This window comes from Empidonax traillii, unplaced genomic scaffold, assembly GCF_003031625.1.
Source record: "Empidonax traillii isolate 1590-97213 ecotype Southwest subspecies unplaced genomic scaffold, ASM303162v1 scaffold752:size306384, whole genome shotgun sequence".
Lineage (NCBI taxonomy): Eukaryota > Metazoa > Chordata > Aves > Passeriformes > Tyrannidae > Empidonax > Empidonax traillii.
In genome coordinates this window covers 153,301-296,926 of record NW_020955945.1, presented here as the reverse complement: position 1 = coordinate 296,926, position 143,626 = coordinate 153,301, and the positions used below count along the sequence as shown (strand labels likewise).

General features: G+C 44.6%; 3 protein-coding genes across 5 annotated transcripts; 2 read left to right on the top strand and 1 right to left on the bottom strand.

Moving 5' to 3' along the window:
• Positions 1–32,849: 32,849 nt before the first annotated feature.
• LOC114066269 (metal transporter CNNM2) lies at positions 32,850–62,695 on the top strand (the record flags this gene model as incomplete). The annotated part of the gene is made up of 7 exons (XM_027900821.1): positions 32,850–32,993; positions 40,479–40,616; positions 42,744–42,913; positions 45,738–45,831; positions 48,222–48,287; positions 52,009–52,193; positions 54,399–62,695. Coding segments are annotated over 7 exons (1,007 nt in total), but the record flags the coding sequence as incomplete, so codon positions are not given.
• Positions 62,696–64,833: 2,138 nt separating this feature from the next.
• On the bottom strand, positions 64,834–124,143 carry NT5C2 (5'-nucleotidase, cytosolic II). Of its 3 annotated transcripts, XM_027900830.1 has the most exons (18): positions 124,076–124,143; positions 105,503–105,623; positions 94,434–94,507; positions 77,205–77,322; positions 75,661–75,756; positions 74,469–74,560; positions 74,224–74,281; positions 73,627–73,720; positions 72,580–72,633; positions 71,346–71,429; positions 70,570–70,611; positions 69,392–69,499; positions 68,989–69,055; positions 68,677–68,847; positions 67,796–67,847; positions 67,498–67,558; positions 66,801–66,977; positions 64,834–66,589 (listed from the first exon to the last, which is right to left on the bottom strand). In XM_027900830.1, exons 2-18 carry the CDS (start codon positions 105,601–105,603, stop codon positions 66,338–66,340), a joined length of 1,701 nt encoding a protein of 566 aa, XP_027756631.1. In that variant the 5' UTR covers positions 105,604–105,623; positions 124,076–124,143; the 3' UTR covers positions 64,834–66,337. The 3 variants fall into 3 exon arrangements, with proteins under 3 accessions (XP_027756631.1, XP_027756632.1, XP_027756633.1); XM_027900831.1 differs by lacking the exons at positions 105,503–105,623; positions 124,076–124,143 and adding an exon at positions 101,818–101,914; XM_027900832.1 differs by lacking the exons at positions 105,503–105,623; positions 124,076–124,143 and adding an exon at positions 82,001–82,060.
• Positions 124,144–130,129: 5,986 nt separating this feature from the next.
• INA (internexin neuronal intermediate filament protein alpha) lies at positions 130,130–135,706 on the top strand. Its single transcript, XM_027900820.1, has 3 exons — positions 130,130–131,053; positions 134,376–134,500; positions 135,053–135,706. The coding sequence occupies exons 1-3, from the start codon at positions 130,130–130,132 to the stop codon at positions 135,324–135,326; spliced, it is 1,323 nt and encodes a 440-aa protein (XP_027756621.1). The 3' UTR covers positions 135,327–135,706.
• The last annotated feature ends 7,920 nt before the right edge of the window (positions 135,707–143,626 follow it).

The window sequence follows — 143,626 nt, the reverse complement described above, 5'->3', positions numbered from 1 at the left end:
TCTTGTCTCTCACTCTAAATCAAAAGTTTTCAGAGTGTTGCCAATTGCTACCACATTTTTTGCATCACCTTTGTCCATCACCTCTGTTCTCTTCTGGAAGGGGGCTGTGGATGTCTGTACATCAGCCTGTGTGTAGCCATGCTTCTTATCCCCTCTGCAGCAGAACTGAATGTGGCATGTTGGGATTTGGTGGTTTTGTTTTTTTTTTTTTTTAATTTGTCTCAATGCAGATGGATGCTGAATCTCATCAGTCACTGTGTATGTCCAGTTGTATCCACCTGTCTGTGTCTGCACACATGTGGTTCGTGAGCTTGCATGTACAGTAACTGTTTACATGAAGGGTTAAACATTTCTTTATTAACTTAAAAATTAATTCAGTGCAAGAGTTACTGCAGTCTTTTATCTCCACATAGACTATAAAGAAGAATCAGTTTTCCAATGATGTAACAAATTCATGCCTTGCTCTGTGCAGGGATGGTGTTGTGGAGGAGCTTCTGGTAAAGTGTGCTGTAGGGCACGGCAGTTGAAATTATGATAGTTGGGTGTAACAGGGACCCCTACCATAGAACTAAGTAGTTATGCTTAAACTTGGATTTCTCAGTTCCAAGGAGGTGTCTGTTGTAAGCCTTAGAGGAAGATCCTGGACAACTCCTCTCTTTCTCTTGTACCTTAGAAGATTATATTAATCAAATGATTTGGTGCCAGAACTGTTTTTTTTGCCAGCTGCTAATTGCTGGGCACTTTGGAGTGGTGATCGCAGTGAGCTGTGGCCCACTGGTGTTTCTTCATTGTTTCTCCCAAAGGCTGACGTAAAATTAACCAAGGGACTGAGAATGAGGGCAGCATGCTTGGGAGGGAAGGGGGAATTATGTAAAAACCTGGCAGATTTTCTAGAGAAGAGGGATCAAACTAAGGAGCTTTACCAACACGAAGCAGTGTCGGGGTCGCTGACCTCTGCCAAAATGTATGCCAAGTCTGTGGCTGGCTGCCTGCCTGTGGTATTGTTCTGGTGGATTTTTCTATATAAAGCACTTTTTCATTAAAGAATATTTGTATTGCATTCAGAGCAGGCTGCGTAAATATCTGTTATTAAAAAAAAAAATTGAAACTCAAATCTCTCATGTTGTACTTAGTAGGATTTTTGATTGTGATCCAGACTATTCAAATAGTGGTAGCTGTCTTAATGAGACCTATGCTTATTAAATAGTCCATGTATTCTGCTGAAGTTTTAAAGTTATCGACTGAATTTGTAGAGGTCACTGGCTGAACACTCAGAAACAGAACTTGTTTGAAGTAATAAAGCAACTTTTGATGACCATGACATCATAGGAGGGTTCATAAAGGAATACAGAGAGGCTGTTTCAATTTCTGAATTTTAATGTCCAAATGAAATCAAGTTGGGAATTGAAAAAGCAGGAAAAAAAAGTAAAAGAAACCCATCCATGAATAAAAGAGCAGGATTGAGGTGATGGCATCTGCTAGTTCCAAGAGCTGATTATCATATACTTCAGACAAGTCCACTTCCTTCCCTGCAGACAAAACCTCCTCTTTGATGGAACAGTTTTAAAATGCAAGTCATATCCAGGTGAACTTAAACATTTAAAAGCTATTTATCTTATATAGTTAAAGCATGAGTTATTAAAATAAGCTTAAATGCTGTCATCTTTTGCATGTAAAGTCAAATCTACTTTCTTCCTAGCTTGATACAAATTATAAATTTGAAAAGCCAAACTCCTAACACCATTTCATAACACAAGAAAAAATCAGGAGGAATAAAGTGTTCTAATCTTGTTCCTTAAACAGATGTGGTTTGTGTTATCACTGAATCAGCATGGGCAAATGGCTGCATAGGGACAGGATCTGGCCCAGGAGACAGGGACAGAGGGATGACTTCTCAGCCTGCCTGTCCCTGCTGCTAAATCTGAAACCACAGCCAGAGGTCTGCCAGTAGTTTTAGAGATCCAGGATGTTTGGGTTTTTTCAGTGCCACCCATGCTGGAAGCAAATGGCAGAGAACCTAGTTTCTTTTGAAAATACCTGTGTTTCTTTAGCTCAAGGAAAATGGACTTTCAATTCCTGGGGTTTCTTGATAGTAATTTTAATTCTAAGTTACCTTTTTTCCCCTGTCTGAAGTTCAATCTGATTATAATAGCTGATGCCTTGTGAACTGTTGAAGCCAGAAACCTCTACTTTGTAGTCTCTGAATGCAACTCTGAAATCCCAGCTTTCAAGTAGTATGAAGCATTAGTCTCAAACTGTAGCAGTTCACAAGGTATCTGCTAAAATCTTGATCTACTTCAAGTGTGAAGCCAGGGAGGAACGAGATGCGTTGTAACACGTCCTTATTTTAAGGTCCGATGTCTTTTTGTCATGACCTGAAAGACTTTAAATGATCCTGAAGAGCACCGATGCTTTTCCAGGTGCTTGTCCTACATCTCTGAGGAGACCTCTCTGGGCAACCTCTTCTATTAACTTGTTCCTCTTTGCTGTCGGAAGAGTTCCCATGGGAGGGTACTCATGGAAACCATGGTTTCGAACTGTGTCGTTCCTGCTTACTGTGTGTTTTGTTTTTCAGTGAACTAGAGGAACATTGGGTTGTAGAGCATGAGATTATCACGTGTGGGCCTTGGAGGTATATTTTTGCTCTGTTAATGCATGTTTACATCTTGCAGAGCGAGCTTCTAGCGTTTCTGGCTGTAGACATCCATGTCTGACACTGAGAATATGATACCGAGAAGGCTCCAAACCAAAAAGCCACGCTAATACTCAGATCCCTTCCATTGGTTCAGTCTCTTGGGATCTTGGCTTGCAAATTTGGGGTATTGGGCATTATAATAATGTGTTGTAACCAAACCCCATACTACTGCTGTTATTCTAGAGGAGATGATGTATAGATAGATCTCTCTTTCTCCACACTGGACATTGAACAGATGATGGTGCTGGGTAGGAGACCCGTAAGGACTGCAGCTTTTTCTCATACCTGTTGTTCCTGACTTGCCTGTAACAAACCTATAATCTCTTTTCTTTGTTCTTTGTCTGCTTCTTCTCCATTCAAAATTGTTTTCTTCACAAAAAGAAATTAATAGCCCAGAGGCACAAGTACAAGCACCCTAAATTCTTTTCTTTCCTGGCGAGACCCAATGCCTGTGGGCTCAAGTCCTTTTCCTATTTCTTTTTCTGTGTGCTGTCAGACCCATAGCACTTGGCTTTGTAATGGAGTAGGAATGTGTAGGGGTCAGTTGCTGTGTCCCCAGCTGAGGAGCAGGGGACTTCCAGCTCTGGGAACACAGCTTCCTGAGCCACTGTAGCACAGCCCCTTGTAATCAGCTCGTTAAACTCAGGGAGAGCAAGTTCATGGTGGGATTTTGACACGTTAAGACTGATGTAACAAAACTGACAAATAAGTACCCGTTCCTGTGGTCAGTCATGTGTGTTTAACTACTCAGCCTGCTAGCAGGGGAAAAAAAGGGGGTTGGAATTGTAATATTTTTCCCAAGCTCTTTTGCAATGCACTGCTTCCTTTCCATCCTGACTGATCACGCACTGGAATTTTTTTACTGAAAACATTGGGTTTGTGGGGAGTGCTTACATTGTTTCTAACCTATATTTGTACTGTAAGTCAGTACAGCTTTTGTGCAAAAAGGGACCCATGCTTGTATTTTATTCTTAGTGAAACAAAGGCTGGTAAATTAAAGACCTGGGGATAACTTCTCTGATTGAAGACAGCACAGAAAACCCTGCTGATAAAGACTGCTTACTGCTGAAAGCCTGCCTTGTGGGACCAGATTAATTTCCCGCTTATATCCCTGTTTAGGTGTTTTGGAACTGCTGCAGAACTAATAACTGATGTCATTCAGTGATGAAAACCCTTTTTCCATTTCACATAAAAGTCTGCTTTTCCAAACCCCAGCCATTCCGTTTAAATATTTTATTTATGTAGAATAAGGAGGGAAGTGGAAGGCAACTGCTTGTGTAGCTTCCCAAAAAATCTTTAATATTCCCCAGATCTATGAAAATGACGGATCCCTTCAGTTGAATGAAAACATTAGCCAATAAAATCGGATTAAAGTTAATTTAAAACAGGATCCTGTAATTAGGAAATTCCTGCAAAGTTGCATGAACTTGTCATTGTAACATCCTCAGGCTACAAGCAGGGTTTGACAGCCCTGCTGGGACACAATTTGAAGTTGTTAAGCTTCACTAAAACACTTGTTTTTCTGACAGCTCAACAAGTTACATCCATAAAAGGCAGCATGTAAAGATGAGTGTTGTGCAGCATCCATGCATGTTTGTGTTCTGCTTGGCACCATTTTGTTGACCACTTGTTGTATGAGCCCTGTTTGAAGCTCCTTCCCCTCAGAACAGAAGAGGTGGAAGGCGGTGCTTTTGTATTTCAAGGTGCCCTTTCACATGCAAGGAGACAAACTAATCAGTGAGTAAAGCCACCTGTCAGCTGGGAAGCACTGTTAGACTATTGTCCAGTGTCTTTCTCTAGATGGAGTTGAAAGGAAATCAAAGGAAAAGTCAGGAGGTTCAAATATCCTTCTGCAAATCTGTTTTCATAAACCTGTTGCAGCTGGAATTAGAATGTACTCTCCCAAAGATCCTTTTAGCAGACATAATGCTAATAATTTATTCCTCCTCTCGATAGTATTGAGTTCTTACAAAGAAATAAAAAGCCCAAGGTTAGTAATGACAAATTCTTCATTTAAAAAAGGCATAAGAAAAGAAACCTCAGTGGCATAAAATTATCTTTTAGAGCTGAGGTAGAGTCCCCATTGTTAAAATGAAGGTCTTAATGCAGCTTTAGCAGAGCAGAAAGCATTCTGTAAGAGTACTTTTGAGTAAGAAGATCAATGCCAAATGCATTATTGGACTTTATGAGCTGCTTGAATCTTTAAGGCATTCTGGAAGGGAAAAGTACTATACAAGGTTAGTCAGAATTAATTTAGAATGTGCTGCCTTGCTGAAATATGTTCATTACATTCCTCAGCCTCCCTTTAGAACACTTGGTGCTTTACATTCCAAGGTATGCAAAGGCTTGGATGGGTTTCTTTTTATGGGGTGCAGGGAAGGTGTGCTGAAAGCTGCAACATGATTTATAATAGATTCAGGCAAATACATTGTGAATGTCCATACAGGGATGTGTCCTGTAATGGGGCTGTCAGCTTTTGCCACGGAAGGTCAGGACTTTGAGGCTGATGTGTGTAGTCAACATGCAAATAACAGCAGTGAGAATGTACTGGAGAGAAAGCAATTATAGCCCCACTGAGCTCTCTCTGTCTGGACCCTTCTGTGAAATCAAGATTCTGTTTTCAGTCTACTTCACAAACTATTGGGGTAATGGACTATGACCCAAGCTTGGATTCTACAGATCCTACCACCATCTATTGTCAAGACACTTCTTGACGGCAAAAGTTGCACAGGAAGCCTGCCCCACTAGCCTGTATTTCTGTCAGCTTGGTTGTGCCAATATCACTCTCTGTAGGGCTGTACCATGAACTGAGTCAGGAAATGGAATTAAAAAAAATTAACCCCCACTAGTGGTTATTTTTAAGTGCTATTCATTTCCCATGTCTCCCCACAGCCTTTTGTGCAGGTGCAGTGACAGGGCCGTGCAAAGGTTGTCACCTGTGGCAAGGGGCTGGGAAGGGGAAGGAGCACCTGTACAGTTGCCATCTCAGCTCCACTTGCCGGGAAAGCTCATGTGTAGAGCACTTCTGTCTCATGAAATTACATAGACTCTGTTGATGCCTGTCACTCACTGCACAGTGCTTGGGTTTTGCAGTTTTAAAGCTTAAATCGTTGCTGTCAGAGCTAAAGGATGATGGATGTTGGGTCAAAGATAGAAGTAGCCCTGTGGGAGGCAATGAAGCTGTCAGTGTGTATCACAGTGTCTTTGTACGGGCTCTTGTCACCCTTAGACATCTTGGAAGAGCTGGGTTGGTGCATCAGGTGTAGTGGTTCATGCATATATGCTGTTCTCTGGTTCAGGCTCCTGGAAGTGATGATTCCTTTCTCCTTAGCTTCTTTTCCTTGGGTAACTCTCTCAAGGGGAAAAATGCAGAGATGGTTGTGAGAGTGGCTGGGACACGCTGAGGGAAGTGGAAGAGGCAGCAAGAACAGGGCACGCAGGGGCAACAGCAGATTTGTTACTCTCTGGTAGCTAAATGGGGTGCGGAGGATGCTGTAGTAGGGTGTGATTCTGAAGACTAAAAACCCTGGCAGATAAGAAACCAAGGGCTGCACTGTTTGGACCCATCGATGGACAGCATGTGTTGGGGTGGCTTCACAGAGCTTTTGTGAAGGGAGGTTGTGTCTTACAAACAACAAATTATTGGTAGTAAGGAGCAGTGGGATAAAAGAGATTCCATACGTGTCTCTGTAACTAGTTAAAGAATCGGAGGTAAAGAGGAAATGATTTGTTTTCTTAATGAAGAGGAGAAGTTAGTGCAATTTCCTTTTTGCCTAAACTGAGAATATTATTCTAATCGAGTGCAGTAAAAACCACAGTCTGGCAGAAGTGCAGAAGGACTTTGTGATGGTGAACGTTAAATTCATTGAGGAAGGGTCTTGAGTATGATGGGCTCTGAGTTAGCTCTCACCACCCAGGAATGTGATGTGGGGATAATGGCACATTCCAGTTTGTGCCATTCCCGTTTAATCTGGGCACAGCAGAGCAGTCAGAAACTAAATAAATGTAGGATCTGATTGCAGTGAGATATTGGAGCTGAGTTGAACTCAGAAGTTACTAGAAAGGTAGGTATGGTCCCTGGTGAGAGAGAATTGGTCTTGCAACACAGTATGTACTTAGAGAAATCTTGGAAACGGCCCAGTTTCTGAGAGTTTAGGCTTAAACTTGGGGTGGTGCTGCTGTGCAGCAAATCCCAATGCCAACTGCAATGGGATGTGGAGAGACACATACTGAGAGTTTGCTGGTGTACAGACACTGACAATCACATTGGGAAAGCAAACCCTTCCTATTGAATAAATTGGTCTGCAAGGTTGGTATCTTCCCCAGAGGTTATTCAAGAAACAAGCTTTCTCCAGTTTTGCACTCAGTTGTTAATTGCGTGGAAGTCGTCCTCTACCCACTCAGTGCCAAGAAAACATGCTTTCCATTGAAAAGCCACAATTTTTTTTTTATATAAACCAAAATAACTTAGATTTTGGATTTGACAGTTTCTGAAAAGCAAATTCCAAATCTAGTGGGAGAATCTAGAGTGCTTATAACTCTGTCACTCCAAGAGTCTGTTATTCATCTGTGACACTAAGACCCCTTCAGCTGGTGATCCTGCCTGCCTCTGTTGGATTACCAGGGTGAGCGTCGGGAATGGAGAGGTGATCTCGCCTGGAGAAATTTAGGCTTGCTTTGTTTAGTCTGGCCAAACAAAGGGCAAAAATCAACATATTTTTTCTCTGTAAGGAATAAGAAGGTTAAACCTCAGAAAAGAGAAGAGCCAATTAAGATAAAGAACAGTATTAGAGCAAGAATGAGTTGGTATGAAGTGGCTTTGGATGTGTTACTACTGGAAGTGTGGGGAAGGTTCCTTTGCTCTCACAGCAGTCAGGTCTGGAATGGCTGAATGGCATACCTGTCAGTCATGGGAACAAGATCACTGCAAGATGGTGCTTATAAAAGGGGCTATACAATTTGTCTGTAGCAAACAACTTTTCCAGTCCTGCTACTGTGTGAAAAGGTAAGATAAAAGTTGTAAATAAATTAGTGTTTAGACCAGTGTTATCACCTTGGAAAATGGAAAGTAGAAAATTATTGTTTTTACTGAAGGGGTGAGCTGCATACCCAGTTAAACCTCCCGGACAAACACAACCTCATTAGAGCTATTATTGGCTGCTTATTCATTTGTGGCATTTGTGATTAAATGCTTAGGAAGACGAGACTCATTTAGTATTCCCTGGTGGGAATTTGATTCAGGCATTATGATTTTAATGAAAAAGCAGCTGTTGACCGACACTGAATTTAGCTGTATTGGGAAAGAAAGAGCTGATCACAAGCAGTGGATAACACACTGAAAGAAAAGGGTAAGGTCCTATCACTCCTACCAAAGAGGAGCTGGGAAATACTCTCACTTGCTCCTCTTTTATTATCTGCTCCTCAGTTCAGAGGTAGGAGATAGCTTGCATTTTTGAACAGCCCTTAAGATCCTGCCTAGATAAATAGCCTGTCATCTGTAATTACCCTTTAAGAATTGGGATGAAATTTGGACAAACTGAAGGTCATGAGTCAGAACTGTGCAGGGTAGCCAGGTGCTGCGGAACATTTGATTACAGTACCTTTTAGGAATTTGATTGGAATAGATTTTTGTATTTCATAACATACGGTATTGCTTAATTAAGTGCAGTGTCTGTTTGACCCCTGACCAGTGTTACTAAAGTCCCTTGAAAGCATGGTAGGCTGTGATTTACTACCAGGGGACCTGTGACATCTAGTTTTATACCATGTCTTAAGATTTTTTAAATCTGAGCAGGATTAGTCCTGATCAAGAGTAACCTCAGAGCAGTGGAGGTAGAGTGGACATTTCCCCCCTCATTTTACTCTGAGTGCAGGACTAAAAGTTTGACCAGTGCCGAAGTTGCAGAAGCAATGCTGATAGAAGTCTTCTTTCCTGGTGATTGATTGTCATGTTTAGGCATTTCTGTTAATCCTAACTACATACTACTCTCATTTTCACCCTCGTTTTCCTTTGTAGTTTCAGTGGTTAACAATCTTATTTTCGCTTCATGAAAACTTGGTACACAGCCATGCCAGGCACTGTTCAAGAAACTGCTGCTTTTGATGCAGATATGGAGTGCAATACTAACAACAGAAGTCTTTAAGTGCCTGTGATGCCCTGATATTCAACAGGGTAGACATGTCTCTAAAAGACTCCTCTAGTACTTTCTGAAATGAATTTTCCTTTCAAGGTCTCAAAGTCAACACTTAAAGGCCTTGACCATAATTATTTTGATGGGAAAGTTGCAGAAATTCTGTATGTGCATCTAAGGGCAAAGTTTCACCCTTCGCTAATGAGAATCAAAAGCAAAACGATTTCAGTAGTTATGGTAGGCTGTGATGAAATGTTCATCACATAAATCTGTGCAGCTGAGGGGAACAAAATTAAGAAGCAGCTGGCGAAATGTGCTGTAGATTGAATTTGCTGCTATAATCATGAGTCTGTTTGAGCCACGTGCTTTTTCCCTTCAGGCATGCCTTGGGAAGTGCTGAACTAATGAGTTATTCTTCTTACCAAGAGCAAAGGGTAACATCTACTACTGTATTTTCTATTCAGTGTTTTTGTTGGATGTAAAACAGTCGCAGAGAAAGTAATAGAAATACCAGATGACTGAGAAAAAGGAATCTGCAGATTTTATTGCATTCATCCAATTACTGCCATCGCAGCCCTGATTGTAAATCTTTGAACGCAAACTGGCTTCTTGTGAGGTTTCTCAGTTGCCTCTCATAGGAATTTCCAGACAAGGTCATAACTGAGGTCTGTTCAACCCACCATCCCATCTTCAACAGTGGTAGGGACCAAATGCTTCAGGGAAACGTGGAGCACAGATTTGTATGTGTTAGAACCCATCTTTCTACTAGATCTCCTCCTGGTCTGCAGTAGACAAGGTTAGATGTACAAAGCCTTGCGCTCTCTTGCTGTTTGATGCTGTTGCTCCTACTCAGAAGGCCTTCTGGATGAGAAAGCAGGAACTTTGGTGGACACTTAGCTCCTCTTTGGTGACTCAGCACGAATCTTAAGTTGGTTTAAGCTTGTTTTTTCCTGAAGGGGTATTTTGGATAGTGGTACAGTGCCATCTGTAGGGAAAGTAGTTAAAGAAATATAGAAAGGCATATAGAAAGAACTGGAGTGACTGTGTAGGTATAGAAATGGTAAAGAGAATGTCCCGTTGTTTCCCATTCAGCCGCTGAATAATGTACACACTTAGATTTTAGTCGGAATAAACCACACTCGTGTCCTTGTTAGGCTCCGTCTTGCTTGTTGACCCCAGGATACCCGGTGTGTGAAAGCCCAGCAACCAACCTGAACTAAACCAAAAAGTGACCAGGTGCTAAAGAGTTGATAAATGAGGCTGACAGTCGTAAGAACTTGCAGTTTAAGTAAAAAAATATTTGTGTAGATGATTTAAGTGAAATGCTGGTGTAGCAAAGATTTAGCTTCTCTGCCTGGGTTCTGGTGTGAACTTAGGAAAAGTACGTAAGTCCTCAGGGAAATCCATATATGTGCTGGCAAACAGGGTTATGGACTTAATGTACCTCAAGTGGCCACACAGCCCTGGTGGGCATCGCTTCTACAGTTGAGCCTGAGCACAGCCCACATACTCCTTTGATTCGCCCTGCAGGTCCATGCTGAGTGGGCACCTGAGGGCTCTTTGTAAGTATTTGAGGGGCATAATAACCCAGGGGAGAAAGTTTCCACTTGGTGCTGCTGGGACAAATATAGATGGTGCTAAATAAAGAGGAATGTGAGCTGAGATCATCTGCAACATGGGAAATAAAAATTGCTTTGCAACCATGGATGACAAATGGAGTTTCTCTTTCGAGAATATCAACTATCTAAAGAACCTCTCTTCACCTTTCCCCTCAAATATAGATGGTACTTTCCAGACAACATGCCCGATTTTTTCACTTGCCCAGATGTCAGCTTTCTGTCTTATCCCGTTTATTGTCTTTACATGTGAGGCTCTGAAATTACATGCCAAATATTGCACTTAATCTTGCAGATTTGTGCAAGAATTATACAGCTTTTCAGGCAAGCTCTCCAGACTCCCATTGAGGGCACATGAAGTGTTGATATAGAGACACACTTGCTTTAAATCTAATGCCATGTAAAGAATTATGTTGGTCCCAGTGTGCTACGCAGTGTGTGAAATGCCCTCATCACTTCAAGAGATAAGGCTCTTACCAAGGGCTGGGAAATGACAGTTTGGTTTGCAGTCTTTGCCTTAGAGGGAATTTGTCATCTTAATTCGTGTACCATGTGTAGCTGTAAAGAAGACTGCAGAGTAGCCTCTGTGGTCTGCAGCAGAACCAAAGCATTTCAGGCTGTGTGGCTGCCTGACTAAATGCAATTGCTCCAAGTACTGAGATGGCCTTTCCCGTGCTGAGGATGGAGGTAAGTACCTGGACAGGTGCTGTCTGGACCCTGGTTTCCTGGCTCTCTGGTGTGTTGAAGGTGGCAGTGCTTCCCCATTGCTTGGTTCTTGCCCTCTGTCCCCTGGACCTGCACTGAACTGGCACATTTTTTGGTCATTGAGTAAGATGTTCTTGTGCCTGACATTCCTGGAGAATTGGAGGTGGCTTTGGACAAGTTCCTCTCAGAGCTTTTAAAGACTTTCCTCTGGACTCTCTGAGGTGGTTGAGCATCTGTTTTTCCTGACCTCTGCAAGACCAGCTGAAGGCAATAGGCCTCCCCTCTGCTTTCCCTTCTCAGCTCTCCTAAGGTCCCTGACGGTGGATGCTTCCAAGTGAGGAGTTTTGCACCTTGTGTAGCAGTGTTGAACCTTGCACAGTCTTGTTCTGAAGGAAACAGGGGATGGGTGGGAGTGAAGAGCTGTTTCTGTTGACAGAAGTCTGCTTGCATTTTGATTCAGTTTCATCAGGAGAAAGAGGAAGACTGTCAGCTTCTAGGAAAATAAAAGGAATTTTCTGGCTATTCTTTGGACACTTGAGATTACCCAAAAGTTACTGCTCTGGCAAGGGTACCTGTAATACTGTTAGCTGTATATATATGTAATACTGTTAGTGAAATCTTGGTATTGAGCAGTCGGTGATAGGCAAGCCATGCCAAGTTATTTTGTTTTCCATCTTAGTTAAAAAACAGCTTAGAAATACTAGTTTAAAACATCAGTGATTCTGTGTTTTAATGACAGATCTCAAAGTTAGGTCCAAACCCACAATGAGAGATTTGAGCAGACAGACTGTTTTTTGAAAGCCATTGTTCAAGTTAACTTGGGATCTGCATGGGAAGGGGATTTTTCTTCTACATTACCAAGTCAGACCTACCAATTTGCCTGTTGATGGGATGTTTTATGAATTGGTGCATTTTGAAAGGCAGGGTCAGGAAAGTGTCAGCTTAGGTTTAGATGGAAACTCAGTGACCTCTTGGCTTTGGAGGGACTGCTGTTCCTCCGTGGTGAGATTCAAGGAGTGTAGATTCCCTGGTCAGTCAAGGAGTGTGGACTTTTGTGCTCACCCAGGTTCTGTGCCCACCTGGGCTTCTGTTCCGTCGCCTGAGTATCAGACAGGGCAGGCTGCAAAGGGGAGGTGCACATGTGGATGCTGTGCACAGGGTGGAATCCTCTGGCTGGAAGGTCACTGACTTCTCGGAGCCCCGGTGACCGCTGGGAGCAGAATGACCGCGAGGTCTGAAGCCTCAGCGCCTAAGGAGACGGGGAAAAAACGTAGTGCACCTTGACGCAAGCAGTGCAAGACTAAATGGCTGTGAATGGAACAACTTACCGGCAACATTTTCCATTTGCAGCTCCGTGTTGAGGTAATTAGTCCAAATGAACTCAAACTGCTGGAAAACTGCAAGAGCAATGGAAAATAAAAAGGTCACCATGCGTTGCATGGGTTAAACAGCTGCACTTGAATACCTACAGCACTCTCTGCATTAAAGGGAAAACTGTAGTCATTCAGTAGGTCTAGTAACTCTCAAAAGGCCTCTGAGATGCTTGTAACTTTAGTTTGTCTCTTTGTTTCATTGCTCGAATCAGAATTGTTTATACTTCTCTTCAAGTTTGTCTTTAGCCTCATGGTTGGTGAAAACTCGTCAGGGAAAAGTTCAATCTACCCCATAATTATTCATGTTAGGGCCTGGTTTCAACATCCATGCCAAAAGTAACAAACAGCACAGTGCCCCCTCTTCAGCACACCCTTCCCACCAGCCTCATGGCAAATAACTTCATTTTAAAATAGTTGAAAATATTAAAAAAAAAAAAAAAAAAGGAAAAAGCAGTATGTGTAAGTTGACATTTCCCATCAGCTTTCTGATCAAAGATTGGTTTTTAAAATGGCAAAATTTTGAGTTTTGGCCTTGAAATTTTGGCTGTTAGAAATCTGGCATTTAGCAGTGGTAAGAAGAGCAGGGGGGCTGGCGTAGGTGGGTATGTCCTGAGTGTGCTTTTCTGCTGTGAACTTTGTAGAGTGTTTCCCATGGAGGAGACTAAGCTCACAGGTATCAGTCGATGCTGTTGCTTTCTGAGACTGAGAAGAGGATTAGAGTAAAGAGGCTTTCAGTAACTGAGCATAATTGAGCTAGAGCCCTTCATAGAAATAGAAAACTGCTGATGAGAAGTTATGAGGGGATCGGAAGGGATATTGGATTTGGAAAGCAAACTTACAGGCACACGTACTCTTGCTTAAAATCTGTTACTCTCTAGTTCTCCTAAAGGGAATGTGTGAGCATTTGTGTTCGCTGATCTACCATAGTGTTGCTCCCACACAGACAAGAGGCTTCTCTGTATCAATTTACCTGGGAATTGGGTTATTTTTGGAGAAGAGGAGCTTGCTGAAAGAGCTCTTGGTTTTGTCTGTTTGATAATTCTCTCCTTTATTTAATTTCCGTCTCTTTTCCTTAATCCAGCGTGACTGGTTTTATCACTGTAGATGTGTTCTTTACTGTGAGCAGCTCTGCAGTTTTCAGCCTCACTATTGCCAACAGCAAAACTGAAGAAGTGATCTGTGAGCCCTCAAGTAGAGCCCTCTCTTTCTTTGTCTGCTCCCACCCCTCTTCAGTGAACATTGTTGTCCTAGGAGGTGGAACTCGCGCCTTGTCTGTGCCTTGTTTTTTCCCCCCATGTGATAGGCTTGTGATAAGCAGTTCTGATCATTTCCAGTGAGGGATTATAAGGAGAGGAAATTCACATGCAGCTCAAATTCCCCAAAACATGGAGAAAAAAAATCAGGAGCCGTATGTACAATCCTGCTAGAGACGAGTGAGCCTTGATAGATTTCTCATCAGCTTTTTAATGTTCTCAGAACCTCAAATGGAGATTATTTAGATTGTTTCTCCCTGAAAAATTAGCAGGAAAACCAAGGCAAAATCAATGGTAGTGGTTTGAAATGTATTTCCAAGGGGTTCTATCTCGATAGTTTGGGGTTTCCCTCAGAAGGTCTTGCTCTAAATTACTCTTTCTGGCATCTGCAGGTACACTCATAAGCTAGAGAGTCCTTATCATGCCCTAATTGATTCTTCATCTTGTTAGAGAACAAGGACTTGCATCTTACTACATTCAGCAGAGCAAATTATAAACACTTAGTACGTGTCTGGTGCTCCCAGATACTAATATAATATGGAAAATTCTTGGTAATGGTTAAATGCAGGCTTTCCACATGTCCTTCTTTGAAGGACCAGTAACACAAAAATGGCATTCAATTCTGTTACATGTAAAGAAAAGTCATCAGTATAAAATATGACTGATTGTAAGTATTTGTACGTGTACTTCCAGCCTTGGATCCTCCTCATATTTTTATGATTTAACTATCGAATTCCTTTTTTGTGTGTTGTGTCTTTCCCCATCCTGGCCACCCCAGTACTTTTCCACACCTATTTTAGTGGTGAGTCAAGATGATGATCTTTTTTTCCCGGATGATGTAGAACCTAAAACTTCTTTTGGGGTTTTTTCAGCACTTGAAAAATGTCATTTATTGAGATGGGGAAAAATGTTTTGTGTCTACTAACAAATGAGAAGTGAAATGGGGCAAGTGAAGATTCTTTCAGGAAAACAGTTGAATCTTATACTGAATTAGGACTGATAAGAAAGCTTATCTCTGCACACTTGAGAAGCCACAGTAGGTCCAGTGACTTCTCTTACCACACATTTGCATTGGTAAGGGGCTGTTCCATCACTCCATGTAAAATAAACCACCATCACCAACCAACACACCTTGCAAGATGGATCTTTGGGCTCCTGTCTTTGAGTTGATGCCTGTGCTGGTACAAGTGAGGGTGATGAGTGAGCAGTCATGCAGGGCACATGCCATGCTAGACTGCAGCCTCTTTACTGCTGTGAATCTGTATCTGGGCAGGGGGTGAGACAGTTCTGTTCAAGGACATCTGTGTGTGATGTCCTGTGTGAGAGCTCTGTAATGAGAAATGTCAGAATATTTAAAAAACCAAAAGGCATCTTTCTGCACCATTTGGGTACACGGTCTGAGAAAAATTACTTTCCCAGATGGGATTTTCTAGCATTTCCTTTCTTGTCTAGTTTTAGTAAATGTGCCATATCTTGTCTACTCTGATGTGAATGAGAGAGGATCTGCATCTGTTCCTCAGGAATCTCAGTCAGTGAGGTTTGATTTGTTAACCTAGTGCTGTTAAGATAGGACTTGCATTTCATAGAGCAAAAGCTGAACAGAGCTGGGAGGATACTAGGGCTGGCCAGCTAGCATGTACTCCATGTACGAGCAGTATCTAGATGCAGGTTGAAGCAGGGTCCAAAGCAGAAGTTTCTCACTTGCCTTTCATTTTAGCCCACCGAGTTCCTTCTGTGTTGTCATCAGTAGAATTAGCAGGCCAAACCTTTATGCCTGGGATGATGTTTGTCAAAACCCCCAAATAGAATCCTTCCTTCCTGCAGATCCAGCCCTCTGGAGAGATAGTTCATTATCATAGAATAGTTTGGCTTGGAAGGGACCTTTAAAGATCATCTACTCCATGTATCTAAAGAGCACAGCAAGCACCAAATCTTGGTGCCCAGTGTCCCGCCTGCCAGGCAACAATCTTGTACATAGAGTCAGGATGGTTCACTGGAGAGCTCCTTGTGCTGAGGCTTGGGCAGCTTTCAGTCTGGTACTCCATGTGCTGGAGCCTTCTCGCATCAGGAGCCACAGGTCACATTCCTCCCCAGCTCTTACTCTAAAGCAGGGGGCTTTGGATGCCAAATAAGTTTTCAGACAGGAAGGAATGTTTTGTGGAGGGGATTTACCTGTTAGTGGATTAGGCTATCCCAGAGTCAGTGGCTTTGCCAGCTCCACAAGAACCTGCCCACTGCTGCCTACTTTGAAAGCTGTTCCCTCTTGCCTCTCTTGGAACCAGGCTCTGCCTGACTGCTAGTTGGCAATTTGCTTGTTTCTCCCAAGTCTTGAGCAGGTAAGCCTAGGAAGGGTGCTGGTCAGGACCACTTTTTTCAGTGGTAGTGTTATATTTTTTGAGTGGGAGATAGGAGCCTAACTTCAGCATGACTTCATGTTTTTGATCTTAAGTTGTCCCAGGACCTCTGAATGACCAACCATCAATTAACTCTGACCTCTTGTGGTTGCAAAATCTGGATCCAAATGCTGAGGTTTGATTCTCTCTGTCTCAACCCCCTGACCGCAGTTCCTATTTTTAAGCAGGGATGGAAGGCTGTGATCTTCTGGAATTCATTAGCTTTCCCCTGCTCGTGCTCTGCCCAGCTCCTTCCTCGCCTGTCAGAGACATTGCTGTGTTAGAGCCGCCGGGTCGTCCTGTTCATCGCTGCTGTGGCACAGCAGGGCTGCAGCCAGAGGTACCTGTGCTGCCTTTGTGTTGTGCTCAAGCATCTCCAAGGGGGCTCACTGATTTATGAAGCAACTTCCAAACCCAGACTGCCTGATCTTGGTGTTTTCTTCCTTCACCGTGGCTTGCCCTTCCTCTTCTGTTCATGTTTTTGTTTTTCTTGGGAACGTCCAGTGGTGTGTGACCTGCTATGGGTCAGGGTAGAGCTACAGGCGTTCCTGCAGCTCCTTGCTCAGCTGTCTGGCTGCCCACAGCATGCTTGTTTTCCCATGGCAGCCGACCACCTGCTGATGTCCAGCTCGGCCTCTCCACCATCCGACCGCTCGGCAGAAACCCCAGGGGCTTTAGCTCTCCTCACAAAGCGCTAACTTGATTATTGGACTTGGGATTAAAGTAAAGACTCTGGGAGCAGAGCATAGATCACAGCATTAGTCCACTGAGACGTGTGCCTAGCAGCAGGGGTGTGTTTCCTTTGGGTTTCATATTGGGTTAGAAATGCTTTCTTTTGGGGGCCAGATTGTCATTCTCAGACACTGTAGTCAGTCTTACAATCAGCCCCATGAAGACTAAATGTCCAAAGGAAGTGACAGAAATAGATACGTTTGTTTCCAAAACAAAACCCTTTGGTCCAGAGGAAAGATACCTGCCTCTTGGGAAAGAGGAGAAGGCTCCTATCTCTCCTACTTGTCTGAGCTCAAGGTCTCTTGTCCTTTGTCTTCAACTTGTTTCCCATCGCTTATCATTTACTAGAAAAACATTCCAGCATGTGTGCAACACTAGACCACCAAAAAAGTTGAAGAAGAGATGGATGCACTGCTGCTTCTCTATTTATAGGAAGAGAGAGATGAACCAAAAATGAGATGGGAAAATTCAAATCTTTAAATACTCTCTCTGGGAGAGATGGATGGAAAAAGGCCTGCTTTCATTGTTCACAGAGTCCAGGAGACTTTCTCATAAACAGCTTGGGATGACCCCATGGACAACTCAGTCGTATGACCAGGGAAATTTCTGTGCACAAACCCCTTTCTTGTTCTGATATATCCTATGTGCTTCAGCAAGTAACTGCTACAGCAGCTGTACCATCTTGTCCTAGTATGCTCTTACCTTCTTTCTTAGTATTGTCTGTGCTCATTCTCTAGTGTAACCTGCATACCAATGTTGGCACTTCTGATCGTTTCACTTGTATTCATGCTGTTCTTTCTCCATTAGGTTTTCACATCTTCATTCCAGCCACCATTTCATAATCCCTTAAGCATTTGAAGATATTCCCTATCTCCTTTGAGAACAGTAGGCTGCTCTAAGATGTCTTTTTGTCCTGTCAGATCAGTGAAATCTCTTTCTCAGGCTACTTTCTTGCTTTGTTTCCCCATGTCATTTTAAAACCTATTTCCAGAAGCACTGCAATCTTCTCTCAGAGCTCCTCTGCTAATCAGTTTTCACTAGTCCTGGTGTTTGGAAAAACACACCTTCTCCCATATTTAATGAAGAAATTGCTATGATACTTATTTGCAGATAGATGGTTGTTCTTGATTAAAGATTTGGACCTCATGCTCTCTGCTGTCACCTCAGAGGTTGTCTCAGACCCGTCGCAAGGGAAGAAGGAACTGTTTTCAGTCTGGGTTTTCGAAAGGGTGGTTCATAGCAAGGTGTTAAAGTGAGAAGCATGAGGGTAGAATATGATGCTGCCTGGAATGCAGTGAGGAATTTAAGGCACATGACAGAGGGTGGGAATTGAGGGCTCATCGTCGCAGTGAGATGCAGGGTGGGCAAGAGCTTCCTGTTTGTTCTTGTACCTTTTAAAATGTCTCCACCCCTGCACATCTAGAGCAGCGTCAACCTCTTTCACATGGCTCCCTTTGCCCATAGAACGTTTCCTAGTATTATCTGCAAAGCCTTCCCCTGGGATCACCTCTGTTCTGATTCCTGCAGGAAACAGCCATCTCGCGATGGCCAGACCACCAGGCCAACTTGCTATGAACTGAACTGGTACATGTGATAAAACACATCAGTGCTTGAGACAGTCATACTCTCCCTGCCGTCATCTTCCTGGTCCTTTCACCTACTGCTCCCTTGTCCCCAGTGAGGCTGGGTATGTTGGCCTCTCTCATCCCTGCATCGCCGTGGCTCCCACGGTGCACTGCTGTACAGAAGCAGGCAAATTACTAGGTAGTCTAATGAGCTAGGGCAGAGATGGTGGTTTGAGCACTGATTCAAATGCTGCCACACTGGAAATAACAGGAATTTCATTTGCAGTTCCCAGAGTTCCTCCCTTTCCTTCTCTTCCCCCTACCCAGTATTTTGTTTCTGTTGATAATTCTTTAAATGCTGCCTTTAAAAAAACCACTGTTGCCAACCCTTAATTTCAACTTCAGCTTTCCTTAGAAATAAACCCATGTGGGATTCAGCGCTCAGTGTCCCTCTCAGGGTTGTGTGTGCTCTCGCTTTCTGCCTGGGGCCCTCTGTTCGGTGATACACCACTACGTGCTCTTCCCTGCTCTCCCTTGCCTGCAGCTCTTTTGCTTCTGAGTTCTGTCATTGATCACTTTATGTGGTGGTTCGTCTCCATGTTTGTCACGTAACCTTTTGCTAAGGTCACTAGGAAGAATATCTTTATTTTGCAGGGACCTGTAACAGTATGATTTCAGGCTTTTAGGTCTTGGTTATTGTATAGTAAGGAAGATTGCTTAATATTTTCCAGAAAATAATGTGGTCTGGTGTTTTTTGGGTTTTTTTTTGGTTTTTTTTAGCCTGCGTCCAAAGACTATTTTGGACGTCTCAAAAAAAGGTATCTGAAAAACAATAAGCCTTTTGTCAGTAGAGAGCTCAGCATTACAAGGTTCTGCATTCCCACTGAACATTTTTAGCAGTCCATAAATTGAAAAAGGTTGAAGACCATTGTTGCAGTCAATTTGGCAAGTCATTTTCTTTGAGTTGTTACACTGCATAAATATTTTACTGTCCTGCCAAGAGCTGTTGTTCTGCCAGACATGTCATCATCTCAATGAATAATGGATCTGAGCTCCTGATCACTTGTGATCATGAAAGAACTTGGTGTTCCTGTGAAGCTGGGTACATTTGCAGTTCTTGGACTGAGGATCTAGAACTAATTCTGTTCTGTTCTCACTACACTGATCTAGTCTTACTCTAGATTGGGGAGTGGTACTCTTGCCTTGGGCTGTGCGGCTGAACCTCTTATATAGTTGCTAATTTTCAGCCATCAAGAAGGTGATAATGTTGTGAAGTAGGACAGAGATCTGTAATGTTTTGGTAAGAAAACTTTGAAATTTTACTGTTTCAGTTGCCAGTTGGGTTCATTCATCCATTTTCTTTTATGGTTATTTGATGCAACAGGAGGTGCAGGGCAGGAGAGAAGGCAGCTTAGGATAAACAGCTTTTTGGTAAGAAGTTGCCATGGAAATAAGCAGGTGAGATGCCTCCAGCCTTTAAAGATTTAAAGAAATATCTTCATTTTTGGAAAACCATCTGCCACTCCCGTTAAAAACAGCTATTGCCTGAGGCTCTCCACTAAGCTCCAGGACAGTGCCTACCCCAACCTTTCCCTGTTCAGAGCCCTAAATTGGTTGCTTTGTCCAGTTGACTCCAGCATTTTACAGAGTTACAGCCCTGAGGCAAAGGGCTGCTATGCCATCATTTCAGTAGCTGTAGTTTAATTTAGAAAAAACCTTGAGCTACTAAGTGTTCAGGTCATCCAGGTGTTCTTTTTACTGATGGTAATTGTAAAACTTCTACAGCGGTGTCCAGCTTTTACTGCTGAAAACTTCTACAGCGGTGTCCAGCTTTTACTGCTGAAAACTCTCATTTTCATGCAATGAGAAACCAGGATTCTGTACTCTCAAGGAAGGCATTCAAGCAGGGGGTTTTGGCTGTATGTTAAAACAGGCTCCTGTGACTGTTCAAGGACTGTAGTATAAGTGCTGTGAGTGGATAGAATAAGTGCTTGAACAAATAAGATGGGATTGAGACTCGGGGTGTTCTTCATCCATTTTACTGATTCCCCTGGGGCCATGGAAAAAGTATTTAAATTTTCTCTTTAGAAACATGTCTCATATTTTCTGCTTACTTTGTTTTCCTCAGCCTAAGCACTGAAACAGATTAGTCAATTTTGCATTCGTCTTTTGGTTAAATGCAAGAAATGTGGTGTTTGGGACACCAAACCATAGAGGAATAATTAGAGAAAATTATTTGTGCAAATAATTCTTATGCAGAACTTTTATCACCTTCATGTAACTATCAGCGTGTATTTCTTTTATACAGATGGGACATTACCGTGTGGAACTCTCTCAAGAGTAGCAGTTGTGGTAGTAATTTGAAATGCTTTCTCTCAGTGAAGTTGATGGTCTTTTGTTCCCCAGGAGATGGGTTTTAGAAGAGGACCTCAGGAAGACTTCTTTGTACCTCTCTTCTGGTTCATGACAGAGATTTTGCTGGAGTGGAGGAGGTTAAAAAAAAAAAAAGGAAAAGAGTGAACTAGATGTCTCTTCAGTGAGAGCCTCTTGGACTTGTCTTCTAATTTGTTTATTTTGTTGTGTATTTCTTGTGTCAGAAAAGTTCTCAAGGGAATTTACCATTCAGTATTTCATACAGAGATTATCATAAATCCAAGAGGTTTTTTTTCTGCTTTGTGTATTTTATGGCAAAGCTCACTGGAACTTTAATTTTTTTTTTTTTTTTTGTGTTGCTGTGTGTGACTTCAGTTCCATGAACTAATATTAGTTATACAGTGAGGAGACATCTATATATAAACACAGGGGGTTGTATGTTTCCATATATACTCATGTTTCTATATATAAACAAAATGCCTTCATAGGAATATTTAAAAATATGTGTCACATTTTGTTGTGTATTTTGTGGTGGGAAAGTGTAATCGGAAAAAATGCATTTAGATCTTGTGGGACAGTAAGGTAAAATAGCTACTTGTGTGAACTGGATCTTTTTTTAGATACAGGCGCTACAGAAATAGCCAAGCGATAGCCCCACTGTGAACTCGAAATGCATTTCCTTTTGCCAGGGTTTGCTGGTCTGTTTGTCTAACCCTTGTAAGGGCAGCGGTGCCGTGTGTGTGGCCGGGCTCCCGGCTTCTGGAATGACGGGGACCTTCACGTGTATTGACCTGGTGTGCGTTGGGATGCAGAGCAGTGGATCGTGCATAGTCCGTCTTATTTAGACTAAGTGTGTATTTGAGCTCTACTTTGAAATAACGTGGTGTTTCAACTAGACAAATTGTGCGTGGTATGAAGTAGGGGTTTATATAATCATTTTTATTTCTGGCAAATTTTGGTGTGTTTTTTTTTTTTTTTCCCTTTACTGTCGTGAAGGACTGACAGCCTCTTCCTGCAAGTGGAAATTATAGCAGTATTTTGAAGTTTGTTCTCTTCTGGCATTTAGGGGACTGGCATAGGGTCTGAACTGTTACTGCAGTGAGGGAGGTTGCTCAGGTGAATTTGTGGGAGTTTTTTTGTCTGATGGTTTTTATTTTTTTTGGTTGGGATTTTTTTTTATCAGTTTGTTGTTTATTTTTTCCTTACCTGTCCTAGTCCTCCATAGCTTTAGAAGTCATTGACATACTGTGACTGACTTTAAAAAGTCAGACATACCATGTTTCTGTCAGCTTCATGAAAATGTGTGTGGACGAGAGAGGAGATTTTTCCTATTTCTCCCTCCGAGGTAGAGATGAGAGCTAAGCTCTTACTTGTTCTGTGAAGGCAGCATCATGTAGCCAGTAGCTGCATTGGTAATGGGACCTTTACTGAACAAGCAGAAGATGCAGAAAGAACCTCAAGGGCATTGCAGACCCCAAGAAAAGGTCTGGCTGTGAATCTTTAGCTTTCCAAATTCTTGTGCCCCAGTTCTTGGAACCACGTCCAGCAGCAGATATCCGTTGTGCTATTGTTAATATGCTAAATACTGTTGTTTATACTATAGATTTAATTGGAAGTTCTCAGAGCCTAGTAGACTGGTTTTCTGGCTGCAGCTTGTGCTGCAGTGGCATACCCAGAATGTTTGGGTTTTCAAGCGGTCACGGAAGATAACAGTGAACTGCGTGTATTGTAGTTGCGTGACCTAGTTGCCCATGTCTTTTCTAGCAGAAGTTAGAGCTGTTTAGTGTTTATGAGGATGCAGAAGAATTCAGCCTAACCCTAGCTAAAAACAAACAAATGCGATGCAGGAGTCACGACAATAGGACACAGCTACTCTGATGCCATTTCCACGGTCAGAGTGTTTTAGGGATTGCCACTGTCGGAGCACTCTTAGCATGGACACAGGTTTGTGGGCAAAGCTGTATGGGTTGTTTGAGTTTTAATTCACCCTCTGCCCTCACAAGGGAAGCTGATTTGACCTGTGCCAGTGGGTTCGACTGTGGTAATTGAGGCTGTGTCCATAGTTAATGGAGTTGGGCTTCACCATAACTCTCATCAGATTGTTGCAGGAGGAGTTGGGTGCATTGGGTGAATGGATCATGTGTATCAGATGATTCAAATGGACACTTGGGAGCTCTTGCTGTCCTGATACCTTGATGCAATGCTGTTACGTGGTGTTAATAGAGAAGTATGAGAACCTAGGCTTAGATAAATTCATAGAGATGTTCTGACACGCTCATTTTCAAACAAGGCGAGCAGACTTAAAAAAACAATAGAGGTCTGTCCCCTGCCAGAGGTGATTGAATGGAAAGGTCTTTTGCTTAGATCAACAGCCCCATTCCCTATGAGAAACTATGACACAAAGCTTGTTCTGGAGTAAAATTGCCAAAATAAATGAAGCCTCAGAAGTCAGTGATATTAAAGCAAGTACTTAGGTTATTTGGGAGCAAATAAATGAACATTCATTTTGGATGGGGCTAAAATAATGATAGAGATTTCTGCAGAATACCAAAGAAAACAGGGCTGGCTCCACTACACCTTCCCTGAGTTAAACAGGCAGACCATGAAAGAAATACCATCCTTGCAGAATTCCTCTTGTGTCACTAAAATATTACAGCTCATCACTTCGTGTAAATATTGACTAGGAGACTTTGAAAAATATTGTAATGTAAGTGTGAGTTACATATCATCCCCTGTCATACACACCCTTGGAAAAAGTTGGAAAGCTGTTGAGCAATCCTGATTTAGTCTTCTGCAGTAAAGGAACTCTTCATTACAGCAAAAACAGTGGGGGCAACTTCACAAATTCAATCTCTTAGACTCCTTTTCTTCTCTTCATTTATCTCCAGTCTCTTGTTGCTCAGGGGCAAGTCTCCCTCTTGACCTTATCTCTAGTTCTCTCCAGCGGCTGTTGCTGAAGCAGCAAGGCTTTGCTGTCTTATCTGAGAGGTTTCCTTCCTCCTTCAAGAGCTCTGGACAAACTCACCCTGCCAGAGAGCTATACAGGGTGGGCCAAAAACCCACTAATTAGATGGTTGTTCACAAATGGAAACTTCAGAAAGTTTCTGAATAAAGTCAGTAATTAAAAATATTAATAGCATAATTGCTATAGAGATTGGTCTTTGAAGTTTCCACTTCTAAAATCTGACCCAGTAATATAATTTTTGAGAAAATTAATCTTACTGTGTCTGGATGGAAAGATGATGTTGTATTAGTAGTTCACTTGAAAATCTTACAGATATGAGTAACTGATAATTCCTGGGAGCAAAGCCAGTCATCCTACATTTGTTCTTCGATAATAGTAAGAGTACATTCAGTTATACCCCCAGTGTTGTTGTTCTTCCAAACAAGGCAGGTTTCTGTAACCTCTCCTTTTTCCAAGGATGCTGAGTCAGCATTTGAACTCATTCTTTTGGTAGTTTTTTTGCCTGATAGGCCTTGAAAATAACACATAATCAAGATAAGAGCTACTTAAATCCTAAGAAAAATGCAAAATCATGGATTTCCCCCCCCCCCCTGTATTATAGTATTAGTATTTTGCAAAAATCTTGCAGTTTACAGACATTTAAATATCTGTGATGCCTAGTTCTGAAATCACAGGTGCAATTATGTACTTCTTTTGCATCAGACTCTTCCAGCATGACTTTGGGTGATGTAAATTACTTCCCCCCTACCGTATCCATAACTGTTGATCTGTACATGTTCTTGGTGAAGAGGCGTGGGTCCAGCATTCAACTGTGATCTGTCATTAGCTGAAATTGCACCAAACCAAAGTGAAAATGTGCCTTAAGAAAGTTGGAAATAGTCACTCACTCCAGTGAGCTTCTCTGATCCATAATTTTGGGTCTCTCTTGACACTTTGCTACATTTAGATGTGCCATATCTTTAGCCTTTAAAAGAGTCACTTTCCAGCTGGAGGATATTCCCCACTTCCCATTAAATTTGCTGACAGTGTGAAACACAGTTCTGCAGCAACTGGTCCTTCATGACTACACCTCATGGAACCTGACCCAAACTAAAAGCCAGTGGGAGAAGGTGTTTGTGTTTCTTGTGCCTTCAGGTCTCTGCAGTATCCTTCGTGTTCTGCTGAAGTGGTTGGAAACTGCTCTGTAATGGCAGTGCATGAATCCCTGCACTGATGTTACATTCCAGAGAAGCAAATGTGCAGTGTCAGAGCACGAGTGCTCACGTGGCCCCGATCCTGCGCTCGTGCAAAGTCAAGGTCACCGGCACTGATGGTGTTTACAGGCGTGTTCGTCCCCTGGTTGCTGTGAAAGCGCACACACCTAAGTGGTTCTGGAGTTCCATAAATCCTGCTGGATGAAAGTGTTGTCACCAATTCAGAAAGTTAACCCAGTAGATTTTTGTTAAGCTTCCCCTGGCTCCCTCCACAATATAAATTAGAAAGCCTTGCACTGAGCTTGAAAAATCTGATGGCACCATCGACCAGACTGGGTTTGTGGCTGCTAGAGTTGCAGACTACATGTGATATAAATGGCCTGAAGTAAAACAAGTCATTAAAATAGAATATTAATGATTTAAGATGTCAGTAACATGAGAACCATTTTAAATTTATGTCCTAAATAGTGAGCTCAAAGAAAACTATAGGAGCTGATGGTGATAATAAAAAAAAAAAAAAAAAGAGAGTATATCCAACCCCCAATTCCTTTCACAACCCACAGTCCCAAGATGCTGCTCTTCCTTTTCAGCTTGTGCTCTTTGCTCTCAGTACGGTTTAGGTCCTTATGTAAGCATGTTGGCCTCAGCTAACCTCCTCCTAATGTCCAAACATGTTTCTGTTGTGCCTTCTAGTACTTTACCTTTGTCGGATTTAAAATCTCATAGTGTAGATGCCAAAATCTAGAAGCTCCCCGAATTAAACTCAGTCTGTTCTAGGAATTGAGGGAGGCAGGATTAGAGGGAGGATTAGATCAGTAGGATTTTTGGCTGTAATGATACAGAATAAGGCTGTTGTTTCTGTCGGTGTTGTGTTTTGGTTACCTGAACATCAGAGTCATCAGAGTTCATTGTTGTTTTGGATTGGCTCCTATTTTTGTTGCTCATAAACATCTCTTGATGTTCTTGTTTTCATTTAGTGGATTAACTGTTGGTTAGTGGAAGCAGCTTGTTGGACTGGAGGAGACTAACAAGGTGATGGTTTCCTCTCCTGTGCCCTTATGAAGGGCTCAAGAAATTGTCCCCCCCCCGAGGACAGGGAAGTGGGAGGAAGATGGGATGGGTCCAAGTCATAGCAGCAGTGCAAAGTTGCAGAAGGAGACACTGAACAGGCCATGGCAGAAAAGGGTCACTGGCGTGGATCTCCAGCTGAAGTTCACATCTCTCAAAGGATTCAGCAGCCTAGCCCCACTGATGCCAGAATCCAGGACCTGTCCTCTCCATCCGCTCACCGAGGGACTGAGGTCTGGGCAGGACCTGAAGCGTTGAATTTAGCAAACCCAAGGTTTTGCGCTCCCTCTGCTGGCGGCATTCCTGCTGGCGGGTGCCTGCTCTTCATTCCTGAAGGAATGCTGAAATCAGTGGGACAATCTTGAACAAACAGGGAAGTAATAAAATTAGCATGACTCCTTTTTAGGGTCCTTGAACACTAAGAAAAAAATCCTTGTTGACCATGCTGTGGAGGTGTGAGGCAGCAAGGAGATGCATTTCTTACACTTCTTTCCAAAAGGTCATTACGTGCCTTGGGAAATGGAGGCACAGGGAAAATCACATCAGCATAAGTCACACTTCAGTATCTTTTTCATCTGGTGTGGAAGACTTGAACCATGGCCAAGAATGATTTCAATATTCTGCTTGCTTGCCTTGAATTTTATATGAACTTTTTTGTTCTGTGTCAGCCCAAATAACACTAGGTCTCTCTCCAGATTCAATGTTTTCTCTTCTCATTGTTGCCACCTCTTCTCTTGGTTTAGTTTACTGCACTCCTGAAGTGCTTCCTTGATTTTTTTTTTTTTTTTTTTTAAAAAAACCCCTACAGCCTGTTTCTCACCTCAAGCCACCAGTGTCCTGATATCGCAACCTTGTACTCAGGTTAGAGTGTCAGAGAGGTGTCCAAGCCCTTTTTGCTTTCAAGAGAGTTTTTTCTTTCTCACGTGTTATGTTTTCTCTCTCTTCCTCTCCTTTAGATCCAGTGGATAATTCTCAAAGATAACAGCTTCCACATTTGGGAAGCAGCTGGTGTTTGTTCATTTACCAGTCTGAAATCAGAGTTCTGGCCAACGCTGGGAGCAGCCCAGCTAGTGATGTGCATTTCACAACCTCATGGACCCTGATTACTGTCAACACCAGCCATGTTCAGCCCAAATTCTCTACTGCATAAGGACTGCCTGACTGGCAAGCCTTGTCATGCTGTTCGTGGCAAGGGAGTCATTACTAATATTCAGGGAGTTTCTGAAACTTTTTCTCTCCACTCCTCATTTGTGTTCTTGCTGCCTTCCTATACCTGGTAGTAGTTTTCCCTAAATGTTTTCACTTCTGATTCCTCCCTAAGATTTCCACTTTGATAGCAGAGCTCTTAAGTTGAAATGACCTTTTTCTTTTCACTCAAACTATTTCTGGTTCCCAGCTAATTTGTTTTACTCATGTACCTGTGTTGACTTCGCAGTTTGCGATCCAAGTTTGTTGCCACTTTCAGTTCAGTTGCGTGTGAAGCTGCAGCAGGTTGCACCTTTCTAGAGCTGCGCTCTCACCTTTCGAAGCAGCAGCAAAGCAAATGAAGTTTGTCAGCGTGTGTCTCACCAAGGCCCTCCAGAAGGGGTTGAAGGGTAGGCAGCGGTTGGGTTGGAGCGCCTACACTGACTGATAGGCTGCTGGAGATGGAAAATGTTAGCTCATCGCTTCTCTTTCATCTGCCACAGGGCAGGGGACAGTAATTGAGTCCTTTCTAAGAGCTCTGTCTGGTCGAGTTTTCAAAGTTGCAAGTAACTGAGCTTCTGTCGTTTCCCCTGGGAAAGTATTCCTTACAAATACAATTCACTGTCAGGAAGTCATTCTGAAACTCTCCCTGATTTTTGCTTTTTTTGGTGTCCTCCCACTAAATGGACTTTAACACAAAGAGTCTATTTAAAGTGCCACTTTTTTATTTTCCTGTGAAGGCTGCTGTGGTTTCTAGTTAATGTTTGTACAAGACTGTGAGCTCTCCAGTTTAAAGGAGAATCACTGTATTCCCTGTGATTGTGCTGATACTTTCACTCATTTCCTTGAGGATCTAGATGAGTTTCATGTGGCTGTATTAAATGAATATTAGTTATCAGGTTCCCTTCCCAAATATATATTCAAAATTGTGTGTTTTGCTGCTAAAAAGAGCAGGATCTAAAAAGCCTAGTCTAAATCTAGATTGTGTTTTTGCAGAAGTTTTGGGTCTGCCTTGATTCTGTGAATGGCGTGTTGTGAACCCAAAGGCAACACACACCAGTTTGTGAGGGTGTGGAGAAAATAGCAGTCTGATTTCTCCACTGAAAATAATCAAAGTGGAAAAGCAAAGAGCATGAATGCAGATTTCTGCTAAAAGAAGAGAGATTTAACGTCCTTGAACTGTACTGCAGAAAAGAAACTTAGAAAAACACTTTTTACTTTGGTATAATTGCTTGCGAGCTGTGGCTGTTCCAGAGGGAGTTATTTTTAATGGTTAAATTATACAATGCATTTTAAAATTGATTGTTTTGTATAATGTATTGTTGAACCTGTGAATCTCACTGACAGACCCAAGTGTTTACCTTTGTCAAAATGAAAACAGTCGTGTAAGAATAAAGAGGGGGATTTTTCGGAAGCACAGATCATTAATTAGCAAATTCAAGGGCAGCTAAACGCCTCCTGGGATTTTACTCCATGTCATTGAAGGCATATAAAACAGGCTATGGCTTAACACACCAGGGCAGTTACCAACAGCAAACAGACTCACATTGCTGGTTTTAACAAAAATTGACTAGCCTGATTCTTGTTTTACCACAGACTTACTTTAAAGTAATCTTCTGTTTTATGAATGTCTACCATAGCTTTGATTTAGCACTGATTTTTAGCACTGATTTTTTTGGTTAATAAATTTTTCCAGAAATGATCAAGGTACTGTAAGAGAATGAGTATTTCAGGCATTTCTTCCAGTTCTTTTCTGTGTGGTCAGTAAACCACATGGACTCCAAGAAGCTTGTTCTAGGTTCACTTGCTCATGTGGATTTCACTAAGTATCTTCATGTTTCTTAATTAGCTTGATTAATCAATCAGAAGTTGTGGTACAGAGTAAAATCTAAGCTGAGTGGCAGGGTTTTAAGCAATAGGATGAGATTGGATTTGCATTTAACAAAGCTGCTTGGTGCTTTAGTTGCCCATGAATGTAACTGAGAGGTTAAAATTTGTCACGACTTGTATCTCAAGCCATGTACACATCTAAGCTCCACAGGCCATCGCTGTACAGGGGGGAAGCTGAGGCAGAAAGCAAAGGCTGCCTGCCTGTGGCCACAGAGGAGTTGTGGGTCACACATCACTCGGGTCATTTAGGCCTTTATCATCAGATCTGGCAGTGCTGCAGAGCTGCCCACTTGCTAAATCTCATTGTATCAACACTTAAAATGAGAGCTTAAAGAAGCATTAGTGTCATCTATATAGTGTGGTTTAGAGACTGTGGCCTAACCACAGTTTTCTGTATTTCACCTAATCAGTGAAATACAGAACTTATTTATAAATTTATGTAATTTCCATGCACATCTGTTCTCTGTGTTTAATTTGTGTTCTGCTCTCAAAGCCCTAGGATTATTACAGGCAGTCCAGGTGTCCTTACCTGAGCATTTGCCTTATTCAGCTCTTTATTGGATATGTATTATATGTCCTTAGCAGAGGAAAATACAAGCTGAAGCCTCTCTTCCCCAGTTGAATGAAATGATATAACAGTTACCAGTGGCCTGATAAAGTGTTTGAATAAAGCTGTAGCCCATTTCTGTTTCAGACACTCGGAGTCACTATTTTACTTACAGACCACTTTTAAAGTTGAGCACATGTTGTGTTGTGCTCTTTTGCAATGTGTAAAGGCGTCTGCACTCCTCTAGCTTTTTCTTCAGCCTTTTCTGCCTTGACTACTTCCGTATGTGGAGAATATTTTGCAGTCATCTGTGTCTGAGAGGACAGCCAGTCTGGGAATGCATCTTTAGTAATATCTCCATTACCAGCTCTGGTGGTTTTTCCACTGTCTGATGAATTCTGGCAAAGTATTGCATCTAGGTCAAAATTATCCTGCAAAACCCTAAGAAATCTAATTTTCAGATCTGGTCTATCTCATCAAGTAACTGCATGAACATTGGAGCCAATGGATAGGAAAGAGAAGACTTGGGAGAAAAAGTCAGGCTTTTAGGGGCAACCTAATTGTATTGGCTTCAATTCCTCTCACTCCAACAAAGTGATGAGTCCAGAACAGGGAAACTTGACAGTCAAGAGGTAAGAAAGGTTAGTGTCAGCCTGTGTTTGGATATGCTCACTTTGCCTAAGAGAGTAGTAGCTGGTACAGATTTTGGTCACTTGTCTCACATTAGGTACTGTTGCTCGGATCAGTTGCTCAAATGGGGAGTGCGTAACATATTTTAGTGATTCTGAATTCTTGATGGGGACTACTGATGGAAAGGGCATGTAACTGGTGTGTGGATGAAACCTGTGCACAACTTCCCATTGTATTGCCCCTCAGGGCCTTCCCCAATCCCATTTTCATAAGTCTCTCCCACTGCTTGTAGATGTGTCCAGGACTCCCCTGTTCTTCTCAAAATTTAAAATTCCATTACCTAGTTCAGCGATGTCATAGGCAGTAGAGAAGTAGAGGAAAAAGCTCAAATTTGGTGATTCTGATCAAAGCTGAAACATTGAGTTGATAAGCATTGTCTTTTGGGGTTTTTGTTTTTCTGCTGTGGTTTGGTGTGGGGTTTTTTTTGTATGTTTGTTTGTTTTGTTTGTTTGTTTGTTTTAATTTTAATTTATTTATTTAACCCACTTGTACAGATCTTCCATTTACTAATGTATGAGAATGGCCATCCTGGGTAATTAGCATCTGAATAAGCATGTGCTAATGAGCTGCTCTGGTCTGTGATAGAAATGGTTCTGGAAGGAGCCATGCCTTTTGACTAGAAAGCAAATACACTAATATCTGAGCAGGCACTGGGGAATAAATTGCAATATTTGTTTTGTCTGTGTAATGTTATTTTTGTGCCGCAGTTTTATTGAATATTGTTATGCTGAAAGGATGTAATTGGAGTAATATATTATAGGGGAACAGCACTAATAACCATACTTAAATCTTTCGTATTTTTATGAAGTCACTTTTTATTTTAATACAGTTCACTGAGTGGTAAAAAGAGCTGGAAGTCTTGTAAGTAATGCAAAGAAATAAAACCTGTAAAATCTGGCACAATGAAAGACTTTCAGTACAATATGCATGTTGATAGTTTAAAAATCACAGATCATCTTTCTATTAATTCGCTGTAGAGTAAGGTCTCCTCAAGATAAGACTCAGCAGTGTTGTGGAGTTGGTATTTAAAGTATGTCCATCTGCATCTAAACGAGTAGCTCCAAGACAATCAGATTATGCAGTAGTTACTTTGGTGAGAATATCGCCTAAGTGGAATGGAAACTTCATTTTGAGTCTAATATTAGACCCTGCTTTGGAAAATTCCTTTTAAATGATCACAAGCTGGGAATAGCAAAAGAATTTAACTTTCGACAGACAGCATTCACCAAGAATTTGTTTTTAACTGCTTGTGTTGGGTCCCTGGGAAAGCAGATGTGAAAAACTTACCAAAGTGAATTGACTTGACCTGCTGCAATGTTTATATCAGTAGTTGATAAGTTTTCCTCCCTTGTCTAATTTGTTCGGGATATTTTCATTCTTTAAGCATGAGTAAGTCTGGGTTTGAATAGTTTGAATGCTTGGTAGTCTAATAATCCGAATCTTAAAACACGCAGACATTATTGCCTATAAAGGGGGCGTAAGCAAAGTTGGACTATTTTGGTTGCCATCCACAGTTGGGGATAAGTATCGTTTTTGATACCAGCGAAGAAGAATGTGAGGCAATGTTACTTAGCTCCTGATAGTTCAGAAAGCATATTGAAATCTGCTGTATTTGTACTTCAAAATGCCACTCACTTTGGTGACCCTTTGAATGCATAATGCATGTTACTATTTATGCAGCTTGGCAAAAGACTGGCTTTCAGTGGCAGTCAGGAAAATGGCAACCAAGGGTATCAAAGCCAGTTTGAAGGCTCATGATAATATTGTCATCATCATTATTCCTTGTGGCAGAAAGGAATTTAGGAATTCACTGTGAATGGTGCACAGCTCAGGGAGAGCCACTGGTATATCTCAGCTTTTCTCTTTGTTGATCAGACACTGTCACTTTGGATATTTTAATCAATTAATTCCAAAATAATATGTCCCCCCTCTGTATGGAGAATATATAAATAAGTTTTATGTTTGAGGAAGGGAGGAAAAAAAAGAGAAACTGATGGATTGGGCTGACCCCTTCTCCCCAGCTCTGCCTTGTCCCCATGTGTCTGTGGTTTGGCCATTGTTGCTGTTGTTCCCAAGCTTGAGGAGAACATCTATGGGACCTCTCTGCAAAGGAGTTCTCCAGCCTGGCCTTTCTCTGTCAGTGCATGTGATAAGAAGAGGAACAGTTGTCAGCAAGATAATACTATGAATTCAAGGCCAGGGTGACAGTTTTTCTGGGAAAGACATTAGAATGGGAATGCTGATCTCTTTAGTTCTCTTTTAGTGCATTGAGTGGATTTGTGTGACCCAGGAATGTGTATCTCAGACAGAAATCAGATTATGATTTTAAGCATCTGTTAAACTTTGCACCTTTTTCCATAAAGCCTGACAACATCCTTTTTGTCTTTTATACCTGTGTGTCTGTTGTTCTGTTATTAATTTCAGATCATTCGGGAGTTTCTAAAATGTCTGAATTGCTGATCTGTCTTCTTGCAGGCAAGTCTCACCTGGCTATAGTACAAAGAGTAAACAATGAAGGAGAAGGGGATCCTTTTTATGAAGTTCTGGGAATTGTCACTTTAGAAGATGTGATTGAAGAGATCATCAAGTCTGAAATTCTGGACGAAACAGATCTATACAGTGAGTAGAAATATTTGCAATTTGTTTGTAGATGAGAAGGAAGACTCCATCCAGCAGCAATTGTATTTATAGCTGTGTTTGGAAAGATGTTATGTTGTTGATTTAAAATCTTAATGATCAAATTGTTAAGGATGTCTCCTTAACAAAATGACCTGCAGATCCCTGAAGTGGTTGAAGCAATTTTTGGTTTTACAGCGTGGGTACCTCAGTGCTTTATGCTGTATTAATTCAGAAACAGGACAAGTCTTTATTTGACCTTTTCATCAAGGAGGTTTACATCTGCAGCAATTTTTTCTCTCCTGTTACCTGTGCTCCACCAGTGTGACCTTGTTAATCTGTTACAGTGCTCACTTTCCCCTATCCTCTCTCTGTCTCAAGGGTCTGTAGTCCAGGTGCTACCATGCCTTAGCAAGAAGGCAGGCAAATACCATTCCTCAAGGAAGAGTAAAGGAGTCTCTTTACAATCTCTCTCTGTTATTCATTCAGAATTCTTGAGAATGGAGTCTTCTTCAGGGCTGAAAACCAGCATGTCCTAAATGCCTTCTCTTTTTATCAATCAGTACAGCTCCTTCCTTCTTTGTGTTAACATATGTTGAGGGACACGATGCTGTAGGCTGACCATTACCTGGGACTTGAGAGATCTGGACCCTTTTCTTTCCCAGATTGGATTTTATGTGGTCTTTGGCCGGTTACCTAAAGTGTCTTTGCTTCTCTTCCCATCTGCACAATCTGGCCTGTGCAGACAGGACTTCCTTTCTGTCATTCTTCATCTGTCTTATCTGTGTTTTGTTCACTTGCTGGCAGATGCTATTTTTTACTACGTGTTTGCATGCAGCACAAGGATGTCTTTAGATGCTATTGTAGTAGAAATAATAGTTTTAAGTACCTTTAACACTCTTCAGCTGTCCTTTGCTTTCTTTTTCTTTCCTCATGAAAGGGATCGGAATGTTTCTAGAGCATCTTTTTCAGGCCAACGCAAGCATCTTCTGTCTTTCCTCCAAGCCAAATTCCCAATGAGCACTTTCCACTCAGGGGTAGACATACTTTTACTTGGTTTTGCCTGAACTGCTTTCTGTGACTGATCAGTATTTTTCCAGTATTTATGTCCCCAAAGGTTCATGTAAATCACATTTGTGTTTTAGGATATGCTGAACAGTCTAATTAGTATACAAATCACAGAGGTCCAGTTAGTATTGATTTCTTTTCATACCTTCACAAATGAATTGTTGAGCTAATCAGTTACAGCATAATGCTTTTACAGCTCAATTCAGACTTTCTTTTATACTCCAAAAAGATCCCGTCTTTGTCTACTTTTCGTGTTTTCAGTTTCCGTGAGTGAAGACACTGCATATGGTTTTCAATGTTCCCTCCCCTCCATGTTTGTTAAGAGAAAACACATAGATCATGCCATGTTGTTCTTTAGGACAAAAAAAGCTTTGTCCATTAATAGCATGTTAGAGAGCAAGGAAATGGGAATTTAATTTTACTATCTGAAGGCTTCCTAGATTAACAAAATAGAGTTGGTGAACATTGAGTTCACTTGAAACTCTCCTTCCTGGGAAGGTTTTACTATTGAAAATTCCTGGTTCAGAATAGGAAGGAAAATTCCTAGGCTTTCTGGAGGATGCATGAAATTTTGGGGGGTGACTCCTGCTATGTACCATGAAGGTGACCTTCTAATTCTTTATGAAGTACTTAAGTTCATTCCACTGTTTAGACTGAAGGAAGCTGTAGCAGTAAGGGAGAGAGCAGAAATCCCGGAAGCTGTGAGGATCACACAAACTGTAACAGATTTTGGATTTGAGCAGATTGATGTGCTGTAACCACCTCCAGTTGGTGTAATGGAATGGGAACAATTACACCAACAATTACAGTTGGTGTAATGATGGGAACAATGGAAACATACTTTGAGTTCACTGAAGGTACTTTATTGTCCATGATATGTTAAGGCAGCTCATTTTTGGTGTTGATACCAGAGTGTCAGGGCTAGTAACCCCATTTCTGATGCTGTTCATTATTAGATCAAGCTGCCTTGTTCAGCTCGGATCAAGCCAACTTGAAACCCTTGGACTGATTTGCCCTGTACTAGGTGTTTACTTAAAATTGGATGTTATGAAAATTTTTGGCAGTGCTGTTACACTTTGTTCTGAAGTTTTAGAAATGTTTTGTTTTGCTTTGATGGAAACTTGAAATTTGATAAAATGGCTGACCTTGGTGTTGGAGCTGTGCCTTTCTGTTGTTTCCATGAAAACCTATTTGAACCGCATTAGGGTAGAAGCAATAGTGTATTTACAGTTTTTGCTGAAAGCTGCTCTCAATCCTGAGGCTCTACAGTTGAATTTCTGGAGGTTTCTTGCCAAATAAATGTATTTCTTCAGATGGCTCTATTCTGCTCTGTCTTATGGCTTGCAGAGATGTTGAGAGCAAGGAGAAGATGGAACACGAAAAAGTATTGAATATGTCTGACCCATCAGCGTCTGGGTAGATGGAATACTTCTGAGCATGAGACTTTGTATAGGGAATGCTGAAGGGGGTGGAGAGAAGAGGTTTCTGTCATGACACAGGTGGGTGAGTCTGACTGCATCTCAGCCAGTGTCACGATGAAGAGTGGTCTGTGTGTTTGGCTCTTAGGATTGAAAAGTTGGAGCATTTCTTTCATGGTTGGCACTGCAGGAATCCATCCTGTGCTCCCTTGCCTCTAGTCATGGTGGGAAAGCATTTCTCAACCTTCTCAGAGGCCCAGTAGAGAAATCTGTGTGTTCCGTGTTGGCCTCAGACTGCATAGACTGCTTGTTCACCCTTCTGATCCAGGTTTGACTGGTAACCTGTCTTATTTAGCTCTTTCTGCTTGAAGGCAAGTTTAATCATCACCTTAGCGCAACTGGAATCCTGCTGTTTTCCATGCATACAGATTCAGAGGTGACTTGCCTCAAGTAAAATCTGGGATTTTTCTACAGCTGAAATATCTTAACACACCCTTGTGCGTGTGTTCTGCATGTTGTGGGTGAATGGGCTGGTTGTAAGCATCATCTTACAGAATTTGTACATCCTTGCCCCTGTGCTGTTCAGCTGTGTGTCTTGGCAAGCAGGAACCCCAGCCAGCCCGTGCTGCAGGGACATTCCGTGCCAGGCTGAGGTCCATCTGTTGGCAGCTGCAGCAGTGCAGCTCTCTATAGCTTTCACCTAATTAATTTTTTTTTATCCTTGGGAAGTTCTTTCCTGAGGGGAAGACCCCATCTTACCTGAACATTTCTATTTCCAAACAGCCATCGAAACAGGTATGTTAAATATATGGAATCATAGAATGATTGGGGTTGAAAGGAACATTAAAGATCATCTCATTCCAACCCCCTTGCCTTGGATAGGGACTGGGGGTCTCAGGGTCCCATCCAGCCTGGTCTTCCAGGAATGAAGAGTCTACAACCTCTCTGGGCAACCGGTTCCAGTGCCTCAAAACCTTTAGAGGGAAGAATTTCTTCCAAATGTTTAATCTAAACTTATCTGCCTTCAGCTGAAGGCCATTCTCACTTGTCCTATCACTACATGCCCTTGTGAAAAGTCCAACTTTCTTGTAAGCTACCTTTAGGTACTGGAAGGTGCTGTAAGGTCTCCCCTGAACCTTCTCTTCTCCAGGTTGAACAGCCCCAGCTCTCTCAGCCTGTCTTCGTAGCAGAGGTGCTTCAGCCCTCTGATCATCTCAGTGGCCCCCTCTGGGCTTGGTCCAAAAGGTCAGTGCCTTTCTTATACTGAGGGCCCCAGAGTTGAACAGAGTGCTCCAGGTGGGATCTTACAAGAGCAGAAGAGAGGGAAGAGAATCACGTCCCTGAACCTGCTGGTCACACTTCTTTTGATATGTCTGTCATTTCACCCATTTGAACTGTGGAGCCGGGGGAATAAAAATTGCTTGCCCTGTGGTGTGCAACACCAATTTGTCTGGCAAGATCTACAGATACTAGCTTGGTGTACACTGGTGTCCTATGTCAGGAGAGCAGAGCTTTGCATAGCTGGAATCTAAACTTTCGATACACCAAGGTGATTGACACCAGTTAGAGAATAATGCATTTACCATTAGGACTGTGGACGTGCTAACTTTCTGCTGCCTAGCACCCATAGGCTGAAGGAGCTCCATCCTTGTGGGAAACAATGTTAGGCTGTTAAAGTGCTTCAGATTTTGTCCCACTGACTTTCCTTCAGTTGCTTAAATGCGAGTGATACACAGGGAAACTTGACTTTCCCAGCTAGGGACAAAAAGAACTGACAAAGCTAACTTAGCTAATTCCTAAACCTTTCTTTTAAAACAAAACAATTTCACAGGCTTAAAAAGCCCTGTGGAGTGTGTGGGGCATTGGCTGTCAACTGAGTTTGAACATCACTGGGAGCATGAGGGAGAGAAGAATTTGAGGTATGCAGAGTGAGACTCTGGCCTCTACCACTGACTGCCTGCACTAGGCATCCTTGTACCGACTGTGGACAAGTCTAGTCCTCTGGGAACTGTACTTTGTTTTCCTGGAGTATCTGATGTACATCTCAAGCAGTTGCTTGTCTCTGTCCTTATACAGTTCTTGTGCGCTGGACAGAACCACGTGTCCATTTGATAAAATATTTTTGCCCTCTTTGGCTTGTCTGGAGCTCACTGCACTGTATCCTCTGTCCTAAAGACAAAAAGCCCAGGAGGAGAATAAGAACTCTCCTAGAACATTGCCTCGGTGCATTTGCAGGACCTGTCAGCCTGCAGCCTGCCTACCCATCCAACTGAATTGGTGATCTGAGGATTGAACTTCCTGTTCTGTAGCTGACTCTTTCAGGAAAGTCTATGCAATCATTTTTCATGTTACGCATCAGGCCTCGAAGTTCAGGAATATTACAAGAGAGATCACAATCTGAATCGTATTTGGATCGTTCCTCTTTGAGTTCTCTCACTCATCAGAAGATGGTTGCAATATGTGTTGATGTCTCACCAAAAGTAATAGTGAGAGTATCCCTCATTCATTGCACTGTCCATGTTGCAGAACCAAACAGCTTCACAGCACCCTGTAGGCAGAGATCACTTCATCGTGCCAAAATAACTTCAGTGCCTGTGTCTCCATCTCACTTACTGTAGAAGGGACAGGCAGGAAATACCTGCTCCATATTCAGTTACATCTGTCACAATCCATTCCCTGGTTCCTATGTCTTACAAGAAGCTCAAAAGTTGTTTGGATAGTGAAGAACAATTTAAGACTATCCTTTTCAAAAATAAGCCAAGATGGTGGCTTTAAGCCATGTGGCTCTGCTCTTACTGTGTAACATTTTTCTTGAGGGAAGATTTCTGGATAAGCTGCCAAGGAAAAAGGAGGAGTTGAAATCACCCATCATTTGATATAGAGCATGGGTCTCTTACCTTGATGACTGATACAGACAGAAAGATTTAAGGCATCTTCCCCGTATGTGATGCTGGCCAGGTACAAGAAGTGCAGTGTGAAGCCTGCAGGAGTACAGCATATCCACAGGAGATGCACAGAGATGTTTCCTTGTCCCAGGGCCTAAACTTGTACTTGTGGTGATTTTTGCCTCCCTGAACAGAGCAGTGATGAAACTCTTTGTGATGAAAGCATCTCAGGTACAGCACTTTCAAAATAACATTCTCTGAGGTTTTCAGGAAAAGCACGGTTTCTATTCTTCTTGCCTCTTACAAGAGGTAGAGCCTAGTGAAAGCTTCTAGGGGACTTTTCTCCTGTTCACTCTCTATTGCTTTGGTATCCGTCTTTCCTGTAACTTCAAGTACAGATAAGTTCTGTCTCAGACTGTATTCCTAAGGCAGGGATTGTTTTTAGTCTGTAGCCACTCCCTCGAATGGTTTCTATTCCTGCTTTTGGAAGAGAAGGTGCAGTTCCTGATATAGCCAAAGTCCTGGGAAAAGTACTATGAGGGTAAGAGACTTCTGTGGTTTCAAAAAAGAAAAAGGATGTGGGTCATCGTCGTTCCTCTCCATGTGCTTGGGAGCAAGTATCTCATGTTTTCTGATTTGTACTGCTCACAGAATAAGCTCAAGATATCCAGACTTGGTAAGTTACTATCAGTGTGGTATTACTGTTGAGTCTGTGATAGTCCTGTAGTAGAGGCTTGTCCATGGAAAATTGAGGATCTAAATGTATTCATATCTAAAAGACTAGGTGACTTGGGAAAATCTAGAAACCTATAAATTACCAGTAATGTGCATTTCCAAGCCTCAAACTCCTCCACTCTGAGATTTATGTAGTCTGTAGCATGTATTTGGGCATGTAAAGGACTTCAGATCTCAGTGGCTTCCTTGCTACGGTGCATCACTTTAATCATCTTTGCATGTATAACCCAAAATCTGGCAAACGTGCACCCGGGAGTATGTGCAAAGTTTCAGTCACCAGCTTCACCTACACCTCTTTGTGTGCTTGCCCAAATTGTCTGCAGTGAATCAGTGTACCAGAATTGTCTGTGGTCCCTCAAAAGTACAGTCATTTTAAACTAATTGACTAAGGGTCTGATAGACAGGTAGCTGTAGTGTCCTCAGGACTTTTCCCTGCTAAGGCCCTAGAACTTGAGCCATGCCTCAACTCTGAGGGGCTCACAGGAATTGCCTCAACACTTGGATTTCCTGCACTATATGGTGGAGCAGTGTCAGCAGAGAAGAGCAAGACCCTGCCATCTAAGCAGAGACCTCTTCTCCCTGGAATTGATGTATACTGTACCCCAACATATCTGTAGCTCTCCGCTTACCTGGTTTCTTAAACATTTTGACACATTAGCTCAATGGGTGGATGCCAATTGCTGGGTTGTTTGTGTCTCTTTCATGTTGTTTTTCACAAACAGGGATTCCCCACCACAGAGCCTCTTTTAAGACACAGGTGAATTAAGTCTCGCACCTCCTGGCTGTACACTTTGCCAGCCTTTGCTAAAGTTTGGATAGGACAAAAGAAACTGCATATTCTAGACATTGGGAATTACTTCAGTCAGAGCCATGTGGATTTTGCCACAGTTGTGAAGAGTCAGTGAAGCTGTGGTACAGCATTAGTAATAAGTTATTTTATATTTCCTCTATGTATTTGCTGGTAGTTTTCTAGGAGACGTATTTGGAAAAAGCACCTATCACAGCTATTCTTGTAAAACCTTTTGATCTTTAGTAACACTGAGCAGGACTCCTCTTCCCCACCTGGAAATTCACACACACTTCACCTGTAACATGCAGAGCCGCTCTGCAATCAGGTGTCTGCAGGCAGAGACTTTCACCCCATCGAAGTGACAGGGGCTGTGGGTGATGGGCTCTGCAGGACAGGGCCCCACAGCTGTGCAGCTCACTGATTGTTTCTGGTTTGTGCTGCGTGCTGATGAGCAGGGCTTTGCAGAGGGGTCTGCCAGCACCCTGTGCTCTGGGTGGCCATCCTGGCTGACTCCAGGCAGTGCAGTTCATATTGGACCCCGTTCTAACAGAAATCGCTTCCTTCCTTTCTTTCCCCGCCCTCCCTTCCCCAGCTGATAACAAGACGAAAAAGAAAGTAGCTCATCGGGACAGGAAGCAGGACTTCTCTGCCTTCAAGCAGACAGACAGCGAGATGAAGGTTAAAATATCACCGCAGCTCCTCCTGGCAATGCACCGGTTCCTGGCAACAGGCAAGTGAGGGTTATCTTTTTTTGCAATCGTGCCAGAGCCTCGGAGGCAGTTTGTCAGCAAAGGCTGGTGAGGTGGTGGGACAGTATAGGTGGGAAGGGAGGCTGGATTATGGGGTGACAAATAATGCCACTGTTGTGTTTTTCTTTTTAAATTCTCTCCTCTCCTGTGTTCAGTGTCGGCATGAACCCTCTGAGACATATACCAGGGGTGGACCAGTAACTTTAAATTGGTCTGAAAGGTAAGGATGAATGCCAAGTGCCGCACTGCATGTCTAGAGTCCGTCAGATTAACGACTAGCAAGTACACCCCATTAGGAAGAGCTCAGGGAACAAACCAAAGAGGACTCGATACCACTGGCCAGCTGACTGTAATTGCACTCTGGCGCCTTCTCCAGAAAGAGATGCTGGACTTTTTGCAGGAAGGTCTAAACCTGTTCCATGAGACTTTTTGACTCCAAGTGAAAAACTCTCCTGATACATTTAATGCAGACTGCACAGGTGGTTGAACTGTACTCTTTAAAATGGATTTCTGTCTGGCTTGTGTGACCTCCGTTGATGACTTCAGGTTTCAGAGGACGGTTGTCTCCATCCCAGAACACCTTGATGTTTTAGCCCTTGAGTGGGCTAAAACAGGCAGAGGCCAGGGCCTTGAATGGTTTCTTGCAGCTGATACTGCCTTTCGTCGTAAAGTTGGTCCCTTCACCTCAGAGATGAGACCTTTTAACAGGAGAGCTTGTGGAAAAATACCTTCCTATTGCTCATGCTGTCTCTCTTTGACATGTAAAGACTTCTCACACGCAGGCCTTTCAGACGGGCGTCTTTCACTGCTATGTTCAACGTATATTCATGGGTGGAAAATTATAAAGTTGTTTTGTTTCAAGTTTGTCAGCTCCAGTTGGAAATTAGTACTTCCCCTCCTCTAAGATGCAGTAACTGCCTGCCTAGATGCTCCTAGTCTGCCTTCATGCTTTATTTTTCCTCTGTGACTTGAAAGAAAAATGTACATGATCGGTTATCACATCTCAGCTGAGGGGCAGTAATTCCTTAAAAGACTCGGACTCCTACGGCTCACGTGCATGTGAGCATGTCCTCTTGAAAGGAAGCAGTTCAACAGGAAGATGCGGATTTAACAGCAAGCAAGGCGTTGTTCATGTAGTGTACAAGACTTGACGGAGTTCCCTAAGCACCTGCTCAACAGACATACTCTTACAGTGCTGCTTCTCTGCTTATTTTGTGGATGAAAGGATTGTGTAGCTTAAATCCAGGTCTGTCTGTGAAGCCCCTGCTAAATAAGATGAAAGCTACAGTTTTGGTTTCTCTGTTCTAAATCGAGAACAGAATCTTTAGCAGATGACAGGTACTGGGTCATAACAGTCCTTTTCTGAAATGAGGTGTTGGGAAAGCTTATCAATTTGCATGTGTAAACCTCGTCATCCCTGGCTTCACTCTACCACACAAGGATGAGCTTTTCTGCTTCAAACAGCTCCTGTTGGGAACACTGAAGATCAAGTAGATAGAGAATGTGTTCTGTGTGTCAGGAGTTAATCCCACATGGTTTGAACTGACCTGCACTATCTCTCACTTTGAGTAACTCTTCCCATATGAACCGTGGCAGCCCCAGTTGTGTCTGATTTACTGATTTATATAGAACATCTATCTAGAGCAACTTTCTAGGTCCCAAGCAGTGATTTTTTTTTTTTTTAGTTTTATTTAAGTGTAATAAATGCAGTTACTTTAATAACTTTTAGGGAAGGAAAAAAACAAATTCAGAGGTTCTCTGTGCCCCAGTTATAAAGCTCTTCCATTTTTACAACTCTGCAGTGAGCCATTACAACCGTGACTCGGAACTCTCAAGAGGGCAAGGCTGTCTTTTTCTTTTCCCTTTCAGATGAAGACATGGTTTTTTGGTTGTTTTGAAAAATACTTCAGTAATGAAAGTTGGGATGTTACTGTGAGTTTTTTCCCCCCCTTACAAATCTAACAGTCTCAAAAGACAGGAAGCCTGCAGTTCCATAATGGATCTCTCTGCATCTGTGTGTCTTTTATAGGCAAATGCTTGTTAATGAGTATTGCTAACTTCTTGCCAGGCATATGAAGTGTAATGCCACGTTGTATCTTGTGTTATAGAAGTAGAAGCATTTGGTCCATCCCAGATGTCAGAGAAGATCCTTCTCAGGCTGCTAAAACATCCCAACGTCATCCAGGAGCTGAAATACGATGAGAAGAACAAGAAGGCCCCAGAACACTACCTCTACCAGCGAAACAAGCCCGTCGACTACTTTGTTCTCATTTTACAGGTCAGACATGTGATTATGTAGATGTTTTCAGAACCCTTTGTCTCCTGATGTATCCTTCTGTTGGGAATCTCTTCCAGTTGAAGTTTGGCTTCTTTCAAACGTGGAAAGGGAACTATGGCTGCTGGGAACTGCTCCTGCCTCCTTTATGGTTTTGCCAAACTTGAAGAGCTCATGCAGATGCTTTCAGCCTCAGTTAAACCTGTGGTGAGGATAGAAAGCACTTCCCACTTCCAGTCAGTCATCTGTTGAAAATTACTTATGCTTTCGGTATCAGTAGCATAGACAATGCAAAGGAATCCCTGCGTGCAGCTGGCGTTGTTAGGAAAATAGGATTGCAAAAAGTGGCACATCATAGGAGTTTGGCTGGGATGTTTTCTCGACTGTGATTTTCCCTTTTGGAAAAAGGGGCACTGTGAGTTTAACTGTTTAGAGGAGAGGAGTGACATTTTTCTGTGCAATTTTGAAGTCTGTACCTGAGGTGTTGCGAGAAGCGCAGGTTTTGGTGGGGGCTTTGTTCCATCTACTGAACTAATGCTGCCTCCTGCCACAACCCCTTCATTCCCTGAGCACTCTCAGTCCCTGGAACCTTGGCATCCAAGTCCTTGCCCTACCCTGAGGTCCCTGCGCTTGTGTGGTTTTTAGATTGGAGCCCTAGGTGGTGTGGAAGGACTGTTTTCTGCATGTTCTGTACAGGATTGCTGTACGGGTTTTGATACCTGTCAGAAGGGGTTAAATAGTTTAAGTAAAGCTTTACACAGAAACTTCCATCCAGCACCATTTGAGCAGGAATAGTCCTTCAGGAGAGATTGTGCTGGAAAGCTGCTTGTGTTTCTGTCCTGTGTAACTGAAAATCAGTTTTGGTTATAAAAGCACAAGTATTGTAACTAAAGTTTTGCCACAGGGCTTGAAATCTAAACATGGCCTTAAAAAGAGAAAGGTAGGGGGAGTTAAACACTGTCAGTGATATACAGTTAAGAAAGCACCGGAGTATTATACTGTGATTTCAATGTAATTCTCTTTTTTTAAAAGGATCAGTTTTTTCAAGAGTTTGAGGAGCCATTGGTAACTCTTTTAACTGCTCTTTCTTATGGGCTGAATTGTTGCAATCTGAAATATTCCAGAGGCAAGATAATGCTCCTCATGTAATGCTGCAAAGATGTTGATGGAGGACATGGGCAATACAAAAAGAACAATCAGTTCTTTCTGAGCTATTCTACGGTCAATAAATATTTAGCAAACAGTGTGCCAGGTCTCTAATGTATTTGGAAAAGGGAGTGTTGCAGTAGGTACATACTATAAAAATGTAACAGGGTTGGTTCTGCCAGGATCAAGAGGGGATAAATTCTCTGCCTTTGTTACTTAAATGGACTTGGACTTACTCTCACATTAAGGGACCAAGAATGCCAGTGCACAATTAATTGTATATTCTTCTTGTGTGTAACCAATCTTTGCCTGGGTCTGTAAATCGTACCTTCTGGAAGGTTTATAATGAAGAAATAAGCTACTTATTTGTGTTGTGGAGTGAAATTGGTTTTAAAAGGGATTATTTGAAGTTGTTGCTTGTGATAGCAGGGAAGTGGATTTGTGAGCTGGGCACTCTCTTCCTGCTAGGCAGATTTTGTGGTTTTTCTCATCTGGGACAGTTAGACCAACTGACTTGGTATCGAGGTTCATGCAGGTTGAGTTCACTGTCGCCTTTTTCTGCCCCAGTCCAGTATTGTAAATTTAAAGGCATGATTACTTATTCTAAATTCAACTTAATGAAATGAACACAGAAATAAAATATACCTTTTAGATTCTTTTTGACCTGATTGTGTCCAGGTGACATTCAGTCTTCTGGATGGGCAGTCTGTCTGCCCTTTCCAGCCTAGAGAGAGGGAAAGCATTGCAGGTAATTATGTTGTTTGCCTGAAATTCCAACTTTTATGTAGTTCAACCTTAAAACTGCATGAGATTTGTTCTGTGGGCAGTGGTGTGCTGTGAGTCTCAGTGCCAGCAATGATGGGTGGACGTGGAAACCAGACCCCACTAAGAAGCCAGTTAATTTCTGACTACTTGTATACCAGAGTAACTGGCGTGCTTACAGCTATGTTTGACATGGTAGGTTCTGTTCTGGAGTTCTGTGTAGGACATGATAAACATTTGGTTTAGTCCACAACAGAAGCAGGTGCCATTTGCATGGTAGTGTAGTTTTGTATGGTTTGGGAAGCATTGAGGGTCCTTTGTAGGTAAGATTTTGTGAAAGAGCAGGATCTGAAGTTAAGGGTGCTGAAATGTGTAAAACTGCTAGAAACCAAGAAAACCAGAGTAGCCCCAAGGAATAAGGGCTTTGTTCCTGGGGGAGTCGCAGACAGCCTCCTTGCATGTTGTCTCCCAGCTCCTTTTCCTATGTTTGTGTTAGAGAGGACTTTGTGTGAATGTGAGTTGGGGCTCAGAATGTCCTCATGTCTGAAGATCCCAGATGACTGTGCTACATATAACCTTATGCTACTGGGGGAGTATTTTTTCACTCTGCATCAAGGGAGAAAGCAGCCTGAAAGCACTTGGAGCAGGGCAATAGTACCAACCCGAAGCTGTGTGGTGTTCCTGTTCCTCTGCAGAGACTTAAGCTGGCCACAGGGCACCGAAGACAAGAGTAGCTCAGGGCACAAAAGCCTGATGCCCTTCAGGGTCTGTCCTTGTTCAGGCACTGTTACAAACTGAAGGGACCATGACACTGCTTAGGGATGTCAGGCAAAAGTGCCTTTCAGGGCCCAAGTCTGGTCTTGTGCCTTGAGACCTGTGGTCCCTTTTAATTGCAGCTCTCTCTCCTTTTCCTTAACAGGGGAAAGTGGAAGTGGAGGCTGGGAAAGAGGGGATGAAGTTTGAAGCTGGTGCTTTTTCCTACTATGGGGTGATGGCCCTCACAGCATCACCAGGTATGTCCTCTTACCCTCTGCTTCTGGAACGCGCTCCTGCACAGTCCTGCCCCGCCGTGTCTGAGGGGCTGACGTGAATGGTGCCCCCTCGCCACCAAAGCTGCCTGCCTGGCACAGTGTCTCTGGTGGAACCCAGCAGCTGGCAGCAGCTTGCCAGCTCCCGGAGGATGTGAGTGGTGGCCTTAGGGAGGGATGTGGTTGGTACTGGTGGAAAGCTTTGTAGTTTTAGCTCGTGGAGGTGGTAGGGTAACAGGGAGTGAATCAATAGGAATAAATAATTAGTGGCAGAGGGACATCTAGTGGTGCGAGGAACAACAGCCTGGTTAGTCTGGGGATGGTTCTCTTTATCAGTCCTATTTCTAAAGCTCTGTTGAGGAAAAGGAGGGCAGCAGTGCCAGAAAAACGATGGCTCCTGTCAGCCTGTGTGGAAAAGTAACCAAGAAATCAGTGAGGGAGAAGAGGTGGTGTCTGAAGGTGAGGTGTGAGCTAGTTCCCAGCATGCAAGTGGCAGCCACATCCCACCAGTGCAGATTGGGGAATTGTCATATAATCCACCAAAAGTAGGCTCCAATGCTGCATTTCAGCATTTGGTGATGTATTTTAATGCCAGCAGTGTCACCACTAAGATCTCGACCTCAGCTGGAAATTCCCAGCCCCACTGGGGGAGTTGGGGCACTGGTGCTGGTGTTGGCCTTCTGCTGACCCAAAGTTGCTTGCTCAACTTCAGGGAGAAGTATTTCTTATGCTGAAATTGTCCTCCTGTCACAGCAGGGTTTATACTGCACTTGAGAAGCAGCTTGCTTTAACTGTACTCTCACAAGCATTCCCTTTACATCTGTGTACCTACATGTATGTCCATTAGCAAATAGTGTTGGGATGGAAATGGTTTTGTAAGTTTCAAGTGTAGCCTTGTTAAACTCTGCAAACAGCAGCAGTTCTCTTGGGCCTGTGAGCACACTTTTACAGGCAAGACTAATTCTTCCTTAAGTATGTGCACTTCAGTCTGGTCAGTCTAACCTGTGCCTTTTGAGGTTTGAGAGATCTTAAAGCATGCAGAGCACTGGTTGGATTTTATCTCAGTGATGTTGGTTGTGTTCCCGAGGAGTTGTGACACGTGCACAACTGCATCCTACCCTCAGCTTTTGCAGTATGGGCCAGGCATGGAGCTGGGGTAGGCATGGTCCCTTCTCCTACTAGACCTACACTTGGAAATTACCTGTAGCATCTCTGTTTTGCCAGCACTGTTCAGTCTGAATGTTTTCATGTGTTGGTTTTTTTTGTTTGTTTGGTTGGGTTTTTTTGTGTTGCTGACCCTCCCCGCAACCACGCCAGTTGCCCCACGTCCCATCAGGTCAGATGATCTCCTCTTTGCGTGCCCTGAAATCCATCTTAGATTTTGTCATGTCTCACTTAAGGATGTGCACTATTTTAAATTAATCTCAGCCGATCTTGGATTTGTTTACCTTCAACTGATTGGCTTTTACCCATAGCAAAGCCCTCATTTTGTTGGTTTTCCCTCCAGGTTTAGGGAATTTGTTTTACGATGTCTTGCAGCATCCTGAGATTTCTGTTAAGATGAACTCATAAAAATAAATTCCTGTTGCTCTGTGTAGACAGGAAAGCTCAGTGAAAGTGTAAATCATTGCAGAACAAGAGAAAACTCATGCTCTTCTGTATGTCCTACTTACACTTCATGAGCCTAATCTCCTCACCTAGGAGATGAAGCCAATAAGAGGAGAACAAAACACTAAAAACAAACCAAACAACAAAAAAAGCAAAGAACCCCACTATTAAAACCACAGAAAATAAACAAACCAAAAACCCAATAAAAGAGTGAAGCTTTTTTCTTCAGCTACAGCTGAGGAGGGATTTGAAGTAATGGTGAGCAAGCAGTCCCCATCCCAATAGGGATGAGCTTGGAGAATCACAGCCTCACTCAACATTTTGTTGAAAACTTGAAGAACTCTGAAGTGTGTTTTGGTTTTATTTCTATTATTTGTCTGACTCCCATAAGGAAGTTAGAATGCTGAACGCTTTATGGCTTGTTTTAACTCTTGCCTTCCAGCCTGGGATGGGCACCACTGCTCCTTTTGAACTGTTTCAAAACTGAATGTATCTTGACTGACTGTTCTGTGCTGGATAACAATTTAAATTAGCAAGTGAAAATTGTTCATTTCACTCTGATTCTTTAGCCTTGTTTTTTGGTTTATTCCTAAAATTGTTTGATTGTCTTTTTTAGTTTTGCTTTTGTTTTAACCCTTTACTTTTTCACAGTTGATTTGCACTTTTGGTTTTAGTTCTTCAATGTCAATTGGCTCCTTCCCCTGTCGAGTGTGGATAGCTGCCGCCTTTCTGGTCGTGATCTCATCCTTTTTCTCTCCCTCTTCTAGTTCCCTTGTCCCTGTCTCGTACCTTTGTTGTCAGCAGAACAGAGTTGTTAGCAGCAGGTTCTCCAGGTAAATCTGCATGCTTCTATTTTCACCATTCTTGTGACTGCCCTGATGCCATAAAAAGTCAGCTGCAGTCTGTATTTGTCTGACCCCTTTGCTCGTTAGGGAGAAGTCCAGCACAGAGTTGTGCCTTGCAGGTAGGTATCCTGAACTTTCATTTATGGTAACTGATAGCAACACGAGAGTGGTCAAAATGGGAAGAACTGAAAAGACGTTAAAGAAAATGTGTTTGGTAATGTGTGCTTGTTCTTGTTTCTCATATGTACACTGGTGGAAAATTAGGAGGGGAGATTTTTCAAAAAAGGTTTTCTCCCCGAAGCTGAATTCTGAAGAAAACACATTTGGCAGAGGAGAATGTCTGCTGCTTAAACTGCCATAAAAGGAAAACTTATTTAATGAAAGTATTCTTATAGTCTCATATGGGTAAATTCTATGGTTTGTATACAGTCTGGCTGTTTCAATTCCTGAAAAGCTTTGAGCTTTCTCTTAGTGAATTTAATGCTGTGGACTGGCACAGTGATCTCTTGGGTGGATGGATTTGCAGTGGAATGTGCAAGAAGGTTGTGGAACCTCCTGTGGGATTTCCTGGTTCCCGTTTTGCTTAAGACCTTTCCTTGCTGAATCACCAAGTTGACTGACACAGAAATCCCTTTGGGGAGCAGAGGTCAAGGAGGGAGCAAACTGGGCCAAAAAGAGCTCTGAGATGTGGTTGAGTGATTGGAAATTGGGAAGGGTCAAGAACTGAGCTTTGCAGATACTGCATGCACAAAGTAGTTGAGAAAAATGGAAACCCATCAAGAAAGACTATAGGAAGAGCAGAATCCTAAAATAGTTTAGGCCACATATTTCTTCCTTCTGAAGTTTTCTTTTTCAGATGAAATGTCTTTCCCTAGGCCTAAAAGCAAACAAGATAATGATATGCATATTAAAGTGAAACATCTCCTAAAGATTAATACATTTATCATGCATTTCATCAGCTTTCACCATCTCTTTCCTGTATTTTCTCCTTCTGTTTTTTAACTTGTGAAAATTTATTTCACCATCAGTCCTTAAATTAGTCTCATGCACATTCCAAACAAACTACAGGTTATTGCTTTGCAGGGGATTTCTTTCCTACCCTGTTAAAGTTTCCTGCTGCTAAACTTCAAAGAAGGGGGAGAAATTTAATCTTTCTTTAATTAAAGTACCTGATGACTCTCTTTTAAGCTTGGCAGCTCTGATTATCTTTCTTAGCTTGGTTCTTTTGTTTCGCCAGGTCTTCTTTTTTTATTTTTATTTTTCCTTTTCTTTGCTACAAATATGTGTATATTTTGCACATTCAAGTTGTTTCCAGTATAAATGCCAACCATGTTTTCATAGATTTCCCCCAACTAAATTTAAAAAAAAAATTACAAAAAATCAATAAGGGAAAATAATAATGGGAAGAATCTCCTCTGTAAGGAACTGCTAAGCCTGGTCACTGTGGCAATGTGGTACCAGTTTTGATGAAACTCAGACCTTCTGTGAGGTCCTGCTGAAAATAATCCCAGACCAAAAATTGTTTAACCCCAGATTCACAAAACATTGGTGTCCATCTTGTGGCTCGTGGTCTTTATCCCCTATATAGGAAGGTGAGGAGAGTTTGAGAAAACCTGGGTAGAAAAGCTCTGTCCAGATCTGGGTGTTGGGGCCTGGCAGGGCACAGTTCTGCAAACATGGACCTGCCTGGTGTTTGTCTGTCTTCTGCTCTTTCTCTGCCTTTCTGTATCTCTCCTTCTTCATTGTCTTTTCCCTCTCTGTCTTGAATGTGATCCAGAAGTGATGTCTGTTCCCTCGGATTTTTAGAAACCACACCTTTTGCTTTTGTCCCTTTTTGTCCTCATGTCATTTTGCTTCACCTGTCCATTTTTCTTATCTGTGCTTTGTCATGTTGCTCCCTGTGCTCCTTTGTTTTTTATTAATAATGTACCATAAAATCTGGTGAAAAAAAAAAGGCAGATACAAGTCACACTAGCATAAAGTTGTTCCAGATGGAAACCTTTATCCCAAGCACCAGTGATGTGTTCTTATCACACACAGCCATATTTTGTATATACAGGTGGGAAAGAGGACAAATTCATTCAGCCTTCACAGTTCCTTTTTCTCCAGTGGGAATTTCAGCATCAAGTCCTGTGTGCAGGTAGAGTTTTGGCTCCTGGCAGCAGTTACTGCAGCCTACTGTGGCTTTCAAGTTGGCACAGAGGAGAACCTAGCAGGGCTCTGAGTGCTTCCCGCTAAGCCCGTCCTTGGTGTTGCCATAGGGATCTGCACTAATCCCATAGTGCAGAAACAGTGGAAAAATTGTCAAGTTGTCAGAACCTGTATTTTTTTGTTCCCTTTTCTAAAATTGAAAGAAAGACAACATCAGAGGGATTATAAGTGGGAAATACAAAGCAGTGCAATTCTGCCATCCATCTTAAGTGTTAGGTTTAGGAAAGGCTGGATGCAGAGATGTGGAACAGGCTGTGTCATTTGGACAAGGAGACACTATATTTCTACTGATTCAGTGGCAGAGGTAGGATTAAATTTAAGGGAGGTTTTTTTTCAAGAAATAAGATTATATATAAAAGTCTTAAGAATTTAAAAAACTCCCAAGGATACTTTTGATTTGCTCATAGAGACTTTATATCTTAAGATTATATGAAAATGATCTTTCAGCTTGAGAATGGGGTTCATGAGGTGAGTAGCATGGTTAACATCAAGTCTCAATTTTGGCTGGCTGAATGTGTTTTAACTGCAATGGGTTCCAAAAATTCACTGGTCCCAAAGACAGTTCTTTGATCACTGTGTACTGTGTGTGCACCCAGGGAAAAGCCCTTATGCAGGAGGGCTTGGGATCTCTCTTGGGATGTATTTCTGCCCTTCTGTCTTCTGGGTCACAGTGTGGGTGGAAGCCACAGGTGCAGAATGTGGTGTCCTGAAAGCACATTTGCTTTACATAGACTGTGTCCAATCACACTTGCAAGGGACAGCCGTGTGGTCTTCAAATGAAACCCTGCAGTGCCTGAAGCAATGTCTGCAGTTTACTCCTTTCTGGACCCATATTTTTCTCTGTGGCATGGACTGGCTGGCACATACCACGTGGAACTTGCTGTCTTTCATTGAGGTTTTTCCCCTTCATGCCCTGGGAGGTACTAGAGGAAATGTGGAAGTAATCATCACATGGACTGCCCTCTGGCCCACTGAGGACTCTGTCACTCTTACTGAAAATGTCTGCTCTAGCTTAGGGAACAAGGCATATGTAGATACCAGGTGGAATAGAAGGGGGTAAAGGCTTACCTGGGACTGACTGTGGATGAAATCTCTGGTATGGAGCAACGATTATAAATCATTAAGGAGAAAAAAAATCTAGTAAGCGTTCTCTGACTATCAAGAGCTTCTGTAAGGGAGCCTTGGGAAGTTACCTTTCTCTGGTGGTTTCTGCTTGTCAGCTGAAGCGCTGTGTTCTCAGGGCATGTCTGTTGCAGCATAAACAAGTCCAGGTTTGTTTAGGGCATACTCAGTGATGCTGGTTACCAGCTCTGGACTGAAAATGTCCTTTCAGGGTGATTTGGTTGTTTAGCCACATGTCTAGTTATGAGTGGATTAAGCCTTTGCAGTTTATTTGTGCTGCATCACGGTTTTTTATGTCCCTTTGAAACTGATGGCTTTAAACTGATGACTTTTTCTCCTTGATTTAAGAAATCTCTCGCTCTTGCCTGTTTCTTAGCTGAAAACAAGTCTCCGCCTCGGCCCTGTGGCTTGAATCACTCAGACTCTTTAAACCGAGGTGATCGCATCGACGCAGTGACACCGACGTTAGGGAGCAGCAACAACCAGCTGAACGCATCCTTCCTCCAAGTGTATGTCCCGGATTACTCAGTGAAAGCGCTCACAGACATTCAGTTTGTCAAGGTAGGAAAAAAGCTAGAAAGACCCTGCTGGAAAATCGGGCTTGGCTAGTAGGATGGAGAGCCTGGGGAAAGGAATTCCCTCTAAATTGCTCTGTGAGTAAACAGCATTATGGAAGCAGCCATTTAAAAATCATTTAAAACGACTTTTTTCCAGTATCTGCTGTCCAGTGATTTGTCTTCACTATTCTTCTCATTTGGGCTTGTAAGTAGCTTGGTCATGTAATTTTCTGGATTTCAGGTCCTTCAAGGAAAGATTACAGAAAATAACCTCTCTGCTTTTAGTCGAACATATCCTTCTGAAGCTTTTGGAGCCATCCGAAATGGAGACCCTTCGTTATCAGACAATGTCCTTTCCTAAAGGATGAGACATTTACCACTGGTTGCAGTTTTTATTCACTTCTGGTTTTGGTTTCAGTTTGGGGTTCTTGATCTTACTTTCCGACTTGCCATCCTTCTTCTGCTTGGAGAAGTCTTGGATATTTCTCTTTATCTTAACTTCACATGTATTAGGCTCATGTCTCATACTACCAGTGAGTTGCTGCATGAATACAGCTCTGTCCCTCAGCATGGTGCATCCCACGCTGAAATGTGTGCGAGTCCTGTGGGATAGGAAATCTAGCTGAGCTGAGAACCAGCTAATGCTGGCAGCAATTCCAGCCCCTCTGGGAGTCAGGGAAGCTGACATCCCATAGCCAGAAGTTGACTTCGATACTTTTCTTAAATTAGGTGCACGTTCACAGTCATCAAGTGATTTGTAAACTCAACTTCTGTCAGATTTAATCCAATGTCGAGAATGTGGAATAGGGTAGACATACTACAATGCAAAATTGATTGTTCCATAGCCAAATTTTAAAAGGAGAGTAAAGTGTTGCTGTCAAAACTTTGAGATACAAGTGGTTCAATCCTTCAAGGATTAGATCAGTAGGTGTTTAGTACTGAGCAAGTGATTCTCACTACAATTTCAATGACTAATCTGCTGTACAGACCAGCTAGCTGCTCATCCTATGCTGGTCCATGTGGAGTACTTCCAAATCTCACTGTGTTCATACTGAGGCTAATGAGTGTTAAACTGTCCTGGTATCTCTGCAGTCAGACTTGCACACCTCTTCTTGCATCACTCTGCTTTACACATAGGTCAGAGTACTCAACATTAGTGTTTTCACTGTGCCATGTGGTCATTCATTCGGTTAATAACTTGTAAAACCAGGGTCGTGATCTGCTCATGCATGTTGGGATTTTGCTTTTGGATTTGTGACCTGGTCCATCTGACTCTCTCCATTTACAGTCCCTCTCTTGTGTTGCTACTGAAACTTGGGGTTTTCTAGAAGTCGTTTCACCTCTTCCACCTTCCTGCCTGCCGAGATAACCTACTGCTGTTGGGGCAACACAGGGCTGCCAGTGCACGTGCATCCCGCTGCCTGTCCTGGCTGGGAAGGTTGATCCGAAGGAGTTCACTGGGCTGATTGCTTGTGGCTCCAGGAGGAATTCTCCCCTCCACCACCCCATGCAGATGTACAGGGCTGTGGACTTCTTTGCCTCTGGGGCATCATGAGCAGTGACACTCTGCACTCTAGGCCAGCTCCTGTCATGACTGTTCTGCTGAGTGCAGCCAGCTCTTGCAGAGACCAGTGGAAGACTTCATGAGTTGCTAATTTGGACTAATCTCTATGGAGACCCCAGTCTTTTCTAGAATTTGAATATCCTTATAATATGAGGCTGTAGCTCCTGCTGTGTTTGCTGGCCTAGACAAGCACAGTAATGCCTGTATGCTCTACTTGTACTATAGAGCTGGTTGGGCTCTATAGGGACACTTAGACCCTCACCAGGAGCTCACTGAAGTTGGGAGAAAGACTTCGCTGATCTCTGGTTCTGGTCCTAAAAGTGTGCATGGTTAGAGGGAAATGGAGGTCTGATTTAAAAATCTCTGCATAGGAATATAAATCCCTGCCTTTGAACAGCATGGTGATCGCACAGCACTGTGCTTCCACCCTCCCTGGAATTGTCACCATGCTGTGGTGTTGAGCTGGGACGCTCTAGGCTTGCAAAGCGCAGGGATGTTTTATAGGAACAGGTAAAGAGGGATTAAAGTGTGATCATCTGGAAAGGGAAGGCACTTTATTTTCTCTCTGTGTCCTACAGGAGGCACAAAAGCGTGACTGACTTTTTTTTTTTTTTTTTTTTTGTTCCTTCCCTATTCTTGGAGCAGATCTCAAGACAGCAGTACCAAAATGCCCTGATGGCATCTCGGATGGACAAAACACCTCAGTCCTCGGACAGTGAAAACACTAAAATCGAACTGACTCTTACGGAGCTGCATGACGGTTTGCCGGATGAGACAGCAAACCTGCTGAACGAGCAGAACTGTGTGACTCACAACAAGCCCAACCACAGTATGCACAGTGAAGGAGCCATCTAGGAGCTGACTCCCCACAACCCACCCATCCCTTCTCCTCAGCAGGACCAGCCCTCGCTCCTTCCTGCCTCCTCCCCGAGTGTGAACACCGTTAGTATGTGCTTGCAACACTGTGCTGCATCCAGTGTTCTGAGACCAAAGACTTTTGCGTCCGTTCTGGGAGCAGAAGAGGAAGAAACAGGAAGAAAGGAGCAAAGAGAGACTAAAGCCCCAAAAGTAATTTGGGAATGGTGAGCCACCCTCGAGAATGATGAAAATTCTTCTTGCAAAGTAGAATTACGTTTATTTTTTATCTGTATTTTTGATCCTTTTTGGGTTTTTCCTCCTCAAACACATATGGAGAAGTTTAAAAGCTCCTCCAGTTATTTTTTCAAGAGAGGTCATGTTTTTAAAAAGTATTTTGCAGAGTTTTAAATTGTTTCTGTCCTTCACGAACCTGAAATGGGCTCTATCATGGTTTTGTGAATTGGCTCCAATGTTCTTAGGCCTCTTCTCACCCCTCTCTGGTCCTTTTTGTTGCCCTGTTGAAAAAGTTAGTAACTGGTACTTGTATGTTATTTGTGTCTTAAGAATGAGTAAGCTTCAAGGAACCTCTGGTTTCAGCCACCTGGAGGGCCAAGGCATGAGGATTATTCCATTTTTCCAGTTAAGTTTCAGGGAAGGAGTGGTTACTTTGGTATTTGATGACCTTTCAAATTTCAGAAGGTTTCTTTGCAAAACAGGCAAAAGCATTGTTACACTTACAGTTTTGTAACCTCCAAAACCTTTGTCCATGTTGAAGGTGATACTGGGGAAAAGAAATTAAGTAGCAAAACTACAGTCTTGAGAAATGAAAGCTGGGCATCATTTTCCATAGTGAAGTAACTGGGTGATTTTTCACTGATGTTTCTGACAGTTGCGTGGTGAAGTAATGTGTGCACCCTGAAACGACAAGGCTTTAAGTATTCCCATGCCATAGTGCTCTGCACACCATTACCTGGGCCAGAGCAGATGTACAGCCTTTGCTACATCACAGAGAATATGCTGAGTTGGAGCAATAGATGAATATCAGAATGTCAGTCCCTGTGCCCCCTTTAATCTAATATTAACGTGAAAGATGCTGCTACAATTAGACCAAAAGTACGTGCCCCAGGTGACAGTATACCTCTGCCAGTGCAACAATGGGCTCTGCTGAGGAGTCACAACCATCCTCTCCTCTCCAAGGACTGACAAAGCTTTCTAGACGCGAGTGTATTGCATTTCAGGGATTCGGAGAGGTTCGTTTCCAGGCTGTTTCCAGCCACGTTCCTTCCTTTGAGTGGATTTAGTGCATTTCCTTCTCTCTTGTCCCTTTTAACACCCATTTTAGGGATTACCATGGTAGCAGAGCAGAGAGCCTCACACCCAGCTGCCACTGGTGCAGGGCATCCTGCCTTGGGCAGCAGAAACCACTTCCTTCACACCAAAAATCTGGATGCAGACTGGGTGCTAGCAAGAGGCACCTCATGGCAGTTGTATATCACCTGTTCCCCACTCCCGCAGATGGAGTCTTAAGTCCTCAAATAAAAAAAAAAGAAAGTTATTCCCCCAGTTTTCTCCCCTTCCCGTACTGTCTCAAACAAAATGTGAACATTGCCCTCCGTATCTGGATTAATAAATCGGGCATTGCAGTTTCCGTGTTTCAAGACCCTGCCATGGCCCCTGCCTATGTAGCATTTCCCTTCCTTTCTTTACACCTGAATAATCTCTTTGGACATAACTCAGAGAAGCCCCCAGCCCCAAATGCAACTGCCAGAGCTCTCTGTGCCTGCACACCTGCCCTGTCTCTCTTGCTCACGGGCAGGGGAAGGCACTTGCTGCAAGTTCCCGCGGTCCTTCTGTGTGGCTGGAAAGGTGCAATATTCTGTTGCAGGATCTCCCCACAGGAAACTGGAGTGCCTGGTATCAGAGCCAATTGGGTCTGCCTGTGTCCCTCCTCCTCTCTCTTTCAGCTTCAGAAAGCAGCCCTAATTTTTGCTGTCCTCCCCGATGGCAAGGGTTCACTTCTTCCTTGGAGCCACCCATGAGGAGGAAGTCCCCACAAAGGAGCACAGAAATTGCATGGTATCAAGCTTGTGCACCCAGTGAGGAGGAAAACAGGCCCCCCAAAACCTTGTTCTCACATTTAGCTTTTTATTAACTTTTTTTGAGTCCTATCTGAAAGTGTTTCCTTAGTCTCCATCCTTGCTCTGATGTGCACCAGTCCACCACCACTGAGAGCACACGGGCTGCACGGGCTGACCTGAGTCCTGTGGTTCCCAGAGAGCTGCCAATATTGCACCTTTTTCAGAGAACAAAATGTCGAGATGTTACAGCGTCTGTCCTCGGCGAGGGACTCACCTTGCCAGTTTTTATCTAGTGTTGTGAATGTAGAAGTTTGTCAGAAGTGTTTGACTCAGTGGTGAACTTGAGATGCAGTATCCGTTTTGTCAAACCTGCTAAAGGAGGGAAGGCTCAAGTCAAGGCAGCTCTCTCCGGGATGAGGTTGCTCCCTGGATCTGACTTCTGCTTCTTATGGCAGGTTATGGATTTGTTTCAGTGTCTGTTTCCCTTTTTAAAAAAACAAAAAAAAAAAGGAAAAAAAAAAAAGAAAAAAAAAAAAGAAAAAGCGCCAGTTTTTCCAACCAAAGCCATGTGATCCCAAAGCAAATACCTCCTGCTTCTGCCCATGCTGCACTGTTCCAAAATTTGCAGGCAATTTTTTGCATGTCTGTTTTTCATCATTTGTACAGATCCAGTAATGGAAAGTGAAATAATTTCACTTAATTTCCATAAAAATAGTTGATCATAGATGTTTCATATGGAAAATATGTACCTGACCCAGAGGGGTTAGGAGCTGCTACTGCTAATTAGCTTGAAGAATAAAGCATGGTCCTCTCCTTGGAGGGGAAGAAATCCAGTCTCCCTGTTCTCAGGGTATTTACAGTTTTACTGTTTAACAAATACGAGGGGTTCCCGACCCTCTTGGTGGGCACCATCACAAGCAGAGGAGCCCAGTGCCCTGCTCAGGATCCCTTCTGAGCCTCTGGACAGCGTTTGCCAATGCCGGGGCTTGGCTCTCCTGACCGCACCGGAGATGCCGCAGCATCTGAGTCTGTGCCCTTGCAGGGAGGTGTCCTGCCCGAGCAGATCCACTTTCTCTGCCTTGCTGGCTGCCTGCCTGCTTTTGGGGGGCTCAGGTGCCGGACGCTGTGCCACAGTGCCATAAAGGACACGCGGCCAGTCGGTCGTCGCCGCGGCGCAGGGCACCAGCTGGTGGCTTTGGGAATCGTTGGACTTGACCTCAGACCTTGGCCAGGCTTTGACTTGTAGAAAGGATACTGCATCTTCCTGTGTCAACTCCTGCTACTGCCTTTGTTCCCCTCGTCCGTCTGCCTCTGGGTGCAGCAGCGGGGCGGACGATGGCCTGTCAGTAGGGGGAGACTGGGAGGGCATCTAGCCATGGTTTCTACTGTCAATACAATTTTGCACAAGAGTTCTTTGAAGTGAGGTTTTCAACACTAATATCTTAAATGCACAACTGTGAATTATAACTTTTACACTCCTGTTGGTTGAATTTCCTTTAAACGAAATGAACCTGAATCTGTTGTAACTATGATTTTTTTTTTTTAATTCTGTGTATTGCCAAATCTTTGTAAAGAGTGAAGGAATGTTCTTGCTTTCCAGTGAGAATTTTTCTCCAAACGAGACTGACTCTGGTGATGTGGAGATCATATGAAGCACACTAGTTCTGAGAGGAGAGGGGCTCAGGGTGGGCTTAGCAAACCAGCCTTGGCTGCTCTGTGGACCGCAAGCTCAGACCCTCCAGAGTTTACAAAGCGCTTGTTGTTTATTCCCAGCTTGCCCATTTCCTGAAATCCCTGTGCAGTTGAAGGTTGCTGCTCTGGAGGAGCTCTGGATGGGTTATCCCACAGTGGGACGAGGGATGCTGGCAGCGTGTCCGGGCTGGCTGGTGGGCAGGGGCCCTGAGGCTGGCATGGCAGGACAAGGTGCTTCCCCCATCCAGATGCACCAGCAGAGCAAATTCCACAGGGTAGGTCCTTCTCCTGCTCACCGCTTCAGCTCTCAACCTGTAGTCGTGTGTAGTTCCCTCTCATGCAGTTTTTGCCTCCACAAGCACCTGCTCCTGTCTGGGCAGGAATGGGATGATGCTGAGACCTGATGAGCAGGGCAGCTGGAGCTGGCTGCTCAAGGGGTGCAGTTCTCAGGCCTCACTGGAAGACAGGGCAGCCATTCATTCACACTGTGCTCACTGGTCTGTTCTTACCCTCTTCTCCTGGACTTAACTCCCCTTTTCCTCACTGCAGAGGGCTTTTTTGTTTCAGTTGTTTGGGTTTTTTTAATTTTCTTTAAGTGCCTTTTTGCATGGGTGGAGCTGGCAAGAGTAGGAGTCTCAGGATATGGCCCTTTGCACTCACCTCAGACCAGGAGAAAGCTCAGGGGGAGCAGGGCGAGTTGCCCTGATGGCCCATGGACGTCACCCATTGCTGCTTCTCAGCCTTCAGGGCCCAGCTCAGATGAGGATGAGATTTGGGACTGGTGGTGTCAGGCTCTAGATCAAATCAGCTCAAAGAAAACCAAAGAGGTAGCTTTGTGTGAGGGGCTGCTTGGGCAGTGGTGGTGCTTCCTGTGATCTCTGCAGAGCTCAGCCAAGGGGTGTGGGGGTGCAGATGGCAAAGAGCGGCCCAGTCTCCTCACAAGCATCCTATGTAAGTATCCTACACGATGGAGAGCACAGCTGCATTCTCCAGGACCCCTTGGAACATGCATCTTCCTTGTGCAGAATTACACTATCTATAGAAATCATTCCCACGTGAAAGATGTACCATATTTTATACGATATCCAATACAACACGTCTGTGGTTTTAAAACTAGTACCTGTGTACCAGTTGTCAAGTTATCCAGTCTCTGGATTACCAGTAGAAAACTGGGGCTGGGGGTGGGAAAGGATGCTGTAGAGACCTCTTGTTGTGATGCTAACTTGAGGCTTCATCCCAAAGGTGACTGACTCCCCAGGGTTGAGGAGTCCCCACGTTGACGCTGTGTGGAGCTGGCACAAGGCAGGAAACCAGCATGTGGTGAAAGGCTCAGTGTGGTGCTGCCTTGGGAATGCTGCCCCCCCCACTGCCTGGCCCTGCACTGCGGTTCTACACGGACCAAAACAAGTACCTGGCCCTTGGATACTGAGGATTGGTTTGGCCCAAGGGTGAAATGATGAGCTTAACTAACGTGATCGGGCGTCTTCGTGGCACAGAAGGGAGAGCAGCCTTCATTCTGACTTGGCCAGTGGAGAGGACAGGCTCTGCCCCACAGGCTGGGCTGGGAAGCTGCCCTCATCCCTGTGCTGCTGTTATACTCGGTCCATCAGTTGCAGGTCTCTTGTTGGTGTGATCTCTGTGGTGATATTTGCCTCACTTCTGTGTGAGGATGTTGGACATCTATGGGTCCCTGCTCTGTGTCTTGCTTTTGTCCTTGTGCCAGGCTTCACACTGGGTTGTGTTGCTCTGTGTTTTATTTAGTCTCCGTGGCCGCATCCTTGAGGCTGTGTCCAGGCGAGGGGATGCTGTTGTGGGTCTAAGGCGGTACAGTTGAGCTTTTCCATTTGGTTGTGTGTATTTGCAGTTCCGTTAGAAGCTGGATGCTGAACCTGGGAAGGCCAAGGTGTTCCCTAGGAGAAAGCCTGGGATGCCAGGTTATCCCAGTGCCCTTCCCTGAGCTGCAGGGATGGGGAGGGGTTGCTGGCCTGTGCCACGGTACGGTTGGGAGATGGAGTTGTTTCACAGGTTGGTAGCACTGAATTCAGACAAAGTGACATTTTCTTCTTGTTGTCCTGAGGTCAGGCTCTATAGCGGTTCTTCACCTTGGAAATACGGTACTCAAAGCTGCTGATCTTCTGTCTCCAGCTGAGAAGCAGCATTCTCCTCTCAGGTTTTGCCCTTGGGCCCTGTTTTCCTCTGAGCAGGGCTGATCACTGGGATCCTGCAGAGGATGGTGCCCTGGCTGCTCTTGCCCCTGCAATGCAGATTTCTGGCTAAGGAAGTGCTTGGTGTTTAATCCCCCCCAGCAGAAAGTGTTTGGCCAGACTTCACAGAAGTGGCCTGTCACAGAGCCAGGCTGGAGGTTTGTCAGCTGTCGTGAGCCTGAAACATTGACAGGCTGCAGGTGGCTCTGATGCTCCAGAAGTGGATTTGATGTCTCTGTAGTCTTTTCCTCTGGGAAGCAGCATGGTAGTCAGTTGGTTGCAGGATTTATTGGGGAGAAAGCACTTGTCCCAGCAGTTGGTGCTTGGCGAAGCAGTCTAGCATCCCATCTCAACTGTTTGCTGATCACATAGCTTTATAATAGGAGGTGGTGCTTTATCCTCTGGGCATCACTGTTGTTCCAAATCCTTTTAAATCCAAGTGAGAAATTAGTAGGTGTCAGATGCCTGGATCATAGGCCTTTAGTTGGAAGTGCCAATACTGAATGCATGTCTTCTGGATTCGCCCAAAGATCATTCTGGGAGGGTGAGGGGCTCCGGGTGAGCTCCTCTGTTCTCAGAAGTGACAGACTGGCTGGGCTTAGATTAGCTCTAGTGTCATCCCTGCTTTAAAGTCTCAAGTCCCAGCAGGCTGGGCTGGGCTGGGCTGTTTTGGCCAGCAGGTTTTTACCCAGGGTACGTGCTCTGTCCTTCTGCACTGTGCTGGTTTGGATTCATCAGTGTGGCTTCTGCCATGGCTGCGCTCGCATCGGCCTTGCCCGTTCCTCTGCTCTTCTCGCTGAGGTTTAGTTGAGTGTTAAGGAAGGCGAGGAGGAGGTCCAGCAGTCAGGAACAGGCAATTCTGCAGCCAACCTGTCTTCATTTCTCACACTAAGGGTAGGAGATGCTGCTCAAGGGACTCTTGCCTTCCTTGGAGACCACATGGAATTTGGAGAGTGGACACCTACCAGGACCCCAGCAGCAGTGCTCTGGTCCCATTTGATCCATATTCTCCTGAGCACAGGGGTGGCTTTATGTGCGGTTCAGGGTCAGGCCCTGCTGTGAGGGACCTCAGAGTTCTTGGCATATTTTTTCTCGAGCAGAGCCAGCCTCAATACCTGAATCACTGGGCGGGCGCCCAGATGCCAAACACGTGTAATCTGAAACTCCAAATACTTGAGAAGCATTCCTGGGAGCCATGACTGGCTGGTGCTTGGCAGCCAGAGGGCTCCCACCAAACTTTTCTCCTGCAGTCGGGTCCTTCCTGACTGCCCCGAGCCCTGTCCCGGCTGCTGCTGGCTCGGCCTTGGTCCCCCTGTTCAGGAGCGTGGTGGCTCTCCCTCCATAGAGCATTTTCGTGGCTGTCTAATCCCGCTCAGCCACTCCAGCCGGCTCTTCCCTCTGTCTTACTTGCCATCGTATGTGATCTTTGCGAATTGTATCATATTGTACATGACTTCGGGTTTCCAGGATTGTAGTATTCTAACTACAGTATTTCCATGTGTGTACATAAACCTGAATAAGCACAACTGAAATCCTGAATGAAGTGTATACGTTTCATATACTGATTGTCATACGAATTAATTTTATAATTATTCCAATTTTGTTGTAGATTTCCAATCTTTCCTATTTATTTTGTACCAGATTTATTTGTATATTTTGTGATTTTGTTTAAAAGCATTTTGTTTATTTCTATTCTTTTTAGATAAATGATGATTTTTTTTTTTCTGTTGAACATTCCAGTTTATGCATTTTTCCCTCCTCCATGCTCCCCCCTCATTTCCAAGGGACGGATTTTGGCATGCGGGTGGTGGGGCTGATGGTGATCCCAGACCCAGATCTCTGATACTGGCACATCAACAGTCTTTACTCTCCAGCTGCCAAGAGCCACAGAGAGGCTGGATCTTGCTCTCTTAGAGCCAGGTGTTGCTCTTCGCTTTAGTGGGTCTGGGCTCACGAGTCCTCAAGCCGGGGAGGGACGTGCTGGGGGTGTTGCTGATCAGGCGCTGGCTGGGAAGCTGGTGACAATGGCAAGCAGCTGAATTCCTCTTTCTGAAGTTCCCTCAAGGGTGAGGGTCTTTTTCTTCCAGTAATAAAAACCCCTTATTCACAACCTGCTCTCCACAGATGATGTTTGTTTGTCTGTAAGCGTAGATGCTGTCTGTCTGTCCGTGTGTGACCGGGGCTCGCCGCTGAGGGACGTGGCTGGTGACGATGGCGACTCCGTGGGACGGCAGCAGCTGGTGGAGTGAGTCAGTCCATCCCCCTGCACTGGGTGTTGCAGCCTGCTCCCCTTATGCTGTGACTCTGGCAGCAGAGCTGTGTGGAGCCTGCACTGACAGACACTTCTGAGCAGGAGAGTGACCCCATGCTGAGTTCCTTGTGCAGCATCTCTTCTCGCTCACTCTGGTGGACAAACAGCCCACCCTTTCCTGTGTGCCAGATACGGCTTCTGCTGTCCCTCGTCCTGCTGAGTGAGGAGGTGGTGTAAAGGAACAGGGGCTGGGAGCAGGTCTGGTGACTGACCTTGTCAGAAGTACTGGCTGGCAGTGCCCAGCACACAAAGTCTTCAGGGCTGTGGCTGAGGGCAGTGAGCCTCGGCTCCTGTCCCTGGTACAGTTTGCTCCGTGCAGCCCCTGTGAGCCCCCTCGGGCTCGGCGGAGCAGTCAGGGTGGGTGTGTGCAAAGGGGAAAGGGAGAGATCGGAAATCAGGTCAGTGAGAGCTCAGAGCACGAGGTGAGGCCTGTCCCCCCTGCGTGCTCACCTCGCTTCCTCTAGGCTTTTGCTGCAGGAGAGATCACCACTGGTGGGTAAAAGCATGCCTGCTGCTTGGGGTGGGAGTGAGTGATGGGAGCTTTTCTGGGGCTCTGCCAGGCCACGAGCTTCTGGGAAGTGGCAGCTGGTCAGACAAGCCTCCTGCCGGAGGTGTGGGCTGGGAACCTGGGCTGTGGCTGTGTGTCAGGTGCCAGCTGGGGCAAGAGGCTTCACTGTGGCTCTTGGTCAGTGGGTTCTTACCACAGCACCATGGTGGAGCCCCAGGGCAGGACAGACAGGATGGCACAAGGCTGGGCACTGAGCTGCGCCTGGGTGTCCATCAGGCTCTGCCTGACGTTTTCCCACCATGAAGTGAGGGTCAAATACTTTCCATTGCTCCAGCCCTGAAGACTCTTCTCCCCATCTCAGTCAGAAATAGCCCTAGGCTGGGAGTGAGCTATTTGTGGTGACTGGTTTGGAAGGAGGAATGCATGGAACCCCCCAAAGCTCCCTTCCCGCAGCCACACACCCTCCCTGGCTGCTGAGCTAAAGCTTAAAAAATTCAAGTGGCTATACTTGGAGAAACAACATATAAACATAGCAGAGCCCAGCTACGTTCCCCAGCCCTTTGGTGAAAGGGCTCGGGAACAGCTCCCTCAGATCCTTCCTGCAGCCAGCCTTACTGTGGGTACCTGTTAGCTGCTCTTTCCAGATCCCAAAATCAAAGTGTCAGGGACCCAGTGCTGGGCTTGGGGTTTTCAACTGACCCTGTAGGGTCAGTTGTTGATTGTTGGCCACCAGCTGCTGCCATTTAGTGTTGCTTTTCTGTTTGGCACTTTGGGCCCTGGTACTGAATATCCTTGTGTGGTGGTGCAGATGGAGAACTTCCTCAGGTGTGGTTGAGTTGACACAAGGAGCTTGTTTATAGGCAAGGGTTGAGCACAGCAGTGCCCAGAGCTGTCCCAGCCAGGCTGGCCAGTGCTGTAGCCATGGCAGCACTGACCTTCCTTGGATATTTCTGTTTAACCAGGTTTGCAGCCCCTGGTGGAGGGGGTGCCCCTGTGCCACCCTGCACACACATCGTATTTGTGGGGGGATGGTCCTTTGTGATGCCTGTGGGAAACAGTCCTCGAAGGGCACAGTGTTGGAGGTAGTGGCAGGGTGAGGATGTTGCCCTTCCTGCCATGGAAAATCTCCCCACTCTCTGTGGTCAAGCCAGAACGTTTCCCTGCCCTCCCCCTGCCTCCCCAGCTGATGCAGATGGTGATAACAAAAGCCTTGTACCCCACCAGTGCTTCCTGGGGCTATCTGTGGACCAGGCATGCCCTTATAGCCAGATCCCACAGCCACTGCTTGTAGTGTTTCACACAACCAGTTCCCAGAGATGCTTTCCATCTTCCCCAGTCACCCATCCTGCTGGGATCCCCAGAGACTAGCCCCATCTTTCTTCACCAACTCCAGCACAGCCCTTATCATCTCAGTAACACGCCACAGGCATTTCTTAGAAACATCATCATTTATTGACTTGAACAACTGCCACTACAGCAGCAGTTTCCTGCTCAGATGTTGGTGGTGTGGTTTTTCTTTTTTTTTTTTTTTTATTTTCTCCTAAGGTACTTTAAAATGAAAAAAGAAATTAAATGAGTTTATGGTACTGAAACAACAGTCGAATTCGTTACAAGAGGGCCCTTGTTGTAATCCCTTTGCAGCGAACGGCAGAGGCTGGAGTAAAGGAGGCTGCACCCATGACACAGAGGAAAACCACAGGGCACTGCTGCCCAGCTGTGTGCTGGCCCCGTGCCTTCCCTGGGCTGCTTTTCGGGCTCAGGTACAAGGACTGCCTGCCCATCGCTGGGGCCGTGCCCAGTCCCCGCACAGAAGCCTGCAGCCGTCACCCTCCTCGGCCAGGGACACAGCCCTGCCCACAGCAACCTGTCATGAGGCTCTGCTTGCTCCGCAGCAGACCAAGCCAAGGGCAGCTGCCAGTCAGACTGGAGTCTCCCGGCTCTCAGTGTGGGGCCGGCCCTGTGGCATGTGCTGTTTCCTAGTGTAGGGCAGGCCCATGGGGCCCGCAGCACCCTGGCACAACAGGCTCTTTCATGCCAAATGGTGGCTGGGTTTGTCTTTGGGATGCTTCACTTAAAGCTGAGAGGACAGAAAGGTCAGGAGGCAGAAGGAACACAAAGTGAGTAACGTAATGCTAAAGCAGCAGCCTCAAGCCCCTGGGTTAATATTTTCTGCTGAAACTAGAGGAGTTGGGAACACAGTGTGCGGCTCAGCTGTTTGAGAAATGCACTGGAAATCATGTGTCACATGCTGATGGTGAAAGAGAGCTTGGAAACACTGGGAGAGGGTGACAAGCGTCTGTCTACAAGCTGAAATGTGTACAGTGGTGGATACACTAGAACTGGAATCCCACTGCCATCCACGATGGCCAGAGGAGTCGAACCACTTATAACAGAGAAACTCACACCAAGCAGAAGGTAAACTGAATGCTGGAAGGCACAGCAACACCCTGTCTAACATGGGGAGAGGGGAGTATGTAACCCTATAGCAGAGGGTGAAGGGCAGCAACCCAATGGGCAGCAGAATTTGGATCATTTTGTCTCCTGCATAGCCCAGCACATCCCTTCTTTCTCCACAGAGAATGCAACAAATGGCAAAACCGTTCACAGGACACTGTTTAAATGAAAATCAAATGAAACACATCATGGGAAAGGGAGAAACATGCGGCATCCCTAAATGTAATGGGAGTAGCATGACAGCACAGGCTGGCAGTCCAATCTGAATGCACCACCCAGGCAGAATCTATCAGCTTTTTGAACCGTCTGCAAAACTGAAAACAAGGGTCTCCTCCTAATTAGTGTTAATTTGTTAAAAGTTTCCAAATACTTTCAAAATGTGCCTTTGCAAGAATCACACCCCCAACCCATCACCTCAAGGGCCCCAACAACAGAATCCATTCCTGCTAGAGTCATGGTTTATCTTTGCCTTTTCCTTCTTACTCCTCTTCCTCTTCCTCCTCTTCTTCTTCCTCTTCCTCATCGTCATCTTCATCGTGGCAATGTGTGATTTCCTGAGGTGCCTGGGGGAAGAGGTTGGGCGGTTTGATCTCACTGATGGAACGGGTCAGTTGGTGCCGCTTGTAGTCAGAATCTTTAAAATCCACCGAGGTGCGATTGCGCGTGGCCATCGGCGACTCCTTCTCGTTGATGTCGACGTGCGTGTGCTCTACTGTGGACTCGTGTGGCATCTGCACATGTAACAGAGAGAGGAGATGGCAACGGGTGTCCCAGTCCTAGGGCCCCTCCCTGAGACACATGGAGAGCAAACCCCAGAATGTGATGGTGCATCAAATGCCACCCAGCTCTCCAAGGTGCTGCTGTGCCTTGTGGAAGCGTTAACAAACACAAGCACAGGCACCCTTGGGGGCCCTGCCCACCTCCCTGGGATCTGCAACTCACCAAGACATGGGCGGCTCTGAAGAGGTAGCTGAAGGGGTAGTAGAGGAGGTTGATGAAGGAGGCTGCATAGAGGTCAGCGTAGCGCATCACCTGGCTGGCAAACAGGGTCTGCCGAGAGCCGCTGCGGAAGAGGCTCCCCATCATCCCATAGCACATGTCCATGTCGTGGGTCACTTTCTACAAGGAAAGGGGCAGGTTAGATCCTGGGACAAGCAGGCTGTAACCTTGGAGCCATGCTGGAACACCCTGAGGGCTGGGGGCTATGTGAGACCTGCAAGGATCTCCAGCAAGGCTTTCTGTGCTCGTATCCCGCAGCATCAGAGCACGGCCAAGCCCCAGCTAACAGAAGGGAAGCGGGCAGCGGGCTCAGGGCCAGCACTCACCCCAGGCTGGCACCCTAGGGCCGGCTGAACCAGAGGCTACAGCCCCTCCAAGCCTGTGTGTGCCAGCACCACGAGCTGCAGCAGTGAGCACCGACAGTCAGTGCTGCTGTGGGCAGGAGGAAAGGGACCCCATTCCAGACCAGGCTGCCTTTCGGGAGTGCCAGTGACACCAGTAAGTTAAGACACAGTGACTTTGCCAAGCCTGCTGTGCCCACCCAAAGGCAGAGCAAAGCAGTTCAGGGCTGAGCAGTGGGGTTGGGTTGTCAAGCCCTTTGGGATCCAGAAGGATGAAAAGGGGTTTTGATGATTGGTACCTTAATGCGTCTCTGGATGGAGCTGATGTCAGGGCGTTCATTGCTGCTACTGTCCAGATGCCTAGTTACAGGCGAGAAGGTAAATACATCGTGTGAAAAGTATTTCAGAACCAGATCCTGTGGGATGGGGCTCGGGGGAGGGAGGCTGGTCTGGAGGGGAAGGTTGGTCTTGTGGGCAGAGCCCAGGCCTGAGTCAAGGCTCTGGCAGCACTGCCGCTAACACAACCCCACAGTTTTGTCAGTGCTGCTCTTCAGCTGGGAGAGGCAGCAGGAAAGTTGTCGCTGTTTGAACACTCACTTGTATAGCTCGGCCAAGAAAATGTCCAGACTCTGCAGCTCTTCGAAAAGGGCTGGAAAATCCAGAAAAGAAAGGGGGAAATGGTAAGTTAAAACTGTTGAAATGAAAAGCGCAGAAAGCAAAGCCACCACCCTGCCCGCTCCCCTCACATGGTGGTGGAGGGACACTGGAGCAGGGAGCACGACATCTCATGGCCACTGGGCAGGGAGAGGGGTCACTCACGCTCTGTGCCACTGGCAGAATTTTGGTCTTGGTTTCTGGTTGGCCCTTTTAGTTTTGAGGCTGAACCTTTGCAGCTCTCACCAAGACCTTCCAACCAGCCATGGGGCAATCTGCATAACCCCCAGCCCTATTCAGCACACCAAAGGGCAAACCTGGGAGAACAGCAGTAGCGCTGGTGGGTGGGAAACACACGGCACTTTGGCAGCAGAGCAGCAGAGGGAGTGGGAGGAACGAGGAGGAAGCGGCTGGTGAGCAGGGACTCCCTGCAGATGGGAGAGCAGTCATGGCTCAGGAATCACAGGGAGAATAAGCCAGGTGTCTTGTAAGATACTTTTTACCAGAGATGCCATGGCTCTATATGGTCAGAGAAGGAGGATTTCTGGGGGCAAGGTTAAGTATGGGGAACAATTCAATCCCACCCAGCTGCAGGTTCTTCATGTGGCTGATCACACATGAAGGGCCTGTGACCCTGAGACCAGCCCATGGAGAGCTGCCCCAGCTCCTGCTACCAGCACCCAGACCCAGGGAAAAGGGACAAAAGGAGAAGTGGCAAACCAGGGTGATCTCTCCCCTGGCACCCCTAAGCCCTGGTGCTCTCAGGGGTGCAGCACCAGGCAAGCAAGAGCAAAGCCTGGCCTGGGGTTTGCCTGGCTGCTGACCGCTTTTGTCTGTCCAGACGTGCAGCTCCTGCGCCAGCTCAGGGATCACCAGGAAGGTCCGCCAGCCCTGGCGCTTCTTGGATTTGAGGATGTCTCCAAAGATATGGTCTCCAATGTACAAGATATCCTTCCCTTTGGCCCCCAGCAGGTCACAGACTGTGTCTGAAGAGCCTGAGAGAAGAAGAGCATGGCTCAGAACAGGAAGCCAAAAGAAAACGTGTGGCTCATTTTGGAGGGCCAGGGTTAGGGACAGAGCAGGTGCATTTTCCACATCAGGGGCACTCCACAGACCAAGAAGGGCTCTTGCCTCACCTCCTGAGTACACGATGCCATGCTGCAGTGGGCCAGTGTAGGTGCCAATCTTCAGCTTCCCAGTCACCTGAGGAAGGAGACGTTGTGTTAGTACTGAACAGCTGATGGTCTGGATCTTTTCTGTCCTATTGATATTTTACTCTTTGTCTGTCTCTCACTCCCAAGCAGCCCAGAGGTGGCTTTCCACATTCTTTTCCTATTGTCACATATTAGAGAAGTCAACAAAGCCTTGAGCTCTGCTGTGCCCCAGGTAAGGGGGTGCTCAGGAATCACTAAGAGGAGACTCCAGCCCACCATCCCTGCACAGGTCCTGTTTAAACACTGTGTGTTGTCACTGAGAGATGCCACCCAGGAGGTGCAGGAGCCCTGCCAGCCATGGAGGTGCCCTCCACTGAGCGCTCACCGTGTCCACCTGCCGCAAGACGGTGCCCTCCCCAAAGAAGAGGGGTTTTCGTGCATCCACCAGGATCAGGTCAAAGTAGGACTGCCATGGCCGATGGGCACTCCCAGGCTGCAAAGGCAAAAACAAACCCTAGAATCAGGCACAACACAGGCAACCACGGGGAGTTTAACAGGAGAGTCCATTAAAATCCCTTAGTCCCTGCCTCTTGTTGTACAATTCTGGGTTGCCAATACTATTTCCTAAGGTATTTCCCTTCTGCCACAAGCCCACAATGACAGCACTGAACACCCACGTACCAGCACAGCTGCTGTGTAAAGAGGTGCTGTAAATGATAATAATTTGCCACTGTTCCTGAAGGTGACATCCTGCAGAGATCTAGACACATGCAACTCCATAGCTTCAGTCTTACAAGGCCATGCTGGTACTTTTTCCATGAGCAGGAAAATGCCTGGACTCTGTTCCACAGAGCACGGCTTTGAATCACATCCCTGCCCCAAAGGACACTGGGCCTTCATAACTCCATGTTTCCACACTTTCTGAGACCAAGACCACAGCAAAAAGCTTTTTTAGCTATCAGCTGTGGTGAGTTTCTATGCTCTCAAAATGTCTCCCTTGGCCACCTTCTACTTTTAGAGCACAGTGTGAAAAGATATCTTTTCAGCCTCTTACTGGGAGACTGAAAGAGCAGTATAACTTTATGTCATCAGCCTGTCTCCAAAAGTTGCAGTGCTGAGTTTTGACATCAGAAAAACATAAAAAAGGCATGACTAAAACGTTTGGAGTTACCCTAGTCAAGGCACAATTGGGCATGAACACTTCTGCTGTTTTATAAAACTAATTCCTTTCCATCAAGGCTTTTTTTAACAACACCTAAAATATTGCACATTATTTCTAAGAAACCTGGCTGCAAAATGCCACAGTTAAACTGTTTTATCACTAAAATAATGTTATCATTAACACAGATTATCATTTGAGACCAGATGATGCCTCTTTTCTCTTTGTTATATTGTATTTGCTTTGATCCCATTCAAATAGGACACAAAACAGCAAGTGTATTTTAACCAGATTAAAGCAACTAATCCCATGCAGTCAATGAAGCAGGATTAAAATGCTTTCCAGCTACACAGATAATTAGGCACATCAGTTGCTATTGCAACTGCAGTCTAGAATTCACATACCTTTGGTCCATGTGGGAAGTCAAACAAATAAGTCATAATTTTCTGAAAGAGAGAAAGAATTTAAATATGTGCTTTTAAACATGTGTTTGCGTAGTTTATAAAAGCATACTTTTCTGATTTTGTCTTTTCATATTACAGAACTTTATTTTCAGAATTTACACAAAAGTCAGCATAAGATTTGGAGACAAAATGAATGGAATAGGACAGTGACAGGAATTAAACCACTAATTTTTATAATCAAGTAACAGCTGCCTCAGAACTGCACACTGCATCAGGTATATCTTGAAATGCTTTAAAACATCATATAAATCTTCAGATTAGCAGTGTTGCAACACCCTGACGTTCACCTGGAGCTGGAAGTAACCATGTTGATTTCTCAGCTTAGCAGACAGCCCTTTCTGGCTCTTAGACCTCTCCAGGACCATGGCGTTGGTGACCTGTTTGTACTCAGACTATCTCACTTGAAAGGGAACTTCTGCATTTTAAAGGATGCTGAAATCCAAAACAAGTATCCCTTTCCTTTTCTGCCTTTTAATTGCTGAAGATCTGAATGAGGCACAGAGGGACTTAAGCCAGGCCCATATCAGGTCAGTACCAGAACCAGCACTACAAAAGATGACTCATGACAATCTGCATCCACCACCAAACCATCCTACATGTAGATCAGTAAACACATGATTCTCCCCTAGACGTCCCACCAAAACCCACACAACAAATGAATGGCTGGCTTTTGCTTATCCCATGATAAACCAACACAGCATTCAAGCAGCACTTACATCTGTGTATTTATAGTCGCTGTTTGTGACGAGAAACACCTTCCCCACTTCATTCATGCGGCTGAGAAGCAGTGGCAGCTTTCCCTGAAAGCCAAGGGACATACAAGTCACAAAAGTTGCAGACATTCATCATGGCAAAGACACTCCCAACTGTGATCCCACCAGACAAAGATCAAAGCAAACCAAACCATCAAGCAAGCAAACTCACGTGTTTTGCACAGGCCAGAGCCAGGAATGCTGCTGGTCCATCCATGTAACCCCTCCAGAGCACAGCCCAGGGGAGGAAGGCGAGGGGGAAGGGCTCAGCAGGGCTGCGGTGCCTTTGCCAGCCACAGTGCCAGGCACCCTGTGCTGCTCCCACCGATCTGCTCCAGCTCCAAGTCCGTTCCCGAAATGGGCCCAGAGACAGGTGAAATCTGAGCTCACACGAGCCACAGGTTGGAATGCATTATAATTCCAACCTCAAATTATGGAGAATTTATTCCTGGGGCTATTTTTATTGAATCAGAAATCTCAGTCCATTGCCAGAATAGCTGAGTACCTCACAGAACAGTTTCATAAGAATTTTGTAGGCATGTAACTAGAAACAAAGTAAACTGCTTTAAAGTGATGCTGTACCACAGAGCTCATCTAGACTAAAGAATAACTATAATGTAAGTGGTCCAGAGGGGCCTTGCACACTGCAGAGGGGCAAAAGTAAGGGAACTGCTGCAGTTTGTTCAATTAGATGAACACACACAACGTGCTGAACACACACTATGGGGCTATCAAGAAACTGGGCATGGGTGAGTCTTTCAGGATCGTTTTTAGTCCCTCATGGTAAAGTGTGTGTAACATTTTGGTTGGGTGGCTAAAGAATACTTCTGTCTAAAGAGATGCTCAGCTATTGCTTTCTAAAAAGGGGTCTGCCTGGGCAGAGAAATGTGGGCAGGGAACACAGTTGCTTTCACCACCAAAAGAAATAACACGAGCCTTCTCAGGATATTCACCTGTGTCCCATGATAACATTTCCTCTGGCTTTTATATTTTATGTAAAAAACGTGCACATCAATATGAAATCACGTGGATCACTGTCTCAGGATAAAAGCTGCGCCCAAACCTTCCACTTTGGTTATTACAATAGAAATCACAGTGCTATCTTGTGATTTAGTAAAGCAAATCAGCGTGTTTATTTCTTGCCTGCTTAGTCAGTACAGAATGTCACATAGCACAAGGAAAGTAACTTCACACTTACATCTTTCACCACGTACTTCTCCAGATTCTCAAGGGTCTTTTCCTTCAGCGATCCCTGAAATAGAAACAACAGCACCCAGTGAGGTAATGGAAACTTAGGATGTAAGAGACATCAAAGTAATGCCAACTTTCACACTTTAAAATGCTGTGAAAGTACAAACCAGGGCGAATCTGAACCAGTGACTCTAGAGATGAGAGGCTTTGAGTAGCAGGGACCATCACAAACTCTGTGATCCATCGATTCCCTCACCATGGTAAATAATCCACTTCAACAGCATTTTAACCCTTTCAGAAGGGAATACAATAGAAACAAACAAAAAATAGATTTGCCATACCAAACAAGACAGTTAATGACCTGTCTCCAACACTGACCATAACGCTTTAGTCAAAGGCCAACTCCAACATGTATCACATAACACTGCATAAGGAAAGAAAAATAAGACTCCTAACTTCTGCATGGCTAAAAGGACCACCACTAGTACCACTGTGAGCTTTATCTTGTGATGGTTCTCTATCCCACCCAACAGACACCTTAAATGAGGGAGAATAAGAAAATTAGGTCTTTTAACCAGATGTTAATGCTTACAAAATTTTACTCTCAAGTGTGTGAAGAAGATGAACTGTGTCTCCTCTCTAGATAGAGAACAGATGATGTATTTTTCTCTTTCATGCAGGTACGTTTCAGGCAACATAAGATAGTACCAATGCAAACAATTGGCAGTAGAATACTGCTTTAATAATTAGGACAATGTACAAGTTGTGGACCTCAACTGCAAACACCCTCATGGCATCATGCTCTAAACCCCATGAATAAAGTACAGAAATGGAATCTGGGCACAATAAAAAGGAAGCCAAACCAGATATGTTCCCTTGCTAGGAGGGCAGTTCAGATTTGACTTACTCACATACAATTGCAATTTATTATCTGCTCACTAGGCGGCAAAGCAGGGCTTTTGCCCAACAGAGGTACTGCACATCTTAAGAGTTACAAACCAGTCCATCTAACCCAGTTACAACTACAGACGTCCCCAGGAGTCCTTGCAATCACCTTGTAATGAACCCAGTCAACAGCATCTCTGACATCCTGGAACATGCTCCTGAAGGACATGAAGAGATCTCCGTCTTTAAATCCCGTTTCACAGCTGTGAGGACACAGAAGAAAGATTTCAGCAGCAGTTAAGAAACACATCAAGGAGAGAGTTCAAAATGCTGTTTGGAGCTTGTGTTTTCATTCTACCATAACAGTTTCTTATCTACTACTTTATCACAACACAGACTTAAGGCTATAACCAGAGTTTAGCAGGATCTGTGTGTTACCCAGGAATGTCTTTGCCTCCACAGCAGTACTACACCTTTCTGTGACTGCAACTCTTATTTCTCATCCACAGTATTACAAGGAAAAAAGACTGGGACTGTGCAGCTTGCAGCATTTTACTAAAGATGAATGGTAATGAGGGAGCAATCAGAGTGCTGCTCTTTCTCCCTCTTTCCAGCACCAAAGAGAGTGCCATGGAAATCAACTAAATGTAATGCTGCTGAGAGGAGGAACTACTTCTGTGTTTATTAGAATGGTTCGAGTTAACATGAGACATATAGTAACAATCTTACTGTTCCACCAGCACCTCGAAGCAGAGGGAACACGTACCTCGTGTACCGGTCACAGTTAGTAAAGAAATCCACTAGGCAAGCCAACAGGTAGGTCTCTGCAAAGAAACACAGCAAGATTTTAACACTAGGAGAACATAGACCCAGATAGCTTCAGGCCCTGTGCACGAAGGAAGAAAGTTCATGTAAAAAACCCCAAACAGATAAGTAGAGTATGACATTAGCAAAGCTTTATTGGCTTAAAAGGCACAGAAAAAGGCCTGTGTTGGCTCACATTAGACTCACCTGGTAGATTGAATAATGTGTTCAGAATGTAAAACCTATCTGTGTCATCCCTCTGGATAAATTTATTTGGATATTGTTCCCGTGTTTCAGGCCTGAGAACAGATAAGGTGGAGAAAAATGAAACCACAGAACATAACGAGGATAAAATAGTGCTGACCTGCAAAACAGAGTTGCAGCAGGATCCACTAACTGAAGCCTGTTGTGCTTTAATCAACACCCAGATTTCCCACATGCACTGTTGCCACAAGAGCAAAAGTGCATCCACTGGTCGCTCCAGAGCCAGGACAAAGCCCTCGCTGCTGAGTCAGCAAACTGAGCAGAGCCCACACAGGGACACAGAGTGGTCGAGAGTCCACAGCTAGACCTTAAACGCCGAGCTGCTGCTATGAGGATGCTTTAAATCATCTGTACTGTCACTGTTTGCTTATCTTAAGCTCTCCCCCACCTTCCATGTGTTGCTTTCCACTCTCCCAGCAGCTTTCAGCAGGGGTGTACAGGGCTCTCTGCTGCAGGAGGTTTGCTTGGGGCCCTCTGAATTAATCAGCAGAGTGGTGATGACCAAAGGAATTTCATTATTCTTGCTTCCTTAATTTCTGGAGCTTCTGAAGATCACTTCAGGCTCAAAGAAGAAGCTGAGTGCATATATAATGGCTTTTTCTAAATGCTGGACTCCTGATGCAAGGACTTACATGTCTGCAATGACAAGGTTTGTCACCTTGAGGGCCCTGAGCTTCCCTTGCCTTCATCCATACCCCCTTGCAGCAGGGATGTGGGAGGGGGGATTTCCTGGGACACATCAGGCACGTGGCTCTACAGTCCTCTCTGCTTCCTAAAGCACCTTCTCTGGGACAAGAGAAACACAAGTCTCCAGGGAAGGCTGCAGGAAATGGCATGCAATGCTCACTTCTGACACCCTCACAGGTCAGAAACACAACAGGGTAGAGCAAGCTTGTTCCTTCCCCGAGCCACCTCAGGTTTCCACAGAGCACACATTCTGTGCCAGCACAGATCTTTCCAGGCTGTGCCTGAGACCCTCAATGCATCCCCAGTTAATCCTGGAGCTGCAGGAACACCAACACAGCATCTGCTGTTAGTGGAGTCCCTGCCACTCCTTATACAATGGGTGCCCTAAGGATCAGTGACACAAAAGAGTGTATTTAGTCAAATAGAACAGCCAAGAGTTGGCACTTACCCTCTGAGGAAATTAAAGCCATGTGCACACACCAGAAGGTTCCCATAGGCATCAACTTTCAGCAGGTTTCCATAGTGGGTATCAAACACCAGGCCTCTGTTAAGAAAGCAATTTTAGATATGAAGAAGCGAGTGCATCAAGTGGTGACCACTTTATTAGCAGCTAGAAACAGCTCTAGAACACCTTCCTTACTTGGCGTGGGGCATCAGAACAGAGTTGCTCTTATTCTGCAGATGGGGTCCCTACTGTCCCTTTTACCTGGCGGCAGGTGAGCAACCAGAGGATGGCACCTCCAGGTGAAAGGGATACCTGATGTGCTCCCCACACACCTGAAAGCAGAACCGTTTAACCCAGCAGAAGTTTAGCTGTAGAAGTTCAGCACGTACCAGGGAGGCTGTGGGGCCCTTCCACAGGGTCACAAATCTGACACCTGTGTTTGTGGTTCCCTGACACCCCTGCTGGGCTGCAGGGAAGACTAAGGTGTGATAAAGGAATTTCTCTCCTCTTTTTCATCACTCTGTCACAGACAGAGCCAGATGGGGAGTGTAACTATGGCACAAAATACTTTGGACATTCCTGGCTCTGACTCCAGCAAAACTCTGTTTCACTTATCTAGCAGCCTGTATCTGGAGAAGGCAGTCTTCCCACAGGGATATCCCTTCTGTCCCCTGCCTGGGATGAAGGCAGTAGATTTAATGGAGTCTTCATCACAGGTTTGTAAAGGGCTACTGCCTTGTTATGGGCAAGGGCACAACCAGCAGCAGTCTCAGTGCAAAACATGCCGAGAAGAGGGAAGGAAGGAGGCTGCCAGACTGAAACTGGAACAAGCCAACAGACCCTCTGGTCCAGCCTTTTCTAAAGAAGCTCCAAAGGAGTCAAAAAAGCAAAATCCAGCAAAGGCACAAGTGAAAAGAACTTAAAGGTGCAGAGTTGGATCCAAAGCTTTGTTTAAAACAAGCAAAGTCCTTTTCACCTCTACCACCAAAAGGCAAAATGTAGGAATTCAGTAACTTTGCACCATTAACTCGGTGCAAAGTTATGAAATCAAAAAGTTTTTTTGATTCTGATTAAATCAAATGCTTTTGACGTTTGATTCATTTAGACAGGTGAACTGGATTGGTCCCATTTTTACTGTTTACTGTCAGCTTAATTTTCTGGATGTCTTATGCACCAGGACACTACTAATTAGAATCATTAAAGAAAAATGTTCTGAGACATCCCAGCAGCCTCTTGGACAGTGACAGCTCCTTCTCCCCCTCATTTTGATTTCACTCCCAATCCAATTGTGTCTCTGGCTATTTTTGGACCATGTTTTCAGTAGGGTTCTTTTCTTGCACGTTCCCTCTTTGCTGGCATGGATTCATGTGTGCAAAGGCCCTCCACATACTGGATCAGTCTGCTTCTTCCTTCCCCACGATCTGTGGTCAGCCACAGGCATCACAGCCACAACTCTGAAAACCTGGCCTCACATGTCACCTACAAACTTTACAGAACAAGTATTCAAGGCCTCAAGCAGGCTGGGTTGGTATCTGTTAGTCATTTACCTGGTAGGGAATGCAGGATCATACACAAAATTGAGCAGCTCATGAGGGTATCCAATGGAAACTAATCTTTCTACGGTCAGGTCAAATCCAAGAGATTCGTATTCAGGGGATTTATACACTGTACCAAGATGAGATTTCAGTTAGAAAATTTGAAAACAGCTAGGGGGTTAAACAAGAAGGCAATTAAAAGTAATGTACCCATTCGCCCTCCTCCCTCCTCCACATACCACATTCCCTCCTTTGCTCCTGCCCTTCGCTGCCTTGGGTCTCCCAGCCCGGAATTAGCTCATGCCCCAGGGCTGCAGCAAAGCAAAGCTGCAGCTCGAATTTCAGCAGCAGAGTGCACCATATGAAATATCCATCAGTTTATCACAGCTCTCTGCACCAGAAAAAATGTGTTTCAAACGGCAGCTCCTCTCCCTGCAGTGCTGTTAGGCAGATGCATGAACGCTCCTCGTCCCACCTGCTCCGATCGGGTTTTGGTTTGCTGTGTTTTCACAAAGCTGATAAAGAAACCAATAAATTGTGGGAACACATATACTGGAGGTTAGAAAACCTGACATTCATCACTGCTGCGCTACTGTTACTGCTCTGGATACGATCCCAAAGCTTAGTATTGCTCCAGATTTCATCTCAAGGGAATTAATGTTTGCTGCAGACTAAGTTAGCTTGAAGGTAGAGCTGTCAAGTTAACATACGATTTGTTTGTTAATAACACCATATGGTACTGCAAAAATCTGTTAGCTATTACCCTTGTGCATCAAAATGCTACTCTCCTAAGCAAGCTCACTGCTCTCACATGTCACAGGAGCTGCTCATCTGTGTCACACACCTTCGCTCAGTGCAAAGGAAGTGGACTTGTTCAACCAAGTCATCCCTACCATCCGGCCCGTTTTCTTCCTGCAAATGACCTTCCCATGTACTGCAAATGTGTACTGTTTAATCAGATCATTAATTCAACATCTAAAATGCAATCACGACAGATGGAAATCACTCTGTTCCTCTGGTGGTGTGTTTACACTGGCTGCATGTCCGTAGAAGCCCAGGAGATACGGGGCTAATGTGCACATCTCAAACACCAATAGCTGGACAGTCGTGGAGCCAAGTAAGGATTGTTGGTAACAACAACCAAGGATTGTTGGTAATAACATGCTGTGAGAAAGAACAGGATGTGGCTGGAGAAGGGGCCATACAGAGGTAAGGCAGCACTTTCCTGGGACAAACACCCTTGTTCTGGCTCCTGGAGACAAGCAGAGCACAGCTCAACTGCAGGAATGAGGTCAAGAAATGGGTATGGACTGTACGGGGGAGATCAAGACCACCTAAGACTCTCAACGACCTCCAATCCATTTCCAGAAAGGTCTAGAAGAATGGACTGCACATGATAACTAATTTGCATGGAAAGCATTAAACTTATCTCCCAGGCAGAGAAATCTTATCTATAAAAAGGTAACCCCAGAAAGCCCAGGTGTGTGTGCACAGGGACCTTGGACACCCCATCAGCTGAATCAATGCTGGAGCCGGGACTTGTGATTTTTTTTTTCTCTTTCTTTTTTTCTCTCTATCCCTCTCTTTAATTCATCTCTCCATCTCCATGTCTTCATCTCCCCTTTCCCCTCCCCTTCTCCTGCCTCCCTTCCCCTCCCCCATCCTTTCACCCTGTCCCTTTATCCAAAACCCACTGTGATGTGCTTATACTAAGAGGTCAGGGACTAATGTAACAATTTCCATGCCAACTGTGCAATTTACTAATAAAACTTCATAAACCTTTGCAGACCCTCTGACTTCCGTCATTCCTTTCGACTGTAAGCATCCAAATAACTTGGGTGCTCCCATCCCCTTAAGAGTGGGACACCACGATGTCACCGCCTTAAACTGGTCCTAAGATAAATACAACTCTTTACTGCAACTGGAACTACCATGAGTTCAGTGGGCCCAGCTGTCTCAAACACTTGAATATTTCAAATTCAGCTCAGTAAAATACAAACGTGTACAAGTTACACAGTAAACTCGTTAGAAGACTGATTGCTTTTCCTGACAGAAATCTAGCACATCTGTGGGCCTCACAATATGCATTAATACAATCATCTATACTGCCCAGCTAATCACCAGCATGTATATACACTGCGGGATACAGAAGTTCAGTCTGAGAGGAGAAAACAAATACATAAAATACTAAAAAAAAAAAATATTAAGAAGGCAAGAACTATAGACAAAGCAAGACTGTCAAAAGATTCATAGTAACTGTGACAGAGGGCTCTCATATCTCTTAAGAATCCCAAAAGCACCAGAATCCTAATAGCTAATTTTCTCCATTAAACTAACAGCATTAAAAACATAACATGCAAACCTGTAATGGTCTTAAACAGATAACTAAAAGCAATAAAGAAGTTATCAAAATCTTCAAGCAAGATTATACCAGTGGCAAACATCACCAACATGATACATCATTCAATACACGTAGTCTTTTCTGTCCTTTAGGAAAGGAAGGGTTGATTGAGCTATAGATTAGGAATAAGCAGTAACAAATACAGCTAATGAAGAAGCAGTGACTGAGAAGGCAATTCTGGGGAGTGAGCTAGAGCTGGAGGGAGCAATAGCCAGTTAGGTGATGAACAAAATTGTGAGACTGACACCAGAGCATCATCTGGAAAAATGAATTCCTCTGATGCAGGACAGTAAAGGCATTTCCCATGGAAAATTATTACAAATACACCTGCATGTGTTCTTAGAAGGTGAAGGCACTGCAAAGCTCCCTTTAAAGTGAAGCAGACTCCAGTCCTCTGCTCTGTCCATGAAGCTGCTGCACTCCTCCTCATTAGCTTCCTGGGAATTTGACCCTGTTATCAACTTAAACCCCTAAAATGTTGTTCCCAGAAAACCATTTCTCCATGGAAACCCTGCTCTTTCTGAACTAACCATCATGATGCTGCCCAGACACAAGGAACCTCAAGGAGCATGTTGGCATCTCCTCTGGACAACCAGCAGTGGTTCATCAACAGCTCCAGCAGAACCTTTCCAGGAGAACTGGAGGGCTTTCTGTGTATCTTGTTAACCAACACTCCACCAGAGCACACCTGTGGTGGGACATGAGGTCAGCTGCTCACACAATGCCCTCACTCCATTTCTTCCTTTCTGTATTTGCCTCTCTGTCTTATATAAATCACTACAGACCTCCCTTTAACTCTCCAAGGAAACAAGCTGAAGCACCATTAGGAAAAACGCTGAAGAACATGTATCAACCTCAGCCTTCATCATTCCAAGTCTCTGATGAGGCAGTACTGCAACCAGACCAATCTGAATGTTTCTTTTTGGGGGACAGTCATTCCCCTTACCTCTCAAGCTCTAGATTTTGCTTCCTTAACATCTCTTTGAATAAAACAAAACTATTAGCTCATTCATGCCTCAGATCCCTTCTCTATTTTTCCACTGCTCCACAATACCTGGAAAACAAGAGCCTTCTAGACACATGAACTAGAGACACAGGAAACTGGACTCCTGAATGGGATATAAATGTTCTCCAGTTACCAGCATACTTACTGCTCAAGACAAATTTTCCTTTAATTGGACACACAGCTGGGAAGAGAAAAAGAGCTCACTGAGCCCACCTTGACAGCACCCTACACCACAGCACTTGCTGCACCAATTGGAACAAGCCAAAACCCTCTGACATTTCTGGTGAGCCTGTGTCAGTAACATGAGCCTCCTCCAGGCAAACAAACAATCCATCTCCTTCAGATCAAGAATGAGCAGGATAACACTGATGTAACCGCAACATCACCTTCAGGGAAGATGCCCCAGTTCTAGGCATTATTACTAGATGAAAAAAATGTATTTCGTTATTGTGCTCCACGCTGGTCATTCTGCCTCATGTTTGGTTTACTTCAGGCAGCCGTGAGGAAACAGAGGAAAGACCAGTACTTTTTTCTGCAGCTGCATGATGAAAAATTAGTTTTAAACTTTGCTGGAATATCCCCTTCCTCAGACCTGGTTGTTGATTCCACAACTGGAGATAATTTGTGTGCCATGGCAATGCCATAAATTCAGCAATTTGCCATACAGTGTCTCCTGTGCTCAGCTCTTTCACCCAGCTGAGAAGGGCCCAATCTACAAGCATCCCCAACTCTGTGACAGGGGAAGAGGCAGAGCCACAGACCAATTTTCAGACTGCCCTTGCCCAACACACATGGGATGACAGTAAAAACCAAAGCACGTGCTACAACTTATTCTGATTTCTCTTTCTTACTGCTTGATGGCCATGTCTCTGCCACCATGCCAAGTCCCCAGCCACAGAGGAAATGTTATTTTAATGGTCTGTGTTCCAACACAGGCAAATGCTTCAGCAGCACCGGGCAATCGGCGCCCAGCGCTCATGGATTATGCAACCAGGGTGGAAAGAAAACAACCAAAGGTTTTAAAAAAACAGAAGCCAGTGGACAGCATTTCAGCTTCCCCTTCATACCATCACTTGGCTTAACATTACACCATCAAAAGGCAAAAAGCAGTACCCCGGGAGTGAACACTGCAAGCCTTCAGGTCTGTGATGAGTGCAGGCATCCCTTCCACAGTACGTGCTAGGAGGGAAGCTGATCTGCAATGAGCAGGGGTTGTGCAGTAAGGTATGCAATTCTCATGCATTTGTGTGGTTGTGTTTACCTTTGCTGCCAAGACACATACAGTAACAATTTTATAGCCTTCCTGAAAAGGAAAAAAAAAAAAAAAAAAAAAGGAAAAAAAAAAGCTCTCTACAGAGGCTCCAGCTTATGCAAAATGCTGCTGCCAGGATTTTAACTCACATGAGGCAGATGCAGATTCAGAGTGTCACTCCAGGCTTGACGGAGTTACACTGGGCTCCCCTGTTAAAGAAAAAAATCAGACTGATTTTAAAACTGCAACAGCTCTGTGCCATGTGGGACTGTGTCTGCTGGAGCTCTGTCCTCTGGTAAGCTCAGAAGCCGGCCTGGCACTTATTCCAAATACACTTATAACTGATTTATAGAAGAGGCACAGTTGGAAATCGTGCATTCTGCAGGCAAAATTCTGTCCTCATATCCACAAAGCAGTCTTAGATCATCAGCTCAGGGATAATTAGGAGGAAGAGGCTACAAGCACATTGCCCAAGTGACACAAACCCTTCATGTTTCTCTCAGACGCAGAGCAACTGGTTCAAGAAAAGGTCTCATGCTCTTTTGGGGGATTTGCCATTATTGTTCATTCCTCAGTCAGTGGCAGATTACTCCTTTCAGGGTGCTCACTTCCTTTTGCACCATAAAATGCCTGCATGTGTCCGCACTGGAGACTTGGAAGATGGAGTCAGGAACTACTCCAGGAACCTGAGAAGAGAATTTAGCCCTACATCTTGAAGGTGCTCCCAGTGAGAGCCTCACACACCAGGTCAGTCTGACGTAGCAGGTCTACAATCAACTGTACACTTTTACACGCTTATGCCTGGGCTTTTATGGGCAAAGCATTGCAGGATAAACCAGCACCAAACCTGCACATCGTGGTGCACTGTACTGCAGTGCACTGGTTTGCAAGCACACACAGTAAGAAGACCAGCTCTATTTTGCAACTTCCAGGTATGCACAGAGTAATCAAGAATTATCTTTGAGATCCAATTTGTACTAAATAAAAAGCTGAGTTGGAATGGTGTTGCAAAAAGGACCCACAAAAGTATGCAGATCTCCTGGAAGGCTTCTCTGAAAATAAACATTTAAAACCTGGGGTTTTTTTTCAAAATTAATGGCAGGGGAAGGCTGTAGTGCACGGGATGCCTCTATCTAAGCTGTAGGGAGGAGAAGGCTCTTCAAGTGCTGCCCATATGTTCCCTTGTTTCTCCTCCACACACACAGATATTTCAGGTAGGGCAGCTTCTTGTTTGTTCCAGGGCTTGCTGAGATATCTTAGAAGGTAGTCATGGATCTTAGGAGAGAAGCAGGAGATAAAGTTGCAATAACCACGCTTTTTGCTTCAGTTGTCTCCCCTTTGTCAGATGTATTTGCACACCTGTAAGCCAGTCCAGTCTAGCCATTTCTGACCACTATGGATTTGGTGCTGGTAAAAGTCCTGAACTGAGAACAGTGACAACATGCTGATTTCCCACACCACCGAGGCAGCTTTGAGGAAGCAGCTCCCCTTTGCCAGCATTCTGGTTTAGGAAGGGGAAAACGAGCTCAGGAGGTCGCTGCAACAACAGAAGCCCGCAGAGTGAGCAGCTCCTCTGGGCAGAGAGGCAGGGCAAGGACCACTAAATGATGACCTGAAGTATCATTCATCCCTGCCCCCAGTTTTTGCCCATCTGTCACTCTCTTTTGCCCGAGTGCTCTCTTAGGACACCCTAGCACCTCCTGAAGGATTTTCATCTCTTCCACCAGCCAGATAAATCCTCACCTTCCTTTCCTCCCAGCTGGAAGGCAAGAGCAGCCCAGGGAAAGCTGCTTGCAATGTCCCCAGAAACAAACCCACACTGGCAGGGGACTTCATGGGGGCAGCTGTTTTTGCCTGCTTTGACCCCTTGGGCACAGATTGTCTCGGCTCCTTCCCCTCACAGGTGCTGGGAGCACTGTCCACACTGTCCTCAGTCCTAGCCCCTGAAAGTCTCTTGGGAATTGAAACATCTCAGTCTGCCCCCACTGTTTTACTTGGCAGATGAAAATAATTGGCTTTTGACTTTCAGGTATCCAGAAAAGATCAGTATTTTCAAACTAGAGGTGGGTGATGACCTCCTCCAGAGGGTTGCAAAAAGCTTCAACAAGCACTCAGTCTTCAGAAATGTTACCCACTATCTGGGTTCTCTAGAGGCCACACAAAGACAGATAAGCCAAAACAGGTAACGCATGGGGTTTTGCCTTCTCTCTGAAACACAGGAAATGCAGCCCAACTACTTTGTGTTAAGTCGTGAAGAAATGAAAGTAAAATAACTAAAACCAGGTTATTTCAGTTGCTGTTTATTCTCCAGTGAGTAAGGCATGCAAATCAGGCAGTTAAGGACATACATGGGCAGGTGGAGAGCTAATATCCAGATTTATATGTCTCAGGCACAACATGCATAATTAAGCTTGTGCAAACACATTTCTGAAATTACACAAACCTGACTTAAAGAGAAGGATCAAACTGCTGCTCTGAATTACCACATAAATAATAATGCATGTATTAGAAACACATTTACATCAATGTTGTGCTGACAAAAAGGGCTTAGTTAAAGCCTTGAGGACCAAGATCCCCTTTTACAACCCCATCTCCTGTAATAGTAAAAGTATCTATGTATCCTGCCTAAACAATGTCTGCCAAATGAGACCCTAGATTGGTGTCCCAAAACAGGATAGATCTATCCGCAGAGCTCTCCATTCTGTCAGTATGGACACAGTCCCTGCACGCAGCTGAGCATTTAGTGCTCACTACACTGTGTCTGTGACAGTCGCCCCTCCATGATCAACCACACTGCTGGCTATTTCACATAAGCACCAAATACTCACTGCCTGCCACTTCTGATCACCTGACCTGCAACTCCAGCTGAGAATCCTAAGGGAAACAGCGAGTGACCAGTCCTGGAGGTGTTTGGGACACTGGACTTAATTTAAAAAAAAAAAAAAAAAAAACCACTGAAGCAACAATACCAATTAAATGTACTAGGGAGTGTTGGGCAGGCATTTCACACACTGCCATAGTTTGAGGAAAGTCTATTTCAGCTGTAGGGCCAAAGGTCTGAAATCCTCAGAAATAACCAGATAGTGATGAATGCTATCTGCCCTCTATATAGTGAGCCTCCTTTCAGGGGATCTATCTGCATAACTTGTTAAAGAGCAATGCCAGTTTTCATATATAGTTAGAAAACAGGAGGATTTCTACTCTAGAATACTGATGACTTCAGCTCCTGTGATACAGGGCCTTTTCTAACCAGGGCCATATCGTCAGGCGCTGTCACTGAAACACAACAAAATGGAGATGGTAACATTTCAAGCTATGCTGCTCTCTATGTTAAAATAATTAATTACTTACACAGGAAGGAATCTGAAATGTCATGTTTCACACCTGGGTGTTAACCACCATCAGTTCTGACAGTGGAGTCAGACTGCTCAGCTCTGGTGGGAGCCCAGACTCACGCCTGGCTTGCACAGCCTGGCAAGGTGCTGCCGTTTAGCACTGGAAATCAAGCAGAGCAGTTTCTTTTCCATGAGAACTGTAAACCCTGCAGAGGTACCTGTACTGTGGGACCCTCCACAATCCGCTCAGCTGGCTTGGCAGTCCCAGGAGTAGGGATAAGCACAAACCTCCAGTTCCCTCTGCCTTGCATTTCTCTTTCCAAATACCCATCAAATGTTACCTCAACTTCTGCCAGGGCCACTGCAGGCCTTTCGCTTCACAGTATCCTCACAGGACATGAAGGGAAAAATGTACACTCGTGTTTAAAGCCCTGGGGTGTACAGTACTAGTTTAGGTTCATCTCTGCCCACACAAACACGCGCCCTGTGTGCAGGGCAATGCAGTCCAACACCTTTGTGTTGTGCTGACCTAGGAGCTCAGTGCCTGTAAACAAACTGACAAAGTGGTAAACATGCCTAATTGTAACCGCAAGAAACCCCAAATGAAACCCATGGGACAACTCATATGTTTTCAATTAGGAACGCGGTGAATCGCTGACTTGCCACTTGTTTACAAACTCAGCTGAACTGTGACCGTAAAGGACTTGTCAAAATGAGTTGAAAAACAGGCAGCAACAGACCCCAGTCCTCCTGACTCTTGGGGTTTGCTTTTAAGCACCAAACCATAAACGAAAATGCATTGTATTATGCAAAGCAGAATTGTAGCATTTCACCCTATATTTAAATTTTTGTACTATTAAACAAACAAAATAGCTAGCAACGTTATGCCTTGTCTCTTTGAATTTTCAGTCTTTCAATCTAAATGAGAAGAAACTGCTGTCATAATGAGTATAATTCTCATTTATCCAAAGAAAACTTTTCAAACACAGAAGTGATCTGTGTAATAAGACAAAGCTGAGCTTTAAGCAGACTTATTTATTTATGTGCTTCCTATATTTAATTAAAAATTATGTATTTGTAGTGATCAGCAACCAATACCTTGACAAAACCTCCAGCTGCATCCCAGGATACTTCTGTACACTCTACACACAAGCTGCTCTGCCGAGCTAGATCCTGCACTTACGTCTTTGCAGCCACAGGTGTTTTTGACAGTAATCTGATAAAAGGAACTAAGGCAAGGGTCACTAATCATCAGAGGGTTGAATCTTTTGCATCTGAGCTCCAGTGGGTGCCCAGCCCCCTTCTCTGATGATGCCAAACACAGGCTGCGGGTGGAAACCAGCACTCACCTGCAGAGCAGCACCAAGGCTCTGCAGTCCCCAGCTGCAGCAGAGCCCAGGAAGCAGCTACGCACCCACTGCAGCCAAAGAGCAATGGAAAATTCCTTACCTCTGATGCTCCTGCAAACATCCCCAAGTGCACAGCACAGCTTTCAGCTCTAAAACCTCTAACCTGGAACTCTATCAGCTCCTGTTCTCCTGCTCTGCATGCTAAAAGGATATGTAAAGACAGGATTTGTTGTTGCTTCAAGGACTGCCACGGCACTGTATGTTCAGCTTTGCTGTGAATTGCTGGGTCTACAGTTTAGGTTGTTTTTAGTGCTGCATTTCTACTTGTTTTAAAAACAAGTGTTGTCAAGTATCATCAGCTTTAACTCTTCCCAAAGCAGGCTTATTAGTGCTCTCATTGGTAAATTCCAGATATTTTTAGCTTTCTGCTGCTGCACTTTGTCTTCGATGTAACAAAGATTTGTGCTGTTTGGATATGCCTCAGAGGCTGGCAAAACAGAGCTTAGTGTTGGAAAGATTTCTTCTGCTGAATCGAAATGCGTGCCTTGAGGTTAACAACAGGAGCACTGAGGTCACATTTTGCATGTTGAGAGAAGAAATTCAGAAAGATTCTGCATTTTAAGGAAACTTCATTTTGTTATTTCAGTAGTTGGTATAACTTTCCTTTGAACTAGAGTAATATTTTAAAGATGAATACCTGGATTTTTACAGGATTTTTTTATAGTTTCCCTGACACAAGAGAATCTTTTTTTGTACCTAACAAGTGGCCTTCACAATTTACCTCTCTCAGAGCCCACTGGGAGCTATAATCCCATACTGGAAATATCCCTGCATTTCCATGGAAACAAACTCTTGTGCCAAAACACGGGCTTAGTTCTTCAATGAAGACTTATGAACAGGGAAGAAATAGGTATATGGTCTTCAAGTTTAAATATAATTTCCTAGCATCTAAAAATAAGAAAGAAATTACTTAAGAGTACAGTAGCCATTAATATACTATCTCTAAGATATTACTCAGGTGTATCAGTGTCCAAACAGATCCACCTTCTTATTTTTCTCACTTAAGAGAGTGAGCCTCCAAAGCTGCTTTACACTTACTTTGTTTAACACTGTGCACCTGAGCTTAGATGCAGCACAAGTGCCCGCCCTGGCAAGAAGCCACTTACATCAGTTTTTCGGTTGTGTGCTAAAATAAGGCATTCACAAAGCAATAGCACACATGTGATCTCAGAGTTAAAGCCTTCTGTACTCTCAGCTTTGGTTCCTCCAAGAGAGTAAGCTGTTTGAGTCATCACAACGGTATTTGCAACTTAATAGTACTTCTGTATTAAGATTACTAGATAAGGGGGTCTATTAGACTGAAAAAAACCCTCCCTATTTACAGCCATCTGGCAAAGACAAGAGATGGCTGTTGGTATACTAACAGCCTGCTGACCCAGCTTGATGTTATTATCATGTTTTTAAGAGCAAGAAAACAGAATACAGCAGCTTTTGAAACTTTCCTTGCACTGTGAAGACTCGTTCTTTCAGCAGCTTCTGTTTATCACTCTGATTCCTCAAGAATCCACAGACAGCAGATTAGCAGTTTGTCAGTCGGTGATTTACTGGGACAGAGCAAGCAACACATGCTTTCTCCACTCCCCATTCCCAACGCCAGCACGTGAGATCCCACAGCTCCAGACCTCGGTTTGCTCATTACACAGCTTTAAATGGTCAACTCTGAAGAGCAGCAGCTCAAAGAGAGCGGGGACAATAGCCACTGCACTGGTATTTGAAAAGACATCCAGCTCAAAGCATACTCGGAACAACTTAGCTTCTCCATCTGCCTTTAGCTTTAAAGCACTAATGGCTAAACCAGACTCTGAAATCTGCAAAATCTGCACCTGTCAAGCTGGCAAGGCGCAAATATGAAAATGCAGACAGCAGATGTGAAATAGTCAGGGCATCTCTCAGTTTTGGCTAGGACAGTTGGAAGGCTACTGTTGCACATTTACCGATTCCCTTCTTTAGCCACCACGCTATTTCTGAATAACATAAAGAACTCCATTATCCAGTGAACTGGGAAAGAAGCAAAACTGCTTAGTATCTCCCCAAAAGAGCCTCAAAGCCTGCAGTCTTTACATAATGATAAAACAAAAGGTAAACCCTTAACCTAAGCAGGAGAGCCTCATTAGAACATTTGCATTGGAGTCCAGTACCAATAAACAGATAGTAACAGCACCTAAACTGACATTCAGACACGTTGCACTTGTTTACATTACAAGCTCAGCAGTATTTTAAGTATTCAGTTCAAACTTTCATGTGTAAAACTCCCACGTTTATACTTGGGTTTTTCATTTGTGCAATCCAGAAATTTTTTTATACAAGGTATAAATTCATTAGTTCCATTTCTCCGTTGTGGAAACTGAAACACAAGAAACTGATACAACCCAGCTACAGTAAAAATACCAAATGGATTGAAGAACCAGTTCTCGATTCAGCTGTCACCTTTTCTCCCAGATCACATGCAGCAGCAAGCCAATCCTACCGTCTGGCTGAGTGGATCTTTTCCTCAACAAGTAAAGAAAAGCATTTCAAAAATAAGGTGAGGGTGTGAATAGTTTTCCTCTCTTCTAGATTGCAAGGATGGCTTAGACACAAACACCTACTTGAGGAAGCAAAACCTGTTTATGCACGTTGCACTTTGGAGTCAGTTGGGAAAGACTAAAGCTGTCTTTCCCATGTCTTTTCCCTTGTGATGAGAAGGGAAATGCTACAGTTGAAAGCATAAGCAATTTTGCAATAAAATTTTTGCAGTGCACCAAATCTTGGCATTAAGTTGGCAATGTTTCCAGGACACAAGCTCTATTCCAATCTGATTATGTTGCATTAATCACGTTTGCACACAATAAAACCAATATTTTTCAAGCCTCATTTCCCCTTCTTTTTATTGAGACAGTTTTCAGCAGCCAATGATAATTTTATTATCAATTTCTGGAGAACATGGAAGCAGCAATGAATTGAGCACACAAAAAGCATTCCAAATGAAAGCATCCTGTCTACTGATATTACCTCTTATCTACTTCAGAGACAAAAGATAAAACTTTCAACAAGGCTGTAACTTTTGGAGAAGGAGAACAGTCAACGAAGAATCTTTTCAAGCACAATTAAGTTTGTAATTCTTACTAATTCCCTCTCCATCTGCCAATGACCTGGTGTGAAATTACAGCCAGTTTGGGAACCCCACTGCTTTAGCTCTGCTCCTGTCAAAGGACATCTATCCATCACCTCATTGTGCAACCTGTCCCATTTAAGAGCTAGTAATGCCAAGGCCTCCTGCATTACTTGGATCCAGACCTACTAATTAAGTGCAGCTCACACTGAGTAGGAAGCAGCCAAATGAAATGCTGTGTGAAACCGATCTCTCTCTGCTGCATTTCCAAGGGGCACCACCAACTCTTAATCTCAGGTGAGTGTCGCGGTGGAGACTCCCTGCTGATGGACCTTTTTTTTTACTTCCTGCACTTAGCAGTAAACACAAAACAGACAGGGCTGTGAATCTCGTATTGCATGCAACATTCTCCTTTACCAAAGCATGGGCAGTTTTGACAGTACTAGCAAAAAAGGAAGGCAGACCAGAACTGTTACTGACTGCTGGTTTTCTGGCTGGTCAGGATGAATAAGCAGAGATGAATCATTCAGATAATAAAAGAAACTGCTATTTAGCAAACAAAAATGAACTGCAAAAGACCCTCAATATTTCTAATTTAAGGATTTAAACTGGAATTGTTCCAAAATTCTCAGTTCTGCCCTGACAGCAAACACAGCCCTTCATGAACATCCGGAGCCCCAGGTGTAACACCATTACTTCCCAAGGAGCAAAGGCACCCCGGGGAACTGCCACAGCCTCACTCCCTGTCTGGCAGGCAGCAAGGTCAGAGGCAGAAGGGCTGTGTAACATCACAGAAACTTGTCTTAACCTCTGCTAACAGCAAGGGCTGAAATAGCTGATGACTCTTGCTTGCGTCAAGCCCTCCAAGATTTTAAGCACAACTATTTAACTAAACACACAAACCACAGTCAAACCCTGCCGTTCTCCCTGCTCCTTCAACTTGCCTCCCGGTAACACCTAGCTTAAAAGAAACACTCTTTCATGTACTAAAAATGTGATTCCCAAACAGACTGAATAGGGGACAGCCAGCTTCATACATAACACATATTTCTGAGCCTCTTGTATTAGTGTATCCAGCACATTAACCTTAGAGAGATTTGGGAGTTTCCATACATGTAGCAGATCTTATTCACCCCATGAGGATACAACAGCAATCCTTTATGGGAAAACAAGGAATCTAAAACCTCTGAGAGTTATTTCAATTTGTTTTCATTTTATTTTCCCCACAGTGAAAATTAATTCTAGCTCTAGTCACAGTGACTACAAATTCAGCAACTTAAGATCCATCATTTCTCAGAAGAAAAGACTAAAAACTACAGGTTCTTCAAGACAAAAAAGACTCAGTTTACCCAACCCAACCATTAGCAGTATTTCTAAACTCTACGCAGGGAAAGAGACAAACACAATGAGAGAACATAGGGGTTATTTACAAAAATTAGGTTTAACCTAATTTTGAACTGAAAGCAAACAAAACCACTGTGGCAATGCTATATCAGACAGCCTTAAATTTTTTTTTTTCAATTCTGAGTTAAGTAGTCCTTTAATGTGATAGGTCTAAGAAATACTACTATGTAATACATACTATATAATAATGCATGAAATTTAATGTGCAATGTAACATGATGATACTAAAACTGCTCTCAGCTGGCAAGCTGACATTCTCAGACATGCTAGTAGTAGGACACACAATCACAGCAGCATGTGCGTAGTAGCTGTTACAATATACTCCAAAATGGAAATGCCACGTCCCAACCAAAATTAGATTATCCTAGAGGAAAAACAGCATTATTGTAAGCAGGTTTGTGTCCCTAAATTCATAAGGTACAAGAATAAAACTGTCTCAAGCTTCTAAAGTTCAAAGACATCAAATGATTCTGACTTCTCTGGTACTGAACCACCTCCTGAGGAAGACTTTTTATGCTATCAGTGATCACTGATTGGGAAGAAAAAAGAGAGATGAGTGACAGAGTACCTCTTTACGAGATAGGTAGTTGCAAAAAATCGTTTTTCTGAGATGTCAAAGCGTATGACTGTCAGCTATGGGATGAATGTCATCAGTCTGTATCTGATGTGAAAGCTCACAACAGAGAACTGGCAAAAAATGTGTCATATAGATTTTGGCAGGGTCAGTGACTCTGCCTGCCTTCAATCATTGAATAGGAAGAGTGTGTCTGGGATATTTTTAAACAACTTTACAGAAAAGTGACTTAGCAACGTCTGAAAGCACAAATGCAGAAAACTAGACTAGGAGCTGATCACACTGGAGATGCTTCTGCTCTTTTCCTTGGCCTATTTATGTATTTTGAATGGTCTCCAAAAGGCTTCTGCTCAGCTTGCACCATCTGGTATGTAGATACCATTTCCAGATGTTAAATTACAGATAAACTGGCTTTTTACATTGGTGGGGTTTTTTTCTTTTTTAAATCAAGACAAGTAGCACGTCCACATGAAAGGGTGGGTAAAGGACAAGGTGCTCAGACAGAAAACACAACAGGGTCGAATGAATGTACTACAACTTACTGCTGTAACATTCACCTGTCCCACTTCTTCATTTCATTTCCAATGCATCTGTTACAATTGTAATCATATTCCAACACTACACTCTTTAAAGCCCCTACACTGAATAAATATTTTTTCTTGTATGCAACAGTTATATATAGCAAATAATGGTCAGATAATAAAAGCTCACATGGTGACTAAGATATAAGAAACTAAACAGATAATTTGGTATGTTAATTTCCCAGTTGAGTGAAAAAAAGGGAAATAGTACTTACCAGGCATAATGCTTTTCATCTGCAAATGGCTTTCCAACCTAATTACATTCTCAGAACTCCTTGTAAAATGACCTGCAATTATTATCTCTTTTGTACTACAGAGGAAGTCACAGGTCAGTAGTTTATCCTGGAGTGGTCCAGATTTCCAGTTTTCTGCTCAGACCACATCCCATTTCTTTTTCTGCATCATACCCTGTCACTGAATTCCCCTGGAAGCACCGACTTTGCCTGCTTAACTGCAGCACTGTGATCTTACAGCCTTGGAAGCCCCAGGTTTTCATGTCCCAGGTACTGTTTTAGGATGTTTGAAGCATTCACATTTTTACCTCTCACCAAACCAAGCACTGTTTGGCGAATAACAACACATTTGCTCTGTGTTTACATGAACAAGCAACATTTGAGTAAAATGAACAGTTAGGTAAGTGAGGACAGTGCTGAAGCTCTCCTTCTGACAGGCTGAAAGTTAGCAACACACTTCATGCTCCACACCAGCCCCACTGAGACCACCTGAGTCCTTGGGAAGCGATGCCAGTTTGCAAAAGGCACAGAAGTTGTTTTTATGTTACTGAAGTGAAACCCACAACCTTTTTCTTTTCTTTTTTTTTTTTTTAAGTATTTTTCCTTGAACAACTGGTTTTCATGCAGTCCTTAAAGGCACTGTAACAAGGCTGTCACAGCTGGGAAACACAAACCGAAAGCACGTGCCTGCAATCACATCCAGCACAGATTAGTAACAACATACTTCATGACTTAAAATGGGGCAGAAGGTGTAAACAAATGTGTAAATAAGGTGTTGAGCAACCAAACCTTTTATATGTAACTACTTCCTCATGGATAGCTGCTTAAAAGAAGCGATCTAAATATAAACTGCAATTACCTGCCACAGTCTCCCAAACTGCTCCCTGCAGCATTGTGTTGAACCAGGAACCTACAGAAACCTTCCTGCCCTTCACTTAGCCTCTGACCCTGGCTCCTGTGACCCTCACACTGTCCCCAGCCACATTACTCATCTCTCATTCCCTCTCAGTACACAAAACCAGATGACCATAGCTGACATACTGCATTAACCTATTATTAGGTGACCCTGACACTCTACCTCGCACTTTCTCAGTTCATGCACACAACAGTTCTAAATTGAAATATCAAGGGTAATAGGAACTTTTTGTCCACGACCCTGGAAATGGTAATCAGCAAGAAGGCAGGATTGTACAGGACATCCACAGTGACAGCCCGTGTGATTTCATAACCTAGCAAAGTGGAAGCGAGCTTTTTATCTCTTCCTTCCTTAAAATACATGCAAGTCTGACTATGCAGAAAATGGTAGCTTTATCCCCTCTCATCAAAAGTCTCAGCAACTTGCCTGTTGAGTAACTGAAAGATGGAGAAGCCATGCAAACAATTTTATGAAACTAATCAATTACACAATCTCCCAAAGCTTATCTGTCACAAAGAATGGGCAAAGCTTTCTAAATTAACTAGTTCAGCTGACACAAGGCACTTCCCCTGCCATGCCTCTTCTGAAAACGAGTCATTGATGTGGCCAACCGAGAAAGGGAAGGAGAAAAACCTATTCAAAAAAATGACCTTCCCAGGACACAGGAGAACGTGCTGGCTAAAGGTGTAGCTGCTGTATGCACAAAGGATAGAAGAAATCACCCTGTTATTCAAAGCCAAGCATGCACAAGGAGCATTATCAAAATATAGTGGAATCTAAGGAAGAAATCAGACTTATCAAGCTTTAGTTTCCTTAAGACACCCATAATCATTTGAAACTGTATGACAGTAACATGGCTTGTGACAAAAATTTAAGGGAAACACCTAAAATAAAAGTGCAATGAATAGTGAAAGATGTATTTGCTAATAGAAAAAGCACCTGCTAAATGGTGTAGCCCCCAACAGTAACTGTTTTTTGCTCAGCAAGAGGCAATATTAAAAACTAAGTCAGTGATCAAAGAAATTAAGAAGATACTCACCAGCAAGTGTATAATCCATATCAAAACCAAAGCACTTTATCTTTTCCATGGCTAAACTTCTGTTTACAAAGACCCTGAAAAGAGAGACGAAATACCACCATAGGTATAAGGATTTTCAAAATACTCATGTTTGAGAACAAATACATTTTGCCAGCTGTCAGGATGTCTGGCTCTCGTAGGTCAAAATCAGAAAATATACCTGAAAACAGAGGCAAGTCCCATTTTTTGCCATGAGTCCTCCTGAAGCAAAGCCATGACTTTGCAGAGTTATTCTAATTATTGGTGTGTGCTGTCCAAAGACATACACGCATGCATGCACACACACACACGGCTTTGCATGTGACCTGCAAAAATTCCTAAGAATAGAAGTGCAAAATCTCCTGAAGCAGAATTCAGACCTCAAAGGATACAAATCTGGAAGCAGTGGCTGCAAAGCAATGTAATTTGCATAATAAAAACAACAAGGTAACAAGGAAAATAACATAAAATAATACTTCTGTGAATAAATTCACATTTGAGTCCTCTTTGGAACTATATCTGGAAATTCAAAGCAGATCTAAAGGTACCTGTTACCACATTTACACTAACAGCATTAAAACAATAAATAAACAAATAAATAAATACACAATAAAAACCTTTAATAAAGTTCTGAAAAAAAGCAAATAGGAAAAATTTTCATACATAAGAATATGCCATTTCTATTGCAAAAATTTTTCTTTTTATTTATAACTCCTCTGCAACTCATTTACAAAACTGATATTTTTTTAATTCTACTTTTACTATTAATGCTATGGCAATGAGAATCTAAGCTGAATACTTCTAGGACCTTTTGGATAACAACATTTTAATACATCATACTCAATTTAGTTCAAGTAAATAACATGGTAAAGAAATAGGTCAGAGAACACAACAAAAGCTTCTCTTGATTCCTGTTCCAACTACGAGAGTAACTAAGCTGCTTATGTTTCCCTAGAACTTTAAACCATATAGCAGATCTGTAATTCTACAGGACTTCTTTCCACTGTCTGTCTTATCTGAACTTTAAGAACAAGAGTCAGAACTCATCTGAGGGAGGGAAGCTGAGCTTTTCAACACCCGTCTCAGACAGAAATCCCATGTACCGCTTGAGCTGTGATGCCAAGACAAAATTCCCCAGCATGAGAAAAGTCCCAGAGCCTTCACTTGTACTCCGATTTCAGTATGTGAAAATTCTCCAAATATTTAGTAAGTGCACTGCCCTCAGCGGAGTAATTATCCTCTTAAAATCCGCAATCGGCAGCCCTGCCGTGTAGGAGGAGCGGCGCGGGGACAGCAATGGAGACGGCAAGTGCACAGCCAAGCACCCGTGCGTTCTGAAAAGCTGAAAAAAGGCACCGGGAGATTCTCCTCCGCACGCACGTTCCGGGCAGGTGGCCGGCATAACGTGCCCGTTTCACTGCCCCGTCAATCCACAGCTCGGATTTTAACAGCAAACCGCCAACATCAAACTATCGTGCTTGTATGCGAGTCCTCTTACCTCATCTCTCACTGATGTGCTCCTCGCTTAGTTCGCAGCAGTCTGATTCATCTACTTGTCTGAATCATGTTACAGAATTCCTTTAAAGCTTCCCTGGTACCGATGCAATTTTGCTTGGATCTGATTTGACTTCAGAAGATCATTATGTCTGAACCAAGCCCTAAAGCACTGTATATCTTCTTGGACAGTGTTCTAGAAAACACATCTGTGGCTAATTTAACCAGTCACTGGATATGGTTGTTGTTCCACACAAATCCACTTGGAATACAGTTTCTCTGGCAATAGTATACTTTCCCCCTAACCTTACACACTCTCTCTGGGAGTCACTGTTTCCTGGCAAAGTGCCTGCCTTTGACAATGGGGCTTGTCACTGAGGGGCCTTGGAGGTTATAGATGACGCTCTTTTCTAATAGATTTATGTATTACCTAAACAAGATAAAGTGATGGGCTAAAAACTGGAAACTGGTAAAGAAATGACTTTTGGAAATATGAGATGGGCTTATAATTCACTAAAATCCTCTCCTGAAATAGCTGGCTTTTGAGGAGGTGGAGCAAATTATCCAAATCTGCAGTTTGAATCCATGTTTATCTTTTAACATGGAGATAGCTCTGATTTACAAGAGGCCAATGTGAAATGCTATTTATACTAAACACAGTCTCATACTTTGTATAACGAGTATGATTACGTGCTGCTGCTGATGCCAGGAAGCATTATTTATTAGCTAATTCAAGCACATAATTTGTGCTTGCTTGTTTCTGACAGTATAAGAGCTTTAAGAAGGAATCACATTCCTCTGGGAGACATTAGCAACACTTTTTGCCTAACCTGCAGAGTCCAGTTCTGCTCTTGGCTTAACCCCCGGAACACAGTTTTCTGACTGCCTAATCAGGACAGGAATAAGAAGGAAAATTTAAGGAAGTTCAGAAGAACATTCCTGAATTGCAACATTTAGGAAGTCACCCAAATGAGGACAAAACCCACAAGTACTAAGACAGAGCTGAATGCGCTTATAAAAACGTTACTACGGCAGTGCCTGTGAAAGGCAAAAACAAGGGAGCTGTGACCCAAGAGATCTCTTCCAGTCCAGCCTGTCTATGTTTAGATGATGACGACACCGAACTGACCAAAAACCGTGGAAAGATCTCTAAGCCTCTGACAGTTTTTCATTGCTTGTTTTTATAGTATTTACAAACTGTCCCAGGGACTAAAAAAAAACCAAACCAGCACACACTGATCCCAGCACAAGTTGATACTGGAGATCTGGAAATGTTTACTGAATGCAATGAAACAAACAACATCTATTAGCATATTTTTGTTCCAAAATAAGTCTTAGGACTGAAACACAAAAATGACTATACCAGCCCCCTCTTGGTAACAGCTGGCAAAGATCTCTCTTTCTCCATTAGTTTGTAAATATTGTCTATGACCTAGAATTTGCATATGGCAGGGTCTAATCATGCCCCAACAGTGTTCAGGACCTGGCAGATTTCAAGGCATCCTACAGACTGTTCTGACACAGTAATTACTTCACCCACCAGTGCTGGAATGAAACACCAGCAAATATTTAAAAAAGCTAAAGAAGGCTATTACACAACACATTCAGGAGAGGAAACGAGAACACTTTAATCAATTTAAACTTGCATACGCCTTGGCAGATTAAATGGCAGACTACACAGTGGCAAAAAAAAAATTGAACAGATTTCAGTTCTCTTGTGAAGGCCCAGACAAATACTGGGGTATTTTGTAGGTACTCAGGACCTCACCTTTTAATCCTGGTAAAGACACCTCTCATGCATAGTGCTCCCCTACACACAAGGGACTAAGCAGGTACTTACAAATATTTACTCTCCGAAACTGACCAGCTTAATTCAGGAGCTTTACTCAAAGTAGTAAACATCTGCAGTATCCCAGAAACTGAAGATAAAAAGTTGAGATCAAATAACCAGGACAGTTTCTGGGAAGAGCCAGGTGCTTCTCAGAAGCTGCAGACTTAGCCCATTTCAAAGCTGTTCCTGAGTCCTAACTGAAGGTAAACTCACCTTGATGACAAGAATACTGGTCAAATCAGAATCACAGAATGGTTTGGGTTCGAAGGGATCTTAAAGATCATCACATTCCAACCCCCTTGCCATGGGCAGGGACACTTTTCACCAGATCAGGTTACTCAAAACCCCATCCAACCTGACATTGTGTCTGTTGGCTACAAAGATGTAATGTCTCCTCAGAAGACATGGTATAGAGAAATGACAAGAGTTGCTTTTAGTGACTATAAAGCAAAAGCAACATGAGACCCTAAGAACCACCTGAGAGAAAAGATCCTCTGGTCTTGAAAGTAAAAGATGACATAAGTTTTTTACAGCTCATTTAGAAAAATAAAAATCAAAGAAGCTTCCAGATTACAAACAGTAGAGATGATGTCAGAATAAGAGGAAAACTAAAATGACCCAACATTTTTAGGTGAGGAAGTTTCAATCTAGAATAATTTTTCCACTTGCCACAATCAGAAGAAGTCATACTTTCCCTTCCCCTGAGTTTTTTTCCATTCAGAAAATAGTCACTTTAACTAAGAGCACTGGAGTTAAAAATTAAGCTGGTCTAAAAATTTAACAGCCCAGGGCAGTAAGACAAAGCAAACTGCAGGCACAGCATGAGAACACTCTCTGGATTCCTTGTGCTGAGAGGAAGAGGTGGGTATTGCCTCAACCCAGCTCCACAAATGTCTGCACCCAGAGCACCTCCTAAACAGGACACTGCCTTTCTCCTGCCTCCATCCTTTCCTAATGAAATCCCAAGCTTTACATTTCTGCTTTGAGCAATATCCCTGTGAGTTTCCTACATTTTGCACTCCCTGTGTGGTGTGGCTGGAGTGACCCAAGGTGTGGAGTTTGTGGGGAAGGCGATTGAGGGACCACATTCCAGTTCCACGGGCTCCCTGAGCCAGCACAGGGCACAGCTGGGACTGGGGAGCAGTGCCTGGACTTGGGGTGGCTTAGCCTGGCACAGATCCACACCTTTAGAAAAATGGACTTGAGGAGCTGTTTTAGGGAAACCTTGAGGCATGTTTCCTCCCTCAAAGATTAAACCCTGCAGCTTGGCCACAGCAGAAGGCTCTCAATGATTACAGTATTTATTTTTTTTTTGAGCTCTATGGATTGTGCTGGGTAAGAGAAAAATATGTTATATTGCAAGGAAGAAGGAACTGCTGAGCATGCATTAGGGGAGTCACACAGCCCTGATATCCTCAACACTGAAATTCACAATCCTTTATGTTTTTACTAGAGAACTGATCTTGGTTTTGTTACTGCTTTTGCCAATCAATTCTGAAGCAAGAACCTAAATCCTGACTCTTCTCAAGTAACACTGGAGAGGAGCAAATACAGAGAGGGAGAAATGTTTCTATATTATTTGTGCAAAATCTTAAAAGAATTCTGTGCCCTGTATGAAATTTGCATGTATAACAGTCTTGTAGTTTGACCAACAAAATAAACAAAATGCACAGAACTTTACAACTAAGGAGAAACTTGGCACATGGCTCACAATTCCTCATTGCGAGAAAATGAAAATGAATGTGAGGCAACGTTTCTGGAACAGAGCACTTTATAATAATTTTCCAAATGTGCCTAGAAATACCTTGCAGCAATTAGTATTTTTTTGTCAGGGCAGTATGCTTCACTGGAAATCAAATAAATACAAAGAACCTTGCAACAGTGCTGCATGGAACAGCAAATACAGCGGAGTTGGCTAAGCATGACCTACATGTGTGTTTTAAAAAGACTGTGGTGGACAGTTGGGCTTGAGACAGCCACAGAACAGGGACTAACTAGCCAGAAGGCTCAGATTCTTGCTTACTCAGAGTTTAGGAACTTTGGTTTATCTTCACTTCATGGACAACTTCCATTCTTTAATAAGCTAGAAGAGTTAAAAAGAAACAAAAGGGAACTAAATGGATTAGCTTTTAACAGTCTGCCACGCCCAAGTTCCCCATGGCCTCGTAAAGAAGGTGAATAAAGAAATAAGCATCCCACTACTCCTGATGTTCTCAGTATCACTCACTAGTCCCCAGATGTGGTCTGCTTAGGGAGTTGCCTCACTACATGACATTACAGTTCGGGTCACAGGTGGCTTCCACCAACAGCAGCAAATCTCCCCACTGACCTTACCTATCTAGCACAACTTATGAGAGCAAACTTAAGAATATACTAACATGTTATCAAAATGTCTTGTCTTTGGGTGCTGAATGCTTTGGTATCTGTCTTTGAGAAGATAAAAAATAAACTGCTTTAAATTTTTAAAACCAATTAAATAATTCTTTTGCTGAGTCTCACCTCTTTATTGACCATTCCATATATTGTTATTTATCATACAATTTTGGTCTCGTTTTTTACAATGCTAGGTTTCCAGAGTTGTGTTTTATTCCTTTTTCAACAAAAGAAGAATATTCTGAATATTTGTAACTGTATTTAGAGATAGTGTTTGGGCTCAAGATGACTTTAGGGAGATGAAACAGCATCAAACAGGGGAGACAAAAAAGGGGCATAAGAATTTCCTGTCTACTTCTAGTAACATTTCCAACATAGTGCCCTGCAATTTCACAAGACTAACTGTCCTTGCACAATTATAGTGACATAAAACTGGAAAATCCTGTAATGACTGGAACTTCAAAGTCTGATGATGCTTGTATCCAGCAACACAACTATGAGCACTTCCCTCTGAAACTCAGCAGGAATCAGATGGAAAGAGATAGCCTTGGCCATTTCTGTTTCCATTGTTTGGATTTTCTTCCCAGGCAACAGCAAAGTGCCAAGAAGCTCACATATGGATTCCATCCCAAAATAACACTCGTCTGCTCCGTGAAACTATTAAAGCTGGGGATCATGGGACATTTTCAATGTAATTTCTTTATTATTAATTTGGCAAGTGTTGTGCTTTCTCTAAAGCTCACCCATTCTGCAGACTTAACACTCCCTCTCCCTCCTCCAATGTCTAAAGCACTAAAGGAAGAGAAACGCAGAGAGCCACACGCTGCCCTCTGTCACACACACGTCACCACACAAGTCCAAGGAGGCTGCTCAGACACGAGGACAGACCATGGCCAGCAGAGCCTACTGAGCTACCACAGTTACATGGAAATACCACCCATTGTCTGTCTGAACGTGGCTGATGAAAAGAGCATTTTCAGACTGATAGTGTTTGTTTTCTTATTTGCCACCTCAACGAATGGATAATCTTAATGAGACTTTATATATAGCTACCCAAAAAGATCAACAGTTTCAAGTCTCACAGCTTTGTTTATATAACATTTCCACCTGTTTGCAGTCACTGATGATCCGGTAACAATAAAGTGAAGAAACAAGATTAACAATGAATAGCCCAGAATCTACAAATTTGAACAAGATAAAGTACATCTTTAACCCCTGAAATCAAAACAACAGACTGGCAGTCCTTTTGCTGTGTCATTATTAAAGTATATTCCATTTTTAAAATCCAGAATCTCAATGTATAGCAACAGCTAAAATCACTTAACTCCTATCACCACCATAAGATGCTCTGAAAGTAAACTGAAGCACAAACCAGTGAAATAACTTGTTCACTACTCTATTACCAATCAGCAGGAGAATTAGGATTAGGAATCATGATGCCACATGCCCTGTGCTAGCCAGTAAATAAGAGAGCAAGAAAAAAACCAACTAAAACAACAACAGAAACCCCATGTTCAGGATGAGAAGTCTCGAATTACCCTCATGCAAAATTATTCTCAATTATTCTGTAAAAGCATCTCAAAGTCTGTATGTTTTACAAAAAGGCCATTTCAGCCTTACTGCCCTGTTAAGCCAAAACCACAGATAAATAAATATAAGCGCAAATACCTGTTTCCTGGATCTTGGTAACTGTCAGTAACAAGAGTGGATGGAACACCAACTTTTTCCATTATTTGCTTTAACTAGACGTGGTTGCTATTTAAACGCTAAAGAGCTATGTGAGATAATCCAGAGGGTGCCTAGAAGTGCTCACTCCAAGTTAAAAAATAGACACTAGGGCAATTTAGTGGCTGAGAGTCAATCTAGTTCTTGCCTAATTACAATCACGTTAAATGACAGTACTCCTCCAGAACAAATGATCTAGTGATTATCCTCTACCCGGAAAAGTCAACAAGCAGCACACAAGGGAGGCGGCCTCACATCCACACACACTAAGGAAAAGCCTCCTAAGAGCTACACAATCCCTTTTATTTCCGAATTAAAACGTATGTTGCCAATGGCACAGTGATGCAGTATCCTCTTACCAGTGACCTCTGCTAGAGAATGAGTAACATGTAGCTTGTATATTAATTCATCTTCAGACCTCACTTCCAACAGGCGCCAACAATGTTGTATAACGAGGTCTGTGGCTGACAGCAACACCAGCTAGCCAAAAGCCTTTGTTGAAGCTGTCAGAAATACCCTGAAGATAAAACCCCACCACTTCTCCTCCCCAAAGGATTTTTCTGATTTTATAGCTATAAATACTTGAACATTCTTGCCTCTGACATTCAGATATGATTACGATACAGCCATCATACTCTGAGTCAGTATGCACTACACCAGTCAAACCAGTCTCAACTGGGATTTATGCCAACATTATTATATGTTGAACATCCATCCATCAATTATGGTACAATAAGAAGTGCAACACCTGAAAAAACACATTCCAAGTGTGAATGACCACAGTAAAATATTACTATTAGAGTGGCATCTTCAGAGCTAATTCTTTAAAAGTTTTTTAAAAGTTTCATGGCCACGAGAACTTTTTTTTTTTTAAGGTAAACTATTTTGCTTTTGGAAACTCTTCCTCTTAATTTATCCGCTTCAACATTTACAATTCAAGCATATCAACTCTAGTGTCCTTCACTAGAACCAGAAAACTAAATCAATTGGGATAGGTATCTCCACTGATAATTAAGTAAGCATGAAGCAAACAAACAGTGAAAGAAGTTTTTTAAATTTCACACTTCAGAAAGCTAAGCATTACTAGCAGCATTTAGAAAATCCCAAAGAATGACTTTGAGCCCAGCTGGGCTTCCAGCACTGGTAGCAAAAGCTACTCCCAGTTTTGCTCATCTGTAAATGTGGCACAGCTGCCAAGCTCCTCCAGCCTTCCAGATTGGGCCCATAAAATTACTGTGACCAGCTTTAAGGGAAAAAAAAGGAATCATTTTAAATTCAATGTTCTTCTTGTTTTTGTTTCTAAGTCACTTTAGATTAATGTTTTTAAGTTTTTTTTCTTTAGCTGCTGGAGTAAGAAGAAAAAGAGGCCAAAAACAAGACTGAAAGAAAAAGAAGAAAAAGAAGAAAGACAAAATTAATGCCTTTTCTATTTATCTTTTTCATAAAATTTACAGTGCTTCAGCAATATCCACAAATCCGAGCATGCTCAGACCTCAGTGAAACAAATTTACATACTCATGGCTGTGACTAGCACACATATTCTGCATCTGAACCATTAATAAAATACTAAAAAATATAGTATCAAACACCAAGGGGAAATAACTTCAGTCCCTACTTGCACTTTTTAAAGTAACATCGTATCTGTTAACACTACAGCCACGAAAAAGACTAGAAATAGAAATCTGACAACACTGCCTCTGGAATGAGGTTGTTTCAGATTCTTACAATACTGGATTATCAAAATAACTCCCATGAAACTGGTACACCAAAGCCAATAATAGCACAGATTTATACTACAGTCTTGGCATCAGGTTCTCTCATTCTCTCCCATTCCCTCCCTCTCCCTCTCTCTCTCTCTTTGAAAGAGGATAGTAATTCCAAATCAAAAATGTGCCTCCCCTTAATATATTTCCAACCTTGTGCTTTCCATGAAAATCTGAACTGCTAGCAACATTTCTGCTCAGTATGTCTTGAGTAAGACATTTCTAGATTCTAAAAAGGTGTACTTAAACTTTACCATAGACTAATTTTGTACTACCAGATCCCAGTTCCTAGTGGGAAACCCTTCTTTATTTGAGTGCACTCTCATCTTCCATAAGGAAATTCTTTCTGGAAGTAAAGATTTCTTACATGAGTAAGGGTAAACATGATGAGGACTTGAATGTGGGAGCTCTTAAAGACAAGTACTGCTTCCTTTAGATCTTGTACAACACTTAAAAGACTGTCAGCACCTAACCATAACAAATGGTAAGAAAATATTTAGAAAAAAATTATAGGCATTACTCTGACTTCATTTCCATCAGTCTGAATCAGGAGCAACACAGCTTAAGTTGTAAGTAAAATTATGGCACAAAGGTAAACCTGGCAATGACTGCAAGAAGGCGAAGACTTTTTGCCAGGGAATGGTATAAAATCCCTCTCTTCTTACATGCTATATATAGTTACATCCATTAAACGTTTCCATATCTGACAAACCAGCTGACAGAGAGATTCAAATAATGCCACCACTTAAGACATGTTGCCCAAACATATTCCCTGGAAATGGGAAAGCTTTGGAAACGCTTCACAAGATCCATTACTTAGCACCAGACATTGCAACTTGCACAACCTGGAGATCATATGATGCACCAAGGCGTTTTTCTCAAATTAGATTCCATTTGGAGAATCAAAAGATATCTAACACTTTCAAAACACTTCCTCAGAAATACCACCAATGTGAATCACAAACAGAACGTGGCATTTAAGCATGAGGTTGAAAAACTTGACTTCTTCTTCTGTTTCTACTTCAGATATACATCTCCCCAGCTCCTGTTGAATATCCTCTGATCATCACACTGCATGACTTCTCAAATTAACAAAGCTAAACTTTGAAGATACACCTCCCACAAACAGAATACTGACAATTACTAGATGCTGCTGTTTTTAACTCTGTAACAGTCCAGACATCTGATAAGGATAGAGACTTCACCCATCTTTTATGGTCTATGCTTGGAACCCTGAGTGCTAAGACTAAATTCTTGCCTCAACCAACCAATGTGATGCTGTCAAAACAATCTAATGTCTGCACTGTGATTCCCAAACCATAAAGTGATAACATTCCTGTTATTCTGTACTCTATCTTCTTTATTTACTGTAATTGTTTTACAGTAAAGATGGTTTTAGGTACACCCACCACCAAAGAGAAGGCCAAGATTTTGCCTAGTGCTCCTAGATGCTCCTGTGGCCACACAGTTAATCATACTAGCTGTAATTCTCAAACAACTTCTGATTTTGATGTCTTTCTTATTTGTTTCTGTGCATTCCAGTGTCTAAGGCTCTGCTCTCCCAGTGTGCACTCCAATAATTAGTATAAAACTTCAGTCACTGAGTATTAATTGACTTAAAAGCTTCTATCCCCAAATCTAACTACCACTGCATTAAGAAAGCATATTTTCACATGCTCTAATAGATGTATATCGACTCGATTGTTTGCAAATTCCTGCAGGCCAATATTGTTCCATCTTCTAAGCTCTCCTCTACCAACACTTCTGCAAGGAAGGTGGGAATAACCTTTCTGTTTTACCAACAAGCAAAAAGACCAAGAAATGTGGGGTTTATGCTTAGTTTTGGAGTTACACAGATGACTTACCGGTGATAGGCTTCCCGACGGTACTTTTTCAGAGCATGCCCATCCATGTTTGCAGGGAGATCTGCTGCATTCTGGAGTCGGTCGCTCCATGAGGTTGTCATCTTCAAATGCTTATTTATTTCTGAAAGAGGCAGAAAAGCTTGCTTAAGTTCAAGGTCTGTTTCACCAGAAGGTTGTCTGTTTCCTGGTATGAAGAGATGCCACACCACTCAGGAAGTCTTGCAAAGTACCCAGTGGAATGATCTGAGTTTGCAGGTCAAGTAAGATGCTGTTCTTTGAGTTGTTAAAACAGAGATCTGGGAAGGGTTTTTCACATGGTTGGAACTGCAAAGACATTCCTACCCATTGTGGTGAAAATGCATTTAGAAACAGACACCTTGTTTTCATTGTTGAAAAGGGGTAATTTTTCACCCTAAAGTTACCAGTATACATTAGATGTAGCTTATGGAAAACCTACCCTTCATACACAAGATAAACTCAGCAGGGTAAACCCTACAAATCCCACTGGGACTGACCTTGCCACTTTTACCACAGAGTAAAACTAAAGAGCCTTGTCCCTGGCCATTTGATCTCTAAGCAAAGACAAAGTTTCAAACTGATGCTATATTAGCAGAAACAATTGGAAGGAAAGTAGAAAGATGATCCTTTGTCCTCTGTAGGTCAGACACATTCAGACAGAGCAAACCTGTAACATGAGCGATGCAAATATTTGCCAGCAGATCTTCACAAACATCAGCACCCCTTCTCAAGTACTGGTTGTCACAACCAAACAACCAACAGTCCTCATCAGGAAGGCCCTGCAGTGACGAAGCAGGGGTACCTCTCCCAGTTTTGTTATTAGCACAATGGGGTGATCCTGCTCACCTGCTCCTCCAGCCAGACCCACGTCCCACTGCATTCCCTGGCACCGGGTGGGGTGATGAAACAGCCCCACTATGAATCAGTTCAGCTCACCAGTCCGAGCCCTCACCCATCAAAACCAACCAACCAAAGGCGAGCAAAACCTGGGTAGTTCTCCACTGGTCAGCTGAACCCAGCTCAACAACGCTATCATTAGAGCCGGTGCAGGGAATGGGGTGGGAGGTGCATCCCACTCTGATACCAAATTAGGTATAACATGAAACCACATTCTTGTGTAACCCACACAACTGCTGGACTGCAGGCCTTGGCTTGTTTGCTCTTTCTTAGAAGAAACACAACCACCCACAAGCTACATGGGTAATGATACAGCAACCACTTCTGGACACTTAAAATGTGACTGCGCTCATTTTACAAAAGGGAAACCAGATCATTTCAGCAAAGTAGAGAGCAGAGCAAGTGTCCAAACTAGCGCTAGAAGTCACGGTGCTTTCAGTGTCACATGCATGCTCACTCTCCTCAAGGAAATCTGTATAATTTTTTCGTTTTGAATTTTATTAAAGAGTAACAGTTGCAATTGTCACAGCATTTCTTTGTCTATTTACCTGGTAGTTGCCGGTCACAAAAATCAAAGAGATGGCAAACAGCTTGTGCGTAAAAAATATGTTCCTCCTCCTCCAGCATTCTCTGCTTGTCTCCCAGTTACTATAACCAAGGTTTACAAATGCATCTTCTGCCATATCCTAAAGGTCACCAAATTTAGGCCCTGGCAGGCAGCCCATGGGACTGCATGCCATTGCTGAGAGCTCTCCCCCTGAATTCCCCACAACACACCCAGGAGAGGAGGTCACCACAGCGAGAGGGCGATGGGCCATTCCAGCCAGCCGCAACTTCCACAACAGGGCATGCAGGGAGAATCAGCTTCTAAAATAGCCCCAGCACCAGCCACCAAGGGCTTACAATAATTACCAGCTATTTAAGCCGTGCCCAAAGGCAGATGGAAGGCAGCACAGGGCACAGAACTAAACAGCCCTCAAGCATCAACCTGTTCCCATTCCACTTCGAAGGCAGGGCACTGCCTGCAGCAAGGCTCCTCAGGGGCAGCAAGGGCTGCAGTCCCTGGGAAAGGAGCAGTGTCCCTGCAAGGGTGACAGACTCCAGGTCTGCAGGTGAGACATGCAGCAGAGTGAGGGATCTGGTAAGACTCCAGGACTGCAAAATGCAGAAGAGGATGTGTCCTCTCAGGCTGTGTCCACCTAACCCATGGACATTTCAAGATGGTCCAGATCATCAACACCTTAGTCTATTTTAAAGCTAGTAGCCTAGAACTACAAATCCAGATCCAAGACACATATATACATTTAAGGCCTCTAAAGGGTATGTTAAATAGCTCTGAAAAAACTGTTGCACAGTTGGTCTTAGGACTCTTAGACAGGTCTGGGTCTAGGTGTTCCATCTGAAACAAGTCCACATCCAAGCTTCCTGCCATTTAGACGGGCTACACCACTGTGCTTACCCAGCCAGACACATAGCAAGATTCAAAGTTTTACACCCACAGCCAAAGCCAGAGGCTTTCCATTCTGCCAGCCTCTTCTTCTCATTTCATCTTCTACCCTAAAATCCAGATGGCAGAAGAATTTTAGCAGGCTACCTTTATAATATCCTTTCTAAAATGAGGAATCAGTGAAGCAGTTTGAGCTCCTATGTGATGAAACCATACTTTACAGCAGAAGAAACCAGACATCATTTTGTGTGTGCTGGGATTCAAAAAGCTTAGACTTGAGGAAACCACAAAAATTTCCATAATTAAGCAAGGATGGCCTGAATTATTTTAATGATCCACCAGTGTTTTGCTGTAGCTGTAATGCACAGAGTTCACAGGCAGGACAAGGTTTGTAGACAGAGGCAATGTCTTTTATTAGACCAACTGGTATGGCTGGAAAAAACAGGCAAGCTCTTGGGTACACAAGCTTGCATAAGTTTTCAAATTCTGTAGGTTGCTCTAATAAAAGGTATTATCTCCACCTTCAGGCTTTGCCCTGATTTATTAAAATCTTCCTTTTAATGTTCACACAGCATTAAATAAAAAAAAATCTTGTGCTGAAGTTTTCTATTACACGTACTCAAAGGCACACTTACAGCTTGGCAGGTTGCGCTGACACTGCGACAACAGCTTAACCCTCTGAAACAAAACAGTAACAACTGACAAAAGATACTGCATAGGATCTTCCCCACCCAAAAGTCTTACTGGCACAAAAAGCCTCGTGGGCTTCAATGAAATTGTTCTGTGCTTCAAAGGCATAAAAATCAGCCTACCTGCATGGGTAAAAGACACGGGACCTGGCCCCTGAATACAAATTCCTTCTTCCAAATAGAGAGAGAAAAATAAGAAGGACAGAATCACTCCATACACTTGTAAGCCATTGGAATAAACATCTAAGAGAGCAGGCAGCCAGCCAGGCAAGATTTTCAACTCCAAGCAACTGAAATATGATGCATCTTTCTTTAGTTACAAATCTATTTTGAAATCAATAATCTCTAAATAGCTTCACATAAAAATAGAAATCTTTACATAGATAAAGCATGTCAGAACACCTCCCCATAATTTACTGCATACATGCTCCTTGCTCATGTTGTCTTAATTAAGCATCTGATAGCATTTATGGTACAGGGTTCCTTTTGAAAAGCTATTTAAAATCTCAGATGCAAAGCTTTTATACAGAGCTGCTCTCCAGTACATATGCTTTGGTCTGAAAGAGCAGGGGATTTTTAGCATATATTTTGAATTAAGTCCACGTGATTATTTTGTCCAGTTTTGGCTGACTTCAAGTATTATCCATACTGTATTTTTTTCAAGTACTCATACAAATAACACATTCAGAAGCATTTTCCTTCAAGTTTTACTATTACTTTTCTTACATTTCTTGGCCAAAAAACAGAGATTTCTGCACCTGATAATATTTGACATGTTCAGGTTAAATGCACCGCCTCTATTTTTTTCTGAGTTCATCTTGACACTTTGATGATGCAATGCCAAATCAGAGGCATGCACACTAAAATGTAGAGATGAACAAAAGAGTGGTGACAATCCCACTTTTTCCAGGGTAATCTCTGAGAGCTTACATAGCAGAAAACAAAGGCATCAGTAACCAATCCCAAGGCTGTAGCGTACTCACATTGATTCACCGTGCACCACACCTGCCTCTTCTCACACGTTCTGCTTCAAGAATCATTAATACCTTGGCAGCACAACCCGCACATGTACGTGCACGGTGGAAGGTGAAGAGAGAAAATCATCACATCTGACATTAGCTACTTAAAAGCTTTGTGTCTAGTCGGAGGCTGTGGGTGTACAGACAAGTCTGGTGGTGCCCTTGCCAAGCCTAGAGCAGTTCTTCCTGGCTCCCCGCTGCAACACTGCTTCATCTCAAAGAGCTTTGTGGGCTCTCAGCAAGGGACGAGCAAACCATCCTAAAATCCTGAGGATGGGCAAACGCAAAGGGAGCAGGATTAGGGTCGGCTTGTTCAAGACTCATCTCAAATTCCTGGTCCAGGTCATGCCATGGCCCCACAAATAGGGCAGGGGAGGGGGAAAGTGATCTTTTCTGCAGCTGAGAGCACTGTCCATGTAAGCATGGTTAAGAAAAGCAAGTGACTCACTCACCAGGAGCAGCCCACTCCCTCCACTGAGGGCAGAAGTAGCTTGCACCTCGTTTAGGTTAGACATATGGGACAGCTAAAACTGGAGGAGGTGAAATCCACTCAGGTTAGCATCACACCCTCTGATCCTGTGGAGCACCTGACATCTGGGGATGGACAGCAGAAAGTGGCCAGGACTGAGTCATCCACCTCAACAGCATCTCTCACTGCCACCGTGTGAGCAGGGGCTGGGCAGGCTCCTGCCCTCACCAGAAGTGCCGTTCTTATGCCTGTGATCCCACACACTTCACAAACACTCGCTCATATAATACATGTAAGGGCAGCAAAAGTGCTGTCCCCATTTTGTCAGCTAAGGATAAAGAGGCACAGAGAAGGTAATAACACAGAGCAAGTGGGAATCAAATGCAGAAGCCCTAATTCCTCAGTCCTTGTGCTAAAAATTAGCCTGAGTTCCTAGTGCTGTCAGGATGAATCACAGACAGACACAGTACACTCCTAGCACAGTATACTTTTACATGAATTCAAATTTCAATACTTAGCATCAACTGGCAGACAGAGAGAGGTCAGCCTGCACTTATACGTGACAAAAGCCACAAAGCAGCAGGCTCCTGACTGGCTCCAAGCTGCGGGGATCGCATGGATGCCAAATGACGCTCCAATTTTATCCTGAATTGCAGCCTTACACACCAGCTCTGTTAGTTTGCAGAGCTCCTTCCCTCTCCCCCACAGCCCCGGGATGACAACTGACACCCCTCTTGTCTTTTACTGCCAACACTTCTGCTTAATAGCCAAAGGTAAACTGGTTCCAAAAGGTGTTTTCAATTAGTGATGCTTTTGGAAAATTACTGTGTCCATGACTCGAGACATAAGCAATGAAGCTTGTAAACAGCCTAAACCAGAAATCTGACCATTTTTTTTCCCTCCTTGTGCTTCAAGTTAAGTTCTTCACTTGAAGATCTTTCACTTCTGGGTAATCACTTCCCTGACAGCAAGGCTTCAGGCCCATGATGGTAGGAAGGACAAAACACATTCTTTCTATTAGAATATTAAATTGCTTCCAAGAGACACTTCAAAGCATACTCTCAGCTCATGATAATTAATACTTGAGGTTGGCTTTAAGCAGGATAATTCTGGATACCAATTACAGGGCATTAATGAGGTAGAGATCAGCTGTTAAGAACCTGTTAAGGTCAACCACAGACATGTGTATTGGGCTTACAGTAGATCCCACTCGCAGTGTATGAAGATCCACTGGATTACATTAGATTGATCTCTTTGCTCCATGGATTGTACTAACCTTCCCAGCTCCAAGTTTGCAATCTCCAACACTGGCTTTGAGTCCTCCTGCAGAAAGGGGATAGCAGTTACTCTTGGACACCACCACAGTGCTTACATCGTCACAGCTGCTTTTTCCAGGAGCGTGCTTTTAGTGAAATTGGTAAAGCATTCCCAGTAATACATTCATTTAACTATGGTCTGACTGATAGACAATGGTAACTCATGGGCTATTTCTGAATGGGTAATGTGCGAGAAAGGAGAATGCTACTCACATCGTTTATTATAGGATTTGATTTAATTTCGGGCTGAATTTTATCTGTCATAAAGCCAGATGTTACAGTAATGGCTCCATATCAAATATGTTGCTTATTCTACATGGATTTTTTAAGTCAGACTACTTCTACTGACAACCATACCCACAGAGTGGCTGTGCAGTCCCTAGAGCTCCAGCAGTACTCCAGGACCCAAGCACATTAGACACACTAAAACCCACAAATATACATTTGAAGTTTTTTTGGGTGGCCATCCATTTCTATCCAAGGAGTTCTATTCATTCAGGAATTCCAAGAAGCACTAGTTGTTCAAAATATTTTCAGTACTATTTAATGATCATCAATTTTATAGATGGTTAGAATGGAATTTGGAAAACTATTTCTCCACTTCTCTAACTCTGGTGTGCCCCATATCGTTCCAGCACTAGAAAATAAGGAGGAGGATCATACTTAAGGAACGTGAAGCTTGATCCAGCAGTGCAAGAGCTATGCCACAGAGTAAACATGAGTCCTCGAAGAAGTGCTGCAACTGCAGGTCAAATATGATCCTTGGATGTACAAGACTACGAAGCAGGACTCCATGTCCCTCTCTGTCACTGCTACAAACACTGCTGGAAAACTGTCTTCAGCCAGCTGTCCCCATTCAGAACAATGATGATTATACTGAGAAAGGAATAATGCTACGAGAGACAGAGTCAGGCTGGAGTGGAATACTGCCAATTTAGAGAGAGCAGCTCTGCAGGTGACTTGAAAATAGTCTAGAAGCAATTACACACAGGCAAGCAGCCTGACTGTGGAGGGCTCTCAGTCTAGCAATGACAGAACACGAGCCCGTGACTAGGAATTAAATAAATCAACCAGTACAAAAATATTAACAGAGAGGACAGTTAGCTATGAAACAACACATTTCTGAAATACATTTTCCATGATCAGAGGGCTCTAAATGAAGTGTGGGTGGGTGTTTAAATTAGCCTTTTTCAGAGAGTCAAGGTCTAATGCAGAAGAGTCAAACAGTCTGAGCTATACAGCAGGTCAGGCAAACTGAGTATCGTGCCTCAGGCAACTCCTCCTCACCTTACACATCAGTGTATCACAGAGTACAAGGCTGAGGAACAAGTAATATCGGAAAGAAACCTCTAGAGCGTGGCTTCACCTAGAGAGAAGGTGAACGGATAAACAAAAGCTCTTCTGAGCCAACACCAACATAAGCTGTGCACACTGATGGCCCTGGGAAACTCTCTTCCTTGGGCAAAGGTCTTCAGCAGCCTGTGGCAACCTCTGCCACGGAGGTTCCCAAACTGCTGTCCAACTGAGTGCCTGCCAATGGCAAGCATGGACCTGGCCAAGAGGATGTTCTCATTGCTTTTTGTTTCCAGCTCTTAAATTCCAGCAAGAAACACGTAACATAAGTCAAATATTTTAGTCACACTGCTTTTCCCGTAAGCAATTGCTCTAGTTGCCCAGGGCCTTGGAAGATTAGAAAGTAGATAGAGATGAATTTGATCCCTCTGTTGCAATACAGTCCACGCTAAAGAAATTATTTGTAAGATATTTATTAAAAAAAAAAAATTGTCAGAGTTCCCATGTATTTGCTTTAGTTGAAAACTGGATGGTAAGCTTTGATGCCAATGCCCACCAGAACAGGAACTCAGTGTTTGAATGATGCCTACAAATACTTCTATCCTTGATGCAAAGCTGAAGCATGACAGCGGTACCAGCCAAGCTGCAAGTTAATGTAAAGAGCATGACAGGCAGAAATGTCAGCACAGAAGTGAACACACTGAGTTCTGCAAATCAGTGGGAAAAGTCAAGATAAATTATTTTTATTCCAACTCTGCTCTTTTACATCGAACAATGTGCCATCAAGAACAGACAAACATAACTCCGGTACTCATCAGCCCCCTTCTCAAAGGAAACTGCCAGTTTCTCTTCCTTTCCCTTCAGCTTCTCACTTCTTGGTGTTCAAACCTGTCCAAGATCTGTTACCAACTCAGTAATACCATGTGAGTTACAGTAATCAAAGCAAGAGAACAAGCTGAGATGTGCAATCCCCAGAGAGAGGACTGGGAAGCCATCCTTCCACATACCAGTTTCAAACTAAGGAGCAACTGCCACTCTAACCTGCTATTAAGGATTACACAACAGTAGCTCTTTTGGCAGCAGATCACGGTGTTTCAAAACAATGACGCTTTTCATTAGACTCCACTGTGCTTCCAGGAGGCAAACACGGACTTAGCGGGCCTTTCCAGAAGCGCGGTAGCAACCGACAAAGTATTTGAGATGTGCAACTCCAACCAGCAGCACAGTCACCCTGAAAGCACGCAAGGTGCCAGCTTGGATAACCAAACAGACAAAAGTCCGCTTTATCTTCTGAACACTGAAGGTGAGGGAGGACATTTTCATTGTCCTTCCTCACTGACTGTGCTTACTGGTAAAAAAACCTCTTGACCCTGAAGATCACATCCCTGCTTCATTAATATTTTACAGGAAAAGCAAAGATACTGAAGCCTCATTCTGGCTTTTTTTTTTTTTTTCCTAATATTTGAAAGTAAAAATAAGAATAAGGATTTTTTTTTTTAGAGACACTTGAACCCTCTTGCATGCTGGATGGGCCCTCTCTACATATTTATGGGCTACACAAACAGATGTGACAGCAGTATCAGAATCTGAACCATCTCTGTAGGCTGGAAACATGAACTCACGTCTCACTCCAGCCTTGGCAGAAAGCAGTCCCTGCTCAGCCCCAGTGAGGATAGCCAACTGGCTACTCAGCCTGCATCCCAGGGCTCTGGACACAACACTTGCCAAGGAACACTCTGCTGAGTAAAGAACTGGGGAACTCTGGCTCCTCCTCCATAAATAAAGGAATTGAAAATAAACACTGAGATCAACAGCTGAACAGAATCCAGTAATTCTGAGAACTGCTCTGTCAAAACCAGGGACAACTTTTTCTTTCCCTGACAAGAGTTTTCTTTTCCAGCACCATTCCCTTCTCCTCCCAGCTTCTTTTAAGAAAAGCTTACAAAATGCTCATATACTAAATTAGTTTCTCTTCTATATGAGACCTTACCCACCAATAAGAGACCAATCATTGGCAAATAAACCTATCTTTCAAAAAAAAAAAAAAAAAAAAAAAAAAAAAAAAAAAAAAAAAAAAAAAAAAAAAAAAAAAAAAAAAGAAAAAGAATAAGCTGAGGACTGTGGAACTAAGCCAGACACAGTATAATGTCCAGCAAGGCCATGGACTTCCTATGCAAAACTCAGCCAATTTTGAACTTGCTGTTTGTTCACAAAACACAAACAAGACAAAATAATGATAGTCTTCAGCTATAAAGGGCACTGTGAAAGCAAATACAGAAATCACTTACTAAAGAGGATCTTGACTGTCTGCTATCCTAACATATAGGCTTCCAAACAAATACTAGCCTAATACAAATGTTATGGGCTTCCCACTTTTGTCCTTAATAATGCTTATCCATCTCTCTTCCAAGAAGCCTTTCAGGTGAGAACAGCAAGAGCCTTCTGCATCCACGCTCAGGTCCTCGAAATCGACCCTGGCTTCAACACTCCCCTGAAATGCTCACAAAGCCCAGAAGCACAACTTCTCAAGGCTCTATGTTCCTCCTAGTTCAGCAACCACAGGTATCCCTCACCTGAGCAACGGAAAAAATCCTCTTTCTCCTCAAATCAGAGGCTGACAGGTACTTATCATGGAGATCAGAAAGGCATGTACTCAAAACGTTTCCTGCACTCTGTTCTCAGCAAGCAGTCCCACACAGCAGCTCCTTGTCAGTGAGAAGCAAGACACACAGACCTACTAACAGAGCAAGGATAAAGAAAGAAAATCAGGGAACATGAAGACTGTAGGTGTTTTGAAGTGTTTTTCCAGCTTAAAGTTCCCCTCCACATAAAGAGCACAATTCATTACTTTTCTGACCTGTTTTTTTAATCAGACGCAAATATAGTAATTATAGTCTGCCTGATTACAAACGAAATTACAAATCTGTCCTAAGGGCACAATAGAGTCTCCACCTAGATGTTATCAGTCCCCAAATCTCATTTAATCTTGACAGATGTGTAGTACCAAGGCACCACTATAGGAAACTCTACAATAAATTAATTTTTATGAATACTTTCTCTGCAGTATTCCCATGGTCTTCCAAAAGACTGCTAATTTGCACAGCTTTCATTAGGCAACTACGTGACTACATTAATCAGTAAAATAACTGAACATCTATGATGGTTTTGAGCTCTTACTACTTTTCTGGCTCCTCTTTGATAACCTAACTGTCTCAGCTTTATCAAGTGATTCCAAAGGCCTACATTAAACCGTTTTCCAACCGTATCAATCTCTTTTCTTTGGAAACTTCTTACTATCCTGTCCAAGCAAAACACAAAGCACTAAGTTCATTTGGGCAAAACAAACTCATCTTTCCATGGGCCCTTCAGTTCCCTGGTTTTTAATGTTAAATCAATCCTGCTGAAATGGGAGACTGTTCCCTGGCAGGAGCAAAGGAGGACTCTCATAGTGCTGTCTCTGCACTTGTCTCAGCATAGGCAGTTCTCAGAAGGAACACGATGAAGTGACAGACCTACTCCATCAGCTGCAACCTGGAAGAAAACTGTCACCCTGAAGGGTGAGAGAACATTAATATCTAACTAAGAAGGCATCATCAGCACATCCCTGTTATTCCAAAGCCAGAGTTGAGAGTTCCCAACACTGAACCTTCCATCTGTCTGGGACGACTTCTCTCTTCAGGGAACCTCAAGAATCTCGTCAATGTAGACCTGAAGGTGCATCAACAGTGCAATCTTGTTTTCTTGCTGTGGATGAGCAAATAGATTGAATCCCCTGGGTTCTGAGATGCCTTTAAAAACACCTGTCCCTAGCAGACTAGTACAGTGGCCCTGACTCACCAAGGACTTCTTTTTCAGCATGTTACCTGACCTACTGTAGCCTCTTGAAAAAAAAGCTGACCATATGCCCAGCCAACACAAAGCCTCCTGTGCAGCCACAGAAATGCCTCCTTCTAATTGCTTTCAAATCAGCAATTGAAAAAAATCCCAGCCTTGCTCTGAGTATCACAACACAGTAAGACAGTTCTCTACATGTTCTAACCTTTCCAATATTCGTTCTTGACCCCAGCACCACACATCGATTTATGAGGACTCAAAGTACGTTTTATTACTGTCTTTGTTAATATCTATTCACTACATGTCTGTGAAGAAAAGTGAGTGGTAGATGAGTAAAACACTGTTAGCTTTTCATCATCTGTTCCCTCCTGACTGCTCAAGTTTAGCAAGCAGAGTTTTTTGGTCTTGGCTCATAAAACTGCCAGCACAATATTGAAAGAGAACTTAAAATACATGTAAAACAAGAGGTTAAGAACCTACCTAATCTATTATCACATGAAAAAAAAAAAGGCAACATTAGATTGCAGATGTGTTTTTTAAGAACTCTTAGAAAGACTAAATCATTATTTCCTTTGATGGTAAATGAAAAAGTCCCCAAACAATTGAAGGCTATAGATTGATACTTCATCTCAGATCACAGCAAGTAAAATTCTTTCCAATTTGTATAAAATTTGCTCATAAAATATCACACGCATCTGTTGATAATTCCAGCAATGACATTTTTAACATACTTACTCTCTATAAAATCATTCTGTTTCAACACCACTATAAGGAAGATACTAATGAACACAAGAACATGGGCGAGACACATTCTGCTCAGGATGTCTGCAGTCACCAAGTGGTTAAGGGTACAGGCAAGCTAATGCCTTCTAGAAGCTAAATTCACATAATTAACTTAAAAGGACTTAGCAGAAGATCATCTGGTATGCTAGTCACTGCTTAGGAGGGACACTTTCAGGTAGAGTAAGCATTTTAGAATAGAAAAGATGGGGCTTGTGTCTACTTACCTGAATCACTTATAGCTTTAGGCAACAAATGCCCATTTCTATCCTTTTTCCCTAGCAGAGCTCTACTCAGCCCTGTCAGCTGTGTTCTTGCTGTGGAAAAGATCTGCTGACCACTTCTTTGAGAGGGACCTGGTTCATGTGTTTGTACTTTCCTTTAGGCTACCTTTTTTTTTTTTTTTTTTTTTTTTAACAAAGGAAAGCAATGGGGAAATGCAGCACCCCCAAAAATAACTGAAAGACTCAAAACAGGCACCCGACCTGCCCTTAAAAAACATCACTGGTGCACCGACTGATGCTTGGACATGAAGCGGAAAATGAAATCTGACTCCTGCCTCAGTTTCCAGACAGCAGAACTAACAGATGATTTACCAGTCTGGCTTGCCCCTATGGGAAATTCCTCTTCCCAGCTCCACTCAGCCACTTGTATTGAATGATGGGATACAGGAACTGTATCTGGAAGAGCAGTTTCCAGGGTCAGTCCCAAGCTAACTGATGCTCAGAGCACCTGTAATTTATGTTCAACTGACCAGAAATTTTTTTTAGGGAATGAACTCATCCCAACCTCAAAGAACACACTGAGAATAACATTATAAAAGTGGAACTGAACAAGCAATGAAAAAGAAATAACTATGCAGCTATTACGAACATTTGTTCTTAAAAGCTCTCAGTGAATACTGCATATGCTGTCAGAAAATACATGATTTATGCAGGACACTCGGGACCAAAGTTTGCAGCCCTCTCCTGGGACTTCAAAGGCCAAAAAATCTTTGCACAGTCTTGATATGGAATCGCTTTGTAATATCTGAAAAGGTGACTTGAAAAGATTAGAGAGAAACATTTGAAATATCTTCGTCAACATGTTCAGCTCTTCCTTTGGGGAAAAAAAAAGGTATCTCAGAGATGGAGAAAGCAAACAAATCAACATAAAAAGATTATTTATTCTTAATTGCAACTGTTCTATTTATTGACTTCCAAAATTACCTGAGCTGCCTGCCCTTCACTAGTACTTATTCTTAGATGTTATTATTGTTAATTGCTGTGTTACGACTACAAAGCACTGGCATAAATCTCACTCAGCACCTCTTTGGGTTTCTGAGAGCAGAACATTTCCATGCTCTTCTTTGACCTCATGTTCCTCATTAATTGTCGTGCATGCCTATATGCAAGTCACCACCAGAGGAATCAACTCAAACACTAGCTGAATTCAGCCAGTCCAGAGAACTCTGGATGCTTTCTGCTAAACCCTTGGTCATCCATCTTTTGAATTTACCTTCCTTTCCAGGTTACTTTAGAAGTCAACTAGAAAGTTTCTCTTACAGTACACTAAGGCTAAATGTACCACATTTGACACAAACGCCAAGAGGAGCTCCAAGCTCCAAAGGAGATAAGGAATACTGATTTCAGCAGCAAACACTGCATGAACAGCTAAATGCTTCCTCCTGAAGTCACAGACACAGCTGGGATGCAGCTGTTCCTACCACAGCAGTGCAGGCAGCAGCTGCTGCCAGGGCAAAGGCAGCAGCTCACACAAGAGAGGGACAACCCACCCAAAAGGTCCTACAATCCAGATCTGGCCACCGTAACTGCCAAAGCTGGACCACCCCAGCTGGAAATGTACACTTGGGGAAATGTACCTTCCTGGAGGGTTCAGCGAGAATTTGCTTCCTGAAAATCTAGCAAGAATGTATCTTAAGTGTTTTATCTATTAGGCCAATGTTAATAGGGAGAACTGCAAGGCCTGGGTCCAAGCCAACTAATCCAAAGGCCTGCTCTTAAATAAAAAGTGGAAAACCACTCTACTTCAGAGCCTCCTGCAGAAAGAGGTACAGGAAATCTCTGGTTTACCCCTTCCTCTGAACCAATTGTGCCAAGCAAGGTTAAATGGTAATATTGTAGTAAGCACATATGCAAAATAGCAAGTCTTTGAAAATATCTGAAATGCAGCTGGGAGCTGTAAATACTCTATAACTAAATTAAGCTAAGTTTGGACCACATAATGACTTCAAGGAGCTTTTGTTTCTAAATAAATCACTCATGGTGAAAAGAGCCGGAATAGTAGTTATAGCAACCACAACCATCTTCTTATTTACAGGCTGGGTACAACACGAGCAGTACTAGACCATATTGTTCCCACACATCTGTCTCTACTAACTTACTTCACTTTGGAGTCACCTTCAAATCTCAAAAGAATCACATCTCCTCGGGCCTCCCTTTCTTCTTCCATCCACCTACAGAAGATCTGCCCACGCGTCCTTCAGTTTCAAAAGAGAAACCAACAGGCTGCTCGTGTCCCAGCATCATTTCTATAGGTATCTCATTACTGTGACTCCTGCTCTCCACATTTGACGGGCTCACACCTTTGCAGAATTTAAACCAGTTTTAGCCGGTACAACGCACAGGGTAAGAACCTACTCAGTTTCTACCTTAGGTGTTACGAGAAGGCAGCATGCAGATGATCACAGTGGGGTTTCCAACCTCCCCAGTTTAGTCAGAACATTAATGAAACCACCAAAAAAGGGCCGTCTGTGCTGGTAAATCCCACAGCAGGTATTCATGCCCAGAGGATGATAAGTTAAGGTCACCAGCAAGCCACAAGTTTAGCCTCTACCATGCTGTACCAGACTTGGAAAAGTGACAGGACTAAGAGAGCTGGCACACAGCCACTCACTGCTCACTGTTTGGGGACCCAACTGTGCAGGAAGTAAGAGTGAACACGCTTTTGACCTTATAATATGGTGCACACACTGTTACACATTCAGGTAGTAGTAAATATTCGACGCAGACTGCTGTGGGTTTTTAGGCTGAATTACTCAGGCTCCCTCCTCAGTCTCACGCTGCCATAAAAAATGTATTTCTCCTAGTATGGCTTCATACAGGCAGGTCTCTCCAGCACCCTTTAAGCCCTGCAACCACGTGTGTGAGACTTAGTAACTACATTTATGTAGGTGGGTTTAGATCATCAATTGCTTACAGTGGCCACCTTCAATTCCTACGCAATTTTTTCCAGATGTTGCTTAAGGTCTATTTACTTTAATTACTCATTAAGGTACATTAAGTTCTATTCATTGTATGTGCTGGATTCTCTCTGTCTTATCATTACAAAGCCACTCCACGCTGGTGTTAAGAAAGTAAATTCATGTTATACACGCTCTCTATGTAGAGTGCAGAGTCCACGGTTTTAGGAATCATTCCAGTTAAGGAGTCATAATGACTAGAAAGCAAAACACAGCTCATTGCTACACATCATCACACATAATAATTTCTTTAGTAGCAAAAACCAGACACTTTAAAATAGGAAATATTTATATCAATGTGCACTTTAAAGATACTCATAAAGAATAGCATACACTTTAGCACAGAAAAGCCAATTTTTGAAGACTTGGATTGTGGTCATTTCAAATAACATTTCAAACTGTATTTGTGCTGCTGACACTATAAATAAAATTTTAAAATAAATGCAGCACAGACAATAAGCAAGGAATTCCCATGCGCTGACTTGGATACATCTCATCCCAAACATGTCCCGAAGAGTGAGGCAAGGCTTCCACTCCCGGGCACATTCTGTTCAGTTTTCTACCCTATTATTCTCACTGCTAAAAAAGCCACAGCTGTTTTATATCAGGACACCCAGTGTTCATGGACCACCCTGAGGCAAGGACCTGGCACAGAGCAGGCACTGCAAGCTCATCCCGAGGTACATCATCCAGGCTGTGCCCTGCTGAGTGCAGCGCTGTCCTCAGTTTCCCTTGGGCAGAGCCCTGCTCTCTTCACGGGTTTGTGCTGCATGGCATGTGAGTATTTCTTATCCTGAGGTGATTAGTTACTGAGATGTTCTTTTAAAGGAGTGGAGACAAGGCACAGGCCTGTCGAACAGCAAGCCAGTTCCTATGACAACTTTCCACTGCAGCCTGGCTGGAGACCATTAATCCACCTTCTCCAGGCCAAGCAGCTTCTACGTGGTAATGCTGCTTTGTGTAGGACTGTCACCAGTGCCCAAGCAATGGCAACTGCATGGTGCTGAACCACTCAGACCCCACAGTACTCCCCAACTTCAAATTCCCACAAAAGAATGGATTCACTGAGTGCAACTGCAGGACCCTACTTCTGTCCCTTGCTCAAGATTTTTGGTGAAGAGCTGTGGTCAGCCTTTTTTCCTGCATCTCCTTGCATGTTGGTACCTACAATTCCTGCAGGATTCAAAAGTTGCAGATCATCTCAGCTTGTCCTGCAAACCTACTCTGCAGCTGGCCCACACCATCCCCAGATAACAGCTCACGCTGCAAGCTACCCGCCCATCTATCAGTTTTCAACAAGCATTATTTTATTAAGTTGAACTGCAAATAACAGTTATGTTGTTATTAAATAAACCTATCTGCTTCTTCAATAAACATCAATTAAACACTGCATTTTAATTGTTTGCTTCCCTTCTACTTTCAATGCAAAAATAATATGCTTGTATATTTTTTAAGGAAATAAAACACTCCTTTCAAAGTTTCCCCAAAGAGCACAATATCGCAGTAAACACCACACTAAGCTTTCTGGTTTTTCAAAAAAAATCCGATTCCCCTGAAAGCTAAAAAAAAGTCTAGGATAAATATTTCTAGCCATCTTAGGAAGGGTATATTAGCTTTCAATTCAAGTTATATTAGGAATCAAACATGACAAGGAGCAACAATTCAGGGGAGATATTATTATCATCATCATTATCATCATTACTATGATTAAAAATTGCCTACAAACTGGAAATTTGCCTGGGAAAATGTCAGCTTGCATCTGATTTTCACTAACATATATACTAGAATGGGTGTACAACGCTAATGCTACCCGTGCAAATATACTAACAAGCTGTTAATTTCAAACCTCAGCTGAAAACATCTCTCCCATTCTTACAGTTTTTCTGCCCATTTCTCTCAGCAATTGTACTTAATTCAATGGACCATTCTAAATGCAATTCGGTGGTGCATTTTGCCATACAATTTGTTTGAATGACGCTGTACAGAGTAAAGGTTGCATTGTGCTATATAATGAAACTACGTCTATGCTTGAACAAACCCCAACTGCTGTTAATCAAACCAGCAGGTTCCTGAACAATCTTTTGGACTCTGGATTAATGGCAATAGATTATTTTAAACAGCAGTTCCACTCTAAAATATGTTTAGGTTGACACAGGCTGACAGGGACAGTGACAGACTTCCTGAGCTAAGCTGATCAGTTTGCAACTCAAACACCGGGCTTTTTGCTCACTCCTGGAACTATAAATTCAGCACTTGAACCCAAGATCAAGATTCAGTTTTGAGTGTTGTTTCTGATTTTCAGCAAGACCATGTAGCACCCGAAAGGACCTGAAAATCTTCATATTTTCAGTTTAATCACTACTGACAAACAGTTATATGGATCAATACAACGTATTTTAGTCAGTGATGATGTTAGTCAAAAATGACACAGTGCATCGCTTGGATAAGTAAGAGGGAGATGTTTCTAAGTGACTACTTAGAGAGCCTTTTGCAATCTTTGAGGTTCAAACAACAAATCTTCCAAAGCTAAAAAAAAAATATTTTAAAACATGAGTGATTATGTCTTGGGAGGAATGTTCTCAAGACCATGTCAAAAAAGATCCAGCTTGGCAGCCTTTAGAACCACTAGCAAGGGAATAAACTTGAGGGTTTCATAATCTCAGCGGTTCCAGGAATTTTCAAAACTGCCTGTGCCACAAGAAGCAGCACTGTCGTATTAAGTCATCCGGTCTATCTGAAAACCAGTGTAGGTTTGTTTGTATCATACATTTTGCAACATTATTTTTGGCACGAAAGGAGGGATTTAAGGGAAAAAAAAAAAAAAAAGTAAGCAAAATGCGAGCAAAGCAGTTTTGCACTGGTTTCATTTATTTATTTATTTGTTTGGTCCTTTGCTCCTGGCTTTGGATTTATCAGCTCCAGCCTGACACAGCTGGACTGCCAAGAGCAACTCCAATGGAACGGGGCTGTGACAATGAACCCTCGTCCCGACCCAAGGCTGCCCGGGACCGGGCTCTTGCCCCGGGGCCGGGGGAGGACAGATCGCTTCTCCCGCCTGTCCCAGCCGGGCGGCGGCCGCCCCGGGGCAGCTGCGAGCGGGAAGGCGCCGCCGGGACCCTCCGCTCCACGTGGGGCGGAAGGAAGGCAGGAACGCAGGCACGGGGCGCCCTCCCGGCCCTCCCTACACCCAGTGCCGGCGGCTCGGGGCGGCGGAGCGGGCACGGAACCTCCACCGTGTCCCGGGCCGGGGCTGAGGCACCGCGGGAGCCGCCCTGCCCGGCATGGCACGGGACGAGGCAGCGGTGGCTCCCCGGGGCAGGACAGCGGGAGCGGCGGGGCCGGCGGGCGCTGCCCCCGGGGGTCTCTCCCCGTGCCGCCCCCGCCCCGGGCACACACACACACACACACACACCCATCCCCCCGGACGGGGCGCGCACCCGAGGGGAGGGGGCTCTCCCCACCCATCACCCGCGCCCCCCCTCGGCCCCGGTGGTGCCCGCAACGCGCGCACCCGCACCCGCGCCCCGGCGCAGCCCCGCGCCCCGCGCGCGCCCCCGCGGCCGCTCTCACCTCGCGCCGCGCCCGGGTGGAACTGCCCCGCACCGACTGCCGCAGCGCCCGCGCCGCACGCACCGCGCACGCGCAGCCCGGCCCCGCCCCGCCCCGCCCCGCCCCAGGGAGCGGCGAGAGCGTGCGGGCCCCGCGCGGAGCCGCAGAGTCCCGGCCCAGGGAGCGTCGGCAAAGTGCGGGACGCGGAGCTGCCGGAGGGCGGCCGGCGGGGGTGTCGAGGGTTCTCGGGTGCCTCCTTCACGAGAAGGGACTGCGGGAGCTGGGCCTGTTCACTCTGGAGAAGCGAAGACTGAGAGGGGATCGCATTAATGCATATCACTACCTGAAAGGTTGCAGCAAGGAGGGTATGGGTCTCTTGTCCCAGGCAACTGACGGTAGGACAAGAGGGCACCGTCTTAAAGAGGGCACTGTGCCAGGGGAGGTTTAGGTTAGATGCGCTCTCTTTACAGGCAGAGTAACTGAGCACTGGAATGGGCTGCCCAGGGAGGTGGTAGAGTCACCGTCCCTGGAGGTATTTAAGAAAAGACTGCATGTGGCACTTAGTGCCATGGTCTAGTAGACAGAGTGGTGTTAGGTCCAAGGTTAGACACGATGATCTCAGAGGTCTTTGCCAACCTTATTGATTTTGTGAAGTATCTCAAAGGTGAATGCCAAGAGGATGGTGCCAGGCTCTTTTCAGTGGTGCCCAGGGACAGGACAAGGAGCAATGACCATAAACTAAAACACAAGAAGTTCCACCTCAACATGAGTCACACAATCACAGAATGGGTTGGATTGAAAGGGACCACAGTGGGTCACCTGGTCCAACCTCCAAGCAGTGTCATCCTCAAGCACATGGCACAGGATTGTGTCCAGATGGTTGTGGAATATCTCCAGTGAGGGAGATTCCACAGCCTCTCTGGGCAGTCTGTTCCAGTGCATGGTCACACACACAGTGAAGAAGTTCTTCCTCATGTTCAGGTGAAACTTCCTTATGCATCAGTTTCTCCCCATTGCCTCTTGTCCTGTTGTGTGGCACCACAGGGAAGAGCCTGGCTCCATTCTCTGACATCCTTCCTTTAGGTATTTATACACAGTTGCCCCTTCTCGAGGCTGAACATGCCCATCTCCCTCTGCCTTTTCTTGTGAGAGAGATTTTCCAGATTCTTGACCTTCCTTGGTGAGGAAGAACTTCTGTACACTGAGGGTGGCAGGGCACTGGGACAGGCTGCCCAGGGAGGGCATGGAGTCTCCTTCTCTGGAGACATTCAAAGCCCACCTGGACACGTTGCTGTGTCACCTGCTCTAGGTGACCCTGCCTGGGCAGAGGTTGCACTAGGGGATCTCCAGAGGTCCTTCCAACACTAACAGTTCTGTGATTCTATGATTCAATGTGCCAACCCGTGGAACAGCTGCACAGCCCTCCCCCACAGCAGCTCTCCACAGGGCCTGGCATTTGTCCAGCCAAAATCTCTGGGGCTGCACCCCCAGCCCCTGCACCCCCTCGACCTACCTGAGCTCCCCCCATTCTATCAATCAGCCTCAGTGTTGCTGCATCCCACATAATGCTCAAAGTCTGTTATGAGGCTACTTCGTGTTAGTTTGCTATTGAATTACAATGCCTCAAGCTAGGAGCTTTAGGAAGCATAAGCTTTAGTATTAAATAAAAACCTATTCAGTCTACCTTGACATCAGCTCCCCATGCTGCACATTGTTCATTTATTTTTAAGCTCCACGATGAGGGAACCAGAGCTTTGGTTAAAATTACCCAATTAATCATTGATACTTCGGGGAATGTGTCTGCAGTGAGGGCTTGAACAAGGGGAGCCAGGGTGTGCCCCACCCTCTGCCAGGAGGGTGGTGAGGAGGTCCCTGGGCAGGTGCGGGTGGCATGAGGGTGATGGCCAGGGGCTCGGGGATGGTGGCCACAGCAACCAGCAGAGGGGGGGGTCCTGCCTGCCCATCCCAGCAAAGGTCGACTGTGAGCAGAGACTGCATCGATCACACCTGCAGGCGTGACCATCCAGCTGGGCAGGCTAAGGAAGAGGTGGTTGTGCAGAGCAGAAACTGCCCCATGGTCCATCTCTGTGCCATGCTGGGTCAGCACCACCAAAAAACCTGCAGGGCAAAAAAGTCTTGCCCAGCAGAACAAGCCATTCTTTTTCTGCCTGTTTTTTCTGACCTAGAGGCCTGGAAAAGGTGGGATCCTGGCCGCCTCAGGTTGGTCCCTGACAGAGACAAGAGTGACAGCAGCCATACAACTGCCCCATCTCATCCAGGCTTGCACTGCTCTGCCAAGCTGCTGGCACACACGTCCAGTCTCCTCTCCTATGCCTCAGCGATGGCCAGAGGCTGGGAATGTCTCCCCCTCCTCTGGCAGCAGCTCTTGCATCCCTGCTATCATGATGCTTCCTTCCGCTTCCCAAGGATGCTTCCCTCAGCTTTCCCAATTGCCCTCTGCCCTGCTCTGGGTGATAAGGCACTGTCGCTGCCCTCTGGCACAGGGACACGCTGTCAGGCAGGGTTTTGCTGAGTTGGACACACTCGGTCCATTGTGTCTCCCCAGGCTCTGTGAGCTTTGCTCCATTACCTTACCATAGGGAAGCACCCAATGGCACCAGAACCATTAGTTCTGGCTACACCAAAGCCTGTTTTCAGTGCCAAGCCTGTGGCCTGTCAGGAAAGCTCAGCCTACACTTCCCAATGCCAATCGTGGAATGTCTGTCTGTTCCAACACATAACCCCAGAAGATTCATTGAAGACAGCAAGGATGACTAAAAGTGTGAAATGACTTTTCTATGAAGGAAAATCGAATAGACAAAAATCCTTCAGCCTGGGAAATAGCTGGGGGGGAAGGGGGGTAAGGCAGAGGTCTGCAAAATCCTGCACTGGGAGGTGACTGGGGAAGACTTATGTCCCAGCTCTTCCACTGTGTCCCACCAGCCAGGGGCATGGAATGAAACTGATTGGTAGACACTTTGAAACACGAAGAAAGATTATTTTTTTTTCATAGAGTGCATTATCAAACTGTGGATTAGAGAGCACAGTGGCATCCAGGACATGAACTTTCACCGATTAGATAAGAGCCAGCAAATACAAGGATGTGACTGCTGCAAAGGGAACCCCAGAGACACAGACAGACAGAACCAGAAAAGTTACACAAGGGAAGTATAAATCTCCTGTTGTCAGAAATAAACTCCTGAGGAGTTTACAGGGATCCAGTACAGCCATTTTCCTATTTTTGTTAGTGTTTTTCTGTGTGCAATTAAGCAAGTAAATCCATCTAACTTCCATGTGTGTTTATCACTTGCATGTTTGCTCCCTGACTTTGCTGCTCTTACCCACAGAGCTCTCCCTCCTGCAGGGATTCAGATCCACCTCTGCCACAGGAGATCTGGCAGCAGCCTCCTGGGAGACACTGGGATCTGCCTTTTTCCCACCGCTGGGAAGCATTTCCCTCTCAGGCAGTTGCTGGGTGGCAAAACACATCCCCAGAGCATTAGTGTAATGGACTGTGCCGGCCGGAAGGTGTGTATCCTGTTGCCATGTGTGCACAGCTCAGAGTACAGCTTTTCCCTCTGACTCACAAGCCCAGCCTGATTGCAGCTCCGGAGATAAGTTGTTTAACAAGCCCCATCAGCAGGCAGATGCTGTGCGGAGAGTATCACAGAATTTTAAGGAGTCTTCCCACTGTCTCACGTGCAAGACTTGATTTTTGAAGCAACTGAGAGGTATGGAATGATTCTGCACAATTTAATCCCTAATACAACCCACCTTTGTTTCAATGGTGTACAATTCTTTGCTATGGGACTGTTTCTCTCTCTTTTTTTGCCTGTTTTCTAGACTTATAAGGTTCCCCCTGATGCCATGTGTGTGTGTGTCCCAACAGAGATCCATGTGTTGGCAAGGTCTCCTGAGGCTGAACTCATCACAGGCACTGTTCTCATTTCAGTTTATGTCCAATTCCAGCTTGTCATCTTATTCCCAGTCTGACATGCCAATGTTCAGCTTGTCTCCAGACACAGAGTAGAATAGACTAGATTAGACAAGACTAGAATAGGCTAGGATAGAATTTGGGTAATTTGGGGATTTTGGGGTATTTGGTTCTGGGTCTTTCAAGGACTTCCTTCCAGTCTCCATAACACAGCCACACTGCAGCTCACCCTCTCTCTGGAAGGGCTCTATAGCTCCCAGGTTTGTTGCCCAAGTCAGCCTCTGAGAGCTAGGTCATAGCTCAAGGGGCTCACAAAGGAATTGCATTTGGGTGCCAACCACCTGGAATGGGGGTCCTGCTGCAGCAGCCTGGAACATGGGAGCACCCCCAGAAATGGCAGCTCATGCTGAGGTGGATACCAAGGTCTCGGCCACCCTTTTCTCCTCTGAAAGAAGCAGCCTTCTAGTGAGCTGGAATCTCATCCTTGTTCTGTGGGACAGCAGCACACATTTAATTTAATGACTCTAACTCCTTGTGTTCATTCAGCTACAAGGTCCCAGGCAAAGGGATTTAATCCTAGTATCTTTACCCATGGATGTCAGCAGTCCCTGCAGACTACCTTGTATTTCATCTGCTAGAGCAACAGCTCTTGGAAGTTACGGCTCTCTCCAATGCCAGCCCTGGCTTGCTCGTCCTCCCTCCTCATTTCCTGAAACTCTCTCATGCTGTCCCCTGGTCACCTGGGAGGACAAACAGGGATAAGTGTAGTAGAGAAACTGGGCATTGGTGCAGGGCTCAGTGGCACAGAGATGTACTGCAGGGGACAAGATCTGTACTGCAGGGGACAAGATCTGTTTTTACATTTCACAGTGTTTCTCAACACTTGGATCACAGATATTTAAAGTTGGTTTTCCTTCTCATATTTTGTGCTGCTGCTCCCAGAGATCAGACACTTCTCACTGGTCTCTTGGCAAGTCCTGCTCTGGGGGTGGACCATGTTCCCAGGCATTGCAGTTTGCCTGGAGGTGAGATGTGCATGAACACCCCCTTCCCATCAGCTCTGGAGCCCTGGGTACTCCTAGGAAACCCTTGCCAGTGTGGGGGGGCAGCCTGCTTGCATGGACAGTAGAGAAACAGAAGTGATTCAGTTCCTGGCAAACAACCTGAAGGCAAAATCCCCCCTGTGTGTCTCCTGTGGCACATCGGGACTGATCATCGTCAGTCTCTGTCCTGGGTACCCCCTCCTCCAGGCACGTCCCCAACTCTGCACCCCGACAGCTCACAGCCCCATCCCACAGAGACCTCACAGCTGTGGGTGCCCTGTTTCTTATCAGAGGGGAGGGGCTGGGACCAATCCCCCCAGGACACCTTCACACCAGATGCAGACGTACAGCACAACTTCCCTTGAGCATTGGCAGGGACAGCTGGGGATACTCCAGCAGGAGTGATTTGTGTGCGTGTGTGTGTGTGTGTGTGTGCATGCACCTGTGTATTTGCCTGCCCTTTTGTCTCTCTGTGTCTGCCTGACTCTGTCTCTCCACCTGCCCATTTCTGCCTGCTTCCTTCTGTGTTTCTGCCTCCCCATGCCAGTGCATCTATGTGTGCATCTGTGTGTCTCTCTGGACGGTTGTTTGTCCCTTTGTCTGGCTTTGAGCATGTGGATGCGTGTATCTTACTGTGAATGTGTCTGACCCTTTTTGCATGCCTGTGCGTCTTTGTCTGTATCTGTATGACCTCGTCCGTCTGCCCATGAATTTTTGTGTGCTCTTTCTGCATTCGTGTGTCCATCCCTTCCCTCTACACATCCATCCATCCATCCATCCATCCATCCATCCATCCATCCATCCATCCATCCATCCATCCATCCATCCATCCATCCATCCATCCATCCATCCTGCCCCGTGCCCCACCCGCCGCCACGGCTCTTCAGCACCGCGGTGCACGGACAGCTCCGGCCGCCTCCCGCCGTGGCGGCACCTCTCACCGCACCGCGCCTCGCACCGCACCGCGCCTCTCCCCGTCGAGAGGAGCCCCCTCCGCACCGCTCCGCCCCGAGCCCCCTCCGCACCGCACCGCGCCGTGCCCCGCCCCGCCCCGCCGTACATAAGCGCCGGCGGCGCCGCCGGTCCTGCTCCGCCGCCATGAGCTACAGCGCGGAGCCAGCGGCTCTGGCCGCCTCCTACCGCCACCTCTTCGCGGAGGCCCCGCGCCGCCCCGAGGTACCGCCGGCCCGGCGGGCGCGCCCGGGCGCGGAGCCGGGGGCGGTGCGGGAGCGCGGCGCGGAGCCGCGGCGCAGCGAGAAGGAGCAGCTGCAGGGCCTCAACGAGCGCTTCGCCGGCTACATCGAGAGGGTGCGGGCGCTGGAGGAGCGGAACCGGGCGCTGGCGGCGGAGCTGGCGGCGCTGCGGCAGCGCTCGGACGAGCCGCGCCGGCTGGGGCAGCTGCTGGGCGGGGAGCTGCGCGCCCTGCGCGCCCGGCTGGAGGAGGCGCACGGGGAGCGAGCGCAGGCGATGCTGGAGCGGGCGCGCCTGGCCGAGGAGACGCAGCGGCTCCGGGCGCGCTGCGAGGAGGAGGCGCGGAGCCGCGCCGAGGCGGAGCGGGCGCTGCGCTCCCGGCAGCAGGCGGCCGAGGCGGCCTCCCGCGCCCGCATCGACCTGGAGCGGCGGGCGGCGGCGCTGCGGGAGGAGCTGGCCGAGATGCGCAGCGCCCACGCCGAGCAGCTCGCCGAGCTGGGCGCCGCGCTCCCGGCCCCGGCCCCCGCCCCGGCCCCGCGGCCCGACCTGGCCGCGGCGCTGCGGGAGCTTCGAGCACAGTACGAGGCGCTGGCGGCCCGCAACCTGCAGGCGGCCGAGGACTGGTACCGCGCCCGCTGCGCCCGCCTGCACGAGCGGGCGGCCCGCAGCCAGGAGGCCGTGCGCGCCAGCCGTAGGGAGGCCGGCGAGTGCCGCCGCCAGCTCCAGGCGCGCCTAGTGGAGATGGAGAGCCTGCGCGGCGCCCACCAGTCCCTGGAGAGGCAGCTGCAGGAGCTGGAGGAGCGGCACAACGCCGAGGCTGCCGGTCTGCAGGTGAGCCGGGCGGCGCCGGGAACCGTCACCGTCCTCTCCCCTGGCACCGGGCACTGTGCGGTACCGAGCATCCTCCTCTCGTGCAATCCGCGCCAGTCGGCAGTTCCATAATTACGGCCCCCCGTAATGTGTAGCACCGAACATCTTCATCCCACGCAACCCCCCGGCAAATGCCTTACCGGCACCTCCGACCCCTCACTCCCCTTCCCCTGGTGCTGTGGAGTGCTGAGAATCTCCACTGCCAGTGAAATCCTGCAGCGCACCTCCATCCCCTGCAGCAGCCCCTCCCGCCGCTCTGTGCAGCGCTGGACACCTCGGCCCAACGCGGTGCCCCCCCCGACCCCGCATTGCCCAGCACCCCCACTATCCCAATCTGTGCTGCCCTACCCGCAACACCCCCGCCACGGTGCGGCACCCGCCCGTGCAGGGGCAGTGCCCCCACAGCGCTGCACAGTGCCAGGCACCCCTCTGCAGCCTTCTTACCACCCAGCACAGCGCCTCTCTGCCCTGCACACAGGTCCTGCCCTACCAGGGCATCGCCTGTTGCCTTCACCCTTTATCCATAGGCAAAAACAGAGAGGGCAGGTTTCTGGGAAACAGGCCAGGATACCCCATTCCTGCAGGTGACATCCCTGCACGTGGCAGTGCTGTTTGGGGCATCACTCCATCCCTGCCCTTAAGGATATCCCCGTCCCTTAAGGATCAGGTCCAAAATTGCCCACACATTTCCCATTGTTGTGGGTAATTCCTCAAAGCTATCTGCTTAGGCTTGGCCCCTTGCCCTGTGGCCTGGCTCTTGGCACCTGCACTGCAGAAATTGGAGCTCTACAAAGACTATGTCTGAATTTGCAGACAGACCCCAGATCTGTGGAAAGACTCACGTGGGACACTGAGTGCTCCATATCTCTTATTCCATTACCGCAGTATTACCGCATTTTCTTAGTCCAGGGAAACATAAATGGTTTATAAAAAAATAAATCTTGAAATTGTTCTATTACATGGCTATTAAATGATCTGTGGTTTCTAAATCAAGCCGTTTCCTTCTAAATACTGAAGGAGCTGCCTTAAATCATACCTAGAGGATGTTGCTTTACACCCAAGTAATGCTTTGTCATTTCTAAGGCCAAATTTTGCCAGGCAGTCTAGAATTCATGACTTAGCTCCAAACTACTTGCAATCTTCCTGAACAGTTGATGCAGTCTTCAACAAATATTGTGAAAAAAGGCAATATACAATATTCTCTATAGTGGGTGAAAAAATTACACACAGTAATCTTCTGAAATAGTCTTGATGCCATAGGAGCAACTATCAATTGGAAAGAAAAATTAATGCACCTGGATTAAATAGTACCATAATTAAAATTGCTTCAGTGACATCACAGCAGTGTTTTCCTGTATGACTCTCAGGATCTGCTTTATGTGTTGCACTACTTAGGAGTCTTTTGAACAATGTGCATGTGTAGCAGCTAATTAATTTCCTTGGCTGCAACCAATGGAAAAGGATGGAAGTGTGTATTAAAAGATAATATTCCTATTGTCTGAGCTTTTAAAACGTTCCCATAGACTTCTAAAGGCTTTCCAGTCAAATCTTAACCAACATGAGAGAGCTTTGGTTTGCAATGGTGTGGAAATGGGTTTTTATTCAATCAGCTGGTAGGGCTGGGATGTGGAAGAGAGGTGCAGAGAAGGTAACAAGCCATTTCAAATGAGGTTTTTGTTCATGTGGACTGCAGGCAGAGGGCAGAGGGCTGAAGGCACAGAGGGTCACAGCAGCAAGAGTGGAACTGTCCCAGGGTGGGGTCACCCCAAGTTCTTCCCTCCTGTCACGGTTTGGTGCAGCAGCAGTCTGTCTGCTTTGGGATAAGAGGTTTTAATCTGTATAGCAGTGACATTCATGCATGTCCTGGGGCTTTTCAGTTGATGGCCCAATGACCTTCTCTGAGGCACAACTTCATGCAGCTCTCTTGCTGTGGAAAAGGGACAGAGCAGCACAGGTCAAGGCAGAGACCACAAGGATGGCCCCTAAATGTCCCCCAAGGCTGGATGTACCCAGCTAATTTGACTGTGAGATGCCCTGTGCTGCATTCAGGATGAGCTGTCACTGCTTCCCTGAGGGGCACTGCTCAGACTGGGCTCGCTGCACCAAGGTCAGCACAGCTCCCTGCTCCTTGGGCAGCTCCATGTCTCGTGTCTGTCTCTGCACTATGCACAAGGAAGGTTATGCTGGAGAGGAAGGAGGGGACACAGGATGAGAATGAGGATGGGGACAAGATGGCAATGACATGGCAGGACAAAGATTGTTTGCTGGAACAGGGTATCTGGAAACAATCACAGAGGCCCAACTGTTCCAGTGGGTGCAGGAGAGCAGAGGCTGGCAGTGGCCATTGCAGGGACTTGCAGGCGGGGCTACACCATAACTTAAATGCAAACTGCTGACTCATTCCTGTTCCAAATCATGCTCCTCTGGTGGCACAGCAGAGCAGCTGGCAGCAGGAAACCTGCTGGGAAGAGAGGAGTGGGTTTCACTGCTTTCAGGCTGCTTCTTAGATATTTGGATGCATGTGGGAGAAAACCAGGCTGCTCGTTTCCTGAGAAAAAAAATAGAAGAAAAGATTAGTCTCCTTTGTTAGCAGGAAATCTGGCCTTGGAGTCCTCCACATCGCAAGTAGAACAGGATATAGGGGGCAAAAGGCAGGGCAAAGCTGATGAGAAGGATGCTAGAACAACATCACTGCCCAGCTGAGCACCCCACACTGGCACTCTGAGGCATTTTCCAGGGAAGGTTTCAGATTTCCCCTCCTGGAGGGCAGCCCTGGCAGCACCACTTCTCCTTCCACCACCCAGACACGTGTCCAACCCTTCTTAAGCCCCACGGATGCAGACTGCAGCCCTTCTTCTCTACTGCTGCAGTGCTGAGGGCCTTCACTTGTCCTGTTGAGCCACTGACTGTGCTTTGATGATGTTTAAGCCCAAAATTTTTCTTCCCTCTGTAGCAGCCTGCCTTGTTCCCTGTAGGACTGGAAGTTCCACCACCATGCACTATTTACCCACCTCACAGACCCTCCCACAGATGGGAAACTATATAAATCCATCAATGCCTAAAGCCTCCCCCACTGCACACACTCACAAACCACACCTGGTGCTCAGCCTGCTTTTTCATCCCTGTTAACGTGAGATTTTGTCATCCCAATCTCCTGAAGGGATGTGCCATCATGGACCAACTGCCCATTGCAACTTCCCTGTCTTTGCAATGGGCAGAGCAGAAAATCTGTGTGAGAAGTCTCTGTTCCAAAACACAGCCCTGAGTGCCCTTGCCTTTGCAGGACACCATCGGGCAGCTGGAGGATGACCTGCGAAACACCAAAAATGAGATGGCACGGCACTTGAGGGAGTACCAAGACCTGCTTAATGTCAAGATGGCCCTTGATATTGAGATAGCTGCCTACAGGTAAGGCTGCTTTATTCCTGCTTTGGCCACCTCCCAAGCCCAATCCCCTGACCCCACCAGGCTGGGATATTTTCAAGGGCCCAGAAAATCCCTGGGTACAGACTCAAGGAGCACCACAATTGTGTTGCTCATCTTTGCTGCCTGGACCTGCCAGTTCCTGCCTGGGGAGCAGCCATGGCTCCATGTCATGCCTTGATCTAGCAGCTGTGAACTGTGTTCCCCAGCCATCCCAGAAACAGTGTTTAATGGGGACAATTGGGGTTGGAAACTTGTCTCTCTTGCAAAGCCAAACTAGATGCAAAAGGCCAAGTCCCTGTGGTTTGGGTATTTATTTTCCTGGCATTTCTGGAAAGTTGGTCTCATGCATCCCATATTGCAAGTGCTCCAGAAATTATTCACCAAGACATGATTTGGAACCAGTTTCATGGTGCAGTGTGACCTGGGGTGATGGTCTGGAGTGCTTGGACTTTCCTGCAGGGTACAACTTGCCCTCAAGTTTTGCAGATGTTTCACACTCCAAGACTAACCTCTTTCCTTGTGATGTGCTTGCAGGAAGCTGCTGGAGGGAGAGGAGACCCTCTTCAACATGGGAAGTGTTGGCCTTCCAGCGCTCAATTCCCTCCCCAACCCCACTTACTCCTTTGAGCCAAGAAGCTTCAGTTCCTCTACTCTGTCCTTCAAGGAGGAGGAGCAAGGAGAGGTTATTAAAGTGACCTCCAAAATATCATCCAGCAGGGCTGAGGTGATTGAGGGGACCATAACCTCTGTCAAGAAAAGAGGGAGGTTAAACCTGCATGGAGGAATCACTGCAAATGCAAAAATGTAACCACTGGGACCCTATTCATGTACATTTGAGGGGGAGCAGTCTCCACTCGGCCTTTAAATTTCTCCTCTGGGCACGAAGCCACACTGGACTCGTGGGAAGCCCCCCTTAGAAACACATAACTCCCCAGGGACACCAACCCAGGGACGGCTTCCCTGCGGGTCCTGCCACGCAGAGGCCGAGCTTGGCACACTGCTCCCTTTTAAATGGGTTGGAGGCACAGCAGAACAGGTAGATAGATGCATGTTGGTCATTGTTGTGGTAGCACATGGATTCATAGCACCCTCCCTCCCTCTTCCTGGGGCAGGTGAGGGGGAGCTGGCTGGGTCTGCTGCTGAGCCAGCTCTTTGGGGAGGGAAACATGTTTACTGTCACTGGTTTCAAGGCTACAGACCTTCATCAGCTACACAAATCACAAACTCTTCCCCGCTCCTCAAGTTGTAGCCGTCCACTTTTAATCCTAGAAGCACAGAAATAGCCACACTGGACTGTAACCACACCTGAGGTCTGGTCTGAGCCACGTATATTTTGAACTATGAGTGTTAATTTTTTTTTTGTCCTGACAACTCTGTTTTCTGGCAGCTTTAGTCCAGCCAAGGCACATGGAGTTTATAAGCAGCAGGCGGAGGGCAGGGAACCGGTACATCAGAGGTGAAAGTGTCACTGTGCCACAGGGTGCAGCACCTTGTCTGGTATCACTGGCTCCAAAACATCAGGGTCTGAAGGACCCTTGTTTGGCTGCACAGTTTTCACACGAAACTCCTGTGCCCAGATTAGCACGGTGCTCCAGCCAGCACTGGGAAGCCGCAGGACTCCTGAACACCAGCCCACAAAGCATCCTTGTCTCCGCTCTAACTGTTCCAATGTGTGCCAAATTTGATATAGGATTTAACAACTGTAGGTTTCCTTCAATGCCTTAAATTGCCAGCGATCGCTTTTGCAAGAGCCGGAGACTCCGCGTGTGCACGTGTTGCGTGTCAGTGCCCTGGCAGGGTTATCATCACGAGACCTCGCTGCCCTTGTGGCGGTGCCAGAGTAGTTCCTGGAACCAGCAAATTGTTTGCTCGCACTCTTTTCTCTTCTATTGTAAGGCACAAGTTAATAATTAAAAAAAGAAATAGCTGTGTGGATCAAACCAAGCTGTTTTGTTGTCTTTGCTGCTGCTTCACCTCGGGAACACACCTCGGTGTCTGGCCCACAGCTGGTTCAGTGCCCAGCTGTCCCTCTGGGCCCCTGCAAAGAGCTTGGTGCTGGGGTGTGGCTGCTGCTGGGGCTGCAAGGTGAGCTTGGTCCCGCTGACGGCAGTGGGGCAGGTTTGCAGCTCAGCCCAGGGGCCTGTCACAGTGGCCCTGCTTTGTAGAGGAGTTCATGGCCAGCTGGCCAAGGGATCAAGGTCTGTAGTGGCTGAGTGCACTCTCATTTGCCCAGAAAATGGCCTCAGAGGCTTTGAATTGCATCACATTCCTGACAGCTCAGTCCCAAAGTACCCATCATTTCCTCTCCGCCCTGCCTGTGTGTTGAGGGTTTAGAAACACCCTCTTGGTTTGCCTGCACAAGTGAAGATAAAGCAATTTACACAACAGCAGATGGAAGAAGGGAGGGTGCACACACCGCCCAAGTAAACCCAGCAGTCACAGGTGTCCACAGAGCTGCTGTGACCACCACTAGCTTATATTTGGAAGATGCTTCTCTCGAGTGGCCCTGCCAGCAGCATAGTGTCCCACTGCCTTCCCATTCCTGCTTTGTTGCACCCTGTCGTGGCAATCTGCCCCAGAGCCCCTCGGACACAGTGTGACAGTCACAGGCTTCTCCACTAGTGCTGCAGGCCAGGAGCAGCATGGCTATGTCCCTTGATCCCATCACACCGATAACCTTGGGGAATGATACCCTGGTGGGACTGCTCACTGTGGGGTGACACAGCCCTGGGGAGGGCAGCCCTGTGGGTGGGTGAAGCAAAGGGTACCTTTTGGAGACAGGGAAGGGGGCTCGGGCATGGATGGAGCAGCAGCCACCAGAAAAACAGCACAGAGCAACTTGGGGTGCCCAGACAGAGCTCGGGGGAGCCAGCACCAAGTCCAAGGCGCTGGCAAAAAAGCAAGGACCAAAAAACCTCCAAATATCTCCTGGCTCAGCTGTCAGTTAGGAAATGCAAAGACACAGAATTTCCCCCAAACAGTAGGGGAAATAAAAAGCAAATGTGACTGTGCAGCTAATGTAATGTATTCTGAACCTCAAACACTCTCCACCACTGCTGCTTTCTGTCCCTTGAGCATAATCAGCCTGACCTGTCCTTTGTTCCCAGCACAAGCCTTTGTCAGGATTCCTGCTTGCTCAGCTGGCTGGATGCTAGTGACGAGGATGGGAATTTTACTTTTGGTACTTCATACCAATGTGAAGCAGTTGTGGAGGAGGGTGAATGAGCTGCGGGGAAGCCAAGGAGCTATTTTGGGAAACGCCTGTACTGCAAGGGCCAGCCCAGAGATTTCCTGCATTTCTGGAGCTCTGCAGTGTTTTGGTGCTGTCTCATGCTGTTAGGCTCCAGAGGTGGCAGAGCAGAGAGGAACAGGCCTGGCTTAACACGTTGCCAGTGCTGACCTCTGACAATCTTCATTCAGGCCCCCTTTTCAATCGCCATCTTCTTCAGAGCGACTCCTCTCACCTGCCTGCTTACTGGCACCAGAAGGCTTCTACAGTGAACTATAAGCTGGAACAGGGGCAATAAATCCTCCTTTGAGGTTCCATCTTTCTTACTGGGATAAACATCTCGGCTGCCAGAGGAAAGGAGTCACTGCAGATGCTGAAAGATTTATAGCTCTGTAGAACTTCAGCCTCTCAGATAAAAGGCAGCTGTGGACACAAACTGCTCCCTTCCCTCAGCAGAGAGCAGCTATTTCTCCATGATGATGGACTGCATTCATCTTTATGCTGAGGAGAACTACAGCCTCCACACAGAGGTTCAAACTCCCACTTTCAGGGCTGGCCTTTTGTTTTTTAGCCTGGGTGGAAATGATGGCCCACACAGCTGTGCTTTGAGGCTGCTCAGCTCTGCTAGTTTTGTCACATAAGTGAGATGGGTCATGCTGCTGCTGCTCCACTGATAGAATAGCCTTGCTCCCATCATGATCCTGGAATCAAGGGTCCTTTGGCTCCACTGGAGGTTCCTGCAACAACTATCTGTGCTGTGCTGAGATGTACAACTCCTTAAAAACAGAGAGAGTAGCTGCACACGGAGAAGCTTTGCTAATGACGCTTATCCAGAGGCTGGAATTCATTAAAAAGTAAGCCAAAGAAAAAGCAGCCAAAGGAAAAAAAAATCCAAACATTTTCCTTTGGCAGGAATGCAAACATCTCCTTTTCAAGACTGGGGAAGAACCCCGTCATTCAGCAAGAAGGAATCAATAGGCAATTCAGAGCAAAGCCTCTTCCGGCACCTTTGGCAGGATCCAGCCAACTCTCTCCTTGCCAGCTCTTAGCACAGGGATCTCCTTAAGGAGAAGGGCTTCTTCCCCAAGGGAGTGACCTAATGCCAGCAGCCAAACAGATTCATCTGACTGATCAAATGTCCACCCTGAAAATTTCAAAGTGCAATTCCAGAGCCCCAGGTACACATTCACTTGCTGAAGAGAGCAAAGCTCTTGAGGTGCCATGAGCGTCAGTTCTGAAACAACAGAGGCCCAAAGTCCATTCCTACTGCAGCAGGGCTTTGAAACAAGAGGCAGCTGCTGCCTGCCTGCATCCAAGAGAGCACAGGAAACACAAGCTCTTGGCTCCCCTGTATCCAGAGCTGCCTTGTAAAAGCTCTGCCAGACACATAGTCATTCTCTGAGATGATGTACATGCAGACCTGTGTATGGTCTGTAAGAACAAGCTGTTTGGAGCTGCCATTTGGAAAAGCTGAGGTCAGACTGAAAAATGCAGTTTGCACTGAGGCTTAAAACATCATTAAGTAAATTTTCAATGGAAGTGCAAAAAACAAAACAAAAAACCCTAATCCCTAGACCCAAGGCACGTCATTAGCAAATTCCTAGTCTAAGCAATCAGGTTTGAGAGATGTACGAATAAGAATGCCTGAAGCAAGCCAGAATGTTTCAGCAAGGCAAAATATTCAGGCTAGATTCTTAAGGAAGCAAGGATTATAGGATCATACTGTGACTGCATGTCCCCTTTACCCCCTGAATCCTTCCCTAGTCATTTTTTATGCTCAAGAGCTTAACTTCAGCCACATTTGAGAGCATTGAAAGTCTCAAGGACACCAAACTTCTCCAAGTTTCATGCTATCAGCTGCACAGGTGAAACACCACCATTGACTGAGAAGCTGAGGTTCCCTACTAGACACCAGAAAACCCATTCAGAGGGCAGAGCTTATGGATGCCTCGATACCAAGGCGAGCCTCATTGTGAGCTCATTTGCAACCAAATGACAAAGCTGTAAAAGCAAAAACCAGAAAATAAAACAACAAACCACCCCAGAATGAAAGAAACTTTTTTCCCCCCCAAGCTGTTTACCAACTATTTGTTCCTTAAAACCAGATGAATCCTTTTGGTTGAATTTCTCCATAGATAGCTAAATCAATCCACTTGAAGCTGGAACAACCTGCAACACAACAAATTCACCCCATGTACATCACTTGGCAAAATTTTAAATAAGTAAAGTCTTCAGAAGAAACACATGTGGTTGCTTTGAGAACAGGTTACCAGACCTGTTACACCTGCATTCACGAAGAGATATCAATAGTAGTTTGTTAATTGCCTGCTTTCACATACCCAGCAGTAGCATGGAGTTTGTATGGGCAGAACTTTATAGAAATTATTGCTCTAGATGGACAGAGCTGAGAAGAACTCGGCTCCAGGTCATACAGCAAGCCAAGAACAGAGCTGAGAAATGAATTCAGGTGTCCCCATGTTCAGCTGACCCACTCACACAGAAGATGACTACCCCCACTGCTGTTCTGTATGTCATGGCACACAAATAATCTCCTATTGTATGGCCACCAAAACATGAAATGTTTCCCCTGAGGAAGAAAACAGCTTGCAGGTCCTTTTGAAGGGTGCTGGGCTTCTCACCTCCCAAGTTCTTACCTTTCAGTCCCAGGTATATGCAGTAATGGACACTGGTCCATCAATTAACCGCTTCTGTCACCACAAGCTACAGAAAAGCCTGCTGCAGGCAGCATGCTCTGAGCACAGTGTGGGATCTTGGAATGACTGGTGTTTCCCAGCACCACATAAAAAGCGCTCCAAGGCAGTTCTCACAGGAACACACTATTTTTCTCAATCTTTGCCTCCACCACCCACTTTTCTACTGTTAATGTTTCCCTTGGAAGAAAACAGACATTTTAAGATTTCATTTCCAAATAGACTATTTCACCATACAGTTAAGAGAATACAAGCTCTCTTTTCCACTTCGGAAAATATTTTTTTTTTGCAGGTCATTGCTGCTTTGACACAAATACATTATTGTTATACTAAATCCAAACTCAGTAATGATGGTGATACAGCTCCAGTAAGAATTTTGCAGCTGCAGGGCAGCCAATTAATACTGCATTTCATCACAGATGGGATTACCATTTATCTCCCAAAACCAATAAAATTTGACCTGGCCAGGAATTAAACTTGTATCTGCGGCAAGTTTCTGAAACTTTAGCAAATGTAAACATTCGTTGGCTCATTCAGCAAGGGTCTCTTAAAGATGACATGGTAAAATTCGACTTATGTCACCTTGCTTCTCTTTCTGCTGAACTAGTTAGGGTTACAGAAAAAACAGGAGGCAGCAAAACCAAACAAAAAGCAGAAGGGAAGAGAATGTGCCATTTGCAACGTTCTCTCCATCTATCAGCAGATATCTATCACAGCAGAACAAGTACATTTTAAAGCACCTTAATATTCAGGCTAGGCCCTGGTGCACTCTACTAAGCATGCAGCATATTGGAAGATTCATGGGGACAATGTGACAGTCTCCCTTTAAAAGAAAGAAATGTAACACACAGATTCTGCTCTGTCTCTTAACAGCCTCTCTCTCAACTGCTAGAGTGAATCCCAGCCCCCTCCATTCATTTGTACGAAGCACAAATTTCATAATAATGATACTCCACACAAAAGAAAAGCAAAACCAGAAATGCCAGGAATTTAATTTTGTTAGTGACTGTTAAAAATGTATTAACATAAATCATTGCACATAAAGGCCTGATGATTCCCTGAAAAGAAATTCAGCACGGACTAGTATTAGACAAGCTTGAATGGTTTTTCAATAAAACTCATTGATTGTTTCACATCTATGGAAATAAATGTCAAGAGCTCTCCTGGCTCATGTGTGCCACGGTCTGGTGGCAGTACAGACCCAGGCTGGGTGCACTGTTGTGTTCAGGACATAAATTACAGTTATCCCTGGCCACTGCAGGTCCCCTGTTTAGAGGGCTCAGCTGCACATTTCACCAGTCTCTCAAGCCTTATCTTCTAATTACACTAAACTGGTACTGAACAAAAAGAAAACAGGCAGAATGTAACCAGTATGACTCAAGGCTCAAGACTTGGTTGTACCTTGATTCTGGATTAATAAGAACTCCTGAAACTAAGGTTCATCATCTCCTCTTCCTGGGAATTAGCTGATCTGTAAAGGAACTCAGAATTATGCTGCATTAACAAACAGTATTTAATTAGGAACTGTGTTAGCCATGGTATTGCTAAGAGGTAACAAGAAAATAAATGCAGAATTCTTTCATCGAGTGAAGAAACAATAGTGTCTGTAAAACAATGAATGAGTCCAAGCACACTTTCCCTCACTTCCAGAGCACAAGCCTGGCTCATCTCCCATGAGGACAGAGATGCCATCCCATAGACGGCCTGTTGTTACAGAAGCTCTTCTATCATCAGGACCAAAAGTGACTGGAGGGAAGCCAAGGTTAAAAGGAGACCAACAGAAATAAAACAGCAGCAGGAGAGCTGAAAGGAGATTGGCACATTTTAAAGCAAGCAGACTGATTATGCAGGAAACCACAGAGCCCCCGGGTCAGCCTTGGCAATAGCAAAAGGTCATCCCCCCTGCACGTGGATGTGCCCCAGGGGCACCGCAGCACTGGAGAGCAGGTAACACATCAGTGCCCTCAGGTGAAAGAAAGCAGAATGTTCAGCCAGGAAAACCACGCTAAAAATATGCTTCTGAAGGCAGGTGAAGAAGAAATAGAGAGAGAGAAGTGGACAAAAGGGAATTAAGAGGTCACTAAGCATTCATGCCAAAACATCACAGGCAACAGATCTTCAATTTCTCCTCATTAAGCCACTAAAAGAATGAACCAAGAAGTGCTGGCCTTCCTGCATTTCAGCTGGCATGTGATTTACCCTGCAGGAGAACTCTTTGAAGATATCCAGAAGCTTTTTTTAAAATTAAAAAAACCCACAAACAAACAGAAATTGACATCAGTGCCAGCGGCAGCACAGTCCTCCTGGGGCTATGCAAGTCAGCTGCATCCTAGAATAACATTAATTTTAATTAACTATCAGCTACAACTGTTTAAACTCTGCAAATGTGCCCTTCTGTAGACATGAAGTTCAAGCCTGGTGTAGGGGTGAATTTGCAATGTAAAATGTGACTCTACTGATAACTTTTCTTTAAGCATAGAGTTATACATAGAAAACAAGCCCCTGAGTGATAATTAAGCAGGAAGGGCCAGCATGGAACATTTGAGCCAGATGCCTTGATTCAAGTGGCAGAGAAACATCCAGTTCACAGGGGATCGGACAGCAATAACCATAAAGATAAAATATTTTATGTTCTCATTGGTGAAAAAGGGATCCTGTAACTACCTAGGATGATTTCTCCAGGATTTATGTTGAAAAATCATCTTCACAACTTTATTGATCTATTTCTCATCAAAATCCTCATTAAAAGGAAAGCCCCAAAGATTTCATGTTACTCCAGCTAACAATACCACACTTAGCTTCAGTGGGGATTCTGGTATTGCATTACCCTTTACCATATAACCTCCTAATTGGGGTTGTCATTCTAACAACCCCAGAGCATATCCAGCAGTTTCACTATTATCTGCTATCGTTTTGGAGCTGACATAGGGAACAGGGTACAGAAACACATAAGAACTCAATTTTAAGTTGGCTAAAATAAAGTTTATTTTACTGTTACAATATATAATCTTTTATCAACACAACTCACAAAGTGTTTACAAAATAATCTCATTTCTGCTGCATTTTAAACACTACTTTTATACAAACTTTAAAGGTAAAATAGGAGTTTGTAGCTAAAACTGTTTTTTTTTTTTTTTTACATTTTTAGAAGTATTTCACAAGAATTAC

Bases quoted from the DNA above. Each gene is read 5' to 3' on its own strand.
- NT5C2 (XM_027900830.1), bottom strand. From the start codon at position 105,603: ATGACAACCTCATGGAGCGACCGACTCCAGAATGCAGCAGATCTCCCT. The intron at 70,612-71,345 runs GTAAGTGCTGCT...TCTCTCTTTCAG, and splicing joins GCGACTATAAATACACAGAT to AAAATTATGACTTATTTGTT. The intron at 67,559-67,795 runs GTGAGTGTTCAA...GCCTGTAACTAG, and splicing joins TTCTTGGCCGAGCTATACAA to GCATCTGGACAGTAGCAGCA.
- INA (XM_027900820.1), top strand. From the start codon at position 130,130: ATGAGCTACAGCGCGGAGCCAGCGGCTCTGGCCGCCTCCTACCGCCAC. The intron at 131,054-134,375 runs GTGAGCCGGGCG...TTGCCTTTGCAG, and splicing joins CCGAGGCTGCCGGTCTGCAG to GACACCATCGGGCAGCTGGA. The intron at 134,501-135,052 runs GTAAGGCTGCTT...ATGTGCTTGCAG, and splicing joins ATTGAGATAGCTGCCTACAG to GAAGCTGCTGGAGGGAGAGG.